Source organism: Papio anubis, chromosome 2, assembly GCF_008728515.1.
Source record: "Papio anubis isolate 15944 chromosome 2, Panubis1.0, whole genome shotgun sequence".
In the NCBI taxonomy this organism is placed as follows: domain Eukaryota; kingdom Metazoa; phylum Chordata; class Mammalia; order Primates; family Cercopithecidae; genus Papio; species Papio anubis.
In genome coordinates this window covers 112,496,348-112,640,526 of record NC_044977.1, presented here as the reverse complement: position 1 = coordinate 112,640,526, position 144,179 = coordinate 112,496,348, and the positions used below count along the sequence as shown (strand labels likewise).

Sequence of the window (144,179 nt, the reverse complement as noted above, 5' to 3'; positions counted from 1 at the left end):
ATTGAGAGTTTTTAGCATGAAGGGCTGTTGAATTTTGTCAAAGGCCTTTTCTGCATCTATTGAGATAATCATGTAGTTTTTGTCTTTGGTTCTGTTTATATGCTGGATTACATTTATTGATTTGCATATGTCGAACCAGCCTTGCTTATTTAAGTTTACTTGCTTAGTAAATATCAGATCAGGGCTTTGAATCCAGGTTGTTCTGACTTTACTTGAAAACCAGAGTCTCTGTCCGGTGTCATATTTTCTCTCCACATAGCATGTTAATAGTACTACCAGATTTTGGTAACAAAGTTATTTAAATACCAGTTTTAAATGGCAAAAAACTGATATGTTTGGTCAATTAATATCTAGATGATAAAATTCTTTTTAAGTAAATGTAAATAGGTGAGTCTAATTGCCATAATTCTATGTTAAAAGATGATTTGCATGTACATATTTTCTAGTTTAAGCAATATATTGCAGTAATTACTTGTATGACAAACTTCATTAAATATGTTTTAGATAACTAGATGACATTTGGATACAATATTATGTAATAAATGTCTTATTGAATTTAAATTAAGTTCCTATTTGAGCAACCAAATTTAAATTACAATCTGGCTAATGAAACAGGAAAACTGAAATTGTAATAGATTAGCATGCAGAATGACTTGACAATGGGAAACTCTGAAAAGTTCAAGAATTTAGGGACCATATCCAATACTATTAGTTTACACCTAAATATATATTTTTGATGATTGTGCTTAATTAATATTTTAGGGGTAAAAAAAAATTAGCTATCATAGTTCAACACCTCCTTTTTAAAAATGGAAATGTAATAATTAAATAACTTCCCAAAGTCACAGGAAGAGAGAGTATTACGTTTATAAAGCGTTTTCTGTATTCTCAATAAAAGTTATTTCCATTATTCTATATAGTCTCTTATATGCCTTACATATTTAAAAAGATGGGCATCACTCATATAATAACATTGCCTGGCACATAAAAGCATTGTTGCCTCTCTTAGTCCATTTGGGCTACTTTAACAAATTCCCATCCAATTATCCAATAACTTTTGTGATAGATGTGTTTCTTAATCAATTTATCTTGAAAGCATCTATTCTGGCCATGCAAACTTCCCATATCTGTATCTGACCCACTTGAAAAGTCAGTTCAAATTAGGTCCCCAGCTAATCACTAGACTACTCAAAAAACAAAAGGTTCCAGTGATATGCGGTTCTCAACCCTGACTGCATATTAGAGCTCTTTAAAGTGTGAAAACCAGAAGTCATCCTGCAGAATCTGATTTAACATAAATCAAATAATCACAATAAAACATTGGTATGTTTTATTTTAAACTCGCAGTGATTCAAATGTGAAACTAAAGTTGAGATAAATTGGTGAGTCTATGTGATAACATTCATATTGTTTTAGGTTTCAGTCTTAGTGATTGTTGTTTTAATGGATGATGTATTGTGGCTGTTAAGGTAGGACTCTTGTGTTCTATGGCATGAGAATCATCTGCATAGCATTTATCATTTTCAGATGCATACCTGGAAATACTTCCAGAGTTTTTGATTCATTAAGTTTTGTGAGAGAGCAAATTTTTATTTTTAAAAAAGTTATTAATAAATTTTCATTGAAAAGAAAGGAAAGATGAAATGAAAGAACAAGACTATACCAAACAATTTTTGTAAGAGAGTACAAAATAACGTTTCCTTCCTGTACATGTTATTCTTTGTCCCCAGAATGACTGCTGGGCTCTAGCAGAGGTTCCAGAATTCCCTTCCAGAGTGTAGTATCTCCTAGAGCTAGTCATGGCACATAAAATGGGGATCGTAGCTATCAGTAGTCTTGGAGATCTCTGAACTTGGTCATGGAATGGGTCAACTTCAAATCCATGTGCTACAATAAAATAATGGGAACTAAGATGTAAGAGCAAGAAGGTCCAAAAATATCAGATGTTTAACGAGAAGACAGCAATGTGGATGCTAAGAAGGAATTCCTGGGCTTGGAAGAGTTCATGGGCGCGCACGCGCGTGTGTGTGTGTCTAAAGCAGGCAAAAAGGCTCTTTGGAATCCAAAGGATCAAGAGCTTAGACTTAAGCAGATACTATCATTCTAACTCTAGTATACCAGCCTTATCTATCCTTGTTGTCCCTGGTTGTTTTCCAGCTTATAATAGTCCCACTGATATTTTTATTTCTGACTATTATTGCCCTATACTATTGCCTGAATCTTTTAAAGTAATTATTTCCACATCTCTTATAGTAAAACGCAAGAGTGAAAAAAAGGTATACATTTCATTCATCTTTGGATATATCAAGATACTTGGCACACTTTTTTTCATATAATTGGTATGCGGTAAATGTTGTTCTGCACCTCTATGCCTATTTCATTATCATAACTTTTAGTTTTGACTTCTGTGGCTCTCTTATCTCATACTTTCTTTCTTCCTTCATTCCTTTCCTTTTCCTCTTTCTTTTTCATTCCTTCCTTCCTTCCTTCTTTCCTTCCTTCCTCCCTCTCTCCCTCCCTTCCTTCCTTCCTTCCTTCCTTCCTTCTTTCCTTCATTCCATTTCTCCCTCTCTCCCTCTTTCCTTCGTTCCTTCCTTCCTTCCTTTTCTCTTTCTTTGTTTCTTTCTCTTTCTCACTTTCTTTTCTTTTCTTTCTTTCTTTCTTTCTTTCTTTCTTTCTTTCTTTCTTTCTTTTTCTTTTCTTTCTTTTTCTCTTTTTCAAAACTAAAAGGCAACCCACCCAAAACAAAATAAAACTCCACAGATTCTTCAAAATATAATCATATTTGTCCTCCTCTGTGAAGCCATCTCTAATGTTTTGGTTAATTTCTCTTCCCCATGTACTACTGCTAGATCATGGATATGTTTTTCTTGGTGAAAATATTACATTGGAATATAATTATTAAATTCATATCAGTCTCTCACTGTGTTTTCAGTTTCTTGAGGAGAAGGATCATGCCATTTTTCACTGCATCCCCAGCACTTGATAAGATTCCTGGAACATGATAGAAACTCACAAGTGTGTATTGAATTGAAATGTATATATTTGTATAAAACACATCCCAACTCTGTGCCTTATTTTAAGGGATGCTTCCTTAAAATTTATGAATGAAGCTTAGAAGAAAGGTAAAAAGAAGTTTCAGTATTTAGTAGAACACAAGTTATCCATGACTAAGCACACTGCTTTCCTGAGTTGTTGATGTTCATTACTGCTACATAAATAATAGGATTCTGGTTTTGCTCTTAAATCTCTGCACTAATGAGAACATAGGACAATCTTCCTATACTGTAGTTACCATGGTGATAGATTCACATAAAAAAACGTTATCAGTTGGCTAGGACACGAGCTAAGATGCATTTGCATTTATTATCTTTGGGTTAGGTTCTTTTTTGCATTACTGAACAGGTGGCAACTGCTTTTGTGTTCCTTAGAATATGAACAGTTTCTAAAATTTTAATCTCAATTGATGTTTCAGTTGTTCCTGGGTGACAGGCAGTTAACAGCACTATGAGTTCACTTGCCAAAGTGTGATAGATTTAAGGAAGTTATGAAGCGTCTTTCAGGAGACATGGTCTTTTTTCTCTGTCATTAGATAACTTTCTACTGCCAACTAGCATCATTTCCCTCTTGCTTAGAATGGGTGGCTACTCATTTTCTTTCATCAAGATGATTTTCTCAAGGAGACATAGCAGTGTAAATTTACATATAAAAGAAAAATATTGCATGAATTCCAGATGAAGTTGTAAACAACAATGCCCCAAATACTTGTCTATTTGCTCTCTTAAATGCTGCTTTTCTGGATCGGTCTTGGGAGAAGGTGATTTGATTATCTAGCTAAGCAGAGTTAACTCTGCCTAGAAGGGAAGACTCCTTCCTTCTCCACAGTCTCTTTGTACTGCCTCCATAGTTCACACTCAATTCCCCTTTAAAAGTGAATGGCTCCAGAAATGGAGACAAAATTAACGCTCATCTGCATTTTATACTACTCTTGCTGACAAGAGAATGAAGAGCATACAATCTCATCAAATTCCCAGCATGATGAGATGAGATGGGGATACTCTGAAGACAGGAAAATAGGTGGAGGTAGATATATGGGATTTCGACGAATTTATCTTATCTTGAAACCCCAACAGTGGCCATTATTCTTATAAACAAACAATAATGTAATACTATTCATTTTAAGGTTCACTTTTTAGAAAAATATTGTTATCTACAAGCTAAGTCTCATAGGCTTCTCAAGGGGTAAGATCCCTCCAAAACATTCCCATTTATAAAAGCTAAGAAATCATAAATAACTTTCATCAAATACCTAGTGCCAGTATTTAAAATGAATTATTTTATAAATGAACAGACATTTGTTTTGCCTGTTCTTGGTACCTGACTACATCAACAAGCAATAATGATAATCAAAGGTCCTTGTTTTTGTGAATCTTAGGCAATAAAATGTAAACTTATTTATGAACAACTATAATATGTACTATAGTAGAGGCAATAATGCTGTAGAATAAAATGTCATCTTAGAACAGGGTAAGGAAGATCAGGGGTAAGAAGGTGAGGTTTGATAAGAAAGTTAAAAAAGGTGAGGGAAGAAGCCAAGAGAGTGTCCGGGGTAAGAGGATACCAAGTAGAAGAAGATCAAAAGCCCTAGGAAAGAGACATATCCAGCATGTTGGAAGATAGCTTGGAGACCAGTGTGGCTAGGGCAAGTGACATATGAACAAGGAGAGTAGTAGGAGAGGAGGGCAAAACTGGCTCAGGGTTGGGAAGGAGGAAAGCAGATAACATAGGTCTGTGCCAACCTTTATAATGGTCTTGCTTTTACTCTAAGAGAAATGAACACTCTTGCAAAATGTTGAACAGATGTGTAACATGATCTGACTTAAGTTTTATAAGATGACTAAGAAGGTGAGAGATGATGACTTCTTAGGCCAGGGTGACAACAGGATAATGAGTGCTTGAATTCTGGGTATATTTAAAAGTAGAACCAATATGATTTCCTGACAGATCATTTGCAGAAGATGAGAATACAAGAGGATTACTTTAAGACCTGAGTGACTGGAGGGAAGTGTTGCCATTGGTTGAGATGATGAGGGCTACAAGTTTGGGGTGATTAGAGTCAGTTTTGGACTTAGGTCTGAATTACATCTAAGAGGGGATGTCAAGCAGACAGATAAATAATCAAGTCTGGAATTCAGGAAACAGGCTTGGGTTGGAAGTATATGTTTGAACCTATTTCACAAATAAATGGTATGCACACACACTTAGAGGTAAGGCAGATAAGGAAGATAAGAGAGCTGAGTTCTGAGTTCTGAGCACTCCAACATTAAATGGTTGGAAGAAGAGGAGTCATCAGTAGAGGAGACTGAGGGGTGACCAGTGAGGTAAGAGGAAAAACAGGAGTGTGTGCTGTCCACAAAGCCAAGTGAAGAAAGTATATTAAGGTGGATGGACAAATAAACTATGTTAAATGCTGATTTCAAATTTAAGTAACATGGGAATTAAGAAATGATCTTGGTCTTTAGCAACATGTAGGTAATCAATGTCATTATTGAGAACACTTTTGATGGGGCAAGAAAGAAAGCCTCATTGGAGGGTTTTAAGAGAATTCCCTCTACATTTATGTCTGGTGAAGTATGCATTAAATAAATGTTACTGAAATTAAAGCAGGAGGAAAATTGACAGTGTTTATCTTGATGTAGAGTTCTGATTACATGTTGTATGAGAAACATTGCATCACAGTGGTTAAAACCATGAGCTCCAGAAAGACCCATGTCCAGGCTCCACCTGGTAACAGCTCCACCACTTACTGACCATGAAATAACAGTCAGATGTCCTTAAACTCTGTCCTGCATAGTGATGTTGCTATACCACTCCCATAAACATTAGTCAGCAGTCTATGTACTGTTTAAGATTTTTCTTTTGTGTGCATTCATTACAATTTAAATGACAACTATTTGTATACATGATGAAACTAATGCAGTAGTATGTATGCCATGGATATATAATATGAAGCCAAAGGTGATCCAGAATGGAACTCTTATGAAAGCAGAAGTCACAAAAGATTGACAGAAGGAGCTGGTGCCTAAAACAGTTCAAGAGTGCATATGCATATTAAATAGTGATTACATTCAGAAACCATCATATGTACATTTTTACACAATCTTAAAAATCTGTTTCTTGGCAGTCTGCATATTAGTTATCTGTAAGCTGAGGTTAAGCATCAAAGGGAAGGGAGTCCTCCCATCTATTCCCAACTCTAAGTCCAATACCACCATGAAAACTGTGCTACTTAGATGTGATATCCTCAAAAGAAGAGATAAAGTAATTTAATCGGTTATGTACCCAAACAACGTATTAATATTTATCTCAGTCATTTTAAGTTTCAATCTCAAATATACTTTAAAATGTAAGTATTATTACAAATATCTCCTCTGCATACCTCTGCAGAAGCCTCTGACTTGATCAACATCAGGATCTCTCTGCATGAAAATGGTCCTTGAAAAGTTGCATTATTTTTCATTAATAAAAATATCTCCTCTTTGCTCTAAGCAAGGCTTTGGAATGAGGGTCAATAGATCAATCCACGCCACAAGCAATTTTTATTTATCCTTGCCAGTCACCCTAAGTTCAAGGCTATCCAAAGACTGCCAGACTGAGTTGGTGAATCTCTGCCAAGGGAGAGATTATATGATTTTTACAGTTTAGCTGGAAAAGGGGCCAAGTTTATTATCTATCTATCCTGCTAGGTAGCAACTGTCTATAATATTCTGCTTTCTCTCTTTTTAAATCCTTCTGTGCTGTTCTGAGTGAAACAGGGAACCAATGTCTGCCATCTGACAGTTTCTTGAGATCTTCTAAGGTAATTAAACCTCTCTTTAAGCAAAATCTCTCATCATATTATGGGGCTGGAAATTTACAGAACTGTGGCATAGACATAGGCTAAAGTCTTGTCTTTTGAACTTGAGCATTGCTTTTGCAGTAATAAGAGGGTGAAATTAACCATAATTACAGTCAAAATTAGTTGCATAATGCTGTGTGCATCTCATCAGAACATTATGTTCTGAGCAGGCAAAGAGAATAGAGTCATCTGGAAATCAGGGTCGTTTTCAGGTAAGGTGTGCTAATCCTGATTCATGTGATTGTTTTGCAATTGGTCTGGTGCCTATCTGCAGGCTCCATGCACAATTGGAACAGAATGCTGTCTCCAGTAAATTAAGAAAGTGTGTAAGAGATATCCGAGTTGCATATATTTTAAGGCAGGGTGGGGAAAAACATTAGGACCTTTTAAATCGAAACTTCTCATTTTACAGAGTACTGAGGCCTAGATACTGGATTCATTTGTCTATTGATTCCTGGAAAGATTCTACTTTTATTTTTAGTGTCACTCAAATAATAAGAGTCCTGACAAATCTACTGCTTCTTAGAGAAGGAATCAAGATAGCTTTCCCCTATTGTTCTAATCCACAAAACCTTGGGATTAATTTGAATCCTCGGACCTCAAGGAAGCTTTTGCATCAGTCCCCAGCATAGACACCTACTATTGCAAACATGCACCTGCAAGATCTTAATATTCTCCTCTCAACGCCAGAGAGGCAATTTGACACACTGGAGGTGAGGGATCGTAAGTGTGAATCCTGCTCACCCAAACCTAGCCACCTGACCTAAAATAAATCGTTGGACCTATGTGACTGTGATTTCTTAAGCAGCAAAACTTGGATAATAAAGCATTCCTATAAAGTTGTTGTAAGGATTAAGTGAGGTTATGTAGATGAAAATACCTGGCACAGAAAGAATATTGAATAAAAGTTTCAGAGACAGAACCTTGTGCACATGGACATACATGTCTTGGGACTAATGTACTTGTGTTCAATTTCCAGTTCTGGCACTTACCAGCAATGTAACCTTGGACTAGTTACTTTAGCATTCTGAATCCCCAATTTCTAATTTGCAACATGGTACCAATGAGCTCTCCTTAGTAAAGCTGGATTGAGTAAGGATATTTAATATATATTAGGCGTCTAGCACAGTGTGCAGCACAAAGAAGGTACTCAGCATGTGAGCTTTTATCCACATCCAAACCGAAGTTTACTTTAGAATGATGGCTTAGTCCTGAGCCCTCTATATGCCAATGAATTCAAAATTACTATCTCCAGCCCAGACATTACCTTTGAACTCCCATGCCACCTACTTGCTTGGCATTGCTACCAGAACCCCACACTTCACATGTCCCAAGCTGAACTGTCTGAACTAAATACCAACTATCAACCATCATCCCCTACATTATGACTGAAATTCACATCTCGTCACCACTCTTCACCAGCTGCTCATTCGCTACCCAACATTACCTACCCCGATTTTATGTGCCTGATGCATCTCTTCCTTCAAGTCTGAGCTTAACTATAGTCACAGAGAGGCTTTCTTTGTTCTTGAAATCTAAGTAGGTCCACGAGGCTTTTCTATTTCTTAGCATCCTACACTTTACCTTCCTATATGTATCACTATGTATATAATGCATGTTTATTTATTTATTTACTTGTTTGTTGTCCATCTCTCTCAATACTGGAAACTCTAGTGCTTTTCTTTCTTTCTTTCTTTCTTTCTTTCTTTCTTTCTTTCTTTCTTTCTTTCTTTCTTTCTTTCTTTTTTTTTTTTTTTTTAACAGAGTGAGTGAATAAACAACTGCAATTTGTGGCAAGTTGCATTTATTTGTTTATATTCTCCTACATTCATGTGATGTTACCAAATTGAGTTCAGAATAATATTCATTCATTTGTCGATTCATGTAAGAGATGTTCTGACATGTGCTGGGCCCTGAGGTAGGGCTTGCAAAAGATAAACTAAAATGAATGTGACACATTTCCTATCATTGACATGCTTCCTTTCTTGATGGCAAGAAAGATGAACAAGTGAAACCTAATATAGAGTAATTCATGCTCTAATAGTGCTATAGGAAAAGTCGCCCGAGGGACAAGATAATTCAGCTAAAGAGTTTCAGAACCAAGGCATCACAGCATGGGTGCTGCATTAGCTGGGACCTGGAGAAAGTTGACCTATTGGGGAACAGTCTTCTTCCAGAGGATGAGTTGGCAGAACATGGTCATACTTGATTAATGGCTACTAGAAAATAATGAATCACAAGCTTAATTTCTACATTAGAAAAATAAATTAATGGCTAGTAGATTTATTTTTATGTAAGGAATATTATACAAGAAGAGACAGTCATCATATTTTACATTTTCCTTTTGCATATAAACACTTCCTCATCAGACAATCTAAAATCTTCATATCTTCTCTTCTTTTCTTATATATTTATTGGTACCTCTTTTCCAGTGAAGGGCACTTTGCTTCTGAACATTCTTTCCTTACAGAGCTTATTTACTTGGATGAATGCTGAAAGAATATTTATTACTCTCCCAGGTAACATTCTATGGGTCACTTGCAGTGAATATTCTGTTTGGCTGTTAGGCACTTTGTAGGCCTGAGTGACGATACTTTTACGTAGTATACGGTTGGCATATTAAACATCCCCTAATTCATTTAATGGAAATATCAGTCAAAATATAAGGATAAAATTAAAACCTGATAAAAAGCTTCAAAGCCACAAAAATTTCTTAGAGCAACCAGAAGACCCAAAGCATTAAAAACTTTTGGGCACTAAATCAGAGACTAGATTTTCTTTCTTTTTATTTTTGCCTTGGCAATTTATTTGGCTCTATGCACCAAAAGGCAAACTTTAAAGATAACAAGGCTTTTATGCACTATCACTTAAAAATTTCAGCTTATCCTTTAAGTGATTTTTCTTTTATGCAACCATACCCATATTTACCCAAGAATTTTAAGAAGCCATTTAACAAGCAGAGATTGAGAAAGTGATTATCAAGTCTGAGCTCAGGAGAAAAAGTACTTCAGCCTGGGTAAACATTTTTGTGGTGGAGAAAAACAAGGCATGAAAGTGTGGAGGCGATTAATGTTTCTGTTTTGAACTTCATGTTGTAAGATTCTCCAAACTCCATGTGGGTGGAAAAATCTGAGGTTCAGGCTGAAACAGGAACTGCAATTCTCTGAAATCCTGCACAAGAACATCTTGTTTTTAATTTGAGAATTTGGTAAACAAGTTTGCCACTGCAATAAACAGAGACTGTGACAGTACCCTGCAGGAATTACACTGCAGATGTTTGAAAACACTAACTTTCAAAAGCATACGTCAATTACATGCTCTCAAGAACTAATATTCCTGTGCTACTTAGAATCATATCTTGCTTCGTATTTTAATCTTCTAGCCCTATTGCAAGGGACAGGTGACTTTCCATATTTACCTCAGAAAGAAATAGAAACAAGTAAAGACAGTAAGCTAAGTTTTAGATTTGAAATCGTCACCTAGAAATTGTTCTCTAGAAGCCAACTAAATACCCTAAAGTTGTTTTCCTAGTGAACATATCATTTCTTATGTGTATTTATTCTGCCATATAACATGTTTGCTCAAAAATAAAATGCAAAAAAATTAGCTACTGTACATTGAATGACATAGTTTGCCTCAATGTCTTTGGCCTCTTGTATACATTAACTGAATCCTCACAATAACTTTATGATATAGATGACAATGAAGGTTCCGAAGTTGAAGCAGTACGGATATAATGCTATTTCATGAAAATTTGCTGAACTTTTACGAAGGTCCTTTAAATTTATACTTGAAATAAATATTATATAAAGTACAGAAGCTCCTATGAAACAAAATATAAAAATAACATTGTCACTAAAAGCATCACATTTGGGATGAGTAAATTACACTTGAACACCTTGCTTTAATATATAAAATAATACTAATAAATTTAATAATAGATAATTATCAATTATCTATTGGTAATTATCCTCTCAAAATGCCTGAACTGTGAATTCTTACTTTGGTATGTAAAAATCCCCTGTGATCTTCTTCTTCTTCTCCTTTTTTTTTTTTCTTTTTTCTTGAGATGTAGTCTCGCTCTGTCACCTAGGCTGGAGTGCAGTGGCATCATCTTGGCTCACTGCAACCTCCGCCTCCCAGATTCAAGCAGTTCTCCCACCTCAGCCTCCCCAGCAGCTGGGATTAGAGGCGTGTGCCACCACACCCAGCTAATTTTTGTATTTTTAGTAGAGATGGAGTTTCACCATGTTGGCCAGACTGGCCTGAATCTCCTGACCTCAGGTGATCTGCCCGCCTCAGCCTCCCAAAGTGCTGGTATTACAGGTGTGAGCCACAGCACCTGGATGATCTTAATTTTATCTGAACACCTTGTAATGGCAACGTGAAATAGCATAGGATGTGTTTTTGGTGGCTGCTTATATGTAATACAGAGTTTTCATGAACTATTTAGTATTTGTCAACAATCTGACAGACAGTAATGCATCAGACAGTATATGAACTAGAAATTATTATTTCATCACTTTTATGGGATTGCAGAATTTGACACATCAGACAGTATATGAACTAGAAATTGAGTATTATTTCCTCACTTTTATGAGATTGGAGAATTTTATCTGCATTGCTAAAAAAAAAAAAAAAAAAAAAAAAGAGAGAAATATGTAAGACTAGAACAGGGGCCAGCAACCTTTTTCTGTAAAATGCCAGATAGCGATTACAGGCTTCACAGGCCGCACAGTCTTGCTCACTCCCACTCAACTCCACTGTTGTAGTATTACAAAAGCAGCAGAGACAAGATGTGAACTAACAGGTGTGACTGTATTTTAACAACATTTTACTTAGGTGTTTACCACAGGTAGTGTTTGGCAGGCAGGTCATAGTTTGCCAGCTTCCGTGATACAACATGACTCCTCATCTCCATACTATTAAATCTGAGGTTAATGAATGACTCAGTAAAGTAATACTCAGGAGAATTACACACGATTTATTATTAGACTGTACTTCTCTGGAGGCCTAGTATCAACAACCTAGAAGGAAATACAATGTTCCCTTACCTTCTACTTATTCATGCTTTCCTCTGGATCCCACCTAGACAGCTCCTCTAGCTACCCTCTCCAGAACCAGGGCTAAAGCAGCATTCAAAAGAGGTACTCCAGCATGGGAGATAGAATGAGACTCATCTAAACAAAACAAAACAAAAAAACAAAGAAGCAAGCCAAAAAAAGGACGTCCCTAGCCTATACCCACAAAATCAGTAATACAACTCTATACTTTACTCCTACTTGCTCACATACCCAATTTACAGATCTCTAGTTCTTTCAGTGCATTAAGTTTTAGAATCCTACCAATTTGCAAACTATTTTACTCTACTTGCCTCCACATATGTATTTTCCTCTGGTGTATTTTGTTTTATTTTTTAAATGTCAATCTTCTCAAATATTATCATCCCATTTGTCTTGGTTCTCCCTAATATAGTATGTTGCCAACACAAACTTTTATAGAATTTAACTGAATGTAAAAGAAAAAAAGATTAATAAATTTCAAGTCTTTCCATCTAAGGTCATTCATGAAGAGTAAGTGTTTTTTTTTATTAGCTCTTTCTACAGACATCACTACAGAAGTGCTATATGTGAGATCTATTGCCATTTATATGGGATATGAAAAAATAAAACTCAGGCCTATCTTCAAAAGTTTTACAGATTAAATAAGTGACATCCTAAGATGGCATAATAAGAGTTTTCAGTATTTTATCCCTCACAGAAACATCAATACGAACAACCAGCTATACTCAAAAGCACTTTTACAAGAGCTAAAGTACCCAAATGAGAAATTATGGCACCTAGGTGCAGCATAGAACTAAGAAAAGACACATTGAAGGGGGTAGAAAGAATAGACTGATATTATCTGCATTATTCCTTCCCCAAGCCCACACACTGCAGTATAATGAGAGACACGCTTGCATGGGGAAAGGAGAAGTGAGCACTTAACTTTGCTGCAGACTCCAGCACCAGAGCTGTTCCAGTAAATTCAGCACGAGGCTGAACTCTGGCCCCAGTATCTATGCATGCTTCTGTGGACACAGACTTCAAGCCCACCCAGACACCAGGACAGCCGTCACGGCACCTGCTTCCAGATCCAGCCCTGTGGACTCAGGCCCAAGGCCCATCTCAATGACATGATATCCTTCACGGACCCTGGTGCTAGGTTCACTCATGCCAATTAGACGCCAGGTCTACCGTAATGGGCCCAGGCTCCAGACATACCCTCTGGACCCAGGAATTATGCCAGCTCCTGTGGACACAGACACCAGGCCCAGTTGCCTGCTGATCCAGGTACCAGGCCAGTCTTCCCAAGGAATGTAGCAACAAAACCACCCATAGACTCTGCCAGTTAGTCTGCCTAGAATCTCTGAATGAGCTTACTGGAGTAGGGCTTTCCCTGCCCAAGGCAGTCTGTAAAGACTGGAAGAGGTACCTATTTTTTTCAAATACGTAGCTACCAATGCAAGATCATAAATATTATGAATAATCAGGGAAACATAATACCACCAAAGAAACAAAATAAAACACCAGTAATCAACCTCAAGAAAGTGGAGTTCTACAAACTTCCTGACAAAGAATTAACAGTATTATCTTAAAGAAGCTCAGTGAGCTAAAAATGAACAAAGACACACAACTAAATGAAAACAGGAAAATAATACATGCACAAAATTAGAAGTTCAACAAAGAGATAGAAACCATATGAAAGACCCTAACAAAAATTATGCAGCTGAGGAACCCAATGACTGAGCTAAAAAATTATAAACAGAGTTTCAACAGCAGACTTGAGAAAGCAGAAGAAAGAATCAGTGAGCTCTAAGACAGGTAATTTGGGATTACCAAATCAGAGGAACAAGAAGAAACACAAATGAAAAAGAATGGAGAAAACCTGTAACCAGACACCATCAAGCAAACCAATATTCACATCATGGAAATCTCAGAAGAAGCTGATATTTCAGCTGATATTTCAGATTCTTTTGAGAGGGGGCTAAGGAGGGGGCTAAAAGCTTACTTAAAGAAATAATGACAGAAAACATTACTGATCAGGAGATGAAAATGGACATCTGGTGAGAAACCTGAAGAACCCAGGATAGACTAGAAACAAAGAGATTTTAACTGAGACACATAATCAAATTCTAAAAAGACAGAGAGAATATTAGAAACAGCAAGAAAAGAGTGTCTTATCACATAAAAGGGAACCCTAACAATACTATCAGTGGATTTCTAAGCAGAAACCTTGCAGGCCAGTAAAAACCAGGATAATACATTTAACGTGCTAAAGAAAATGAAGTCAACCAAGAATACTATACTTAATGAAGCTATTCTTCAGAAATGAAGGAAAGAGAAAGACCTTCACAGGCAAACAAAAGTTGAGGGAGTTCAACATCACTAGGCCTGACTTACAAGAAATGTTAAAGGAAATTAAAGTTAAAATAGAATGATGCTTACTAACCACATGAAAGCATATGAAAGTAAAAAAATTACCTGTAAAAATAAGAATATAGCCAAATTTGGAATATTCTAATATTATAGTGGTAGTATATAAATCAATTTAATACAAAAGTTAAAATAAAATGTATTAAAAATCGTATCTATGATACTTTTTAACAGATATGCAATATAAAGAGATGTCAATTGTGACATCAATTACATGAAATTGAGGAGAGAAGTTAAGATGTAGAGTTCTTGTATTCGGTCAAAGTTAAGTTGTCATTAGCTTAAAATTGACTGCTATAACTGTAAGATATTTATGTAAACCTCATAGTAACCACAAAGAAAAAACCCTGTAGTCAATATGTAAAAGATAAAGAATCAAAGCATACTGCTACAAACAAAATCCTCAAATCACGCACACACAAACACGTACATACACACATACACACACACACAGCAAAAGGAAGAAACAAAGCCTCTATAAAACAATAGAAAAACAATGAAATGGCAATAATAAATCCTAATCTATTAATAATTACTTTAAACATAAATGGATCAAATTATCCAATCAAAAGGCAGAGTAACTGAATGGATTAAAAAATAGCAACAGCAACCAATGTCCAGCTATATACTTCCTATAGGAGACACACTTTAGTTTTGAGGACACTAGTGAAAAGATGATAAGATATTCTATATAAAAAGTAACCAAAAGAGAATAGAAGTGCTTATAGTTATAACAGACAAAATAGAAATTAAGCAAAAAACTGTCACAAGAAAAAATAAATCATTATATAATAAAAGAGGTCAGTACTTCAAGAGGATATAAATATATACATATGTATGCATTCATGATCAATGCATCTAAATAAATAAAGCAAACATTAACAGAAATTAAAGGAGAAATAGACAGCAATACCCTAATAGTAGAGGATTTCAATACCCCACTTCAAACAATGAATACATAATTTAGAAAGAAAATTCTTAGAAAAGAGAAGACTTGAACAATATTATAGATTAACTGGACCTAACAGATGTGTAAAGAACATTCCATCCAACTGCAGCAGAACACATAATATTTTTGTGTGCACGTGGAACATTCTCTGGGATAGATAATATGTTAGGACACAAAATGCATCTTAATAAATGTAAGAAGATTGAAATCATATCAAATACGTTTTCTGACTACAATAGTGTAAAAGAAGAAATTAATAATGGATGAAAACTGGAAAACTCATAAATATGTACAAATTAAACAATACATCCCTGCACATATGTGTTGTTCAATTTGCATATATTTATGAGTTTTCCAATTCTAGCAAATATTTAAAGAAGAATTAATATCAATGCTTTTCAAACTGTTCTAAGAAACTAAGAGGAGAGGGTACTTCCAAACATATTTTACATTGCCAGCATTATCCTGACACCAAGGCCAGAAGAGGATGCTATAAGAAAAGAAAATTAAAGGCCAGTATTACTTTTATATACATAGGCAAAAATCCTCAACAAAATAGTAGCAAAACAAACTCAACAGCACACCAAAATTATCTTACATCATGATCCAGTGAGATTCATGCTTGAATTACAAATATGTCTACACATAACACAAATCAATAAATGTGGCATACAACATTAACAGAATGTTAATTATTTTAATGCATCACATTAACCAAATGTAACATAAAATTATATGATTATTTCAATAGATGCATAGAAAGCATTTAACAAAATTTAAAATTCTTTTATAATAAAAACTCTCCATAAGTTAGGTATAGAAGGAAGAACTTCAACATAATAAAAAAATTAGACTCTGGGAAAACTTTTAAAATTTTGGGCATGAAAGGGAATTATCGAATAGAAAGGTAAACCAGAAAATGGAGAAAAAATGTAAATCATATATTTAATATGGGATTAATATCCAGAATACCTAACAGACTTTTAAACTCAGCACAGAAAAATGAACATCCTGATTAAAAAGTGAAGAAAGGACTTGTCCAGATATTTCAGAACAGACATTTCTCCAAAGAAGATACACAAATTGGCAAGAAGCACATGAGAAGATGCTCAACATTCCTAATCATTAGGGAAATGGAAATGAAAACTACAATGAGATACCACCACACACCCATTAGAATGACTACTATCAAAAGAGCAGAAAGTAACAAGTGTTGGTGACAGTGCAAATAAATTGAAACTCTCGTGCACTGTTGGTAGAAATACAAAATGGTAACACTGCTGTGGAAAACAGTATGGTTATTCCACAAAAAATTAAAAATAGAATTACCAGATGATGCAGCAATTCCACTCAGTCTTCAAGAGATATATGTGCATCTATGTTCCTAGCAACATTATTCACAATAACTAAAATATGGAAGCAACCCAAGTGTCCATAACATGTGAGTGGATAAACCAAATGAGGCATATACACACAATGGAATATTATTAAGCTTTATAGCAAAGACTTGGAATCAACCCAAATGTCCATCAGTGACAGACTGGATTAAGAAAATGTGGCACATATACACCATGGAATACTATGCAGCCATAAAATAGGATGAGTTTGTGTCCTTTGTAGGGACATGGATGCAGCCGGAAACCATCATTCTCAGCAAACTATCACAAGAACAGAAAACCAAACACCGCATGTTCTCACTCATAGGTGGGAACTGAACAATGAGATCACTTGGACTCGGGAAGGGGAACATCACACACAGGGGCCTATCATGGGGAGGGGGAGGGGGGAGGGATTGCATTGGGAGTTATACCTGATGTAAATGACGAGTTGATGGGTGCTGATGAGTTGATGGGTGCAGCACAGCAACATGGCACAAGTATACATATGTAACAAACCTGCACGTTATGCACATGTACCCTAGAACTTAAAGTATAATAATAATAAAAAATAAAAAATAAATTTAAAAAAAGGAAGAAAATACTGACACGTTACAACATAGATGAATCTTGACAACAATGTGCTAAGTGAAATAAATCAGTTACAAAAAGGCAAATACTGTATGATCCTACTTATATGAAGTACTTGGAGTAAGCAAAATCATAGAGACAGAAGTACAAGGATTGTTGCCAAGGGCTAGGGAGAGGGAAAAATGGGGAGTTATTGTTTACTGGGTTTAAAGTTTCAGTTTTACCAGGTGAAAAGTATTATGGAGATAGAAGATGGTGATGATGATGGCTGCACAACAATACAAGTGTATTTAATGCCACCAAACTGACATTTAAAAATGGTTAAATTGATAAATTTATGTTATGTGTATTTTGCCACAATAAAAAAAAATGTGAAAATTGTGTACACCATTCTTAATCAAGGTCATAATATCGGTATGCTGATTACAAATTTCAAACAAAAACAAAGTTTTTGGACACTGTATCTAAATTATGCATTAGAAATAAATAACAACAAAAACCTAGCTATATATAAACTGGAAGAGCATCTGAGAATGGCTCTTTCTTGTTAGTCTGTTGCTTTATATATTAAAAAAGGACGCAGCAGTTGCCATGGCAAACTTGCTCTGCTGAGTGCTGGAACCTGGTATATAAGCCTAGGATTTGATGAAGCTATGTAATTTTGAAACGAACAGGCATATTTCAGTCATTCACCTAATGCAGGTTTGAGTTCTAGAATGTACAACTGTACATTTAAAACAAAAGAGCGTATATTTGAGTTCAAGAAACACTAAATATCCTTGAAATTACAGACAATTTTTAATATCGGGAATCTAGAATTCTAACATTTTTAGGGCATATAAATTATTGAGCAAGAAGTTAAAGAAATTGTCTATATCTTTTTTCCAGAGGCTGATTTTGTAACAAAATCTATCATTCCATTAATAAAAATACGTTTTCTCTGCATTTTCATCATAGATTATAAAATGCAGTTTCAAATCTCATTCAGTAACATGAGGTACATTGCACATATCTACAGCTATCCAACTAGGGTAACTTTCCAAGTTTTTGGTCATTGGAATTCATTTGTATTCATCTCAATATTTTGTAGTATAATAAATGAATGGTATTCATGTTAATGACATATACTCCATAAAAGTTTTAATTGTCATTCTGCATTAATTAAGCCTGAATTAATGAATGCTTTCAAAGTTTTGCAACAGTTGAATCACCGGTTCCCATCAAGCGTGACTGAAGCAGAATTAGCTCATTCTGAATGCTAAAGCCATCTACACACACACACACACACACAGTCAAGAAGAGAGATACACAGAATTTCAGTCAATTACAATACTGAATAAGCAGAGTTTATTGGCAGAAATGCCAAATTCTAGGTGGAATTTAACTCTAAGATCAATTTCTGGATTAATTTTGCTCCAAAATTTGTTTCAAGTAGACTGAATTTTTTTTTCTTTCATAATTTTTATCATTCTTTTAAAAGGTTTGAATATTGTAATGTGAAACTTGCCTACATTACACCAAGTTGGAAGAGGTGTCTGCATTCAGAGCTAAATTTCTGAGTGGTTTACAGGTGGTAGGTGAATGGAACCTAGGGTGAACCTACAATGTAATACGAATTCTCTTCCCACATGTAATTCCAGAGCTAATCCTTAAAGGGAAATTTAGTCCATCCTCCACCCTCGTTAGGAAAGTATCAAAATAGAAATTTAAAGAGGTTCAGTGAATCATCCAAGTTGCCAAAGGTAGAACCAGGAAGCAGATGTAAAATTTCTGATTCTAAATTTAATCTCTTTCTCCTCACTGGATAACTAATGAGGTCTTTGAACAACAGAAGGAATAATAGAATTGAAATCATCTACACATCCTACTAACTATACTGACATGACTTTGGTATTCCACTGTCCTCACCAACAAAACCTTAATATATCAGGAAGCTCTTTCCAGGAAAATAAATGTGATAAATTACTTTATTGCTTATTGCAGCAACTTGAAGTCTTCAATCGAAAGTATCAAACAACAGTTTACCCTCCAACATTCTGTGAACCCTTACATCAAAATCTTCCTCTTTCTGTGTTTACCAGTTCTACACTACTAATCATGATCTTTAAGCAATCACGCCTTCCCCATACCCCAATTCCACATTGAAAGACCAGTTTTTGCAGGAAACTTCAGAATCTCAGTAAATATCCCAAAGTCATTCTTCCACTGTCTAAGATGTCACTAAGATTGTTGGAGTAATGGTGTCTCTTACCACAGCAAACAATTAACAGCTTTGTCTTATTAGAATGGTTACTTTATTGATACTTTGGGGAGACAGCTTTTGATAGATAGGAGAAGTTTGACTGGATTGAAGTAGAATGAAATACGAGTTTGAGTTCCAGGTAGATAGAAGAGGCTTTTGCCTTTTACTAGTATCTCAAAAATCATCCTCTCTTGGAGCTTCCTCTAATTCTCTGTTCCAAATCTGAATTTAATATCTCTGGGATCAGAGAACCCTGTGAAAACCTCATCATATCACTTTGCAAAGAATGTATATACTACATGTAGCAATTATGAAGCATACAAATAAAACGTTATTACTCCTAACCAAGTACTGAACTGGAAGATCACCATTAGCATTGAATTTACCTGCAGCCTCCGGCCCCAGCTAATCCTACTGCCTCTCCCCACCTATAGAGATGACACTGTCCTGTTTTTCAACTCAAAGACATTTTTTTAAAATAAACATTAAAATAATTTGAGCACATCTGTAGGTCTGACTATAAAATATGCTTTTAAATTAATGTTTAGTTTTCAGAAAAAGAAATCATCTTTTTCTCTAACTTTCCTTTAATACTGAATATAATGTTTCTGAGATTTACCTCTGTCATGGGTAGCTATTGAACTTTCATTTTTACTGTTGTTTTCAAAATGCTGTTCACACATTTTTTGGGGTTGGAAAAAAATTGTGTTAAGTTTGAGGTGATTGCCTTAAAAAGAAATTGTTATTAGGGAAAAATGTCCTCTCTTTTTTTTTCTTCAATGCAGACACCTTGATAAAACTTTATTGATTGTGAAAGAGATGCTCCTGTGATATTATAATGTAAATATTGGTTTTTCGTCCACAGTTCCTGGCTCATAACTCCCATGGCCCTTGACACACTCTTCTGTTATAATATTGTGCCCCTTTAGCCTCAGAAAAGAGATGCAGGCCTCAGAAAAGAGAATCTCTCTCTCTGACTTTCCTATGCCTTCCTTTCACCTGCTACTTTTCTCCCAAAGGCAGAACATTAATCTTCTCTGCCTTTCCATCTTGGAACTGGCTGTGACCTACCTTGTCTGATTGTGGTGTCATAAGAGCCTCATTTCAGTAGTGGTCCCGCTCCATACCCTGAAGGAAGGAATGCTGCACAGAAAGGCCAAGAAGAATCTGAATAGACAGACCTTGCTTGGTTTCCCCACTCAGCCTGTTATGTTAGATCATATGCCTTTTGTCCAATCACAATTCTCAGTCATGCCTGTCCAGCGAAATCCCCATAAAAAGACCAAGAGAACAGAGTTTAGAGCGCTTCCATACAGCTGAACTTGTGGAGGTTCCTGGAGGGTGGTGCACCCTTGGAGGGCATTGACCCTCCACGTTCCTTCCCATACCTCACCATATGCATCTCTATGACTGCATTCTTTGTAACATCTTCTACAATGAACTGGCAAATGTAAGTAAGTATTTCTTTGAGTTTTATGAGCTGCTCTGTCAAATTAATGAAACGTATGAAGAGGGTTGTGAGAGCCCATATTTATGGCCCATGGGTAAGAAGCACAGGTAAAACAACCTGGAGCTTGCAATGGGCAGTCTGGTGGGACTGAGTCCTCAACCTGCGGGATCCAATGTTGTCTAAAATAGGTAGTGTCAGAATTGAATTGGAGGACACTCAGCTGGTATCCACTGCAGAATTAATTGCTTGCTTGTTCGTGGGGGAAAATCCCCATACATTCAATCACAGAAGTCTTTTGTGTTGATTGTTGTGGTGTGATAGCAGAGAAAAAAGTTTGCGGTTTTCGTCATTCAGATCCCTGGTGCAAGGTCAGGAGAGGGAAAACAGGAAAGGGAGCTCTAATTTCTCTTCTTGTACTATGATGAGAGAAGTGGTTGTGGGCTAACTGCCAGACAGGGAAAGAAAGTACCATGGGCCAGAGGAGGTCCCTGACTGTTGGCTAGCAGCCTATGACCTTTGGAGAAAGACACCAGTGAGAAATACCTGCAAAGCACCAGTGTCTCACTGTGTCATCTTCTGGCTCTCTAGTTACCCTCCATTATCCCTAACTCGTGTAAAAACGTCTATTACGTTTGCAAGATCTTGTGTTTGTAGGGCTTCAGGATATGAAATGAAAGGAGCAGTAACCATTCCTAGGACAAAGATGTGTGGAGACAACACAGCAGCTGCAGGAGGAAAAATGATGTTATAGGAGACAGAATTTAACACTAAGAAAGAATTTGGAGTAAGTGCTATTCAGGCATAAGAAACATCCATGGAATTGCTCAAAAATGGGAGGCAGGGGCATCACTGAACATCCTACAGTGTGTGGAATAAGGGCCAAAGCCATTTTATTAGAGATTGAAAGAAAGTGGGAGACTTCAAAAGGCTAGAAAACTAAGGACTGACAATTACACGCTGAATTATAATTACTGGGTTTTCCATTTCCCCCACAGAAAATCTAAGAATTGGTTTATATTTTCTCTCTCCTTAAGTCTATGTAGTTATATTTCATGAATAAATAAGAGAAATAAATAAATAACTTTTGGAACAGAAGCAAAGACTTCAGAAAGACCAAAGTGGAAGATACAGATATGGAAGTCATGTATTATATGTAGGATTTTAAATGGAGATGCAGATAAAAGAGAAAAGTTCATATAAAAAGAAGAGAAAGGATGTTTTCAACTTGGGGAACAATCCTATTAGGATTAGGAAGTGAAAAAGCACTTGTTCTGTGTATTAGTCCATTTTCACGCTGCTAATAAAGACACACCCAAGACTGGGCAATTTACGAAAGAAAGAGATTTCTTGGACTTACAGTTCCACGTGGCTGGGGAGGCCTCACAATCACGGTGAAAGGCAAGAAGTCACATCTTACATGGATGGCAGCAACCAACGAGAGAGAATGACGGCCAAGCAAAATGGGTTTCCCTTATCAAACCAACAGATCTCGTGAAAGTTATTCACTGCCACGAAAACAGGATGGGGGAAACTGTCCCCACAATTTAATTATCTTCCACGGGGTCCCTCTCACAACATATGGGAATTATAGGAGTACAATTCAAGATGAGATTCGTGTAGGAACACAGAGCCAAGCCATATCACTCTGTAACCCATATACAAAATGTACTAGCTCTACTGATTTCACTATTCTGGTGACACTTGCCCTACCCCTGATTTGTGGAGTCTATTTGCAAGAGTTATTCTCTACTAAACAGATTTTCTTGGTTTCTATGGCAAGACAGGGAAGAAATATCTGCAACTAGGTGGAGTCACTAACTGTCTATTCATGGTGCCTTGATGGTGCCTTCCTGTGACTGAGACTGCAGGTGACCTGTTCCAAATACAGTTTGAGTTGTCTTGAAGAATTTTGATTTCATTTTTGTTCTTATGCCTGTCATCTCCAAGTCTACTAACTTTGATTCCCGAGAGAATATTTAAGATCCAATCTCCTTGATCATTCTCCTTGGCCAATGTACAATTCCAAGTGGAATATTCAAAATTGAAAACACTGTAGAGGAATAAGTATGCATTATGAAGAATAAAATATCTTTCTTAATCTCTGAAGAAACAAATAATGATCTCCAAGGATGAAACAATTGCAATGTTCTCTAGAATATAATAAGTTTAAAACTTACCTTCAGTCTTGGTAAGGAGAAAATCCGGGGCCTTGCCCTTTAGGTGTGGTCTGTGGGCCCACAGCACAGGCATCACCTGGGAGCTTGCTAGAAGTACAGACTCCCAGACCTTGCCCCAGACTTACTGAATCAGAATCTTTATACAATTCTCAGGTTATTAATATGCACACAAATTTTAAGGAGCATTGTGGTAGAGTACTGAAGAAAATCCTCAGAGCCTACCTTGGCAACAGTGAAGATCTATGGAAAGTCAAAGGCAAAGGTGGATCCTCTCACTGTCTCCCATCCCTTCACCACCAGAGCAGTTTGGCTTTAGTCTTTATCTTTTACGTATTGAGGTCCCATGTCAAACCTTAAAAATATAACCTATTGCTTACAGAATGCTTAAAAATCATCCTTCAATGTAGTAAGCAGAATTATCTTTAGTCCAAAAGTAACCTAAAATATTTCCCAACCTGTAGGCAAGGGCTGCTGGTGGATAGACTCACCCACACCCACCCACACCTGCTTTGTTTGGAGGCTTAATTCTTAACATCTTACAGTATTTTAAAAATACTTGTGGTTGCCATTAAAATAATGAAACATACTCGCTTAAAAGTGGAAATTAAACAAAGAAGGACAGGGGTATCTAATAAAAGCTTGATAGTGCTCAGCAAATGGAGAAACAGAGAAGGAAGAATAGCTACTAAAATCTAAATCATAGAAACTAGAAGAAGAGTGGTTTTCAGCCAGCAGATGGTCAGCAGTGGCAAATATTCAGAGAAGAGAAGCAGGAAAAAATGTGTTTAGGAGATACTAAAATGTAACTTCCATGTACAGTTTTCAGTTGTCGATTTATTTGTCTGTCACAGGAAGCAGAATACAGTGGGTTATGTCATTTTATAACCATAATAATGTTCTGAGTCAAACCAGCTGCCTCGGCCTGTTGCTGTGACCTCAAGTGCAACAGATGAGGACCGAGAAAGGAACATTGGATTTGGCAATTAGGTGGTTATTAGAAACCATGGAGAGAGCAGCTTAAATGAATAATAAAGATGAACTCCAAACTGCCTGGGGGTGAGAAAGGGAAGCTAGCACAAAGGCAAATTTAGGTACTTTTTCACTCTAAGAAAAATTGTGCTAAGAGAAAACAAAAAGTAGTTTGACTAGATACCAAACTTAAGGATAAATTTTTTAGATGCTGGAAAGATAAACAAGTTTGTATATTGAGGGAAACAAAAACAATAGAGAAAAGGATTGAAGAGAGAAAAAATAAAAGGGATGGAACTAGTTCTTACGAGAGACTCACTGACATAGGTGGAAAATGGGATTATTTCTGCTCTACTCCTTTTATGACAACTATTTAGTTATGAAAATGTTTAAACATATAGTGAAGTTGAACAAATATTTCAGTGAACACCTATATATGCACCATTATATTCTACCATGAAGATTTAACTTTATTTGTTCTATCATATGTCTATTTACTACCCAACCCTTCCGTTAATCCACTTATTTTTGGTGCATTCTGATGTAAATTGCTTCCCACTAAAAATTTTGTTATGAATTGCATTATTAGAAGTTTAAGATTTGTTTGACTGTGTAACAATGTCGGCCGGGTGTGTAGTAAGATCTCATTGTGCTAATAGTGTTGGGTTTTTGTCTTACATTTTGGTATTAGAAGATAATCTTTCATGTCACCATATTACAGCCCTTTTGACAGATTACAATTGTTAGTTTACATTTGTCACCTCACCTAGAATGAGCTCCTTACAGACAAGGCCATGCTGTATTATTCGAAAGAATTTTTTTTTAGGTCAAATTTGTATACAATGAAATGCAAATTTCACATGTCCATTAACTGAGTTTCAACAAATGTGCATGTTTACGTAACCCAAATTCCTATCAAGATTAGAACCTTCCCACAACTCCAGGAAGTTTCTTCATATCTATTCCCAGCCAATCCCACCTCCATACACCCAGAGTCACCCAGCGTTCTGATGTTTTTCCATGTAGATTATATTTGCCTGTTCTAGAACTTTATATAAATGGGTTAGTGCAGCATGGATTCATTGGTACAAAGCTTTCTTCACTCACCAAAATGTTTTCAGGGGATATTCATACTGCCGGGTGTAGCAATAGTACGTAGATCTTTATTGCTGAGTAGTAATTCATTGTTTAGCCATTCTCGAATGAGAGACCTCTAGTGTACCCAAAGCAGCTTTGAACATTCTTGTACAAGTCTTTTTAGGAATATGTGTTTTCACGTATCTTGAGTAAATACTTTGAAGCAGAATTACTGGGAGTTAGAGTAGTTGTATATTGAAAGAAACAGACATACCTTTTCCGAAAGTACTTGTACCATTTTACCCTCCCATCAATAATGTATGAGAGTTCTTCTTCCTCCAAATCCTCTCCAATCTGTATTACTTTTGGCCTTGCCATGCTGCGGGGGGTGTAGTAATATTCTCACTGTGGCAATAGTGTTGGGGTTTTATTTCACATTTTGATATTGGATGGTATCTTCCATAGCACTCATATTATATCTCTTTTAACAGAAGATTGTAATTGTTCTTGTTTGTCACCTCACCTAGAATGAACTCCTTACAGACAAAGCCATGTTTTATTATTCTTTATTTTTTCCTAGTATTTAGCCCAATGACTGTTTTCAATAAATGCTTGTTTAATTTAATTGAATCAAACATGTTCCTGCTGGCAGTTCTAGCAGTGGAGAAGTCAGCATGGAAGCATCTCCCTCCCCCTTCTTGTCTGTTTTTAGAGGATCAGTTTGCCAGTGGCAGTATGAATACAGAAAAGAATGACAGTCCCACAGTAGGCAAAAACAGCATGGTATGTTCCAACTGAAAGCAGATATAAGCTGGGAGTTGACTCTTTCTAATATTTAGATACATATTTCAGAGTAAAACTTGACTCTGAGATAAAAATTTCAGGTGGGTTTTTATCAATTACATTTCAGCCATCTGGATTTTTGCTAATAGATACCACAGACAACTACAATGTGGATAATAATCAGAAAGTAAAGCATAACTTCCAAGGAATAACAAAGCATATTTTATGTCCTTGAAAACAGCACAAAGCTGAAGGCTAAAGGCTGTTTTATTTGTATGCAGTAATCCACAAGAAATGTGATAAAATCTTTGAAGCGTATTATGCTCTTGTGACATACCAAGAAGAAAAAAGAAAGAAAGAAAGAAAAGAAAATCAAACAAAGCAACAACACAGCTTTGGCTTAAAACATCTGAAAATAGTCATATATGCCTCTGAGTTTATTCATATAAGATTACAACATCATTTGTCAATTTACTTCCAAGAGTACATGCATGAAAAGCAAACTTTACAAAAAAGTATAAAGATGAGAAATGCAGAATGATTTGTGAAATTATTACAAATCAAGAAATTATTTTGTTGTAACAATGGAATAGATGATATGTTAGAAACATTTTCAAAGAGAAGGGTTATTATTTGCATTATCCCTAAATACTTCTGGTCCACAGTATTTTTCAAACATTTATGAAATATTAATATACAACCAGGTACCAAGATCTGATATATGCCATTCAGAATATGATATCTGAGAATGAAGCGATTCTACCTCTTAGAGTTCTTTTCAAGTTTCTTCTCATTCCTCTGCTAAGATTTGAAAGATAGCACTCTAATCAGGAGAAGGGAAAAGTGAATAATGAAAATACATTGAATGCCTTCTATGGCAGGCTAAACTGAATGCCATAGAAGGCATTCAATGTGCTAGTTGTCCACGAAATGTTTTTCTTTTTGGAATGGCTCTAGGCTATTGGCGAGACATGGGCTATATTTTGTAACCCTCCTTGCATTGAAGAATAATCATATACTGATTCTTAAGAGAAAAATGTGAACAAAAGTGATGCAGACTACCTTCAGGGCAAAATTTTAATGAAGAAAACAAGGCTTCTCTGCTGTATGTCTTTCCCTAGGTTTGAATGGAGAGGATTCCACGGTGCTCCGACAGTAAAGCCACAAGGTAGAAGAAGTAAAGTCTTCGACTCATACACAGACAATAGGCAGCCTTCTGACCAGGAATATCTGCAATCGACTGTTGAGTGATGACTTTTATTTTGTTAAACTACTGAAGCTTTACTAACTATAAAACTAAGGGCCAATGGTGACCTTTGTTACTTCAATATTCTAACCAAGTTTGCACAACTTAGAACAACAACAAAACTAGGAGTTTAACCCAGGTCTCCCCGGCTTCAAAATCCAGACTACAAATTTACCCCATACATCATCGTAAGTCATAACATAAACTTTTCAGAAGTATAGGAAACCTTAGAGATAATTAAGTGGAAAATTGCTAATTCTATAAAAGAAAATTATTTACGTGATTTAGTGGAGTTCACATAGGTCTCCAAGCGAAACAGGAAAAGTTTCCTTGTCCCCCTCGCAGGGCATGCAGTGGGGGTGTGGCTCACTTCTTCAGTGCCCTGCTACTCAAACCTCTAGGGGAGCATACAGACCAGCAGGCTGTGGGGCTCCAACTCCACAGCAGTGTCTAAGGGTGAATGTTTACAGCTCCTGAAGGCCCAGTGGGCATGTGTCACACGGTGCTCTTTAGTTTTGCTATTTTAGTTTGCCGTCTATAGGAGACTTGTGTTAACCAGCTCAATTAGACCCTTCACCTTGTGGCAAGGATAGAGGGCTTTCTGTATCCCGGGTTCTTGCCTTGGTGTCCTGGAAGAATTGGATCACACCTGGGCTTGAAGAAGGAGTGCAAGGTCTTATTGAGTGGAAGTAGCTTTCAGCAGATGGGGGAGCCAGAAGGAAGTGGTTTTCCCCTGGAACTGGGTCGATCGGTGGCCCGGGCTGTCCTTTCACTGCGCCAGCCACTCTCCCCGTCTTTCTGGTGGTCAACGGCCTGCCGGCGTTCCGGTGCCTGTCGGTGTGCTCTTCTGCCGGCGTGAACCCCTCAACGTCCTCCTGATGTCTAGCCACTTGTCTTCTTCCGTTGATGTGTTCCTCTGCCATCCAACAGCTTCTGTCTGTCGGCTAGGGTCTCGGGGGTTTTTATAGGCCCAGCATGGGGGCATGGCAGACCAGGGTGGTCTTGGAAAATGCCCACATTTGGGCGCCATGGCAGAAGTGTTTGTCCTCACCTAGGTCCGTGGAGATAGAGTCCTAGCCAGGGACCACACCCTCCTCTACCCAGAACTTCCCTTCCCCACTTCCATATCATTTAAAGGGACCACGCTCTTCCCTTCCCAGCACTCCCTATCATAAGCAACAAATTTGGGAAAAGCAGATCCAATATGCTTTTTACTATATCATAATATTGAAATGAGAAATATTTATTTTTAAAACGCTCCATTTATAATATATATTAATTAATGCAAGGAAGTAATTTTCATTATGTTTAGAATTTATCCCTGACTTTATTACAAAAATATGGGTTTTTTTTGTAAACATATGACAAATATGTTTTTTTCTGTCAGAGGACAGAAAGAGCTTTGCATGTCACTTTCTCTTCTTGTTGATCATGTCTCTTCTGTTTCATGTATTTGTAAGTGTTTTACCCATTGAAAGAAGGTTTCTAATTACTTTTAAGCTACTGGGTTTTCATCATGTCATGCATAAAATACTGTAGCATAAACAAAACTCTTCAACATAGAATCATGAATTGTAGTCATTCAGAAAACTTTTAGAGCTCTTATGTTATAAACTTCTTATTTTACAACTAAGGAAACTGAGGCTTAGAAAGTTGAAATAATTTTCCCAAATATACAAAACTAATAATTCATAGAGCTGAAATAGACTACAGATATCAGCCTTTTTTCCTACCTTACACCCTTAAATATGAAATTGTTTTAGAATTTTTTGGTAACAAATATACCCAAGTCAAAATAAAAAAATCATAGAAATTAAGAAAAATAATAGGGTAATACATCTCAATTTGGATATTCATCCTAGTAAGAAAAAGTCGTGGTAATCAAAGAGAGTATGAGACAATAATTGTAAAATTGACATTAATATCTACTAATAAATGTGTAGTGTAAAACTAGTTCCATTACTAAAATTCCACATAACAATTATCTTTATTATGTCCATGATTCTATTGTAGTTATAGTCTTTTCAGGTCTACTAAAAGAAAGCTTTGTTCTAGTTATAAGAAAGTATATAAACCTTGTTATTTGTTTTTTTTTTCTAACACATTCCCATGAAGTATCATCAAAAAACACTATGTCAGAGAGAACAAAACCTCCCACAATTCTCTTGCTCATTGTGCAATTATCAAAAAAAGTGGTAAAATCTATGCACATTTATTTCCAATTTCAGTTTAAGGGACCGGGATGTGAAATCATAAATCATGAGTCTCTGTAACCGTCTTGCTGGATGAACACCAGCATGACAAACCCTGGAGTGCTCATTAGCCCAAAGTTTTGGCTGCTCAGGACTCACATCAGTTACCCAACAGTGGGCGTTTGATGGGAGAAGTCTTTGCAGGGGCCTCTGAAAACTCCACTACTGAACATTTGCCAACTATAGAATAAAAGCATGTGTTGGTCTTCCAGAAAGAAAATGAGCATTTATTTTCATACTATTATTGAAAGGCTGACAGACGCAGTTATGAAAGTTCTCCAATTAGGGATGGGAGACTGCTATAGGACAGAGATTTATAGGAGAGTGAGCTATAAATTATCACAATTTGGCTTATCTTTCTTTTCTTTTTGTTTTTATTTTTTGTTTGTTCGTTTGTTTGTTTGTTTTGAGAAGGAGTCTCTCACTGTCACCCAGACTGGAGTGCAATGGTGCCATCTCAGCTCACTGCAACCTCCGCTTCCTGGGTTCAAGTGATTCTCCTGCCTCAGCCTCTAAGTAGCTGGGATTACAGGTGCCTGCCATCACATCCAGGTAATTTTTTGTAGTTTTAGTAGAGATGGGGTTTCACTATGTTGGCCAGGCTGGTCTCAAACTCCTGACCTCATGATCCACCTGCCTCGGCCTCCCAAAGTGCTGGGATTACAGGCGTGAGCCACTGCGCCCGGCCTGGCTTATCTTTCTTACTAGATCATTGCATTCGGTGGACTTAAGTGCAAGTGTTGAAAGGCACTGAAGTGTGATGTGTTTTGCTTAAGAACATAGAGAAAGTAAATACAAAAATAAATAATAATGAATGTAATTAAGACTATGGAGAATCCAGCTGAACTAGAAAAAAAAAAAAAAACCCTTAATTAAACTAAGCTCTAATTTTACAAGCCAAAATTTAATAATTTAATGGGGGTCATTTCCAAACTACCAGGATCAAATTGTTACTAGTGATCTAAGCTTCAAGAGGTAAAGAACCATTATCTAACCTTACTTTTCTGTACAATTTTCTTTACAATATTATGGAAACTAGTGTTATGTTTTAGTCACAACTGAAACTAGAAACTTTTAACTTGGGCCTCAGAGAGCACCTAACTCCACCACCTTCCCAAAGGAACAAAGATTTTGGATAGAAGTGTTGCACCTGCAAGGCCGGGCATGGTAGCTCATGCCTGTAATCCCCCTACTTTGGGAGACTGAGGCAGGCAGATGACTTGAGGTCAGGAGTTCGAGACCAGCCTGGCCAACCTGGTGGAAAAACCCCGTCTCTACTAAAACTACAAAAAAAATTAGCCAGGTGTGGTGGCATGTGCTTGTAATCCCAGATACTCGGGAGGCTGAGGCAGGAGAATTGCTTGAATCTGGGAGGCGGAGGTTTCAGTGAGCCGAGTTCATGCCACTGCACTCCAGCCCGGGCAACAAGAGTGAGACTCTGTCTCAAAAAAAAAAAAAAAAAAAGTGTTGCACCTGCCAACAGTTACTGGTTTTGAGAGACAGTTGGGAAAATTTTCCTCATCCTGTACTCTCATTTTTCATTGCCCAAATTTAGTTCCTTTCCTAAGTGGGCCCTTCCACTACACTACTACTCGATTCCTCTGCTATGCAACACTGAATATCTCATTGATATAGCTCTTTATCCTACATAGCAGTAGAGTCTGATGGCCCCAATTTCTCTACATTCAGAGACATCTTTCTAATATTCAGATTACAGTTGCTGTGCTCTGTCTGACATATGGTAGCTGGTTGTTTGAGGCAGAGGGGTATATTATATGGAGGCTGTATCTGAAGCTTCAAGATCATTTTAGTATTTAGAAACTCGAGGGTACTGCCAGTTACTATAAAAGGAGCAGATTTGAGAGTTTCCAAAACTTTAGAAACAGTGCCTTGCCTATAAAATTAGTGATGAAAAGTGGTCTACCCAGATGTTCAGCTTCCAATGGCCATTTCAACACTTTGGATTAAGTCATTGTTGGCTGCCTACAATAGCCACAGAACAGGCTTGACTAAGAACCTGGATTCTGAAGCTGAGTAGGACTGGCAAAGGGGTAGCTCCTGCAAGTTCTCAGTAAACTTGTTGCCTTCATTAATGAGACTCAAGTCTCTCTAAATCAAGACTTTAAGAATAATCTCTGGTATCCTCAGTTCTGCTACACATAACATGCATTGGAGGAAAAAAATGAACAAAATGATAGGAAATATATTCACTATATCAATGTGATCATGAAATAATGTAATGTGAATTGGGCACTTTACAAATATGATTGTCCTTATAGGATGTGATTCTATGGATGAGAGAACAGAAAGTGACTGACATTCGCTTGTTAAACGCTTTAGTTAATAAACAGGATGCTTACTTTCACTTGAGCATCACGAATTGTTTTGATGCAACTTGATGCTGGAGCACAGACGTCAGGCAAATTATGCCTTTTAGGCCTGGCCCCTGGCCTTTCTAAGTTCCATGGAAATGTGGGATGATTTTCTATTCCAGATTAGCTGGGGCAAAGCAGAGAGGATTCTGAGGGAGGCATCTTTGCAAGAAGAGTGTCTTTCACGATTTAATTTCCATAGCAATTTAAGGAAATGGTGTGGGGGCGGGGACAGGCAGCGAGATGGTAGAATAATTGCTCAGATCTGACAGGGTGTGAGAAAGCTGAGCAGTTTCATGTGCATAATATTAACCTCCACACATTTCCAAAATGGCCTCTTTATCCAGCAAGAATATTCTCAACATCTATGAATAGCAATTTTGAAACTGAGTGGCATCATGACAGGTCAGAAAATGCCACAGGGCATAACAATGTATATATTTTCAAACTCAATCTGAAGTTTCTTGTAACATCAAGTTAAGTGGTTTTAAAATATATACTGACATCTCTCAAAGATTATAAACTTGTAGTTACTTCTGCCTTCTGTTTTATTAGAAATTCACAGTGACAACAGTCAAAATAAAATCTGAGTATGGCTATACACTAAGATGATTCTTTTACACGGAATTTAAACATGTAAAAAGTGGTAAAATTTTGGTGGTTAGACAGAATTCAGTCTTTTATAAAATAGCTTGTGTTTATGAACATGGCGCTATGCATTACACAGAAGACACAAGGTGATAGTATTTCAAATGATGACTATGAGGTCAGGTGAAGAAGTGACTAAAGCATTATCTTTGAAACCAGATTCGTGGGGATGTTAGTCCCAGTTCTGCCACTCACTGACAATGAGAATTGGGTGAATCAATTAACCTCCTGGATCTCCATTTCCTTGCTTGCAACAACAACGATAATACCACTTTATAGGATTATCAAGAAAACCAGTTTCAGCATAGGTGAGGTTTATCTCACAAGACTGTATTATAGAAGGCACTCAATAAATGTTTCCTCTTATTTATTTTTATCCACAAAGAACCACATGCTTTTTTTCATTCTGCCTGCCTTGTAAAATTAGATAATAAGATTACAATGTATTAAATGAATAATGTGATTCTTATTTTCTTGATCATTAAAAAAATAAGTTAACTTCAGGTGAAATAATGTTGACCAAATTACAATTCTTAGTTGACTTGATAACATAGTTGCTGACTCTCTGACTCCTTCTGTGCTGTAAACACAACCTGAGTCCTTCTAAGAATAATAGCTTGAAACTTAAATTTAAAATTAGGGCAGCCTGGGCAACGTAGCAAGATCTCATCTTTACACAAAAATGAAATATTAGCTGGGCATGGTGGCACACACTTGTGGCCCCATTTACTCAGGAGTCTGAGCTGTGAGGATCACTTGAGCCAGGGAGGTCGAGGCCACAGTTGGGTGTGATTGGGCCACTGCACTCCAGCCTGGTGACAGAGTGAGACCCTGTCTCAAAAGAAACATAAAATTAAACAGGAAAAATGTTTTAAAATGCATACTGATTGGATGAACCAAAATATTTAAAAAGTAGATCCTAGAATATAGTTTTTGAAATTTCTATCTTTAAAAAAAATCATTTTACGTAAAATGACTTCTTTTATTTCAGAGACAAAAAAAATCAAGCTCAATTTGGGTCACTCCACTCCTCAGGCTAAATAGCTGTCGGCCTCTCTGTAGCATATGACAAAATGCCCAAATTCTTACCTGAACGTTCAATAAATTGTCTCATTGTTTCTTCTATCCATAACTTTGTTCCATTGTTTCTTCTACCACATTTTCCACACATCATTTATGTATACCAATGTGTCACTCAAAATGAGCTTCTCATTTCACACATGTCATAATTGAAGACCTCTGTGGATGCAATCACTGTATTTAGAGTATTTTAGAATCTCCTTTACCATTCTCTCACCATCTACACATCTTAATCCCCTAAATTCCTAAAATGTCAGTGCAAATAACATGTTTTCCTCAAATCCATTCCAAATTTACATTCCTTCTCTGAAATCTTAGAGAAATTCTTCCTTTCTCTCTCAATGGATTATAATGGGAGATTGTATCTCTTTTTGTTTTATTACATTTGCTTATTTGTGTCTTTCCACTGGATTGTAAAATCCTTGATAGTAGAAACCACGTAATTTATCTTGATCTGAAGAGGGAGTATAAAGTTAAAAGGTGCAGATCTTAGAGAAAGACCTTCCCAGCTTTGACACACATTTCATTGACCCCTGTGTGGCATTGAACGAATTAAATGTGCTCTCTTAGCCTTACCTTCACTGCATAAAAATTTGTACAGTTAAAAAAAATGAGTGAATGTATACTTTCATAATATAGAAGCAATGAGGGTAAGGGAAAAAAAACAATTGTTCTGCAAGATTTGAAATTGTTCAATGATTAAAAACAAACAAACAAATAAAAAACTATCAAAGAGCTATGTCTTATTTCCAGATCATTTACCAAAGCTGCTTTTCAGAAAACCGAAGGGAAAAGTTGAAAAGAGCATGTAAAAGGGCAAAGAGCTTTGGAGTGACAGACAAGAAATCTTAGCGAACGTGTCCCTGATTCTACTACTTGATGGCTGTGTAATCTCAGGCAAAACCTTCACCAATCGAAACTTCACCTTCCACCTCCCCAATATGAAGTGAACGTACGAGAGGTATTAAGTTCTTACAAATTCTTCCTCTTGTGGTAGTAACAGTTGTCCAGTTCAAACTAGAGGCAAATAATAACCAAGAAGTAAGCAGAAATGCCCAATTCCCACTTCAAGGTCAGAAGACTGCAGTGTAAGCCATTCCATGGAACAGGATACCAAAAGCTCAGACGTCATTTCTGCAACAAAGCCTTCCTTAAAGCTACTATCTAGCCCAAGGCATAGTCCTCCTTCTGCTATGAACCAACTTTTGTTTGTACTTTTTCTCTGTCACTAATCACCTTGTATTTTCTTTATCTATCTAGGATGTCTGTCTCCTCTCACAATCTATGGATTTCTTGAGGATATGGATCATATGTATTATTATGTTCATTACCCCATACAGCTTCTAGCTCAATAAATGTTTCATTATGAATGAGTGAATCAATGAATGAATGAATAAGTGAATAAATAAAAACTTAGAAGAAACAAAAGTTATTAAAGACCCCCATAACGGAATTTTATATATATGTCAACTAACGTATATTAAAAGTAGTTGCAATATGTATATATAATTTCAACAATTTTTACCTGGTTGCTTCATGCCTTGAAACATACCTTTCTATTCCATTTGAATGGTATAATTTGCTATGCTTGAACTACTTTAGCTGTGCGTTTTCTTGTTAGGGAGCTATAAGATAAAGGAAGAAACAGGCACAAGCTTCTGCTGTATCGTTCGCTTGCTCTTTCCAAGTCATGAATATCAACCATAGGCTAATTTTGCTATCGTGCTTTCTGACATTTTATTTTTAGGCTTTTATAATAATGAACATTGATCTTTCTGTTTAAGAAAATGTTTTGTACATTACACCATTTAAAAAGCCTAGTTAATGACTTCTCATCAGTATAAATTACAAACTATTTCCCAACAACAACGGAAGGAACTGTCTCAGTATATTTATATAGGAAGGTGACGGTTGCTCAAGTGTAGGTGACTTACTATCAAATACCAAAATAAATTCACTGAAAAAATAATGTGGGCCGTGTGCGTTAGCTCATGCCGGTAATCCCAGCACTTTGGGAGGCCGAGGCGGGAAGATCACCTGAGGTCAGGAGTTCAAGACCAGCCTGGTCAACAAGGTGAAACCCCATCTCTAATAAAAATATAAAAATTACCTGGGCATGGTGGCACATGCCTGTAGTCCCAGTTACTCAGGAGGCAGAGGCAGGAGAATCACTTGAACCTGGGAGGTGGAGGTTGCAGTGAGACAAGATCATGCCACTGCACTCCAGCCTGGGCGACAGAGTGATATTTCATCTCAAAAAAAAAAAAAAGTATGTATGACTCGCTAAATTCTGGTAACAAGATAATGCCTGACAAAAATCAATAAATTAGTAGATGATGTTCGTTAAGTTTTCTCTCCATGACGTCACTCACTTTAATGAACTGATGTCTACTATTATTAGCTAACATTTCTTAAAAGTAGTTACAAAAGAAATTCATCTTGGAAACCAAAGATTAATGATAAACAGAACTTTATTTACCTAGTAATTTTGATATGAAAACAGTTCTTAAAGAGGGCTTAACAACTGCTGTCAAAAATAAACTTTCCAAAAGAATTCTAACCTTTTTTTTTTTTTTTTTTTTTAAATGGAGTCTCTCTCTATCACCCAGGTTGGAGTGCAGTGGCATGATTTTGGCTCACTGCAACCTCCGCCTCCTGGGTTCAAGCAATTCTCCTCCCTCAGCCTCTCAAGTAGCTGGGATTACAGATGCGTGCCACCACACCCGGCTAATTGTTGGTTTTTTCAATACCATATGGCTATATACCTACAGCACACAGCCCTTCTTCTCACACTCATATCAAATCCTGCTATAAGATTTTTTTTTTTTTTTGAAACAAGATGTCCCTCTGTTGGCTAGAGTGCAGTGATGTGGGTAGCTAGGGCTATAGATATGTGCCACAACACCAGGTTAATTAAAAAAATATATATGTATACACACACATACATACACACACGCATGCATGCGCACATACACACACTGTAGAGATGAGGTCCAGGCTGGTCTTAAACTCCTGTACTCAAGTGATCCTCCCACCTTGGTCTCCAAAAGTGTTGGGAGTACACGTGTAAGCCACTGTGCCCAGCTCTAAGAGTCTTGATTTGTACTGAAAACATTCTGTAGGGACATCTTCCCAGGGTATTTGCATTCTCAAGAGGAAGAAAAGGTACTTCGATCTATCAGTTTAGTTTTAAATGCTAACAAAAATGAGAAGCAAAAGCATCCAGGATTGTCTATGGATGAGGAACATTTCCAGGGTTCCTGAAGTCATATGCACTACTTGGCCTCTTGTGCCTTGGCATTCAGTTGAATTAACACCTCAGCCATCACTGTGTCATACTCCATAGGAACAATATTATAATTAAAGATGTAATCTTTTAGTGATAGATTATTATGATAATAATAAGCTACATTGCTCATGTGTTTGGTTTATTGGTAGATGACTTTGTCTAACTAGCAAGTGGATACATGAGGACAGGACATGTGGTATATGTAAAGATGATTTCTGACCCAGAGTACACACAATTAACAAGAGCTCCTGCTGTGGGATGAATACAGTGCAGACTCCATACCTGGAATTTTTTTCTCAAAACAATACAAAACCCCAAGGGTTTAATTAGTTTATCTGGAAACCACAGCTAGTTTTTAAAGGCATTTAAAGAGACCTCTGACTCTAATACCTATGGGAACCAAAGCTCCTTGATGTCTTTCTCAAACTAAATCTCCTGTTTGATACATACTAAGCTATAGTCATCCTGGTGACTTAAAAAGCATGATGAGTATAACCTGGATATATTTAGTAAGTTACATAATATTATGCAACTCTATTTGTGCCTGAAAGAACATGAAAATGTTTCCTCTGCTGACATCAAATACTTCACGTGTTCCATTTCATTTTGGTAGTGCTTTCAAAGCCTCTTGAAATTTGGGGCACTCGTTTGAAAAATTATTTGATTAAGGGGTATACAGTTAATTGTTTTTTGCATTTGAATTTATTGCATAAATGTTCAAATGTTTTTTAAAAAGGATTGTATGTAGTAAAAACCTGATGCCATGGGAGGTATCTCAATCTTTCATATGAGCAGTAGTATTGTATTTCTAAGGAGGTTTTCCTTCCTAAAACTCTCAATAAATTTGGTATTGATGGAACATATCTCAAAATAATAAGAGCTATTTATGACAAACCCACAGCCAATATCATACTGAATGGGCAAAAATTGGAAACATTCCCTTTGAAAACTGGCACAAGACAGGGATGCCCTCTCTCACCACTCCTATTCAACATAGTGTTGGAAGTTCTGGCTAGGGCAATCAGGCAAGAGAAAGAAATCAAGGGTATTCAGTTAGGAAAAGAAGAAGTCAAATTGTCCCTGTTTGCAGATGACATGATTGTATATTTAGAAAACCCCATTGTCTCAGCCCAAAATCTCCTTAAGCTGATAAGCAACTTCAGCAAAGTCTCAGGATACAAAATCAATGTGCAAAAATCACAAGCATTCTTATACACCAGTAACAGACAGAGAGCCAAATCATGAATGAACTTCCATTCACAATTGCTTCAAAGAGAATAAAATACCTAGGAATCCAACTTACAAGGGATGTAAAGGACCTCTTCAAGGAGAACTACAAACCACTGCTCAGTGAAATAAAAGAGGACACAAACAAATGGAAGAACATACCATGCTCATGGATAGGAAGAATCAATATTATGAAAATGGCCATACTGCCCAAGGTAATTTATAGATTCAATGCCATCCCCATCAAGCTGCCAATGACTTTCTTCACAGAATTGGAAAAAAAACTGCTTTAAAGTTCATATGGAACCAAAAAAGAACCTGCATTGCCAAGACAACCATAAGTCAAAAGAACAAAGCTGGAGGCATCACACTACCTCACTTCAAACTATACTACAAGGCTACAGTAACCAAAACAGCATGGTACTGGTACCAAAACAGAGATATAGACCAATGGAACAGAACAGAGCCCTCAGAAATAATACCACACATCTACAGCTATCTGATCTTTGACAAACCTGAGAAAAACAAGAAATGGGGAAAGGATTTCCTATGTAATAAATGGTGCTGGGAAAATTGGCTAGCCATAAGTAGAAAGCTGAAACTGGATCCTTTCCTTACTCCTTATATGAAAATTAATTCAAGATGGATTAGAGACTTAAATGTTAGACCTAATACCATAAAAACCCTAGAAGAAAACCTAGGGAATACCATTCAGGACATAGGCATGGGCAAGGACTTCATGTCTAAAACACCAAAAGCAATGGCAACAAAAGCCAAAATTGACAAATGGGATCTAATTAAACTAAAGAGCTTCTGCACAGCAAAAGAAACTACCATCAGAGTGAACAGGCAACCTACAGAATGGGAGAACATTTTTGCAATCTACTCATCTGACAAAGGGCTAATATCCAGAACCTACAAAGAACTCAAACAAATTTACAAGAAAAAAACAAACAACCCCATCAAAAAGTGGGCAAAGGATATGAGCAGACATTTCTCAAAAGAAGACATTCATACAGCCAACAGACATATGAAAAAATGATCATTATCACTGGCCATCAGAGAAATGCAACTCAAAACCACAATCAGATACCATCTCACACCAGTTAGAATGGCAATCATTAAAAAATCAGGAAACAACAGGTTTTGGAGAGGATGTGGAGAAATAGGAACACTTTTACACTGTTGGTGGGATTGTAAACTAGTTCAACTGTTGTGGAAAACAGTATGGCGATTCCTCAAAGATCTAGAACTAGAAGTACCATATGACCCAGCCATCCCATTACTGGGTATATACCCAGAGGATTATAAATCATGCTGCTATAAAGACACATGCACACGTATGTTCATCGTGGCACTATTCACCATAGCAAAGACTTGGAATCAACCCAAATGTCCATCAGTGACAGACCAGATTAAGAAAATGTGGCACATATACACCATGGAATACCATGCAGCCATAAAAAAGGATGAGTTTGTGTCCTTTGTAGGGACATGGATGCAGCTGGAAACCATCATTCTCAGCAAACTATCACAAGAACAGAAAACCAAACACCGCATGTTCTCACTCATAAGTGGGAACTGAAGAATGAGATCACTTGGACAGAGGAAGGGGAACATCACACACCGGGGCCTTTTATGGTGAAGGGGGAGGGGGGAGGGATTGCATTGGGAGTTATACTTGATGTAAAGGACGAGTTGATGGATGCTGACGAGTTGATGTGTGCAGCACACTAACATGGCACAAGTATACATATGTAACAAACCTGCACGTTATGCACATGTACCCTAGAATTTAAAGTATAATAATAATAATAAAATACATTTAAAAAATAAAAAAACCCCCTTTGGATCTGCAAGTCTGTCACGAATTCTGCTTCTTAGAATGGCTCTCAGCCAGGTAAACCTGTATCACATGGTCTGTGGCACAAGTCTCTTTATAGATTCATTGATTGCAATCATTAGTAGTCTGCTGAAAACTGGAATGAAATAGCTATGAAGTAACAGATACTTGTTTATCTTTCCTCAAACAGACAACACCACAGCTACAACTCTCTTTGAAATAACTATGGCATCATGCTCTAATCACAGTTTATGCAAACACCGTACAGTTGTAGAGTGCTCCTCAAGACATTTTTATACAAATTAATTTATTCAATTTTTGAAAGCAACACATGGGTTTTAACCATAGATAGAATGATAATATTCATTCTGCAGATGAAGACATTGAGGTCTCTACAGGCTGAAAACTTGTTTATGACCACAAAACCAGTAAATGGTGAAACTTCGCTTTTGTATAGCAGGCTGTGGACATAGGCATATGATGATCACAGTTTTAAGTATTCATGGGCCCTCAACAAGGAACATGATTTGTACAAATTTATACAATTTTTGGTCAAAACTTTGAAAAATACTGTGTCTACTAAGACTGATGCTCAGATATAAGTCGGTTACTAGTGAGTGGACCTAGCTACTGCCCAGCAGCTGCATATCAACTTAATTTTATTTTTTATTACTTATCACTATTTTCATAAGGATATAAATAAATCACATACATATTGTGAGTTATTCATTTGTTCATCCAAAAGAAATACCTACTAATCAACTCTGTGAGGAGTGCTAAAACAGTGCTGACTTGATTCATGAATTCGATAAGCCTGCGCCTATGGAGCAGCTACTAAGCAAGAAATTAGTAACAAGCTATGATGAGAATTATAAGATTAGATGATTTTTATAAAACTGTGAGATCTAAACTAGGCATTGACCAGAAATTTCTCCATGGAAACGGTGAGATATGAAGAATAAATAGGAATTCCACAGTTTAAAGAGAGAAGGAAAAAATAAACAACATTTATTTTATTTTTTGTTTTACTTTACTTCCTTGTGTGAAAGAAAGTATATTTAATGATAATAATGTTTATAAATTTAGGGATTTGCCACAGTCTCAGGATGTACCATTGTGAATGTCAAGGGTATATTCTTTCCTGAGTTTTCCTTTACCTACTTAATTGGGTTGGTTAGAACATGATGCACTTAGAAAGTCATGAATTTGATTGCATTCCTAAATGATGATGTTTTGCCTTGTCCCAAGTATGCAATCTGTGGTCATAACTCTGTCATAAGAAAGATTGCCTAAGAGAATGTGGATGCAATAGTGAAATTTAATTACTAGTGTTCAAAAAAAAATTGAAGTACAGATGCTACTAACATCATATACTTTTCTGTTTACCTTACATTAAAGACATCAGCTTATTATACAGTTTATACACATACTATAAAAACAGTCAGAGTCTTATATTTCTTTCTGTGGTGTTTGGAACAAAGAATTCATGTTAATTTGTATTGCTTCTTATAAACATTCTAATTTTTTTCAAAGTGTCACTAAGAATTTTGCAAGATTAGCACTATATGTGCTTGAATATTCAGTAGTTATAGTACTACATTTTACATAACATCTGTTGGAAATATCATTATGTAGCATTGTGTGGTTCTAATTGATAGCATATTTTAAAAAGTCAAATCTACATTTAAAATTTCTTTTTTGCATAATGGACAACCCCAGCTCCACACCAAGATTATGTTCAGGGAAAGTAGAGTACAATTAACACAAAATACAAATAATATATATAAAAAGAAATATATTTTAAAATATACCCTGAAATAGTGATATTATTCAGGTTATTTCATTTATGAGATCTTATAATGGTGCTTTAGAATAGTAACCAATTTGTAGAAAACACAGAATGTCAAAATTGATGCAACTTTTTTTTCTTGAGACCAAGTTTCACTCTTATTGCCTAGGCTGGAGTGCAATGGTGTGACCTCAGTTCACCACAACCTCTGTCTCCCAGGTTCAAGCGATTCACCTGCCTCAGCCTCCCGAGTAGCTGGAATTGCAGGCATGCATCACCAGGCCCAGCTAATTTTTATTTTTAGTAGAGACAGGCTTTCTCCATGTTGGTCAGGCTGGTCTTGAACTCCCGACCTCAGGTGATCCGCCTACCTTGGCCTCCCAAAGTGCTGGGATTACAGGCATGAGCCATCATGCCCGGCCCTGATGTAACATTTTAAGGACAACTCTTTTTATAAATGAGAAAACTCATTTAGTTAAGTGCAAAGGTCATAATGCTAGTTAGTAGTAATGCTGGAATAACTCAAATATCTTGACTCAAAGTCTAGTTCTCCTCGGGCTTCCCCGTGCTACCAGCTTTCTATTTCATAGAAAGTTCAAAATATTTTCAAATGTTTCACTTTCAAATGATTCTTTAACCATTTTGAATGCATATCTGTGTATAGTATGTACATAAAAACAGAATTGAACCTATAACTCAAGAAAAATCAAATCATATCGTCCATTGCTTTTGACCTTTGTGGATACTAGGATGGTTACTAAATAGTTTAAGAATCATTGCAAAGATATCTTGTGACACAACAGTGAAGAATAGGAAATTAACAGAACTGATAGGAAGTCAGAGATATCAACATCCTTGATTATATCTTTCTGTATAACTAGCTATCATCTACATATCTATCTAGCCATCCATCTAGTTATGTGACCCATTTCCCTATGTATTTATGTAAGACGTATGTTTATATGTATGTATGTATGTATCTATCTGTCTACCTATCTGCTATCTACCTTGCTGTCTGTAAAGAAGCTGAAATTACTGTATTGCCATGAATGAAAAGGCAGTTATAAATTCTATACTGAGTAGTTAAGTCATTTCTTTTCATGGCCATAATTAAAGCCAGAGGATAAAAACTCTCTCGTCTCCCTCTACCCTCTTCTCTCCCCTTCTTTTAGCCATATTCCATTTCAATGAGCTATGTGAATAACTGCTGGATAGAGTAGGTGGAGGCAACTCCAAATCAAACTAGGAAGAAGACACTGAATCTGTCCTAAGTATTGACCTGTGTGTACATATATATACTATCCTAAGTATTGACCTGTGTGTGTATATATATACAGTCATGTGTCATGTAACAACAGAAATATGTTTTGAGAAATGTATCATTAGGCAATTTTGTCATTGCACAAATATCACAAAGTGTGTTTACATAAACTCAGATGATTTAGCCTACAAACACCTATGCTATTTGGTGCAAATGTGCCTAGGCTATAAACCTGTACAGCATGTTACTATACTGAATACCATAAGCAATTTTAACATGATATTTGTGTTTCTAACCATGTTTAAGCACAGACAGGGTACAGTAAAAGCACGGTATTATGATATTACAGGATCACTGTTGTACATGTGGTATGTCATTGAACAAAACAACATTAAGTGGCACTTAATTGTAATTGTTTATAATTGTTATTGAACAAAGTTCGGCCTGAAAGTTGACATGCAAAATTACACAACAAAGAACTCAAGATAAAATTGCAAGACTCCTTATATGTGAAGAATCAATGGACACTAGGCTGGCAACACTGTTCTTAGAAGACCTTTTGGGTGGGCGGTCAGAGTGCTTCTATTGTGATAAGAATGTAGCAGAAATTCAGTCATCTGGATGAGGAAGGGCAGTGCTCACGTTAGGGACAGAGGCCTTTATGTACATCTAGTAGAGAATGAACATCGGGAAGGTATGGAACAAGGCCTCTGATAATGAGCTAGGAGACAAACTCCGGTTACTAGAACTGCAGTACAAGAATAAGAATGAAAGCGGAGGTGAATTGAGATTTAAACCAATAGGAGTGTTCCCGGCAATAGAACTGCCTAAGCCCCAGGGCCCCAAGCAAAATATAAACTCAGATACACGGGACTTAACTTGCTGTAGTCTTACAACTTTGACTCTAAATCATACCACCAAATGATGCTGCCTCATCCTAAATCTATCTCCATTTTCTAAGCAAGTAAGTAATGTGGATACGTGTCTATATGTATATTCTCACTTGGGATTGTCTTTCATTTTTCATTTAATTTCGATTTCTTTAAGTTTTTCTTTAGATTTTTATGGATTCCTTTTCTGTTTCATATCAAATTACAGTCATTATCTAAAACACCAATGTGAAAATTTATTGAAAATTTATCCTGTAATTTATTTTGTGATTTTTTTTTTTACCTCTACTAGTTATTTGGCAAATTAAAATATGGTAACTGTGCTGATATATAAAATGACTGAATTCAAGATGAATGCTGTATAATGTCTGTTGACCACAGTCTCAACAAATACCTCAATGACATATGCCTTTGAGTAGATATTTTAATTGTAGTATTCTTTTCCTAACATGGGAGACAGAAACAAAAACACAGGAAATAGGAAAACATGTTTCTGAGTCATATCTTAGTATGACTACATTATGTTTTAAATTTGTAGGCTAGGCCAAGAACACTAAATTGTAGAACCAATTCCTACAGCAATTGGTCATATAAAGTAATAAGATATTTCTCCAAAGGATTCAAAGCAGTTTTTACACTGAATGTAACTAAACCCTTTTGAGATACGTAGAAAATGATTATAAACATTTTCATTATGTAAATAAAAAGATGAAACACACGGTGTTCATACAGTAAGAATTCCAAATTTAGATGAAGGCATGAGTCTAAATCAACCAAAAATGTAATATTCATATTACTTTTTTTTTTTTTTTTGAGATAGAATCTCACTCTGTCACCCAGGCTAGAGGGCAGTGGTGCGATCTTGGCTCACTGCAACCTTTGCTTCCCGGGTTCAAGTGATTCTCCTGCCTCAGCCTCCCAAGAAGCTGGAATTACAGGCACCCGCCACCATACTCAGCTCTTTTTTTTTTTTTTTTTTTTTGGAATTTTAGTAGAGGTGGGGTTTCACTATGTTGGCCAGGCTAGTTTCGAATTCCTGACCTCAAGTGATCCACCCACCTCGGTCTCCCAAAGTGCTAGGATTACAGGTGTGAGCCACCATGCCTGGCCTCATATTACATTTTGAATATTTTATATAAGCAACAGAAAAAAATGTTGCCTAGATTAAACCAAAAGATAACATGCATAGGGAGGAGAAGGAAGAAACATAGAAGGGCAGCTGATGAATCAGACTCAAAAGACAGTTTTGAGGATCCAACAACTGGGAGCTAACTGTCTGCGTCATCTGTTTACCATCACATGACTTATTTATTTATTTTTTTTCAAAGTGTCAGGAGAAAATTGGATTGCTTTTGATACAGGCAAGTTCTTGACTTCATCCTGGAAAGAATTCAAGAGCTGGCTGCTGGTAAAAGAAAACAGCTTTATTGAGGCAGTTGCAGGGTTAGAGCACTGTGACTGCTCCTGCTTAAGGAACAGGCTATTCAGAATTAGCTAGAAAATGGGTGATAACTTTTGGGCATTGCAATGACAATGGTAAACTGTCATGGTGCTGATAGGCATGTCTTATGGAGCTGTGCTTTCAGGGTCTCTTCGCAGTTCTGGGGAGTCTACAGTCTTATCCGGAGTCTAGTCCCACCTACTGAGTCTAGTCTCACTTTAGTTTGGATCAAGCATTTGCCATTTGGCTAGAAAAACTTCATTAGTAGTTCTGTCAATCCAGTATGTATTCTGAGCAAACTATATATATATATATATATATATAATATATTATGTATACATATATTATATATACATATATAAAAACATATATAAATATACATAATCTTTAAACCAAAAGATTAGAAAAAAAATAACAAAATATTAATAAGGTAATTAATATGACAGTAATTATTTTTTCTTATGTTTTTCTGTTTTCCAAGTTTTGTACATTAAGAGTTGTTTTGTGTTCAGAAAAGTAGCATTTATTTAAAAATAATGGTTCATGAAACACAGCAAAGATAATTTACTTCAAGGGGAGTTGAGTTTATTATCTTATTTTCCTTAAACTCACCTACTGATCATATCCCACGGATGTGGAGACCAGTACTATGAATATTCTTCTGTCTGAAAATTGGTACTACACAAAATGCCTCACCTATACATGTTTTTCTCTTTCTTTTCATATGTTCCCAGGCTGCTCTTTTTCCTTTCGTTGAAAATGGGATGTTTTATTTTGTACCAGCATGTTAACCTTTCCTTTTACGTTTTCCCTACTAAGTTTAGATACATTAAAGCACAGCTTTTTTTCATCTTTCAAGTGTATCTTTTGTTAATATCAATTGATTACTAAAATATTTTGTTGAAAATAATTTTATTTTTAATTAACTGTGGGTCACCTTTAAAACAGTAATATAATAATTTCCATTTTAACTTTTGAGTTGATAATTTATGCTACATTTGCTTTTTCCATTAAACACGGAACAGAGCAGTCAACTCAAAAACAAATTCCAAAAGAATTTGACAGGATATAAAAATGGTTTTTGAAGTTTATTGGAAAGGAATCTCTTAAGCTAGGATCACAGCCTTAGGTGATTGTGAGGAAGATGGCTAGCCCAGAAGGAGCCCAGCCAGAGCAGTAATGAGAGGGTTGTTTTTCTACCTTTTGAAGGACTGGAGTGGAAGAATGAAAAATATTTACCAGAGACAAATAATTGGGGTAGATCTACCTGGAACATATTTAGAATCTACTTTTTATCTTTCAGGCCTATGGAGTTTGCTCAAAGTTGTGGAGTAGTAATAGCTATCACTTAAAACATTTTTGAAATTATATTATAGTTCTTATGCATTTGTAATCATAATTCTAAAATGATAATTTTTAAATGTTAAGTTTTTTCATATTAGTCAAGTATTATGTTGGTATGGTAGAAACACCACAGGTCAGAAGTACAAACAATTTTATAATTTCCTCCTTCTGCCATATTCTGGCTTGATGACCGTGGATTTTTTACTTAATGTAAGTACAATTTCCTCTACTGAAGAAAAAGATTTAGGACCAGCTGCTGCCATTCATAACTGATAGGGTCATTATGTTGATTATCATTATGTGAATTCATTGAAATATATTTTTGAAATGCTTGAAAAAACTATAAACTTTCATAGAAATGTAAGGTGGTAATACTGTTGCCATTATTATTATCATCATAAGTGTAAAATGAGAGACTTGAGTTTCTAAATCATTTTTAACTTCTGAACTATTGATATGTATCATTTTTAACAAACATTTCAAAACAGCAGTAATGTAAGCATCAATAATAGTTTCTTGATCAATGAAAAAGAATATTATGTAAATCCCATGAGTTTTGATTTGTGTACATTATTTTGAAAAATTGATTTAAAAGCTGTCTTTGAAAATGGATGACATTTACAGCAGCTTCCTATGAATTCTTCATGATTTTAGTACTCTTGAAAGTGACAGATTGACAGCACCAGTTACTGTTTAGCTCTAGGAAAAGGCATCAGCAATTAAAACTTCTAAAGGTCTTGGTGAAGTGCCACCTCACAACACAAAAGGATGGTGGTTTGGTCTCCACAGGCTGTTTAATTCTGCAGGGACTCCCAGAAAGGGCCTCATTTGCACTAGTGGTTTTCATGTCACAATCCATTAAGAGTTCAAATGGAGTCTGCTGATTTGCCTTATGGGCTGTGGAACAATACTGTAGAGCAAGAGAGAGCAGAAACAAGCCCTGGAATGGGAAGGCTTATATCAAGTCAGGTTGGATGGGTGGGGATCAGCCACGTGACCTCTACGAGAGACTAGTATACAGACCGGAGAGGTGGCACACTTTTTCTATAAAGTTCCAACTGGTAAGTATTTTCAACTTTGTAGGTAACATACAGCTTCTGTCTCACATTATGGTGGGGGAGGGGGGAGTGGTTGTGTGTGTGTGTGTGTTTTACAACCCTTTAAAAATCTAAAACTTATTTTTAATGAGGGGGCCCTAAAAAATCATGTCATGGATTGAATTTGGCCCACTGGCTTAGTTTGTGGACCCCTGTTATATACAAACAAAGACATTTGTCCATGTCAGTCATGACAGTGACTCTCAGAATATGCTCTACCTTACTCCAGCTTCTTCAAACTTTCTCAAAGTTTTGCTCATAGTTCCATACAATTTAATAATTAGAACTTTATACCTCTGGCTTTCTAAATTTCCCTTTCTAAAAATGAACATTACATACCAGCGAAAAAATTAAAACCTAACTGTGATTGTTAATATTAACTGTTAACTTGATCGGATTGAAGGATTCAAAGTATTGTTCCTGGGTGTATCTGTGAGGGTGTTGCCAAAGGAGATTAACATTTGAGTCAGTGGACTGGGAGAGGCGGACCCACCCCCAATCTGGGTAGGTGCCATCTAATCAGCTGCCAGGGAGGCTAGAATAAAGCAGGCAGAAGTAAGTAGAATGGGCAGACTTGCTGAGTCTTCCAGCCTTTGTGTTTCTTCCATGCCGGATGCTTCCTGCCCTCGAACATCAGACTCCAAGTTCTTCAGCTTTTGGACCCTTGGACTTACACCAGTGGTTTGCCAGGGGCTCTCAGACCTTTGGCCACAGACTGAAGGCTGCACTGTTGGCTTTCCTGCTTCTGAGGTTTTGGGACTCTGACTGATCCACCACTGGCCTCCATGCCCCTCAACTTGCAGACGGCCTATGTGGGACTTTACCGTGTGATTGTGTGAGTCAGTTCTCCCTAATAAACTCCCTTTCATATATACACATATCCTTTTATTTCTGTCCCTCTAGAGAACTCTGACTAATACACTAATGTTTGCCGGTTATCTAAATGTATCCATTCTATTCTTTTTATTCCTCATTCTATCCCTGTCCTGTGTCTCAGGTGAGGCATAAAAGCCAAACAAGTCCATGCCTATAATCCCAGCACTTTGGGAGGCCAAGGCAGATGGATTGCTTGAGTACAGGAATTTGAGAACAGTCTGTGCAACGTGATAAAACCCCGTCTCTACAAAAAATACAAAAGAATTAGCCGGGTGTGATGGTGCATCCCTGTGGTCCTAGCTATTCGGTAGTCTAAGGTGGGAGGATTATCTGGCCCCAAGTAGCGGAGGTTGTAGTGAGCCAGCCGAGATGGCACCACTGGCCTCCATCCTGGACAACAGAGTGAGATCCTATCTCAAAAAAAAAAAAAAAAAGTAAAAGCAAAACAAGTCACATGCAACTGTAAATATTCCAGGCACTCCTCCAGAGCCCTTTCCCTTTGCTCTCCACTGGAGCCTGGAGTGTGTTTCCTTTCCGTAAGTCCTGAATCCTGAAACATTGCTTTCCATACCTGAAGCTCCTTTGTCTCTCATGTTTTGGCTTTTGGCCCTTGTGCCTTGGGCTGTCCTCCTGTGACTTATTTGACTTCCCTGGATTTCACATGCCCTGAAGTTTTAAATGAGACCCAAATTATAGAATCCATTTTACTGAGAAACATGAGAATTAAATGAGGTAATCCAAGTAAGAGGTCTAGCACATGGGTATTGAAAATCAGTATTTATCAATAGAGCGAGCAGTAAAGGGAAAGAACTTCTGGGTTCTAAATGTATGACAAAAGAGTGGTAGAGAAGTTGGGGGTTTTTCTACATTTTTTCCTCCTTTCTTGGGGTACGAGACCAGAGGAAGACAGAAAAATGATTATTTTCATAATTATTCAGAGAGTGAATCCAACCTCTAGCTCTATTACTCATATTAGTCACAACAAGTTCTATACAAAGCATAGAAACGCTTTGCTTTGTTATCTAAGGAGTATAAATTCGGACTTTTAAAGCAGTTGGGGAACAGCAACGGCACTGTACTTCTGTTTAAAAGGTTTTGTTCTTTCTCAGACTGTCATAAAGACTTTTTCTTCTTTACCCAGCCCAAACTCCTTAGAATGGCACAAAAACAACCTCAACACCTATTCCTTGCCACTTTCCTGTCCTACCCTCCTTTCCACATGGACCCTGTAGTCTCCTAATGCGTACTGTCACTCTATGATCCCTTATGCCTCTTGCATGTCCTCATTTTCACGTGCATTTTCTCTTGCACATTCTCATCTTCACGTGAAATGCTTTTCTTTATTAGGTAATGATGTTTATCAGCAATGCTGTGAAGCCCCACCTACCATCCCTTCTGAATCCAGACTGACTTGTTTTTTCTTCCCTCTATGTTCAAAAAAACCTTTTGTGCAAATCTATGTGAACGTTTTATTCACTGTTCTGAAATTATCTGTTAAGCATATTTGTCTCTCCTTCTAGACTGACGGCATATCCTGGACAGGAGTCTTGTTTTATGCATCAGAAATCTCTGGCATCCAGTAGGGTGTCTGTTGAACTCAGTAGTCTGTTGAATAGACTAATGAGCTCTTCATGAATTGTTTAGAATTTTCTGGCAATGATTTTGCAATTTTTGTTAACCTCATGTCTAACTATAGATGCGAATTCATGTGAGTTCTGGGATTCTATGTCTCTAATCATGTTTATAATGCTCTTTCTGGTCAGAGCAGTAGACTCTTTGTATTGAGTATTCTGATAGAAACATCACAACTTAAAAGATCTGGATTTATAGAATTCTGATGTGCTAACACCGTTAATCTATTTAGAAAAGATTTGTTGTGAATCAAATATGTGGTAGAGCTAGAGACAAAATAACATGTTTTTTTGCCCCCAGGAAGCTGTCAGGGGAGAGAAAGAGGCAGACAAAAGTCAAAAATCCAGTGTGATAAAAGCCATCATGCCTGCAAGCACAGGTGCTATGGTAACAAATTGAAAGGACATATAAGCCAAATTAAATAAACAAATCATGGGAAGATATTGTCCCTTCTTCTGACATGACACATAAAGTTAGCTGCTTTTCTGTGGTTCCAGAAAATCATGGGAAAACCTTCCAAGAGAAGTCATCAAACAGGGGTTCTCTAGCTGACTTTCTCCCTTTTCCACTAGAAAGGTGACAAGAGATCACTCCTTCAAAAATCTTTGGACAGGATCCTGTTGCTCACTCCTCAGTGGTCCTTCATGAAAAACGTGGTCAATTAGTTCTTTAATGTGTACAGGCAATCTTATAACAATTCAGGAAAACTTGGAAAATAAGCTGTATGCAAAGTGTCTGTAAGATGTACCCAGAGGTCTAGGTTTTACAATCATTGTTAACTTCCCTTTTTATTTTCCACTACTGCTTATTCAAGGGCTATTATTTTCAGCTATTGTAGTCTTTAGCAAAACAAAATGTATTCTTTACTTGTTGGTTAGAGATGCTTCTCTTAAAGCCAACAGACCCAAATGTCATTGGTGGCATTTTGGGTTCCGCTTGTAAAACCACCCTCTACTTGGTTTTGCCCTGTCTGGGTAAGTGTCGGCTCTTTGAACAGATTCCTCCAGATGACTTGATTTCAAAGGTTTTCTTCCACTCATCCATCTTTGTCTGTGATGCAGGACTATATTTTCTCCTAATCTAAAAGGTTCTTCTGAATCTCTATTTGTCATTCTCTCTCTCTCTCTTTTTTTCTTTTTCTTCTAGTAGACCCAAGCTCCTTCATTCATAGCTTATCCTTCAGGGCCTTTTGTTTCCATGAAAAGCTACAATGTGTATTATTTTGAGATTTAGAATGATGCTTCTACATCTTTATTAGTAAGGAATTTTTCTACCCTCACTTGATGACTCTGAAACTTAGGTCCAGGCCCCATAAACTCCTTTTGAATAATCTACTTAAACATGACTATCCTTCTTATCTCTTCTGACACCTATATGTATATAACCATTAGTGCAACTGTTACTTTGTTTTATTAGGTTATATCAAGCCCAGGTGATTGGGAGTTAGGGACATTTGCTCATTAGGTGGATATAAGCATTCTTCTATATGTAACCCTAAAGTGGCAGACATGGCCAGGCACAGTGGCTCACGCCTGTAATCCCAGCACTTTGGAAGGCCGAGGCGGGTGGATCACGAGGTCAGGAGACTGAGACCATCCTGGCTAACATGGTGAAACCCTGTCTCTACTAAAAATACAAAAAAAAAAAAAAAAGTTAGCTAGGTGTGGCGGTGGGCACCTGTAGTCCCAGCTACTTGGGAGGCGGAGGCAGGAGAATCGTGTGAACCCGAGAGGCACACCTTGCAGTGAGCTGAGATTGTGCCACTGCACTCCAGCCTGGGCAACAGAGTGAGACTCTGTCTCAAAAAAAAAAAAAAAATGTGGCAGACATAACCTAAATAACCCCCAATATGCATGCTTTTATATAATCCCTCCCATAAGTGCAGGAAAAACTTGTGACTCTCATCTACTTGATGAAATATGACAAAGGTGAAAGGACAGTCACTCCCAGAGTTGTGTTACAATATATACAACTCCATCTTAATAGACTGGAGGGATCCTCTTCCTGGCTTAGAAGAATTAAGCTGAGGTGTTGTGGAAGAGCCTGTGAGAGGGTCATGTGGTGAGAAACTGCGGGCAGCCTTAGAAGTTGAGAGTGGCTTCCAGCTGACCACCAGCTAGGAAAGGGGAACTTCAGTACTACACTCACAAGGAACTGAATACTTGTGGTGTAGGTAGGAACCACATGAGCTAGGAAGAGGACCCCAAACTTCTGAAAGGAACAAAGCCTGGCTGACACATTGCCAATAGCCTTGTGAGACCCCAAACAGAGGACCCAGTTAAGCCATGTGTGATTCCTGGCCCATGGGAACTGAGAGATAATATATCTATGTTGTTTTAAGTCTTTAAGTTGGCGGTAATTTGCTATGCAAGATAAAAACTAGTACATTAAATTGGTTTTGCACAACTCAGCCTCACACTCATTTGAGCCTATCTGACAACCTAATACATAATTCTCAAAATGTTCTGTCAAAATCATGCTAATAACTTTGAAACAGCACACTTCCTATGTGCCTTGTTAGATATTACATGGAATAGAAGATGAAGTGAACGTCCTGATATATATATAGCTTACAGTCATAAAGTGAAGAAGTATTCAAAAACAGCAACAAAAGAAAATTGATTCTATGGTACATGTTAAAGTCATCCAGAATGCCAGAAAAGGAAAGGATTCAAGGATTTTACAGAGCAGAACACCAACTCCAAAAGTCTCCATCCCCAATACCAACAATAAGGAGAAAATGCGATATATAATATGTGCTCTTTAAGAATTTATAAGATTATAAGATCAGTATAATACCTAACCATACTGAGCTATTATGAATACATGGAAATTAGATAACATGTGAAAATCCCTAGCGTAGTAACTGGCATAGTATATGTATAACCAAAATAAGCTGAATGAGATGAAGCCCTAATTTATATTTATAATGTTACTACCCTCTGCAAGTACCAGAAGGCTGCCCAAACAACCTCTCCAATATCTGGCCCTTGGAGACTAATGAATCGCAAAGAGAATTACATAATGTAATGGTAGCTTGGTAGCTGTCTCATGTCTTTCATCCCAAAAAGCTGATCATAGATACTCTCCAAGCCCTCTATGGCTCCCTGCAACTTGCAGTAATACACAAAATTGAATACCCTCATAGTGAATGGCAACTCCTCAGCAAGCTCACATTTTCTCCTTTCTGTTGGAGGAAATGTGGGCTTACTGAGAAGCAGCCATTCAACATGAAGAGGGTTTCTCATGATTCCAGCCAGTATTTGGAAGCACAGGAGGCAAGCATAATGATCCAGAGCAATTCTAGATTATTAAGGGGAATGGACCCTCAAGAGCCACTCTCTTTTTTCTCCACTCATTTGAAAAGCCGAGTAAACTTGTGTTGCAGAGTACTTCCAAAAGAGAAGTCCTTTCTGTAAGAGATATTAATTTGTGATCAATAAAGCTAAAGGGCCTCTTACAGAATGCCTAAGTGGGATTCAATAGGTAAATCTATGTGCCACTTTCATTTCCTGTCAGTAAATAGTGTAGTAAAGCCACCACGTGCTACGTACACCCTATGCAAAGAAAATGTTCCATTTCTCATCCTTTTTTCTTTACTTGGTGAATGGTCTCTTTAAAGTCTCAATTTAAATGCCTCCAATGTCTGAGAAATCTTTTCTGACTCCTCAAGGCAATAATTACCTTATTTACTTTCATACAATACCCTGCTTATATCTCATCTTGTATTTCACTTATCACTGAATGTTTATCCTAATATTATAAAGTCCTTTGTGATAGAGACAACATGAGTGATATAGATTTTATATTTATGTCCTAACCTACGACCTGACTCATCATAGAAATTCAACATCTGTTTGGCCAACAAACAAAATAATCTATACAAAATGTATCCAAATACAGGAAGAATTCCCCAAATGTCAGAGATTTAGTCAGCATCACAGAAGTGGTAAACCTCAAAGATAATTAGTTTGCTTTCAAAACTTAGCATTGACCAGCAATCCTCTTACCCCAACCACCAGCTGTCATAGAAAACAACCTAGCACATTTCATAACAAAATAGTTCTTTTGAGGCATGTTTATTATATAATGGAATCTCTACAAATATGATGGTTTAGAATTGTGTTCTCATAAAATAAATAGGACAAGAAATAAAGAACTGCAGTATTTCAACAACCCAAGTTAATGGCCCAGACTCCTTTTATTACTACACATACAGAGAGTCATCACTGTGAGTGCTGTGGAAAGAGAACCTCAGGAGATCTGATGCCAAAACAGGTCAGCTGGCCGATGTTTCAGCTTCGATGTTTTGCAGTACCCTTAACTAGTTCAGAGAGGGTCTAATAATACCAGTTATTTAGCACTCAGTGTGTCCAAAAGCTCTTTACAACACTAAATAATCCATCATCTCCAAACTCCCTGTGAGAGCAGTAAGAATTATCATTCAGCCTTTACAGATGGAATATTTGAAATGTAAAATAGCATATACAAGGCCAGACAGGAACTCAGCACCATGATTAAATAAAAATTCTGAGTTCCCAACATCCAAGCCTTGGCAAAGGAATTTGTCACATTGCCTTTTTATATATAGAGCATGGAAACCCAGGGGGGATGCATAAGAAAGAACTCTGAATTTTAAAGCAATATGGAAATATTTAATTCAGACTGAAGTTAATAGGTAATCAGCTCAATTCCTCCCCCTCTTGCCTGTGAGTAGCTAGCTGTCAGACTGGCAATTTAGGTGACTTGGAAAAACCTACACAGGCTGAATACTGACAGAGGTGGGAATGAGAAAAATTAAGGGACAACGAGGACTTACATGCTGTCATCTATGCCTTCAGGGAACTTAAAAAAGAAGTATTAGTGCTAGCAAGGCATGCACCTGCTTTGGGTTATTCTCTACACAGAATAGAGTTTCATGACCCATGGCAGAATTTTATAACCGATTTAAGGAAGTTGTTCATCCAGAGAGGTCTTCTTTGCTCTGGGCTCCTTGATTCACATTTCTTGTAGCATGTGCTTACATCACCCTGGCTGGATTTAATGACCAATCAATGAAAAACTAGGTGTGTCCCACAAATCAGCACTAGGCAAGGATTTGCATCTTGCCTGCTTCACAGAAGTCAAAGTTAAGTTTATAAATTCATTGTATAGGAATCTGAGTCTTGACAGCCAAGACAGAGTATAACCCCAGGAAGTAATTTATCTCCCCACCGACATGCTGTAGCTTTAATAACTGATAACGGAGTTGTGGGATAAGCAGGGCATTGGTCATAAATGGAAGGTTCTAGTCTGGTGTTCCTCATTTAGGTGCTTTTTGACCTTTGGTGGCTTCTGATGTCATGAAATGAGATGCAGTCACTACCTGCTAAGGGGCAGATTGAAGAGGGGTGAGAGGACGTCTCAGGGACTATCTGCTCAGGTGATTTGCAACATCAGAAGCCAGAAACTGGACTTTCCCAGGAATCTCTCTCTCACCTGCCTGTTTGCTTGATACACCATTACAGTTGCTCCACCACAGTTGCTCGAGAAGAAATGGCTGAAATGGAGCTGTTGCCTCTAGCTGACCAGAAATGGAATGCTCGTGTGACCATCTGACCTTTTCTGACAGATAAGACATGGTAATAAAAATAAGAATATGCTTCTCATGTCTGAGTGTGATATAATTTGCATAGCATTTTCAGACATTTCTGAAGGAGATCCTCCCTATAGCCCTGGGAGGGAATTGTAATTCGGATGAGGTTTTTTTTTCCGTTTTTGTTTTTTTTTTTAGATGACAGAACTTAAGCCCATTGTGCTTCTGTGATTTTCCCAGATTAACACAGGTATTAAGTGGTTGAGTCATTTCCAAGCATTTTTGCACAATTAGTTATTTGTCCTGTCCTTGTCTCCCTGTCCCCAAACCAAAGCAACTTATGTTTATTCAAATGAGGTAGAGATCTAGATGACCTTCCGGGACCCTTCCAATGACAGGTATCAGTCACCATATTAATAGCAATATATCTCTCAGAACTAGCCCAAGGATTTAGTAGATGTCCAAATTACTTTGGAAGGAGCAATAATTATAGTCTTTTAGTGGGAACCAGAGAATCACACTCCAAGAAGATTACAAATGGTCATAACTTATGTGTTTATTTCAGTCTCTTGTGCCAAGAGCTAGGAGCTTACAATCCAATAGGGAAGACAGATGCTAAACGAAGAAGTGCACAATACCTTAATTCCTACAGCGCTATTTAATGGATGACAATACTCCCCTGGATACCAGCTAATATATGTCAAACTTCTTATCAATAAACAAATCACAGGTTGTTAAAAGAAAATCGTGGCAGAAAATAAAGCCAGTTTTGTAGACCATGATTTTTACTATTTGTGGAGTTGAAAGGAAAAAAAAAAAAGGAGAGTCTGTAAACTACAGGAAAAAAATACAGCTGAAAAAGAAACCCAGTGGTCTTCTTGCTAGTCGCCCCTTAAAGAAGTAGAGATTTTTCCAGACCCTTCTGTCACTCTGGGCAGGTGACTGACTTATAACTCAGGTGTGCATTTGCCTGCTTAAATCCGCCACAGTTCTAAACAGCTTGCCATGCTCTATATATAGAGATGACTTCACCCTCTGTTGGAATGCAGCAGCTGTTCAGCAGTGCACACTGATATGCTACAGAGACTTAGGCCATATCTAATTGAACACTTCAATACTGCAGAGATAGGTGCCTTGGAAATATTTAGATAAAATACCTTTGGCCAGATGGAAGCTGGCCAGGATACCAGCATAAAATCTTCATCTCACAGGACTGCTAGTGAGTCTTGGCGGGGGGCTCCATGGAGGGAGGTGGCATCAAGAGAGATGCCAGTCTGTCCTATCCACCCCCTGCACTATAAACATGACACAAAGAATAGCAGGAAATAGGAGAAATCAGAATTTTGCTACTTCCTCCTCCTCCCCTTGGCAGACCAAACAGAGCCTACCCTCTGTGAAAACGATCTGAATGTTAATGGTGCCTCCATGTCAGGAAGCTTCCCAGTCCTAAGATTCCCCCACAAGACCGTCCCCTCCCCTAGAGGCCAGATTTCCAGACCTGGAAATTGGTTGGCAGGTATAGAATCACTGGTACTTTTTAAACATTTATTTGCCTAGGATTCATTGCTAATCTTGCTGGGAGAAGCAACCAACTATCATAGTTAACTGGGAACTGGCCAGAAAGCACTTCTGGCTTTGCTACCCATGGTCCACATGACTCCAGCAAGCCTGTGTTGTGCTGGATCTCACTTCTCCCATCTGTAAACTTTAGAGATTGGCAGATTTAACTTCAATTTGTCTTCCAGCTCTAAAAGAACCTGTGTGTATCTTTCACAACACAACTCCCTCCTCCATTCTTTTCTCTTAGAAGATAAGGAAAAGAAAAAAAAAAAAAAAAAACATTAGCAGATGATAATGAAAACATCTTGCATTTGCATGTAATCTATTGTTTAGATTAATATATCCACCTTTAAGCCAAAGTAAGTGCTATTATTTTCATTTAGAAGAATCAACAGAAGCACAGAGAAAATGAGTGGTTTGCCCAAATCAAACAATTAGAAAGTACATTTGAACTGGGTCTCTGTCTTGTCAATGATGAAGGGATCATTAACACACTAATGCAGTTGCCTCTCTGGATGTGTCATTTATACGGACTCGGGAAAAATATCGAGGTTAGGAATAATAAGTGTCTAGCTTTGGGTCTGATCTGTGCTTGGATTTAGGGGTTTGGAAGTAAAAGGCACAGTGTGGCCCTCCAGGTTCACAGGGCAGTAGGGGCACTGGCCTAGTTAACCAATGCTGCCTGCCATACAATGTGGTAAAACATTGAACATGGCATCAAACTTATATTTGTAGCTTTAGAGGGTTGAAGCCAGGGGAGGCTTTGCAGAAATGTGTATGTGCTACCCAGGCAGAAAAGGATAGTGGAGCAGGGAGCAGACAGTGAAGAAAGTGCTGGGTGGGGGGGTTCTACAAACAAATACTGTGTGAGCAACTGGAGTTTAGAATGTGTGTAATAAATAATGGGCCTTTCACATAGCAAGATACACAGCAATCGAATATTTGGACATCCAGGTGGAAAAGTTTATTGGCAGCTGGATATGAGAGTCTGATGCTCAGGGTTGAGGATGAGGTATAAATACAAAAGCCATAGAGCCTCAATTTTTGATTGTATTTTTCTCTCTCCATTTCAAATGCTTTCGATTCTCTGAAGTGACTGAAAACACAGCAGTGCAAATGACAACCATTTCTGGACAGAGTCACCAGGGTGTCTGCAGTTTGAAGAAAGAAAGCCTTGGGAAACGTTGTACCTTTGAGCCAGGAGTTTGTCTATGTGCAATTATTGCTTAGAGGACATAAGTCTAAGTTCAACAATTGCGATCTAGAGGAAGGAGGATGGGGAAGAGAGTAAGAGACAAGGAAAACTAAGTTAAGGTGGAGCAAAACCCACCTAGTGAGTGCTCAGGAAGTTTTACAGAAACGCAGAAGTGAGTGTAATCGTTTGTGCCCAGTCAGTAGCACCCAATAAGTTTCACAGAAGCTCAGAAGAAACTCAGGGGTCAGGTGTTGCTGTTCCATTGTTTTTAAATGAAGTGGTTGCTCAAGATACTTCTAGAAATTTATTTTTAAAGCTTAACACTGACAGAAAACATTTCAAAATGCAGTAAAAATTACAATTACTTTTTTAAATATAGGAGAAAACCTTTCAAAGTAGAGAAAATATTACGGTTGACCATTCCACTGCTCTAAACCAAAAACGAAGTTATAAGGCTTCTCAGTAACTTGTTTCACATTCCACACATCACCCAGTAAACTATTATCCAAAGAAACAGGAGAATATTACAGAATAAAAAACCTGAGAAATGGGAAATAACTATGTGTGAAAGTTGAGGGACGCTCAGAAAAGCAAAACCCAATGGATTTAAAGGAAAACATAATGGGTTTAATTATATTTAAAAGGTCTATTCTATTGCTATATACACTAGAGGAGAGTGGATGTTTATTCTCTCCACCAGATATTACCATGATTTTAGGTAAGACAAAAATAACTCAGATATGGATTTTTCTGCTATTGGAAATATATTGTGTTGGCATATCCTCACGTATTATCTTTAATTCCTCACCAAACACTGTGTAGTGGATACTATCAGTTCCATTTTAAAGTCCAGGAAAAAACTCAGGAAGGTGAATTGTTTTATTGAAGTCCTAGTATATGTTAGAGTCCAGATTTGATTCCAGGCCACTGACTCAATAGCCACCTGGCTACTGCCTACTTTTTGTAGGCAATGAATTTTTTTTCTCAGTTAAAGAATTCAAAAGAGGAAGAAATTTTGCAACACATTGAAATTATATAAAATTCAAATTTCAGTGTTCATAAATAAAGTGTTTTAGAACACAGCTGCTCTCATTTTTTATATATTGTCAATAGCTGCTTTTGCACAAGGGCAGAGTTGAGTCGTTGTGACAGATAACGAACAATACACAAAAGAAACAATGTAAATAACCATTTTCAAGGCTCAACCAAATGTAAGGCTCAATAAATGCAACATTATTAGTCTTTTATTTTTTAAGAAACTACTTGGACTATCATGATAACGACAAAAAAGAGATTCCACACCTAAAACCTAGTCATATGTTGTTATAGGAGGTAAGTACCTCCCAAAAGACCCATAGACAAAAATATAGCTTTATTTATTTTATTTTATTTATTTATTTTTGAGACGGAGTCTTTCTCTGTCACCCAAGCTGGAATGCAGTGGCATGATCTCTGCTCACTGCAACCTCTGCTCCCAGGTTCAAGCGATTCTCCTTCATCAGCCTCCTGAGTAACTGGGATTACAGGTGCCCGCCACCACGCCCAGCTGATTTTTGTATTTTTAATAGAGACAGGGTTTCACCATGTTGGTCAGGCTGGTCTCGAACCCCTGAACTCATGATCTGCCCGCCTCGGATTCCCAAAGTGCTGGGATTACAGGCGTGAGCCACCGTGCCTGGCCGAAAATACAGCATTTCCTATATTAAGAGAGTAGATTAGACAGATTCACTATAGCTATATTTTATGACATTATACCAACCAAATATTCAGAGTCTTAATTTCTCCAAGAAATAAAACTGTGATGCCTGGTCCAAACTTGAATAAGCACATGGAAACATTAAGACCCAGATTAGTTGCAAATGTTAAAATCTTAGAACTCCTTTTATTTAGTGTAATATATAATATATATTTTATTTAATATAAAATATATTATATATATAAAACAAACATTTATAATTTTATACTCAAGTATTTCTTTAGGCAAGGTGCCAGTTTATGGAATGCCTGCTGTGCCATGCTAAGGAGTTTGGTTTTATCTGAGGGTGATGGGGGGCTACTGAAGACTTTCAAATATAGGAGTAATATGGGGGTTCTCATAAATAAAGGCTCAGCTGATGAACAGTAGTCCAAGAAGGCCATCAGTGTATAGATAGAGGGAGAATAAAATGACAACAAAGAAAGGGGATTAGAAATTTCAAGATAAGTGATTTAATTGCCATGGCAAATGCAACAAAATCCCCTATAAATCAAGGATTTAAAAATATCCATGGATTGGTCAGTTAGAAGGTTATTGGAGACTCAGCAAGGCAAGGTTCAGAGGAGTGGTAAGGCCAAACATTAGACTGAAATAAACTGAAGAGTGAATTAGAAGAAATTATAGACTGTTCTTATCAGAGATTTGGAGGAACAGAGCAGAGAAATAGAACAGTTGCTTAATGAAGATGCAAACACAGTACTTGTGTTTGTTTGTTTGTTTGTTTCTTTTCCCTTTTGGGGGTAAGAAATGCTCAAACATGTTTATTGGCTGAGGAGAATGAACAGGGGTGGGGAGGTGAGAGTGGGGGAAAATGAAAGCCATTAATTGAAGAAGCTGAATATCTAATGGAGCAAATCTTGCCAGGAGTGACAGGAGATGTGGCCTCAGACACAGTCAGGTTTGGATTTAAACAAAAAGTGAGGCATCTTTTCTCCTGGTACTGAGAGGAAGGCAATGATTTTGATGGCAGATATAAAGTAGCTTGTGGAGTTATATGTAAGAAAGATTTGGGGGATATTATAGCTATGACCTTGGTTTTCTAGATGGAGGAGGCAAGGTAATTAGCTAAGTATGAAAAGGTAGGGGTTGAATAAGGATTTTAATAGACCAGTGATTTTTATAAAGTGTGGATACCCCAAATGTAGAGACAGGTATTTCCTTTCTCTATTTTCCTATTACTGTCATTTAAGAATGATAGAAGCACCTCTAGAATCTGCAAATAAATATTTGTTCCCACTCTATCTGATACTTCATGATGGCTTTCTTTTGTTTTGCATTTTTCTTGTATTATTTCCCACATTCTACTTGTTATATATTGTTGTTCTGCAGATTAGATAACTTTGAAGAAATATTCTGTGCACCTGATTCATCTACCAACCTCAATCATTGTTTAATTCTCCCTGGACTTTCTGTTTTGGATTATCTTCATTTTACAAGTACCTTTCTGTGGTTACAGATTTCTTTTTTCTTTTTTTCTGTTTTATGTGAGATTTGTTTTAAGGACTTTGTTTTAAGATCTTATCATGGAAAAAAAAGATTTTCATTTTTGACATTATACTGACCTCTAGAGTAGAAAATGTTGAATATCACCAACAAAGGAAAATAGCATGATAAGTGGCATGGAAAAGGCTTGTTTTTAAAACTCCAATAATTCTCATTTGGGGAGTACTCATTTAGAGGCACATTCTTTTACTTGAATACATAATTAAAATAAATAATTGTATTTTCATACATGGCATCACAGGAAAAAATATGAAGAGACTCTATATAGTCTTAGCCACAGTATAATACTTTTGGAACAAGATGGGCTGAGAAGTCATAACATTCTATTTCACATTTATATGATGATCTTTCTTTAAAGGAAGTCAAGATCTTAAATAACAAAACACAGAAGAAAAATTGTCCATTTTTTTAGACATATCAAGAAAAGTAGACAGATGGGGAGTTAGGAAGGTCAACAGGCATCAAGACTGAACACGAAAGAAAGTCAGAGAGTTAAAAATTAGATTGAAGAACATTTTTTTGCCACCATTCCTCCCTATTCTACAGCTTATAAGTAAAAAATTAAAGATCCAGAAGACTGTCTATAATTTGCAACTTGAATTTCCTGAATTCCAGTTCAGCGTCTTCATTGCATAATATAGCTTCTCCTACTAGGAAGACAAGTGATAGAAGAACCACCAAGTTTCTCATTGACAATAAGTGGTGGTCCTAATCACAAGGAAAAGGGACACCAGACATGGAACCTGAGCTTCCTGGTGCTCTGTGAAAACATCACTTTAAGATACTAGCACTGATCACAAGCTTTCTGTATTCAGTTGCCAGATAAAGCCCCCTTTCCTAGAAAGCCACCAGGTCATAAAGAGATTATGGAAGTGTCTGATACAGTACTTCTATACCAGATGCCTCTGAAATAGAACAGCAAATTCCAAGTACAGTTAGCCGACAGGGCCAGAAAACGTCATCTTAGCATACCAGGCATGTTCACATACTCTTCTAATTTAGGCTTCTCAACAATAAGGGAAAAAAGCATAGATATCCCTTTTTTTAAACAAATAAATGTTCAGGGGAGTTAAATAATACAGCTTCACACTCATGTGAAATAGCAGAACCGGCATCTGAACTCATGTTATCTCATTTTAAGCCCTATTTCCCAAACTTCCTTCAGCACTGAGTATTCCTCATTGACTTCACCACTTCACTACTTGGGCAAGGCTTATAACTAACGATGGTTTGTATGGAAGGGAGTTTTTCTTCATAAACAACTTTCGTATTTACTAGGTTTGAAACTAGCCTTTAGAAGAACTCATAAACCACTGGGTTATAAATTGGTCTTGATGAGATAAAGAAATGATTACCAATATTAAGTCATTTCCCATAGGTATACCCCAAGGCTGTTCCAGAAGCTTGGCAGTAGGCAGCTAGCCTTTGAAAATGGTGTCAGACTCAAAATGAGGCATAATATTGAAGCATATTTGATTTAAGTAGAACCCCAGACTGAGCCTCATTTTTCTGTCTCTCCAAACGTAAAATGCCATGCCATTGATACCCATGCACTGAGGTTGTTGTCTATCATACATACATGTACATTTTGGAATCATTTATTTGCATTTTCAGATTGGGCAGCTATGCATGCAGGGCCAGGTCAGGCATGACCAGAAGTGTGTGATGTGTTTATTTTGACTCTCTACCACTTATATTTTCTATCCTTGTCTTTCATATTGATACCACCCAAGTTCTTAATAATAACCAATGCATTCTAATCTTGATCTCCAAAAGATAATCTCACAGAAGTTTCAATGTACACTAAAATGTAAATGGCAGACAACAACATCAACTTCTACTCACCCCAGAAGAATATATATTTTACAGGTATCAAGTCTTTACACTAAAGAGGAAAAATTCCATCATAGTGATTGTGGCTTTTCCTACAAAGATGACAAATCTTATTGCCATCTTCTACAATGTAGCCTCTTTCCCATTATCCTAACAAGGAGCAAAAACTCTATTCCCCCCCAAAAAAATGTCCAGAAGGAGAAAAAGTTTGTTTACTAAACTAAGAGTTAGAAGGAGGAGAAAGATAAGAAACCTCCATTCATCCTCTATGACTTTAGGAAAAAAAGAGAGCAACTTCATGTGTATTGAGTTTCCATTACATGTCATTCACTCTAATAACTCTCTTTTATGTACTATCTGACTTATCTCATTTCACTCATGAGTTTCTTAAAACTCAGGATAGATGTAATTTGTTACCATTGTAATTTTTAAGAAACATGCTTTCTCAGCACTATCTCCCAGTGTAGTGGCTCTAGATTCAAACTGCATGGGCTCAGTCTCAGCTATACTAATAACTAGCAGCATGACTGTAGTCCAGGTATTTAACTCTGCTGAGCTCAATTTTCTTATTCGCCAGAAAGGTATGATAATGGTACCTACATTGTTAGGATTATTGTGAAGATTAATTGAAAGAAACTACAGGAAATGCTTAGCACAGCAGCTCAATAGCTGTTCAGATATTATTGCCATTACTGACTAGGTCAGAGGTGGTCATTTTTGCTTCTTGCATGTCAGCTCTGATTGAGAATTTCAGGAACATTGTGCTGAGAAGAATTCAGAGAAGACCTCTGTAGAAAGAGTACTGTGCCTGATTTGTTCCTAAGAGCAGGATGGGCCTAAGGGAACCAAGTGTGCAGCAAATAGGCTATTCTGGACCTAGGCGAAAGCCAGCTCTCCTATGGGTCTTGCACAAAATGATGCTTTAAAAAAGAAACAAATGTTTAAGGAAGTAAATAAATATGTGAATTAATGAGTCAACTTAAGGCCTGCCTAGCGTAGGTCTATATATTAGCTGAATTTAGTCTCAAATTTTGAGTCTACTTTCTCAGTTTTGTAGTCATAGCTCAACATAGGTGCTTTCTTTAAAATTTCAGGGGATCTCAGAGGAAATACATTAAAAGGCATTGAAAATATACAACATCTTTCTTGGTAGCTAAGGTAATAAGACAAATGGACTTCTATCTCTAAGAGCCTATGACGCTAGGATTGGAGTATGTCCCAACTGGAGTTGTCCAACTTTGTGGCATGTTGGATGTGACATTGTACAAAGAAACAGAGACATGTAGTTCAACTTTAGAACCAGTAAACACATGGCACATACACAGTAAGTTTGGGTTGGAGTATTGAGTTTTCAATATAAAAATGAAAACCATCCTTCCTGGCCTTTGAGCTCTGTCCTTCACCTCTGAAAGGTTGCCAGGTTAGTTTTGGAAGCAGGCGTACATTTCTAAAAAGAGAAAAATATCTTTACCACAAAAATAAATAACTTTCAGACTTATGATGTAAAGACCTTAGAGTGAAATGACTTGAGAAAATAAGGGAAATTAGAAACGTCTCATGAACAACTTTGGAGAAAATTATTGAAAATACTATAAAAAGAATCCAACAATAAATTAAGCTGTTTGAATTTTTTTAAAAAAATCAATGGACTACAGCTTTAGTTGCTCTTTTTATTTCTTCTTCTGAGACTAGGAAATACCAAACTATTTCATCTTTATTATTATTCCTTGTACTGTATCTATATACCTTGAAAAGAGGAGCCATGGTACAGGCTGAGGCTCAAGAGAAAAATGCAAAAAAATAAAGGGGGATGGAAATGACCTGTCTTGAAAAAGACTACACTTATACATTGAAATTGAACCTGAATACAGAGGATTAAATAAGGCCTTTTGTATGATTATGAGCCTCTCAAAATGGAAAATTATGAGTCATATTTTATATTAATTGAGAAGAGCATCTAGCAGGGCTCAATGACTATCTTCGTCCATTTGTGATGCTATAACAAAGCACCACAGACTGGGTAATTTATAAACAATAGAAATTCTCACAGTTCTGGAGGCTGGGAAGTTCAAGACCACAGAGTCTGTATCTGGTGAGAGCCCTCTTGCTGAATCCTTGCGTGGCAGGTGGTGGAAAAGCAAGAGAGGATAAACACTGTATTCTCATATGGCAGAAGGGCAGAGGAGAGAGAGGCTACTCGCACAAATAGGAGAAGAATCCTCATGACTTAAACACTTTCTGAAGGGCCCCACCTTCTAACATTGTTGCTTTGGAAATTAAGTTTCCAACATATGGATTTTGGAGAACACATTATGACTGTAGCAATGAGTACTTTGGAGTCAAAAAGATTCAAAACTCATTTTTCAGAGAATATGTATGGCACTAGGTATCTGTAGAGCATACTTTGGGAACTACTGGCATATTGCTGCATGGGTATGATATTAAATGTTTAATGATATATGAGTATAAAATGACCACTACCTGTACACATTTTTTATGGCTTACAATGCAATATTGTGTGTTTTTATGCATTTAATTCTCCAAATTACCCTGTGAAGTCAGTATAACAATATTCACTTCAAAGGTGTAGAAAGAAAACCCCAGAGAGGTGAAATAACTTTCCCAAAGTCTCACAAGTAATTATAGGCAGAACCAGGACTCAGGGTTAGAACTTTGGCTTTAAGTCTTATGCTATTTCCAGTAATAACAGCGGTAAACTAAACTGGAAAAGGTTTTGGCATACATATCAACTTTTTTTAGGAGTGTAACTATGTTATGGGCCCAGACTCATTAATCTCTCAATATTTCAGAGAAGCAGATAAGAAATTGTTGTATTCCCATTTTGCAGCAGTTGTTTTTCTGTTTCCCTTCACAGCGACCCCAAACAATATTTGCTATTCCTTAAATAATACAGTCTGCAGAACCAATTAAACCGAGCAATCCTTTTGCCCACTGCTATGGATTAAGCTGAAAGCCTCTGAGTGGCTGAGACAAGAAGTGGCCACATTGCTGCCTTACACTGATGTTGTCAACAACATTTACCTACTAAAGGGATGCAGCTCTGGCCTGCTTTAATTGCTTTAAGTCAAATCCTGTCTCTTGTTGTCATAGTTCTCTGGGAGAAGACAGATCCCTAGGCTAAGGTTTAAATGATTTTAATAAGAACAACAACTGCAATCCTTTAAAGATCAACAAAAAGGTGAAGATTTTTAGGAAAGTAAACCCAAACAAAATTGGTCCAAAAATATCTGAGAAGTCTGCAACTGATGACTACGGGTGTAACAAAAACTGGTCAGATTGATATTGTGAATATTTGGGCAAGTTGCTTCACATCTTTGGACCTAGTTAATCATTTTTAAAAAAGAAGGCTATTGAATATATATTTAAAACAAAGTTTCTAATATCATCTTGCAGAACTATGAAGTGTAAGGGAAAGCATTTTTGGTGCCTAATAAATGTCAGGGCCTTCTGTTATGCATTTCCTAATATTTAAGGCTAATCATTTAAGGCTTTTGACACTGATTTTGAGCCTGTCTTAACCTGCATATGGGTTTTGTCCCCAACAGAAACTGGATGTAATAAAACACTGCTTGACTGGGGGGCAGGTACAGTTTTCAGAGGTGGTGATGATACTTTTTTTCATTCTTATTTTCAAAATAGAGACTGTAGCCTTCAAAAAGATTTTGTAATCCCTCACTGCTTTCCTTCTAAGATTCTTTGGGTCTCTGAAAGCCATGAGTGTTTGTATCTAAATAAGAATCTGGAGCTAGCCTGGAGATTCTGAAGCTTAAAGAATCAGTTTTCTTCTTTTGGGTCTGTAGGGGAACAGGGAGACCAGCAAACCTTTTGCAGAATGTTCTCTTCCCCTGATAGTGAAAAGAAAAATTAGCAACATGATATTGAAATCTGAGCAATGACCTTTAGGAAATGTTAAAGGGATAGTGTCAGTGACTATGAAAAGAGAGTAGTTTTTGAACAGGGTTAATTTTCCCTCCAAATCATACTTTGAAACATGAAGTTAAAGCAGTAAGTTTTGTGATCACAAAATAAAAATTGCCAAGGGCGTATCATTCAAGGCTAAAAGTGCTGAGAACAGGAGAAAGTTTAAAATAGAATTATGTATTTCTTAGATGTCAAGATACATAAACTTCCTTATGATCACAGAGATAGTGCTGTTTCAAAATGCTCCCAAAATGGATTCTATATTATTTATTTTCCAAATTTAGAATTTGATATTTTTGCTAACTAAGCAATGAGGTTGTATGTGAAAATTAAAAAAAAAAGACAGTTATGATTACAGGTCTTGCTGTGGCACTTTAATCATATTTAATTCACTTTTCTAACAACAATTTAATATATTAGGAAATATTTCAAAATGTAAATATAGGTTTTATCAATTTGCAAAGCGATTGCTTGATGGTAATAGATTCTTCTTAAACATCAAGTCACGACATCTATCTCATTCCTGACTCAAGTTCCTGGTCTATTTTGGTGAATATACTATGTGTATTTAGGGTGGAAAAGTATATTCTGGAGTTGGTGGATTCTTGTTTTACAAATATCAACTAGCTCAAGATAGCTAATAGTGTTGTTTAGATCCTATAAGGTTTACTAATATATTTTTGTAGTTGTTTGAAAATATTATTTTTATTACTCAAAAAGATCCCATAAGATGAAAACAAAAATACCATGATATTAAAGGTCCTCACTGAAACCACATTTGGCAAAATGTCTACTCAAATTACATAGATTTACATAATTTTAATAACAATCATCAAAAAATTAAACACTGAATTCCCTTTACTCATTTTTTCTACAAATATGTTTTGTATAGTTTCTTTTTTTTTTTTTCTTTTGGGACTTTCATTTTAGGTTCAGAGATACATGCACAGGTTTAGTCTATAGGTAAATTGCATGTTACAGGGATTTGGTACATGGATTATTTTTTCACCAAAAAATAATAAGCTTAGTGCCCAATAGATAGTTTTTCAGTCCTCACTCTCCTCCCATTCTCCACCCTCAAGTAGATCTCAGTGTCTGTTATTTTCTTCTTTGTGTCTATGTGTATTCAATGTTTAGCTTCCACTTATAAGTGACAACATGCAGTATTTGGTTTTCTGTCCTGATCAGTTTGCTCAGGATTATGACCTCCAGCTCCAACCATGTCACCACAGAGGACATGAATACTTTTTTTTTTTTTTTTATGGTTGCATGTTTCCCATTTGCTTGGTTGATTTTCTCCATCCCTTTATTTTGAGCCTATCCATGTTATTGCATGTGAGATGGATGCCTTGAAGACAACACACCAATGAATTTTGCTTCTTTATCCAGCTTGCGATGCATTTAGCCCATTGCCATTTAAGGTTAATATTGATACATGCAGATTTAATCCTGTCATCTTGTTTTTAGCTGGTATTATACAGACTTGATTGTGTAGTTGCTTTACAGTATCAATGGTCTATGTACTTGTGTGTTTTTGTGGTTGCTGGTAATGATCTTTCCGTACACATTTAATACTCCCTTCACAACCTCATATAAGGCATATCTGATGGTAATTCTTTTATTATTTGCTTATCTGAAAAGGATCTTATTTCTCCTTTGCTTATGAAGCTTAGTTTGGCAGAATAAGAAATTCTTATTTGGATTTTATTTTCTTTAAAAATACTGAATCTAAGCTCTCAATCTCTTCTGCCTTGTAGGATTTCTGCTGAAAGGTCTGCTATTAGCTTGATGGGGTTGTCTTTGTAAGCAACCTGTCCCTTCTCTTTAGCTGCCTTTAACATTTTTTCTTTCATTTCAACCTTGGAGAATCAGGTGACTCTGTCTTGGCAATGATCGTCTTGTATAATATCTTGCAGGGGTTCTCTTCATTTCCTGGATTTGAATATTGGACTCTCTAGTGAGGTTGAGTAATTTTTCATTGACATTATCTTGAAATATGCTTTCCAAATTGCTTGCTCTCTCTCCCTCACTTTCAAGGATGCCAATGCATCAGAGATTTGGTCTCTTTACATAATCTCATGTTTCTTGGAGGTTTTGTTTATTCTTTTAATATCCTTTTTTCTTTCTTTTTGCCGGACCGAGTTACTTTGGAGAACTGGTCTTCAAGCTCTGAGAGTCTTTCCTCAGCATGGTCTACCCTGCTGTTAATACTTGCAATTGTATTGTGAAATTCTCAAAGTGAGATTTTCAGCTCTGTCACTCTATCACATCAGTTTGGTTCTTTCTTAAAAGACCATTTCATCTTTCAGCTCCTGTATTGCATTATTGTATTCCTTAGTTTCATAGGATTGGGTTTCAGTTTTCTCCCAGATCTTGATCATCTTCATTCCTATCCATATTCTGAAGTCTATATCTGTCATTTCTGTCTTTTCAGCCTAGTTAAGAACCATCACTGAAGAACTGGAGTGATCATTTGGAGGTAAAAAGACATGCTGGGTTTTTGAGTTGCCAGAGTTTTTGCACTGGTTCTTTCTTACCTTTGATATTACTGTCCTTTGGATGGAGATTTTGGCTTTTATCTTCTTTGATGCCCTGGGAGTTTGATTGTGGCATATGATGGGTTCAGTCAACTGGCTTCATTTCTGGAAGATTTTAAAAAGCCAAGGCTCACTCGACACTGCTGGGCTGCATGTTTTAACTCTTGGGGCCTGGTACTGGGCCCCTGGCCTTGTTCTCTGGCCCCTCAAGGTTAGGAAGCTGCTGCACTGGAGAGGTTGAGCTGTTCTTGTCCTCTGGCCACCACACTCTGATGGGGAGGGGTGCTGGCCAAAGCATGTCACTGGAGTGGTGGCAGTGGGATCCATGCTGGCTCATGCATGCCAGCAGTCACAGCAATGTGGCAGGGTGCACACACGTTGACTTGGGCAGGGCGACTGTGGGAGCAGGGAGGTGGTGTTCTTGCACATATTTATGCCAGTGATGACAGCACAGCAAGGGCAGTACACTAGCAGAGATGGAGTTGCTTGTGTCCATGTGTGCATTCACACTGGCTGCATTGCTGGTGGTGGTGGTGGGGGTCAGAGGGGAGCAGTGTTGCCAGCATCTGTGCACAGAACCTGCATGTTAATGGCATGGGGAAGCAACAGGGTGGACTCATACAAGCACAGCGATGGAGGATGGCCATGAGCAAATGCATGTCAGTAAAGCATTATGGGAGGGCTGTGATGGGGTGAGGCTGTGGGTGAGCTGGTTCATGTAAGTGGGGCCTGGTCTGGTGGAGTTCTCTGATAATCAGGCACAGTCTGCCATTGAAGGAGCTATGATGAGGGTTCCTAGAAGCACCCCTGTTGGGTGTCCAAGGTTGCATTTCAAGCAAGCATGACCAGACTGGCTCCCCAAGAGAGGCCAGCAGGCAAGACAGTATCAGATCAGGCATCAGGCCTCATCCCATGAGCAAGACTTCCCTGCTTTGTCTAGCTCTAACAGTCATATTGAGGCTAAAGTATCCTGGAGAAGCATAGTGAGCCTTGGAGGATAGACGTCCTTGGCTGTGCTTCACTGCGGCTGTTCTCGCACCACTCTGGGCTCTGCACAGGCTGGAGTCCTGCCCATGTGACCTCTCTTAGCAGCTTTTCCTACCATCTCAAATGCCCATAGAGGTTGGGGGACCTACCAGAATGGGTCCATGGTGAGAGTGGGTCACTCCTCACCAGTAAACTCACCCTTTCCCCGGGAGTCTCTGAGGGTCAGGTACAAGTCCTGAGGCTCAGCCACAATATGCAGGGTTCCCAGCTTCCTCTCTCTTCAGCCCAGCATCTGCATCTTCTCTGCATCCACTCTTAATGTCTTCCATCAGAAGATCTGCTCAGAGGTGTGTTATAGTCTTTCCAATGTCCCGGTCTCTCAGTGGGTGATATTTCTCCTGGTACATCTAGTCAGCAATCTTGGCAATTCTCCAAGCTTCTCTGATAAAACAAACAAACAACAACAACAACAACAAATATATGTATGTATATATGTATATTAGTTTCTAAGACAGGGAGAAATTTTTAAATGATCATCCAATTATTTATTTCTTCCTTTAATCCTGTTTTGCTTTATATGTTTTAAGGTTCTATTATTAGGTGTAGGTGTATACATATTCATGATTATTATATGTTCCAAATCGATTCACCTCTCAACATTATAAAATAATACTCTTTATATTATCAATACTTATATGTTAATAATACTTTGTCTTCAAGTCTATTTTATCTGACATTAATATAGTTTCACTAGTTTTCTTATGCTTACATTTTCTTATTACATGATATATCTTTTTCTAACAATTACTTTTAACTTGTTTATATTAATGTGCTTCTCTTTGTGATAGAATATAATTACATCTTCCTTTATTTCTAATAATCTCTGCCTTTTAATTAGAGTGTTTTTAATCAATATTTAATGGCATTATTGATTACATTAAATTCAGGTCTACCATTCTATTATTTGTTCACTGTGTATAACATTTCTCCCTCTTTCTTTCCCCATTCTTGTCTTCTTTTATTTGTAGTGTTTTAGAATTTAGCTTTTTAACTATATCTATTTGCTTTTTCTTTTCAAGTGGTTGCTCCAGGGATTACTATGTGCACTCTATTTTTCTCAGTCTACTTAGAGTATTAATATGTAGAAACCTTGCATATAAGTAAGTTCACTTATCCACACACCCTCCACTATGCTTTATGTAATTTTAACATCTGGGTTATCTCTAATTTGTCATCTGTTGTTTGCCTTTTTCTTTGCAATAAAGCCACATTTTTCTCACACACACATATGAGTAATTTTAGATTGTCTCCTGGAAGTTGTGAATGTTATGTTTTATAGACTCTATTGTATTACATTGTTTTAAGGACTATTGTTTTGTTTTAGGAGGCAATTCACTTAGAATCATATTATCAATTCTCACACCTGTGGTGGGTGGTGGCTCAGATATCAGATCAATTCTTTTTTTTTTTTTTTTTTGAGATGGAGTCTGGCTCTGTCGCCCAGCCTGGAGTGCAGTGGCCGGATCTCAGCTCACTGCAAGCTCCGCCTCCCGGGTTCACGCCATTCTCCTGCCTCAGCCTCCCCAGTAGTTGGGACTACAGGCGCCGCCACCTCGCCCGGCTAATTTTTTGTATTTTTTTTTTTAGTAGAGACGGGGTTTCACCGGGTTAGCCAGGATGGTCTCGATCTCCTGACCTCGTGATCTGCCCGTCTCGGCCTCCCAAAGTATCAGATCAATTCTTAAATCTTTGGATGTACACTATTTTCAGTTTGTCATACACAACAGGTTCAATAGTCAGCCAGTGACAGGCTGAGTTAAACCATGAGACTTGGGGTTCAACTTCTCTGTGCCTCAGCTTTCTGAGTACCTTCCTTTATTCTCTGGTAGCCTGGGTTGTTTGATCTTCCTTGATGAGTACCTTTGGCCAGAAGGACTGGGTTCTCTATCACAGATTTGCATTTGTTTTTGCTTTCAAGGCAATGCCTGTGGCCACTCTTAGGGAAAACTCACAAAATCCAGGGAACTCATTATATGCCAGTCACTTGCTACAGGTTTCTACTCCAATCCAACGTCTATGACCACTGTTCAACCTCTAGAGTTCTATGTTAGATTTTAGTGTCATTGATTTGTTTTTCAAATTTGAAAACTGTTAATTGTAGAAGAAATTGACCTGTTAGGCACCCAGTCTTCCAAGACAGAAGGCCAAATTCTCATTAATTTCTTTATTTCCCTTCCTCTTGAAGGAAAGGCCTGAGAATCATTTAACTCCAGTTACCTACTTCCAAAAGCATATGCTGCTAAGTCTTACATTTTAATTACCTTGATGTTTTAGACTCCACATTACATCATTCTTACTGTTTCATGCTTTCAATATTAATTCAACTCCACAATACATCTTTCTTATTATTTTATACTTTCAATATTAGTTCACCTTTACTTTTTTATGTACTCTTCTTGATGCAGTATACTTCTTTCTATATTTCTGAGCTGTATCTTACATTATTTTCTTCTGCCTGAAAAAAATATTTTAGCATTTTCTTCAGTGATGGTACACTGAAAATTTTTCTCGTTTTTCTTTGTCAGAAAGTGTCTTTATTTTACTCTTACTCTTGAATAATATTTTCAAAAAGTTGTAGTTTTGCAATTATTTCATTTCACCAATTTGACAATACCATTTCTTTTCCTTCCTGTCTTTATTATTTCTGTTGAAAAGTTGGCTTTCATTCTAATTGCTGTTCCCTGAAAATAATTTATTCATATAATCTATATTAATATTTTTTCTTTGAAATTTAGCTTCAATACTGCTATGATCATAATCCTGAAGTGATTTTCTTTTAAATGTTCCTACTTGGGATTTGTAGGATTTGTAGGATTTGTAGGATTTGTAGGCTTCTAAGCTTGATGCTTTTCCTCAATTAAAAACAAATTCTTTATCATTATGTTCTCTAATATCATTTGTGTCCTATCCTCTCTTCTCTTTTGTTTTGGGTTTAAATTACATATAAGCAGACCTACATACGATGTCTCTTTTTTCTCTTCTTATATTTTCTAGACTTATATATATATAATTTTGTTTTGTTATTAGAAATTTAACAAATTTCTAATTTGTTAAATTAATCTAGTTAATCGAGTTCTAATCTAGTTCACAAATTCTCTCTTGTCTGCTGTTAATTCCACCATTTGAGTTTTTCACTTTGTGTTTAGGTTTCTCGGTTATAGAATTTCAATGTAGTTCTTTCCAGTTTCAAGCTTAAATTATTTTATTCCTGCCCTTAACTTCTTAATTTAGTAAGCATACTTATTTTAAAACCTGGAATTGACAACTTCCCCCAGTGAATCTGTTTCTATTCTTATCATTATTGATACTACTTTCCAGTCATGTTATTTTTACAGCTTATATAACTAGCATTTTGATTTCATGTTTTAAATATTGTATTTTCATTTTTAAAATGTCAGCCTTAATTTTAGATACAGAGGTACATGTACATATTTGTTACATGGGAATATTGCCTGATGCTGAAATTTGGAGTATGGATCCCGTCACCCTGGTAGTAAGCATAGTACTCATTGGGTATTTTTTGTAACCCAGCCCCTCTCCTTCCATCCTCTAGTAGTTCATAATGTTTATTGTTTCCATACTTATGTCCATGTGTGCCAGTATTTTCAAAGCTTTGTAGATAGTTTGGGTAATAGAAACATTTTGTTTTTCCCAAAAGTATTTACCATCTCACACCAGTTAGAATGGCGATCATTAAAAAGTCAGGAAACAACAGGTGCTGGAGAGGATGTGGAGAAATAGGAACACTTTTACACTGTTGGTGGGATTGTAAACTAGTTCAACCATTATGGAAAACAGTATGGCGATTCCTCAAGGATCTAGAACTAGATGTACCATATGACCCAGCCATCCCATTACTGGGGATATACCCAAAGGATTATAAATTATGCTGCTCTAAAGACACATGCACACGTATGTTTATTGCAGCACTATTCACAATAGCAAAGACTTGGAATCAACCCAAATGTCCATCAGTGACAGATTGGATTAAGAAAATGTGGCACATATACACCATGGAATACTATGCAGCCATAAAAAAGGATGAGTTTGTGTCCTTTGTAGGGACATGGATGCAGCTGGAATCCATCATTCTTAGCAAACTATCACAAGAACAGAAAACCAAACACCGCATGTTCTCACTCATAGGTGGGAACTGAACAGTGAGATCACTTGGACTCAGGAAGGGGAACATCACACACCGGGGCCTATCATGGGGAGGGGGGAGGGGGGAGGGATTGCATTGGGAGTTATACCTGATGTAAATGACGAGTTGATGGGTGCAGCACACCAACAAGGCACAAGTATACATATGTAACAAACCTGCACGTTATGCACATGTACCCTAGAACTTAACAGTATAATAATAATAAATAAATTTAAAAAAAAAAAAAAGTATTTACATTATTATATTCAAAGTACCTAGCCATCTGGGATTACTCAAAGCTGAGATGCCCACAAAGCTGAACCGCAGTCCCTGAAGAAGCTGTCTTCTTCGGTATCACAGTTACTCTCTAGTGAGGTTCTTTAGAGTTCCATCTCAGTGTAAGGGAGATGCATCAGGGCTTTCACTGGTATGCCTTACACCCATAGGCTTTCACTCTAGCCTTGAGGCTATCAAATGAGCCATCCATCTTTTTATTCTGTCAGCTCCCCCGTAGATTTTTTTACTTACTCCCAGGGGAAATATAACTCAAATTCCTCTGATTTTCAATCTTTCCATGCATCCCAGCCTGGTAATTCCTCACCATTATGCTATCTCCCTATTGCTTTCAAGCAAAATTGTTTATATATTGACAAGTTTTTCATTTGACTTCCAGGGGATAGTTGGACCAAGTTACCTAATCTGCCATTATAGGAAGCAAAAATGTAAAGTTAAATATTTTTTTAAATTCATAGTATAAGAAGACAACTATTATTTAACTGTAATAATATTATTTGATGGGGTAATTACAGCAAGTTAGGAAAATAATCAAATACTACCTGCAATAGTCAAAATAATCAAATCTATGCACTTTACCAAAATTTTTAAATTAGCATATAGTATTTGCTATTTTTGTAAGAAAGGATATTTTTTCAAAGCATTATTTATAAATACTACAGAGTATTCTTTATTTAGACATATAATGACTTACCCTGCTGTATCCCTCTTTCACAATAAATATCCTTCTGCATAAATCATTATTATATTTGCTAGTAGTTTGGATTTTCAGTTTTTCCTTTCATTTAGAAAAATGGCTCTTGTATTTATTTAATGTAACCAGCAAATATTCATTGCTTAGTTCTATTTTACTAATTTCTTTTATAAATATTATTATTCTGGTTTTCCACAAGTTTGACCTTTTTTTCTGACTTTCTATCTTAAATGCTCAGTACACATATTTCTACTGGCTTTCATGTTTTAAAAATGTGTTTCAGGCCACAGATATGTCATGGTTACAGTGTTATGTTGTTAATTTCTAATATAATTCATTATGTTATATACTATTTATTATGTTTTATTGTTAAATTTCTATATATTCTAGAACTATCATTATTTTACTCTTTTACCTGAGGGCAATTTACAATGACCAATTTTTCACATGACTCAAAAAAGTTTATAATTCTGACACTCCTGACTTATGACCACAGACAATGGGCATGAGATTTAAAATTATATTATAGAACAAAACTGTGTCATTTTGGTTTGATAGTAAATGTTTAATTTAACCTTTTCACTCTTAAATCCTATTTTATTTTGCTCTATTGTATTGCTTGCTCTGAAGAAAGTGGTTACCATGTTTTGAGTGAGCACATGGATGTGAGACCTACCCACAGTAAAATGAGAGAGCTTGGAAGCAGATCCCCCTACAACTGAGCTTGAGATGACTCCAGACCTGGCCAGCACCTCAATTATAACCTTGTCAGTAACGCTGAGACAGAACCATTCTCAGGGTTCTGTCTCACCACCCTGAACCGCCCCAGGTGGTTACAGTCTGTGAGAAAAATAAATGTTTGTTGCTTCAAGCCACTAAGTTTTGGAGTAATGTATTACACAAGAAAGAGATAACTAGTATACATCTCATTTCTTTTCTACCAATATTAAATAATTAATAAAATTTCAAGTGACAAGGTAACATATAGGAAAAAGAGAGTATGGCCAAACCAAGATGTTTAAAACAAAATTACAGTCAAGTCTCAATTGTGTATAAGTAAGGAAATAGGAAGTACTAATCTCTCCAGAGATGATGATAAGAAACCTAGCTATCTGTCCCTGGGGTCAGGAAATAAAAATCTAATGTCGGGAATCAAAGAAGAGGAATGAAGTTAATGTATAGTTTAAGACTTCCCAAATGCAGTTCACGTGAACCAAATTCATGGCCACGGCCCCACCTTCACCATCTTACACCCAATTGAGTTGTATCACAGAAACGTCATTGGCTCACTTGCAGACTGCTGATTGAAATCTGCTCTGTCGTCATGCTTCAGATTCATGGCAGAGCATTGTATTCCAATCTCTTTTATCCTTACATGTATTTAACACAAGGGATTATGATTTAAATTGAACCTAAAAGCTAAAATTTCTGTGACAGATATTTATTTAAAGCCAAATTAGAAATGCTATGCTCTATCAAACGCTTTGGGAAGAATCCTCAAGAGAATTACATTTTCTGCTATGTGCTTTATCTCTTTCACAATATAAAAGATGGGACTTTTCCTTTTGGAGTGTTTTAAGATCTCTGACATCTGGTTTAGAAAGTGATGAACGTGCAACTTCAGTAATATCTTGCTTTAGTCACAGGAAACATCAATAGACAGAACTACTCCTGTGATGTTCATACTAGTGCACTCTATCATAGCAACATTTTTGTTAAAATTTAGACTTGGTCCTGTCACTTGACTTGTGGAGAATGAGTTATCTTGTTCAAAAATCTTTGCCAACTATCAGTCATCATTAGTGAAAACATCTTTTTTCTGCCCTATTCTGTCTAATAATTCAATATACATACTTCCTTAATCACATCTTTGTTGTATTTTCCCCCTTTATTGTCCTTTGCTCCAATTTTTCATTTTAGTATAGCTGTTCCAATTTCTGGTGCCTTTTGAAAAATTGTCATAAAGCTTCCTCTCTCTCTGTTTTTATTCTCTGACCTTGGCAAACTGGAGGTCCTGAAACCTAAAACAGATATTTTTATTTCTGCTTCTAAAAAGACCACCTATGAATAACTATAAATGTATGATTATAAACAAGGGAGGCATTTGGGGAGACATCCCTTAGCAGACTCCTCTTATAAAGCAGTGCAGCATATTGCATAAGGGCTCTGGCTTTGGACACAGGTGGATCTGGGCTTACATTCTAGCTTTGCTATTTAACTGGGTGACCATGGGGAGAGTTCTCTATGTTCTCCAGGTATCAGGTTCCTTATATATTAAATGATATTTGGTTAGAATATTACTTTGGGTTTTAGATATAACGATGTATGTAAGGTGCTTTTTTAAAAGAGCTTGGAATATAATAAATGCTCAAAAACTATCAGCCCCACCTCTCCCAAGAAAGGTTGGTTTTGGTTATGCTATAATATCATAGGCATTTCTACAATAATGAGATAGATAACTTTTTCCTTTATTGGATATAGAAGGAAGAAATTTAGCCTGTAAGACAATCATATTAAGGGAATTATGTGGCCTTTTTAACAGGGTTTACTTCAGGTCCACAGCAGTATATGTGAGCACACTCTTGACTGATAAGAGATGTAAAAATCACCTCTTATGCCTGGTGCGGTGACTCATGCCTATAATCCTAGCCTTTTGGGAGGCCAAGGAAGGTGGATCACTTGAGGTCAGTAGTTCAAGATTAGCCTAGCCAACATGGTGAAACCACCATCTCTACTAAAAATACAAAAAATTAGCCAGTTGTAGTGGTTCCTGCCTGTAATCCCAGCTACTCAGAAGGCTGAACCAGGAGAATCCCTGAACCCGGCCGGAGAGGTTGCAGTGAGCTGAGATCACACCATTGCACTCCAGCCTAGAGGACAAGAGTGAAACTTTATCCAAAAACAAACAAACAAACAACAAAAAAGCAAGTCTTATTAAGTTCCTGATCTATGTTAAGAAATGTATGACAGCCATTAGATAGAAAGATAGATGATGATGATGATGGTAGATGATAAATGGACAGAAAGAAATAGAGTCATGAGATCACAGAATTTAAAACATTAAGAAAGCTTAAATAATTGGTAAAGCAACCCCTAATTTTACAGATGAAAGGAAAGATATGATGTTGAATTTACAAGATCACAATTGTCTTAGATTCCTTTCTCGTGTTATTTCCACTACACCAAAATGTTGACTACAGACGTTTCCATAGACTCTTGCAAATAGCACCAAAGAATTTATAATCATTTGCAACTATTTGTATAATGCAAAATATTTAAAGAATTTAAAATTGAAAGACCTCTTACAGAAGTTTATTGAAGATTGTTACTTTTTGATAAAGCAAAATATTTTGCCTAAACTAGATACACACCTGCATTTGAATCTATTTCATTGTCCTACCAGACAATAAATGGCCTTTGAAGGTAAAAATGGATTTACTACTTAAAATCATTCAAGCATATGCAGTCAGAACTGTTGAAAGCAGTAAGTGCAGTTATGAAGTAAAATTCCCAAAGTGTATAACCTTCTCTCATCCAGCATGTTAAGCCTTTGGCAAAGTTTATTAGCATTTTAGAAACACTAAAAGGAAAAAGAAAGTCTCCCTAATTTTAGAATAAACTAAAATATACTGAATACCAATGCTCCAGGGACTTTAAGAAACACTTTTGAAGGGGGAGGACACAGCCAGGTGGAACAGCTCCCACATAGGGCCTGAGACAGTTGGCATGCTTTTAACAGATCTTCAGAGGGACAGTACTGAGAGTGGACAGAGGGAAGACCCAGAACCTAGACCGAAGGGAGAGAAAGCTGGAAAATCCACACAGGGCTACTGTGCACCAGAACTCATTTTTGGACCATAACAGTACCAGGGGAATGGGTGAGTTGAACTGGCAAGGAGCAACCTGTTCTTGCCACAGGCCTCTGGAACCCTGGAATGAGGAGACCCCTTGACCACCACTGACACATGAGTTGGCAGAGAGACCTGCTTAGAGAATTTGAAAAATTAAGAAAACTTAGAGAAGTAGTAGGGGCAGAAGCCAGCTGATGTGGAAATCAGAGGGTTTGGTGTGAGAACACATGCAGCAGAGCATGTCCAGGGACAGCCATCTTCTTAGGCTCAAGTTGCTCCCACTGAGACTTTAGCCCTAGAGGAACTGTTGGACCTGATCTCTGCAGGGTGGTCTTGCCCATCAGATGGGGCTGGTCAAATCTAAACACCCTTTGGTCTGCTGTCATTTCCTGAGGCCCCTGCCTGGCCATGGCTGCTTGCAGGGCAGTCTTGGGCCTAAACAATAGCTTCTGTGCTGGTAGAGCATGATTGACCAGCTGGAGAACTTCAGAGAGGCGGCCCCTATGGTGGCACATCAGCCAACCTGCTCCCTCCCCATAGTGCAGTTTCCACTGTGACCATGGTAACTCCCTACATTGCTTTGCTGGCACCTGTCTGCATAGGCAGGTTTGCTTTCCTTGCCCCACTCAGGCACAGGAGTTCAGTCTGCCCACCCTTTCCTTACTGCCCTGCCATTGCAGGCAAAGATTTGCTGGGCAAAGAGCCAGCAAGCCTCACCCCCTTCCTTGTAACAACATTGCACAGAGAACAGCAGATCCTCCCCCACCATGAGCAATCACTCCTGCTTGTGGGGCATAGAGAAAGCACCCAGACCTGAACTTGCCAGCACCTCACCCCAAGCCAACACCACCTCCAGCACAACTGTGTGCAGTTGCCAGCATGGGCCCCTGCCAACCCAGCTGCATTGCCTCTACCACTGTGGTACATGCCTGTAGGGAGGCAGGCACTCTGACACTCACTAGCACTCTACCATAGCTGCTGCACCTCAGCTCCTTCAGTGCAGTGAATTCCAAACCTCAAGGATCCAGATCCAGAGAACAAACTCGAGGTCCAATACAAGTCCCCCAGAGTTAGTGCACACAGTCCAGGAGTTGGGAGCTAAGGAATGGCCACCTAAAGTCTCTCAGAAAGAAAGCCAGTTGGATGAATCCACCTTCTACCACAATCAATCAAACCCTCAAGGTCACTAAATAGGATAAAAGAAATAAAACCCATTCGAAGGTCAGCAACCTTCAAGATCAAAGGTAGATAAGCTCTCAAAGATGAAAAAAGAATCAGCAAGATAACTCTGAAAACTCAAAATGCTGGAGTGCCTTCTTTCCTCCAAATGACTGCATCGCCTCTCCAGCAAGGGGTTTGAACTGAGCTGAGATGGTTGAAATGGCAGAAATAGAAATCAGAATATGGATAAGAAAAAAGATCATTGAGCTACAGGAGTATGTTGAAACCTAATGCAAAGAAGGTAAAAATTACAATAAAACAATGCAGGAGCTGACAGATAAAATAACCTGTAAAGACAAGAGTATAACAGACCCAACAGAGCTGCAAAACAGTACAAAAGTTGCATAATGTAATCACAAGTATCAATAGCAGAACAGAACAAGCAGAGAAAAGAATCTCAGAGCCTGAATACTGGCTTTCTGAAATAAGACAGCCTGACAAAAATACATAAAAAAGAATGAAAAGGAACCCACAAAGCCTCCAAGAAATATGAGATTATGTAAAGAGACCAAATCTTCAACTCATTGGTGTCCCTGAAAGAGATGGGGAGAATGCCAACTTGGAAAACATATTCCAGGATATCATCCATGAGACCTTCCCCAGCCTAGCTAGAGAGACCAATATTCAACTTCAGGAAACACAGAGAACTCCAGTAAGTTACTTTACAAGAAGATCATCCCAAGACAAATAATTATCAAATACTCCAAAGTCAAAATGAAAGAAAAAATGTTAAAGACAGCTAGAGAGAAAGGTCAAGTCACCTTCAAAGAAAGCTCATTAGATTAACAGTCGACCTCTCAACAGAAACCCTACAAGCCAGAAGTGATTGGAAGCCAACATTCAACATTCTTAAAGAAGTTTCAACCCAGAATTTTATATCTGGCCAAACTAAGCTTCATACATGAAGGAAAAATAAGATTATTTCAGACACACAAGTGCTGCAGAATTTATTACCACTAGACCTGCCTCACAAGAGCCCCTGAAGGAAGCACTAAGTATGCAAAGGAAATATATTACCAGCCACTACAAAAACACACTTATATACACAGACCAGTGACACTATAAAGATATCACATAAGTCTACAGAATAACCAGCTAACATGACGACAGAATCAAATTCACATCTATCAATACTAATCTTAACCGTATAGAACTAAATGCCACAATTAAAAGACACAGAGTGGCAAGCTGGATAAAGAACCAAGACCCATTAGTATGCTGTCTTCAAGAGACCCACATCACATACAATGACATTCATAGGCTCAAAATAAAGGCATACAGAAGAATCTATCAAGCATATGGAAAACAGAAAAATCAGGGGTTACAATCCTAGTTTCTGACAAAACGACATTAAACTAACAAAAATTTTTTAAAAACAGCACTTTGGGAGGTCAAGGTGGGCAGATCACAAGGTCAGGAGATTGAGACCATCCTGGCTAACACGGTGAAACCCCGTCTCTACCAAAAATACAAAAAATTAGCCAGGCGTGGTGGTGGGTGCCTGTAGTCCCAGCTACTTGGGAGGCTGAGGCAGAAGAACAGTGTGAACCCAGGAGGCAGAGCTTGCAGTAAGCCGAGATGGCGCCACTGCTCTCCAGTCTGGGTGACAGAGCAAGACTCTGTCTCAAAAAAAAAAAAAAAAAACCCAAAACAACAAACACCAACAACAGCAACAAAAAAGACAAAGAAGGGCATTATATAATAGTAAAGAGTTCAATTCCACAAGAATATCTAACTATCCTAAATATATATGCACTCAACACAGGAGCACCCACCTAGATTTATAAAGCAAGTTCTTAGAGACCTTGAAAGAGACTTAGACTCCCACATAACAGTGGGAGACTTTAATATTCCACTGAAAATATTAGACAGATCATCAAGACAGAAAATTAACAGATATTCAGAACCAAAACTCCGAACTCAATCAAATGGACCTGATAGATACCTGCAGAACTCTCCATCCAAAAACAACAAAATATACATTCTTTTCATCACTATATGGTACTTACTCTAATGTTAATAACATAATTGGAAGCAAAACACTCCTTATCAAATGCAAAAGAACTGAAATCATAAAAATCTCTCAGACAACAGAGCAGTCAAATTAGAGATCATGACTAAGAAGTTCGCTCAAAACTATACAATCTCATGAAAACTGAATAACCTGCCCCTGAAAGAATTTTGGGTAAATAATGAAGTTAAGGCAGGAATCACAAAGTTCTTTGAAACTAATGAGAGTAAAGATATAACACACTAGAATTTCTGGAACACAACTAAGACCCTGTTAAGAGGGAAATTTATAGTACTAAATGCCCACATCAAAAAGTTAGAAAGATCTCAAGTTAGCAAACTTACATCACAACTGAAAGAACTAGAGAACCAAGAGCAAACAAATCCCTAGGTCAGCAGAAGGCAAAAAGTAACCAAAATCATAACTGAAATGGAGGAGATTGAGACAAGAAAACACATTCAAAAGATCCAGGAATCCAGAGCTGCAGTTTTGTTTTTTGTTTTTTTTTTTTTAAGAAAAAACAGGGTAGATAGACCACTAGCCAGACTAATAACAAAAACAGAGAATACTGAAGTAAACACAATCAAAAATGACAAGGGGCGTATTACCACTGTCCTCACAGATATACAAACAACCATCAGAGAATATTATGAACACATATATGCACAGGAACTAAACAATCTAGAAGAAATAAATTAATTCCTGGACACATAAAAGCTGCCAAGACTGAGCCAGCAAGAAATTTAACCCAAGAACAGAGCAATAACAAACATTGAAATTGAATTAGTAATAAAAGGCCTACCAACCAAAAAAGGCCTAGGATCAGATGGATTCACAGTTGAATTCTACCAGATGTACAAAGAAGAGCTGGTACCATTAATGCTGAAACTACTCCAAAAAATTGACAAGGAGGGACTCCTTTCTAACTCATTCCATGAGGCCAACATCATCCTGATACCAAAACTTGGCAGAGATACAACAAAAGAGAAACTTCAGGCCAATATTATTGATAAACATTGCAGAAAAATTCCTCGACAAATTACTTGCAAACTGAATCATCCAGAAGCACATCAAAAAGCGTATCCACCATGATCAAGTAGGCTTTATCCTTGAGATGCAAAATTGTTTAAACATTCGAACATCAATAAATATGATTCGAACTAAAGACAAAATCCATGTGATTTTCTCAATAAATACAAAAAGGCTTTCAATAAAATTCAACCCTGCATTATGTTAAAAGCTCTCAATAAATTAGTTATTTAAGGAACATATCTCAGAATAAGAGCCATCTATGACAGGCTCACAGCCAACATCATATTAAATGAGCAAAAGCAGGAAGCATTCCTTTTGAAAACCTGCACAAGACAAGGATGCCCTCTCTCACCACTCTTATGCAACATAGTATTAGAAGTCCTGGCTAGGGAAATGAGGCGAGAGAAAGAAATAAAGCCCATCAAATAGGAAGAGAGGAAGTCAAACTATCCTTGTTTACAGATGACATAATCCTACATCTGGAAAACTTCATAGTCTTGGCTCAAAATTTTCTTATAAGGTGATAAACAACTTCCTCAACATCTCAAGTTACAAAATCAATATTAAAAAAATCATTATCTTTCCTATACATCAGTGGCAATCAAGCCAAGAGCCAAATCAGGAATGCAATTCCATTTACAATTGCCACAAAAAGAATAAAATACCTAGGAATACAGTTAACCAGGGATATAAAAGATCTCTACATGGAGAGCCACAAAACATTGATCAAAAGAATCAGATATGACAAACAAATGAAAAAATATTCCATGTTAATGGGTAGGAAGAATCAGTATCATTAAAATGGTCCTACTGCCCAAAGCAATTTATAGATTCAATGCTGTTCCTATTAAACTACCATTGAGAGGAGGAAGGAGAGGATCAGGAAAAATAACTAATGGATACTAGACTTAATATCTGGGTGATGAAATAACCTGTATAACAAACTCCCATGACACAAGTTTACCTATATAACAAACACACACCTACCCCTTAACTGCAAAGGAATGCAACTCATCACCAGCAACGGATCAAAGCTGGACAGAGAATGACTTTGACGAGATGAGAGAAGAAGCCTCCAGTCCATCAAACTTCTCAGAGCTAAAGAAGGAATTATGTACCCAGCGCAAAGAAACTAAAAATCTTGAAAAAAGAGTGGAAGAATTGATAACTAGAATAATTAATGCAGAGAGGCCATAAATGAACTGACAGAGATGAAAACCATGACATGAGAAATACATGACAAATGCACAAGCTTCAGTAACTGACTCGATCAACTGGAAGAAAGAGTATCAGCAATTGAGGATCAAATGAATGAAATGAAGCAAGAAGAGAAATCTAAAGAAAAAAGAAGAAAAAGAAATGAACAAAGCCTGCAAGAAGTATGGGATTATGTAAAAAGACCAAATCTACGTCTGATTGGGGTGCCTGAAAGTGAGGGGGAAAATGGAACCAAGTTGGAAAACACTCTTCAGGATATCATCCAGGATAACTTCCCCAACCTAGTAGGGCAGGCCAGCATTCAAATTCAGGAAATATACAGACTGCCACAAAGATACTCCTCGAGAAGAGCAACTCCAAGACACATAATTGTCAGATTCACCAAAGTTGAAATGAAGGAAAAAATCTTAAGGGTAGCCAGAGAGAAAGGTCGAGTTACCCACAAAGGGAAGACTAACGGCAGATCTCTTGGCAGAAACTCTACAAGCCAGAAGACAGTGGGGGCCAATATTCAACATTCTTAAAAAAAAGAATTTTCAACCCAGAATTTCATATCCAGCCAAACTAAGTTTCATAAGTGAAGGAGAAATAAAATCCTTTACAGATAAGCAAATGCTTAGAGATTTTGTCACCACTAGGCCTGCCTTACAAGAGACCCTGAAGGAAGCACTAAACATGGAAAGGAACAACCGGTACCAGCCATTGCAAAAACATGCCAAAATGTAAAGACCGTCGAGGCTAGGAAGAAACTGCATCAACTAACGAGCAAAATAACCAGTTAATATCATAATGGCAGGATCAAGTTCACACATAACAATATTAACTTTAAATGTAAATGGACTAAATGGTCCAATTAAAAGACACAGACTGGCAAACTGGATAAAGAGTCAAGACCCATCAGTTTGCTGTATTCAAGAGACCCATCTCACATGCAGAGACACACATAGGCTCAAAATAAAGGGATGGAAGAAGATCTACCAAGCAAATGGAGAACAAAAAAAGCAAGGGTTGCAATATTAGTCTGTGATAAAACAGACATTAAACCATCAAAGATCAAAAGAGACAAAGAAGGCCATTACATAATGGTAAAGGGATCAATTCAACAGGAAGAGCTAACTATCCTAAATATGTATGCACCCAATACAGGAGCACCCAGATTCATAAAGCAAGTCCTTAGAGACTTACAAAGAGACTTAGACTCCCATAAAATAATAATGGGAGACTTCAACACCCCACTGTCAACATTAGACAGATCAACGAGACAGAAAGTTAACAAGGATATCCAGGAATTGAACTCATCTCTGCAGCAAGCGGACCTAATAGACATCTACAGAACTCTCCACCCCAAATCAAGAGAATATACGTTATTCTCAGCACCACATTACACTTATTCCAAAATTGACCACATAATTGGAAGTAAAGCACTCCGCAGCAAATGTACAAGAACAGAAATTATAACAAACTGTCTCTCAGACCACAGTGCAATCAAACTAGGACTCAGGACTAAGAAACTCAATCAAAACCACTCAACTACATGGAAACTGAATAACCTGCTCCTGCATGACTACTGGGTACATAATGAAACGAAGGCAGAAATAAAGATATTCTTGGAAACCAATGAGAACAAAGATACAACATACCAGAATCTCTGCGACACATTTAAAGCAGTGTGTAGAGGGAAATTGATAGCACTAAATGCCCACAAGAGAAAGCTGGAAAGATCTAAAATTGACACTCTAACATCACAATTAAAAGAACTAGAGAAGCAAGAGCAAACACATTCAAAGCTAGCAGAAGGCAAGAAATAACTAAGATCAGAGCAGAACTGAAGGAGATAGAGACACAAAAACTCTCCAAAAATCAATGAATCCAGGAGTTGGTTTTTGAAAAGATCAACAAAATTGATAGACCGCTAGCAAGACTAATGAAGAAGAAAAAGAGAGAAGAATCAAATAGACACAATAAAATGATAAAGGGGATATCACCATCGACCCCACAGAAATACAAACTACCATCAGAGAATAACACTATAAAACACCGCTACGCTAAATAAACTAGAAAATCTAGAAGAAATGAATAATTTCCTGGACACTTACACTCTCCCAAGACTAAAGCAGGAGGAAGCTGAATTCCTGAATAGACCAATAGCAGGCTCTGAAATTGAGGCAATAATTAATAGCCTACCAACCAAAAAAAATCCAGGACCAGATGGATTCACAGCTGAATTCTACCAGAGGTACAAGGAGGAGCTGGTACCATTCCTTCTGAAACTATTCCAATCAATAGAAAAAGAGGGAATCCTCCCTAACTCATTTTATGAGGCCAACATCATCCTGATACCAAAGCCTGGCAGAGACACAACAAAAAAAGAGAATTTTAGACCAATATCCCTGATGAACATCAATGCAAAAATCCTCAATAAAATACTGGCAAACCGGACCCAGCAGCACATCAAAAAGCTTATCCACCATGATCAAGTGGGCTTCATCCCTGGGATGCAAGACTGGTTCAACATATGCAAATCAATAAATGTAATCCAGCATATAAACAGAACCAAAGACAAGAACCACATGATTATCTCAATAGATGCAGAAAAGGCCTTTGACAAAATTCAACAGCCCTTCATGCTAAAAATGCTCAATAAATTTGATATTGATGGAACATATCTCAAAATAATAAGAGCTATTTATGACAAACCCACAATCAATATCATACTGAATGGGCAAAAACTGGAAAAATTCCCTTTGAAAACTGGCACAAGACAGGGATGCCCTCTTTCACCACTCCTATTCAACATAGTGTTGGAAGTTCTGGCTAGGGCAATGAGGCAAGAGAAAGAAATCAAGGGTGTTCAGTTAGGAAAAGAAGAAGTCAAATTGTCCCTGTTTGCAGATGACATGATTGTATATTTAGAGAACCCCATTGTGTCAGCCCAAAATCTCCTTAAGCTGATAAGAAATTTCAGCAAAGTCTCAGGATACAAAATTAATGTGCAAAAATCAAAAGCATTCTTATACACCAGTAACAGACAAACAGAGAACCAAATCATGAATGAACTTCCATTCAAAATTACTTCAAAGAGAATAAAATACCTAGGAATCCAACTTACAAGGCATGTAAAGGACCTCTTCAAGGAGAACTACAAACCACTGCTCAGTGAAATAAAAGAGGACACAAACAAATGGAAGAACATACCATGCTCATGGATGGGAAGAATCAATATCGTGAAAATGACCATACTGCCCAAGGTAATTGGGCCATCCAATTACCTTGCCATCCCCATCAAGCTACCAATGAGTTTCTTCACAGAATTGGAAAAAACTGCTTCAAAGTTCATATGGAACCAAAAAAGAGCCCACATTGCCAAGACAATCCTAAGTCAAAAGAACGAAGCTGGAGGCATCATGCTACCTGACTTCAAACTATACTACAAGGCTACAGTAACCAAGACAGCATGGTACTGTTACCAAAACAGAGATATAGACCAATGGAGGAGAACAGAGCCCTCAGAAATAATACCACATATCTACAGCCATCTGATCTTTGACAAACCTGACAAAAACAAGAAATGGGGAAAGGATTCCCTATTTAATAAATGGTGCTGGGAAAATTAGCTAGCCATAAGTAGAAAGCTGAAACTGGATCCTTTCCTTACTCCTTATATGAAAATTAATTCAAGATGGATTAGAGACTTAAATGTTAGACCTAATACCATAAAAACCCTAGAAGAGGCCGGGCACGGTGGCTCAAGCCTGTAATCCCAGCACTTTGGGAGGCCAAGACGGGTGGATCACGAGGTCAGGAGATTGAGACTATCCTGGCTAACACGGTGAAACCCCGTCTCTACTAAAAAATACAAAAACCTAGCTGGGCAAGGTGGCGGGCATCTGTAGTCCCAGCTACTCGGGAGGCTGAGGCAGGAGAATGACGTGAACCCGGGAGGCGGAGCTTGCAGTGAGCTGAGATCCGGCCACTGCACTCCAGTCTGAGCAACAAAGCGAGACTCTGTCTCAACAAAACAAAACAAAACAAAACAAAACAAACAAAAAAAACACCCTAGAAGAAAACTTAGGTAATACCATTCAGGACATAGGCATGGGCAAGGACTTCATGTCTAAAACATCAAAAGCAACGGCAGCAAAGGCCAAAATTGACAAATGGGATCTAATTAAACTAAAGAGCTTCTGCACAGCAAAAGAAACTACCATCAGAGTGAACAGGCAACCTACAGAATGGGAGAACATTTTTGCAATCTACTCATCTGACAAAGGGCTAATATCCAGAACCTATGAAGAACTCAAACAAATTTACAAGAAAAAAACAAACAACCCCATCAAAAAGTGGGCAAAGGGTATGAACAGACATTTCTCAAAAGAAGACATTCATACAGCCAACAGACACATGAAAAAATGCTCATCATCACTGGCCATCAGAGAAATGCAAATCAAAACCACAATCAGATACCATCTCACACCAGTTAGAGTGGCAATCATTGAAAAATCAGGAAACAACAGGTGCTGGAGCGGATGTGGAGAAATAGGAACACTTTTACACTGTTGGTGGGATTGTAAACTAGTTCAGCCATTATGGAAAACAGTATGGCGATTCCTCAAGGATCTAGAACTAGAAGGACCATATGACCCAGCCATCCCATTACTGGGTACATACCCAAAGGATTATAAATCATGCTGCTATAAAGACACATGCACATGTATGTTTATTGCAGCACTATTCACAATAGCAAAGACTTGGAATCAACCCAAATGTCCATCAGTGACACACTGGATTAAGAATATGTGGCACATATACACCATGGAATACTATGCAGCCATAAAAAAGGATGAGTTTGTGTCCTTTGTAGGGACATGGATGCGGCTGGAAACCATCCTTCTCAGCAAACTATTGCAAGAACAGAAAACCAAACACTGCATGTTCTCACTCATAGGTGGGAACTGAACAATGAGATCACTTGGACTGGGGAAGGGGAACATCACACACCGGGGCCTATCATATGGAGGGGGGAGGGGGGAGGGGTTGCATTGGGAGTTATACCTGTTGTAAATGACGAGTTGATGGGTGCTGACGAGTTGATGGGTGCAGCACACCAACATGGCACAAGTATAATACCTATGTAACAAACCTGCAAGTTATGCACATGTACCCTAGAACTTAAAGTATAATAATAATAATAATAATAATAAAAGTTAAAAAAATAGATGCTTTCATATACACCATCTTAATCTCACGACTCTAAAAACCTAGTGGAAATCTATTTAACTGTTGATGAAATTAAGATTCACAAAATTAAGTTAGTGATCTACAATCACATAAACATAAATATAAATCACATAAAATATCGATATAAATATAAATGAGAGAGCCAGGTCTCCAACCTGAGTCTCAATTCCAAATTGCATGCATTACACTGTAATTATTTCAGAAAGCCTCTTGAATTTTTGGTTTATGTGTTTGTTTTACCATGAAAAGTCAATATTAAAGAATGTTCAGCAAAATGGAAACAAATTAAATATGATCCTATTACCTGGCATAACTTTTCTATTTTTCATGTGTTCCCCAATGAAATGTATCCAAAAGCATTAATAATTTTATACATCTGTAATTTCAGTGTTTGCTAATTTTTATTAAGATTTTGACTTACTGAACATGCTACCATGATTTTACATATGCTTTTTGCTATTTTCATGATTGTATAATATTTAATCACTTCATTGGGCAATGATTCATTCTAGTTTCCACTAATATTGGATAATTAATACAATAAAAAACAATTTTGTACATATAGCTTTTTAGTTTTGTTTCAACATTTCCTTATGCTACATTTCCACGAATTTAAGACTCTTGAATTAAGAGCAGATTTTTTGATGTCTTTTTATTGTATTGACGTATACTATAAAAAGTACAATCTTCCAAAAAGATTATATAAATTTACAGTGTATTATTGCATTTAGTGTTCATAACACCCCACAATCACAAAGTTCTAGTGAACCCATGACTTGTGGAAATTTACTGAGATTCACAGTTAGTACAAGGTAAGTGTATTAGTCTGTTTTGTGTTGCTGTAACAGAATACCACAGACTGGGTAATCGATAAAGAACAGAAATTTACTAGCTCACCAGTCTGTAGGCTGGAAAGTCCAAACTCAAGGGCCCCTATCTAGCGAAAGTCCTACTGATGAGTCCACCCCATGGTGGAAGGCAGAAGAGCAAGAGAGGGCAAGAGAGAGAGCAATAGGGAGTAAACCCACTTTCATGATAAGGAACTCAATCCTGTGATAATGGCATGGTTTATTCATGATCTAAATACCTCTTATAGGTCCTACCTCTTCATACTGCTACAATGACAGTTAAATTTCAACATGGGTTTTGGAAGGGACAAACATTCAAACTATTGCAGTTACCTTGTTAAGCTTCAACTAATTGGGGGTCCTAACAGTCCTCAGAGGCCACACTTTTCAATCACACCAGAACTTGTTTCTAATGTAGAAAGAAGGCAGTACCTTCTGAGAAAGATGGACCGACAGGTAATTCTGTCATATTTTTTCTTACTGGTGTTCCTTTCCTGTAATTGCCAACAATTTCACTGAAAATGAGAGTAAGAAAAGGAAAAACAGGGCAACTTATAGTGCCTTTTTTTTTCAGTCCTTCCTTACTCATAAGTAAGCTAAATATAGTGTTGACAGAATGTGCAAGTGTCAAGAAATGAAATAAAAACAGCTAATTAAGGTTGTGCATGATTTCCACTCTTTGGGTGAGAATAAAAAAAAAGTGCATGTATGAACTATGAAATACAAATTGTTCTAATTTGTGATTCTGCATATAAACCAAATGTTTTTATATTTGCATATAAAACTGGCATTTTGCAATTTAAATAGTAAAGTTCATGCTAATAATATAAAATTTTGATTTTTTTTTTTTTTTTACTTAGAGCAACATTAAATAGCAAATATGAAACACCATGGCAAGTCAAGAGAGAGACCACGGAATGGAAAAAAAAAAAAAAAAAAAAAAGCTTTGTATTTTAGTACCTTAGTGGCACTTTTTTCCTGCTTTTGAACAAGGAGCTCCACATTTTCATTTTGTACTGAGCCCTGCAAATTATGTAGCTGGCCCTGTCTTTAAGTATTGAGAAACTGTTGAGAAACTGTCAAGTTTATAGTGGTGGATACACATTTTCAAACTTCTGATTTTAACTTAAAAGCTCAAATTTTACCATTGGCCACAAATACTGTCAGTTTTGTTCCTTGAAGTGACAAGCTCACTTCACCCTTTTGTGAGAAAACGTCTACCAAATTCCCAAATCTGAATAACCAGTTTCCTTCAAGAAAAAAAATAACGTTTCATGAAAAAAGGGGCCAGTTCAGTTCTCAACAATGCCACAGTCATACAACTACACTTTCAATGTAGCAAAAAAGCTTTATGCATACCTCCTACTTACACATAATATTAACAAGACATGTAACCAAAGATCAAGATTTAATAAAAATTCATAATTTTAATGCTCTTCCAAGACATTTGTAAGGAAAACTTGCTCTCTTTTTTTGTATGTGTTTGGCAACAAAGAATACAATGTCCACCAGTATAGTTTTGATTTCTTTTTTCACATTGCCTTGATTCATGCTACATATATAGCAGTTTTCCTTACAATGGTATATGCATTATCCGTGCAAATGTCAACACAGCAAAAAATATAAATAATTTTTAGTATTATGAAAATAATTTTGATTTCATAGACCTCCAAAAAGGTTCTCAGAGGCCTCCAGATGTCCATAGGTCATACTTTGAGAATCACTACATTAGCTAATTCATTGTAACAGGGAAAATAAAATAAACCAAAGAAAAGTAATCTGTATTTAAAACAAAATTTTAAATGATGCTTTACTAATATGTAACATACAAATTGACACTGGTGTCATCATTTTTGCATGTCAAATGCTTATTAATCATATATGATAGATAAAATATCCCAGGGGAAGAATAAGATTTCCTCAACCCCAAAATGTTGACAGATTACTCATTTGTTCTTTCATATTTTGATTTATCATGTCAAGTGGATTGCCAAAATTATGCATTTCTATTAATCCTCACAAAAGTGGTCACATGATTTTCAAATATTTCTGCAAGAAAACAAGGGACTACAAATAATAGAGCACAAGAAAATAAAAATAAAATGGTAAAACCAGCATTTCTACTCCTGAAGAGAGTTCTTTGTCGGTCACATTCTTAGGTAAAAATCAGCGATGAACTATAACAGCTATAACAAGAAGCCAGTCAAAAGTTTTGAAAATTATCAAAAGGATGGTTTGATAATAAATGATGAATCCAACCCTAAAAAGTGTACACTGTAACTTGTACACACTTAAGACAGTAACACATATATACATAAATGATTGTTAATAATTATTAAAAAAAAAACTTATGCAAATAAAATGAAAAGGACTGTCAATGATGACTCCACTAGAAACTAAAGTTATTATTAATTTAGTTCTACACACATGAGATTGATAAAGAAGAAAGATGTGAGGGTGAAATTTATGTGTCATCTTGACAGGGCTGAGGACCCCCAGATATCTGGTATAATGTTATTTCTGAATGTGTCTGTGAGAGTATTTCTGGAAGAGATTTGCATTTGAGTCAGTAAACTAAGTAAGGAAGATGCACCCTCACCAATGTAAGTGGGTATCATCCAATCCATTGAGGGCCCAAGTAGAACAACAATGCAGAGACAGAGGAAATTCTTTCACTCTTTTTTTGAGCTGGGAGCTCTTCTTAAGCCATCTTCTCTCACCCTTAGATATCATAGTTCCTGGATCTCCACCCTTCAGGCTCCAGAATTTATACCATCACTTCTCCTGCTTCTGTGGCCTTGGTGTGTCCAGAATTGGTTCATTCCAGTGGGTTCTTGGTCTCTCTGACTTCAAGAATGAAGGCGCGGGTCCTCCTGGTGAGTGTTACAGTTCTTAAAGATGGTGTGTCTGGAGTCTGTTCCTTCAGATGTTCAGATGTGTCTGGAGTTTCTTCCTTCTGGTGGGTTCGTGGTCTTGCTGACTTCAGTAGTGAAGCCACAGACCTTCGCAGTGGGTGTGCTTGCTGTGAGCTCTTAAAATTGGTGCGTCCAGAGTTGTTTGTTCCTCCCGAGGGGTTTGTGGTCTCGCTGACTTCAGGAGTGAAGCTGCAGACCCTCATGGTGAGTGTTACAGCTCATAAAGGTAGTGCGAACCCAAAGAGTGAGCAGCAGCAAGATTTATTGTGAAGAGCAAAAGAACAAAACTTCCACAACATGGAAGGGGACCCAAGCGGGTTGCCACTACTAGCTCAAGAGGCCAGCTTTTATTCCCTTATTTGACCCCACCCACATCCTACTGATTGGTCCATTTTACAGGGTGCTGATTGGTCCATTTTACAGAAAGCTGATTGGTCTGCTTTACAGAGTGCTGATTGATGTGTTCACAAACATTTAGCTAGACACAGTACTGATTGGTGTGTTTTTACAGAGTGCTGATCGGTGCATTTACAAACCTTTAGCTAGACACAGAGTGCTGATTGGTGCATTTTTACAGAGTGCTGATTGGTGTGTTTACAATCCTTTAGCTAGACACAGAGTGCTGATTGGTACGTTTTTACGGAATGCTGATTGGTGCATTTACAATCCTCTAGCTAGACACAGAGCACTTGTTGGTGCATTTATAATCCTCTAGCTAGACAGAAAACTTCTCCAAGTCCCCACCCGACCCAGAAGCCCAACTGGCTTCACCGCTCACTGGGACTCAGACTGACTTATACCACTGAACTTTTTTGATCTCCAGTTTGCAGGTGGCATACTGTGAGATTTCTTGGTTTCAATAATCACATGAGCCAATTATCACAATAAATCTCCTCTTAAATATCTATATATGTCCTGTTGGTTCTGTCTTTCTGGAGAACAGTAGCTAATACAGTAAAGTACTCTAAGTGAAAACTAACCAAAGGAAAACAAAAGACTGGTAAAATAATACTAATATTAGACAAAATAGATTAAAGAAAAATTATTAATACAGAAGTGTATAAAATTATAATAAAAAGCCCACAAGGAATATATAGTAATCATAGATGTGTATCATTGAAAACATATTCTTTAAATGTATGAAGCAAAATTAACATAATGGAGAAATGGACAAATCCACAAAGTAAAAAATAAATTAGATTTTCATATTCTCCTTCTGAAATTTGTAGATAAACCAGCTAAAAATAATTAAGGACCTAGAAAAAGTGACCTACACTATTAGTAAAAAAGTGTTTATAATTTTAAAATATCCAATAAAGTTAGATATATTTTTATTTTTCTGCCCCAGAATTACCAATTATGAGCATTCATTTAAATGTTATAATACAGAAAAAATGGAAACAAACTAAAGGTTGACTAAAAGGGAACATAATAGCATACATGCAACTATTAAAAATAGATATGTCATTACAATATTTTTAAGAAAAAAAGACAAGACAATGCATAAAATTTAATATGTGTATATAAAAAATAGGCATGTACATATCCACAAAACATGTTTTAAAATAAATTTACAAAACACTCACTATAAACTGTTGAGAGTAGTAGCCCTTGAAAAAGAGTGAAGGGGAAATTTAAATTTTACTAACATACTTGTGTATTGTTTGAATATTTTAAGGCAAGAAAGTATTTAAATATTAATTATATAATAGAGATACAGAGAGACCAAGGGAGAAAACATGGACAGATCCCTAACTAACTTCAGGCTGCTGCAACAAGAACAGATAAGAAGCTCTGTACTGGCAAGAAAATGGGAAAATAGGTGTTTCTATAAACTGTGGAAGTGAAAATTAATATAATAGAAGGAAATTTGTCATATCTATTGATCTCTGATTTATGATGTAAATGTTTTCTGGTCAGTGGTTGCATGGCAAGCTATGATAAATCAAACTCAATTATTATAGAAACAAAAGTGGAAGTCACTTCATACAATACCAAAATTAATGTAATTTAAAGAAAATTTGTGCAACTATTAGGCATATATATGTTAAATTGTAAATGCATTTTGAGTGGGTAGGCTGGGAAACCATTATCCCAAGGAATGGAATGCCTCAGACCTAAAATATAAATCTGATGAAATTGGACTGATCATGCTTCTTATCCCAGTAAATCCTCCTTTAGCAACAATTACTCATTGCTGTGAAGAAATCCAAACAAATTCTAAAAAATGGGATTTTATTCTCAGTTGATTAGATGTACATGAATAACTTTGAGTTTAAATAGTGTAGGAAGAGATAATTATTCACGGAAGCGTTTTCAACAAATGTGTACTAGGCAAAGGGCAAATGTCTCTAATAAGAGTGGCAAAGAATGGCTGGCACTAAACTTAAAATATTCTTGTGAAGAAATACATTTTCCCCTGTGAAACACAACATGAAAACATTATCGGGAGTATGGCCACAGTGAGCCAGAGAAGAGAAAATTGTGATATCACAACAATGTTTACTTGGCCTCAATCCAGTATACTCCGGATTTAAAATGTGATAAACTGGCCGTAAAGAGCTAGCGAATGAATCAGTCATTATTAGACCAAAATAATGGTGTAAGTTTATATTTAAAGACTATCTAGAGAATAATATTTTAAAAAGGAAGAATTTTGCAAAAAGGATTGAAGAGGATGAGAAAATGAAATAATTGTTTGTTTTTACATACAGGTCAGAAAAAAAGATTAACGAAAACAAGGCCTGAAAAAAATAAATAAATAAAAGAAGAAAATGAGACTTAGTACCCTTGCATAAGCAAAAGACAAATAAGCCCAAATTTTAAAACACATTTATATACCAGTTATTAGCACCAGTAAGTACAGTAAAACATTGTGACAACTAACCTGTAAGAAACAAACACTTTATTTTCTAAATAGAAACAATGTTAATTTAATCTCAATATACAATTTAGAAAACAAAATTTGTGAGCTCTTAAAATGAAGATATTAAAAATAAAAAGTAATTATTAGAAAATGTATTTTATATTATCAACAAGACATGCTACATAACTCCATTTCAATGAAATAAACAGATTCTGATTTCATACATGATTGCTTTGGAAAAATCAGCTGATCACAAATCATTATTTGACTAAATTGGTCCTTTCTTAAAACCAAAGTAAGTGAATCAACTCAATAAAAGTAATCAAACTTTTTTCCTGCCATAAAAGAGGGCTACAATTAATGAATAAATATGTGGTAAATTGATGAATGAATGGATGAAGGTAAACATATTTCAATTAAATATTAAATACAGATGTAGTCACCAAAAATATAATTTTTTAAAGATAAAATGAGAAATAATAATGAATAATAAAAACAAAACTAACATTCTATAAAAATAACCCTCAAATAACAACCAAAATATAATTTGAAATACATGGAAAGTACAGGACCTTGAGAAGGGAAGCAAATAAATAGACCAAACAAAATAATATTTTTTGCCAATACAAGAGGAAAGTATAGGGTATCACACACGAAAAAGAGAAACAAGTGTTTAGTTAACTGAGGCCCATTTCTTCTTAAGTTCATTCAAACTAACTAAGAGGTAGAGCTGCTGATGCAGTAATTGATGAACACAGATCAAACAGGATTTTTAAGTAATGGGGCTGGTGCTGACAGCCCAGGATGATGGCTGAATATGACAGAAATGTCAAGGGAAAAAGATCAAATTTCTTGCATCTCTATACACTGGAATAGTTGGATGTTTTCTTCTCAGCATAAGGATGTTTAAATTGAGAATTTATTTCACAGATAGAAACATTACTCCTGTTTTATTCTGTCTGCATTACATTAGGAAGACTCTCTCACATAAAGCCAATTTTATGTTTTTAAATCTCAAGGCAATGAGCCTTAATTATTCCCGTAGTTTAACAATTTTAGAACAAATGTCATACAATAGTGTGTGACAGTGAGCTAGAAGCTGGTAAGTTAATGGGCAGCTGGCCTATTATCAAGGCAAGGAAATTCTTTGGCTGTGCGTCATTAGACTTTACCCTGCTCACTCCTTAGACCTTGTTGTTAACAAAACTCAGAGAAGCATGGAAGCTATGAAGCACATGCAGGGGAAATAGTTGTGATACAGTGTTGTCTTTTAAATTCCACTAGAAAAAATCATAAACACTATGATTACAGGCATGCAAAACACATAAACATTTTTAAAAAGATTAAAGGAGAATATTTAAATATTAACAGATGGGTTGTACGACCATTTTTCAGAATTTGCTAAATTTTTAGTTGGTTATATAGTTATTAAGTTTTAAAAATCATGTGTAAACACATTTAGATCTAAGATGGCTTAGACTGAAGACTACTTAGGCTTCATTAAAAAAAACAACTGTATAACTTGAATTCTTGTCAAAGGGCTCAAATTTAAAAACAGAAAAAACTAAGTACATGTTTCCAATTATCTAATGATGTAGAATACCCTTACCAAACTATTACTTTACTTGCCTTAAATTTCTACCTTCAAATTGCCTATATTAGTCTAAATTTTAATATAAAATTAGTGTATAAAATTGTCTCTAATAAAATTTTCAATAAATTATAGTTGTTTTGTTTTGGTTTTGGCTTTACTCTTACAGTGAAGCTAGATATGCTAGCCAAGATGACAGGCATTATAGCTTCCATTCATATGGAGGCAATTAAAAGAATAAAATTTATAAAGTACTAGGAAACCACTTAAGTGCTAAACCATACAATGCCATAAGAGAATAAGACAGTATCAAAGCTTTTTTCACAAACCCTCTCCCCATAAACTTTGATAGAGAAGAACAAAGCTAAATGCCAGGGAGATTATGTCTATCACCAACAGATGCCTATTCAGTTGTATATTAACATTTTCATCTCTCTATTTACATAATGGCCTGCCTGCTAGCTATGTTTGTGCTTATTTTTCTGAGATGTGTAACAAATATTATTAACTTTCTTATATATAGCAAGTTTTAAAAGGCAATAAGAATACTGTCAGTTGTAGGAGGCAGTAGAGTATATTACTGATAGTGTTATTTTGATTTAGTAAACAGATTTCTGAATAGCCTATTTATAATAGAAGGGCCCAAATGTATAATAGGGTTACTAAATGCAAAGACAGTTAGAGAAAGGTAATATTTAAAAAAAAATTAGAGAAAGGTAAGATGTAGTTTTGGAAAACTGGAAGATATAAAAGAGAATATATAGCTAGGAGACAACTACATTCACACAGGAGTTGTGTAGTCTTCCTGTAGGAAGGAAAATTGAAGAAGGCGGCAATAAAAACAGAAAGGGAAACCTATCAAAAATTATACTGGGCTTTGTCATTAATTACAAGCATTTGAACTTTGAGGAGTACTAGTGGCCCAACTTGAAAGGAGGATGAGGACAAAAGGAACATTTTTAAGGACAAAAATGAGAAGTTTGGCTATAGTCACACTAAATTTTTACTTTTTAGGAAACTTCAAGAAAAGTTTTCTTGTGGGCAGTTTGAACTAAAAGTCTGGAGCCTGAAGGAAAGATTTGGCAAAGGATTAGGATTTGGGAACAATTGACTTATAGATGAAGATTTAAGACAGAAATAGAGGATAGCAGCTTCTACAAAATAAAGTTTGAGAATAGAGGGTCAAGAAACAAAGTTTGGAGATTTCCCATGGTTGAGAGATGGAAGAAGAAAGGAGACTTGGTGATGGAGGGAAGATGAACCACAAGAGAAATTGGAATCAATCCACATCAGTGAGAATAAGGGGAAGGAAATGTTTGGAAAACAGTTGAAATTACCAACAGAATCAGAATAGCGCTGAGATGTCAAAAAATAAGAGGACTGAGGAGAAGCTTTTAAATCTGATTATAAGAACATCATAACAAAATTGTAAATACTGGGTTCAATTCAACGGTAGAGGCAGAAGCAAGGGGAATGGGTGGTCAAAATGGATTTCGGTTGCTAAAAAGAATGATACAAGGTATATCAACAGCTACAAAGTACAACAAAATCTGTGAAAAGTCTGTATTTATTTAGATGAAAAGAAACAGATTTTTAATATATAAACATTGAGAGCAAGAAAAAGCAAAATAAAAATTGATGCTTCTAAACAGAGGAAGATAAGTATGAGCATAATGTCCTTCAGAAAGGCAGATGGGATCAGTACCAAGATTATGAAAAAAATGGTTAGCTTCAGAGGGAAAGGGTCATTGAGACATAAAATCAAGGACCTATAAGGGGGCTTAGAAAAGACTATGTTTTCAAAAACAAAACAAAACAAAAGACCAGAGAGTTGTCCAATATCGATAACAAAAAAGATAGAATTGAGGGACAAAGAAACATACCTGCCAAAAAGGGGTATAAAAAATCTGTCATGTAGCACTGATGAAATGCAAGTGCATTGACTCTTCAAGGACCAAATTCACATCTTGTTTCAGCTAGGAAAACAAGGAAAAGTATGATAGGGGATGAATATGTGCAAGGGCAAAGGGAGAATTATAACAGGGCCTGAGTTCAGAGTAAGGTAAGAAATTCAGTGTGGTGGGATCATAAGACATGTGTCAGAACATGATGTATTCAGGGAAGAAACAAATGATACCTTCATTAAGAATGATTCTAGGCTAACAGTGAAAATCACTTTTGTTACTTCCACTAAAAAAGAACACCTTCTTTAAGAACTAAGTCTCCTTATATGCCTTGAGATATAATTCCCATATTTCCTTACAAGGCAACCTCTTCACCTCCACCTCATATACTTGATGTGTACATTGATGATAATTTAATGAAATTGAATCCTGGCAAAGCTGGTTGGGTGTCAAAGTACTTTACACTATGCAGACATTTCTTTGCCAGTGTTTATCATCCAATGTAAATTGAAAACCTGGTTAAGTACTTATATAATAAGTAGAGTCAACCAGCATAATTATGAGTCTTTTTCATTTCACAATTAAGAAATGGCCTTATTATAATTATTTGAAGAAGTGGTGTCCTTTACACTTTCATTTTAAATACATAATAAAGCACCAAAGAGTCTTCTTCTGTGGGCAAAATCAATATTTTTAATTCTAACATACTAAAAGTAAAGTTGTTTTATTTTCTGTGACTATATCTGAAATTACTGATTGAAAATTTTTTGTGTGCAAAGTCTTTTGCCAATTTATGTATACATTCCTTCAACAACATTTTATTATGTACTTAAGTACCAGGAACCATGCTATGTGCCCAAGATTGTGATGAAGGAAAACAAGCAATTCCTAGTCTCATAGAGCTCAGAGTTAAATAATAACACAAATAGATACAGAGGTAAGAAAAGTATAAGTGTTCTACAGAAAAGAAAAATGCGATCCTATAAGAGTGTAACCATAATAACAAAAAATTTAATCTAGTCTGGAGCTTGGTGAAGGATTCCTGAGAAAAAGCAAATACCACCATAGAAGACTTAACTGTATGCTGCCAACTCATATTACCTTAAATGACACTCATAGACTCATAGATTGAAAGTGAATAGATGAAAAAAGGTATTTCATGCAAATGCAGACCAAAAGAAAGCAGAGATAGCTATACTTATTTCAGAAAAAAATAGACTTTAGGCCAAAAACATAAAAATAACACAAAGAATGTCATTATTTAGTGATAAATGGATCATTTCATCAAGAGAATATGAGAATTGTAAATGTACATGCACCCAACATTAGAGCACCTAAATATATAAAGCCAACACTAAAAGATCTGAAGGGATGCAGGATATGACACAATAATATTATGCAATTTTAATACCCCACATTCAACAGCAGACATATCATCTGTCTGGTGTTGAAAGTCAGAAGAAAATATTGAACTTGAACTATATTTTAGACCAAATGGATCAAGCAGATATATACAAAACACTGCTCCCAACAGCAACGGAATACACATTCTTCTCAAGTGTGCTTAGAACCTTTCATAGGATAGATTATATGTTAGGCCATAAATTTAAGAAGGTCAAAATCATATCAACTATCTTTGCCGGCCATAATGGTATGAAACTAGAAATCAATAACAGAAAGAATCATGGAAGATTAACAAATATTAGGAATTAAATAATATGCTTCTCAACAACTATTGGATAAAAGAATAAATTAAAAGGAAAATTTAAAAACATGTTGAGACAAACAAATATGAACATGCAGCATATTAAAACTTATGGCATATAGCAAAAGTAGACTTAAGAGGAAAGTTTACAGCAATAACACCTGCATCCAAAAAAAAAAAAAATCAAATAAACAACTTACTCTTACACCTTAAGAAATCAGGTAAAGAAGAACAAACTAAACCCAAAGATATCAGAAGAAAGGAAATAACAATATTGGGAGCAGAAAGAACTGAAGTAAGAGACTAGAACAACAATATATAACATCAATGAAATTAAAAGTTGTTTCTTGAAAAGCTAAACAAACTTGACAAACAGCTAGACAAAAAAAGAAGCAAGACTCAAGTAAACAAAATCATAAATGAAAAAGAAGACATTACAACTAATAAAAAAATACAAAGCAACTACTATGAACAACTATATGCCAAAAAAACTCAGGCATTCTAGAAGTGGACAAACTCCTAGAAATATATAACCTATAAAGACTTAATAACGAAGAAATCTAATATCTGAACAAATCAACGGCAGTAAGAATACTGAATCTGTAATAAAAAGTTTTTAATCAAAGAAAAGCCCAAGACCAGATGGCTTCATGACTGAACAGTAAGAAACATTTAAAGAAGAGAAAGTACGAATCCTCCTTAATCTCTTCCAAAACATTGCAGAAGAGAAAGTACTTCCAAACTTCTTTTACAAATCATTATCACCCTGACATGTAACTCAGAAAAGAACACAATAAAAAATAAAAACTACAAGCCAATATCCCTGATAAACATAGATGCAAAAAACCACATGATCATCTCAATACACGCAGAAAGACAAATTTGACAAAATTCAATACCATTTTATTATAAAAAACTCTCAATAAATTAGGTATAGAAAAATTCCTCTCAACACAGTAAAGGCTATATATGACAAATCCACATCTAGCATCACATTCAATGGTGAAAAGTTGAAGATTTCTTCTCTAAGAGCATGAATAAGACACAGATGCCCACTTTCACCACTTCTATTCGATATAGTACTAGAAGTCCTAATCAGAGCATTGGCCAAGAAAACAAAATACATCCACATAGGAAGAAGTGAAATTGTCTCTGTTTGTTGATGACATGATCTTATCTAGGGAAAATTCTAATGACTCTAACAAAAAACTGTTAGAACTGATAAAGGAATTTGGTAAAGTTGCAGGATATAAAATCAACCTATAAAAATAAGTAGCTTTTCTATCCACTACAAACAGACTATCTTAAAAAGAAATTAAGAAAACAATCTCATTTACAATACATTTACAATAGCATCAAGAATAAAATACTTAGGAGTAAGTATTTTAAAGAGGTGGAAAATTCATATACAGAAAACTATAAAACATTGATAAAAAGAAATTGAAAAAGATACAAATAAATGGAAAGATATTCTATGTTCATGGATTGAAAGAAATAATATTGTTAAAATAGTAATACTACCGTAAGCAGTGTACACATCCAATGCAATCCCTGTCAAAATTTTAATGTCATTCTTCACAGAAATAGAAAAAACAATCCTAAAACTCATATGGAACCATAAAATTCCCCAATAGCCAAAGCCATCTTGAGCTAAAAGAAGAAAGTTGGAGTCATCAGACTACTGGATTTCAAAATATATTACAAAGCTCTAGTAATCAAAAAGCATGGCACTGCTGGCCTAAAAACAGACACATGGATCAATGGAATAGAATACAGAGCCCAGAAAAAAATTCCACATGTTTAAAAACTGAATGTCCACACACGGAAGAATAAATACAGACCCTTATCTCACTGTTTAAAAAAATAGACTCAAAATCACTTACACATAAGGGCTGAAATTGTTAAACTACTAAGAGAAAACATAGAGGAAAAACTCTATGACATTGGTCTGCATTGCAATTTCTTGGTTACATTCCCCAAAACACAGGCAACAAGAGCAAAAATAAACTAGTAGGATTGCATCAAATTTAAAAACTTCTGCATTCCAAAGCAAACAATGAACAGAATAAGGGGATAATCCACAGATTGAGAGAAATATTTGTAAGTCATACATTGGATAAAGGGCTGATATCCAAAATGTCCAAAGAACTCAGAGTACTCAGCAACAAGAAAATAATAACCCTATTAAAAAATGTGCAAAGGACTTGAAAAGACATTTCTCAAAAGAAGACATGAAAATGTCCAACAGATATATAACAAAATGCTCAACAAGTCTAATCAGAGAAATGCAAATTAAAATCACAATAAGATATCACCGCATAACTGTTTTCATGCTAGGGTCAGAGGAGTGGATGTTGAGTAAGAAAATAGATGTTAATAATCAAAGGGTACAAAGTTTCAGCTAGGCAGGAGGAATAAGTTCTGGTGACCTATTGGACAGCATGGTGACTGCAGTTAATAGTAATGTATTGTATATTTCAAAATAGCTAAAAGAATTTTGAATGTTCTCACCACAAAGAAATGATCAATATTTGTGGCAATGAATATGTTAATTATCCTGATTTGATCATTCCACGACATACATATTAAAACATCATATTGTATCCCCTAAATGTATACAATTATTATATGTCAATAGAAAACAAAATAAAACTTTTTCTTAAGAGAAGTGTTATGAAAATGAGAGAGATAAAATGGTAAACAGGCTTTATCTCGAGGAAGGAGCCAGATTACTTCCTGCCAGCAGAATCAGGGAAAGTTATCTTTATTTAAAAGATACTGTAGCCACACTTTATTGACTTTGTTCCCTCCAGGTTTTCATTCTTAATCAAGGAATGAATCTGTCCTCAAAATAAACCCAGAGAAGATCCCCCACCAGGACATAGAAAGCAGGAAGAGTTTTGTTTTGTTTTGTTTTGTTTTTTTGGTGGTTCCCAAAAAGAAGGATGTTATATTGTTAGTAAGGGACCATATCAAATCATTGGTTTTAAACATTTTCTAAAAACATCTTGGCCTAGAGTAAATAAGAATGAGGCAGTGTAAGGCAGAAAAACACATAGCTTTCTCAGGCTTATAAATAAGGGCTCAGAGTAAGAGAAGTTATTAAGAACCAAAAGAAGCAGTCCAGGCTTTCTTTTTCTTTTTCTTTTCTTTAAAAAAAAAAACAGGGCAATTCTAGCACAAGGAAACATATTATCCTTTCATTCAGAGAATGACATAGAATGATATTCCTGTCTATGTATTTAATTTATTTTGCTTTCTTAATGTAGGCTCTCTCAGCATGTGGTTTCACATTTGTTTATGCTCATGTAGCCAACTGTGCGTTGCTACAAAAAGCAATCCTAGGTCTTAGGAAAAAAAAGAAGCAATTTTTTTTCTCCAAAATGTAAATTCCTAAACAATTTACTCTTCCCTAAAATATAAAATTTGAATGAAAATATTTCTTTTAACATTTTGTAAAAGGCTTGTAATAGTTATCACACAAGCAGCCAAACAAAACGGGGCTCTGTTTACAGATCAAATCACTGTAACAAGCTGAGCAGCAGAAATGTCAGCAATGGCTATCCTTTCATCTCCAGTCCTGTTTGTATGAGTTAAAAAAAAAAGTAGCAAATCAAACTAGTATCCAAAATCTCATAAAAGAAATCAAATGTGGTAGCCAAAATGATATAGATTCCTTTTTTGGATTCCTGGACAACATGGCCAAATGGGAACAGCTCCAGTCTGCAGCTCTCAGCAAGACCAATGCAGAAGGTGAGAGATTTCTGCATTTCCAACTAAAGTACCTGGTTCCTCTCATTGGGACTAGTTAGCAGTGGGTTCAGCCCATGGAGGGCAAGCAGAAGCACGGTGGGGCATGCCTTACCCGGGAAGCACAAGGAGTCAGGGAACTCCCTCCCCTAGTCAAGGGAAGCCTTGAGGGACCCTGCCATGAGGGACATGGCTATCTGGCCCAGATAATACGCTTTTCCCATGGTCTTTGCAACCTATAGACCAGAAGATTCCCTCGGGTGCCTATACCACACGGGCCCTGGGTTTCAAGTACAAAACTGGGTGGCCCTTTGGGCAGACACTAAGTTAGCTGCAGGATTCTTTTTGGACCCCAGTGGCACCTGGAATGCCAGCAAGACAGAACCCTTCACTCCCTGGAAAGGGGACTGAAGTCAGGGAGCCAAGAGGTCTTGCTCAGCGGATCCCACCCCATGGAGCTCAGCAAGCTAAGATCCACTGGCTTGAAATTCTCACTGCCAGAACAGCAGTCTGAAGTTCGAGCTGGGTGGGGGGAGGGGCATCTGCCATTACTGAGGCTTGAGTAGGCTGTTTTCCCCTCAGGGTGCAAACAAAGCTGCCAGGAAGTTTGGATTGGGTGGAGCCCACTGCAGCACCACAAAGCCTCTGTAGCCAGACTGCCTCTCTAGAGTCCTCCTCTCTGGGAAGGCCATCTCTGAAAGAAAGGCAGCAGCCCCAGTCAGGGGATTATAGATAAAACTCCCATCTCCCTCAGACAGAGCACCTGAGGGAAGGGGCAGCTGTGGGTGCAGCTTTAGCAGACTTAAATGTTCCTGCCTGCTGGCTCTGAACAGAGCAGCAGATCTCCCAGCATAGTGCTCAAACTCTGCTAAGGGACAGACTGCCTCCTCAAATGGGTGTCTGACCCCCATGCCTCCTGCCTGGGAGACACCTCCCAGCAGGGGTTGACAGACACCTCATACAGGAGAGCTCCAGCTGGCATCTGGTGGGTGCCCCTCTGGGACGAAGCTTCCAGAGGAAGGAGCAGGCAGCAACCTTTGCTGTTCAGTATCCTCCACTGCTGATACCCAGGCAAACAGGGTCTGGAGTATACCTCCAGCAAACTTCAGCAGACCTGCAGAAGAGGAGACTGACTATTAAAAGGAAAACTAAAAGGGAGAAAGCAATAGCATCAACATCAACAAAAAGGATCACCATGCAAAAACTCCGTCTGAAGGTCACCAACAGCAAAGACCAAAGGTAGATAAATCCACGAATATGAGGAAAACCCAGGTCAAAAAGGGTGAAAATTTCAAAAACCAGAATGACTCTTCTCCTCCAAAGGATCACAACTTCTCACCAGCAAGGGAGCAAAAGTGGACAGAGCATGAGTTTGATTAATTGACAGAAGTAAGCTTCAGAAGGTGGGTAATAACAAACTTCTCTGAGCTAAAGGAGCATGTTGTAATCCAATGCAAGGAAGCTAAGAACCTTGGAAAAAAGGTTAGAGGAATTGCTAACTAGAATAACCAGTTTAGAAAAGAACATAAATAACCCAATGGAGCTGAAAAACACAACATGAGAATTTTATGAAGCATACACATGTATCAGTAGCCGAATTGATCAAGCAGAAGAAAGAATATCAGAGGTTGAAGATAAACTTAATGAAACAAAGTGTGAAGACAAGATTAGAGAAAAAAGAATGAAAGGTATGAACAAAGCCTCCAAGAAATATGGGACTATGTGAAAAGACCAAACCTACATTTGATTGGTGTACCTGAAAGTGGTGGAGAGAATGGAATCAAGTTGGAAAACACTATTCAGGATATTATCCAGGAGAACTTCCCTAACCTAGCAAGACAGGCCAACACTCAAATTCAGGAAATACAGAGAACATTACAAAGATATTCCATGAGAAGAGATATTCCAAGGCACACAATGGTCAGATTCACCAAGATTGAAATGAAGAAAAAAATGTTAAGGGAAGCCAGAGAGAAAGGCTGGGTTACTGACAAAGGGAAGCCCATCAGACTAACAGCAGATCTCTCTGCAGAAACCCTACAAGCCAGAAGAGACTGGGGACCAATATTCAACATTCTTAAGAAGAGAATCTTCAACCCAGAATTTCATATCCAGCCAAACTAAGCTTCATAAGTGAAGGAGAAATAAAATCCTTTACAGACAAGCAAATGTTGAGGGATTTTGTCACCACCAGGCCTGCCTTACAAGAGCTCCTGAAGGAAGCACTAAATATGCAAAGAAAAAACCAGTACCAGCCACTGCAAAAACAAACCAAAATGTAAAGACCATCAACACTATGAAGAAACTGCATCAATGGACAAAATAACTAATGGACAAAATAACTAATGGACAAAATAACTAGCTAGAATCATAATGAAACGATCAAATTCACACATAACAATATTAACCTTAACATAAATGGACTAAATGCCCCAGTTAAAAGCCTCAGATTGGCAAATTGGATAAAGAGTCAAGACCCATTGGTGTGCTATATTCAGAAGATCCATCTCACGTGCAAAGACATATATAGGCTCAAAATAAAAGAGTGGAGGAAGATTTACCAAGCAAATCAAAAGCAAAAAACAAAAACAAAAGCAAGGGTTGCAATCTTAGTCTCTGATAAAATGACTTTAAACCAACAACGATAAAAAAAAAAAAAAAGACAAAGAAGGACATTACATAATGGTAAAAGGATCAATGCAACAAGAAGAGCTAACCATTCTAAATATATATGCACTCAATACAGGAGCAACCAGATCCATAAAGCAGCAATAAGTAAGTTCTTTGAAACCAATGAGAACAAAGACACAACATACCAGAATCTATGGGACACAGCTAAAGCAGCGTTTAGTGGGAAATTTATAGCACTAAATGCCCACATCAGAAAGCAGGAAAGATCTGAAATCGACACCCTAACATCACAATCAAAAGAACTAGAGAAGCCAAGAGCAAATAAATTCAAAAGCTAGCAGAAGGTCAGAAATAACTAAGATCAGAGCAGAACTGAAGAAGATAGAGACATGAAAAACACTTCAAAAAAATCAATGAATTCAGGAGGTGATTTGTTGAAAAGATTAACAAAATAAATAGACCAAGAGCCAGACTAATAAAGAAGAAAAGATAGAAGAATCTAATAGACACAATAAAAAATGATAAAGGGGATATCAACACTGATCCCAGAGAAATACACACTACCATCGGAGAATGCTATAAACACCTCTAAGCAAATAAACTAGAAAATCTAGAAGAAATGGATAAATTCCTGGACACATACACCCTCATAAGACTAAACCAGGAAGAAATTGAATCCCCAAATAGACCAAGAGCCAGTTCTGAAATTGTGGCAGAAATTAATAGCTTACCAACTGAAAAAAAACCCAGGACCAGGCAGATTCAAAGCCGAATTCCATCGGAGGTACAAAGAGGAGTTGGTTCCATTCCTTCTGAAATTACTCCAAACAATAGAAAAAAAGGGACTCCTCCCTACCTCATTTTAAGAGGCTAGTATCATCCTAACACCAAAACCTGGCAGAGACACAACAAAAAAAGAAAATTTCAGGCCAATAGCCCTGATGAACATCGATGAGAAAATCCTCAATAAAACAGTGGCAATCCGAATCCAGCAGTACATCAAAAAGCTTATCCACCACGATCAAGTTGGCTTCATCTCTGGGACGCAAGGCTGATTCAACATACACAAATTAACAAATGTAATCCATCACACAAATGGAACCAATGATGAAAAACACAAGATTACCTCAATAGATGCAGAAAAGGCCTTCCATAAAATTCCACATCCCTTCATGCTAAAAACACTCAATAAAGTAAGTATTGATGGTATTATATCAAAATAATAAGAGCTATTTATGACAAACCTACAGCCAATATCATACTGAATGGACAAAAGCTGGAAGCATTCCCTTTGAAAACCAGTACAAGACAAGGAGGTTCTCTTTAACCACTCCTATTTAACATAGTAGTGGAAGTTCTGCCCAGGGCAATCAGGCAAGAGAAAGAAATAAAGCGTATTAAAATAGGACAAGAGGAAGTCAAATTATATCTGTTTGCAGATGACATGATTGTACATTTAGAGAACCCCATCGTCTCAGCTCAAAAACTCTTTAAACTGATAAGCAACTGTAGCAAAGTCTCAGATACAAAATCAATGTGCAAAAATCACAAGCATTCCTATACACCAATAATACACAAACAGAAAACCAAATCATGAGCAAACTCCAATTCACAATTGCTACAAAGAATAAAATGGCTAGAAATACAACTTACAAGGAATGTGAAGGACCTCTTGAGGGAGAACTACAAAACACTGCTCAAGGAAATAAGAGAGGACCCAAACAAATGGAAAACTCATTTCTTCCTATTCATGCTTATGGATAGGAAGAATCGATATCATGAAAATGGCCATACTGCCCAAAGTAATTTATAGATTCAATGCTATTCCCATCAAGCTACCATTGACTTTCTTCACAGAAATAGAAAAAAACTACTTTAAACTGCATATGGAACCAAAAAAGACAATCCTAAGCAAAAAGAACTAAGCTGGAGGCATCACGCTACCTGACTTCAAACTATACTATAAGGCTACAGTAACCAAAACAGCATGATACTGGTACCAAAACAGATATTTAGACCAATGGAACAAAACAGAGTTCTCAGAAATAACAACACACATCTACAACCATCTGATCTTTGAAAAGCCTGACAAAAACAAAAAATGGGGAAAGAATTCTCAATTTAATAAATGGTGTTGGGAAAACTGGCTAGCCATATGCAGAAAACTGAAACTAGACCCCTTACTTACACCTTATACAAAAATCAACTCATGATCGATTAAAGATGTAAACATAAGATCTAAGACCATAAGAACCCTAGAAGGAAACCTAGGCAATACCATTCAGGACATAGTTATGTGCAAAGACTTCATGACTAAAACACCAAAAGCAGTTAAAACAAAAGCCAAAATTGACAAATGGGATCTAATTAAACAAAAGAGCTTCTGCACATCTAAAGAAACCATCATCAGAGTGAACAGGCAACTTACAGAATGGGAGAAAATATTTGCAATATATCCATCTGGCAAAGGGCTAATATCCAGAATCTACAAGGAGCTTAAGCAAATTTACAAGAAAAAAACAACTCCATCAAAAACTGGGCAAAGGATATGAACAGACACTTTTTAAAAGAAGAGATTTATGTGGCCAACAAACATGTGAAAAAAAAACCTCATAATCACTAGTCATTAGAGAAATGCAAATCAAAACCACATTGAGATACCATCTTACACCGGTTAGAATGGTGATCATTAAAAAGTCAGAAAACAACAGACGCTGGAGAGGATATGGAGAAATAGGAACACCTTCACACTGTTGGTCAGAGTATAAATTAGTTCAACCATTGTGGAAGACAGTGTGGCAATTCTTCAAGGATCTAGAACTAGAAATACCATTTGACCCAGCAAGCTGATTATTGGGTATATACCCAAAGGATTACACATCATTCTACTGTAAAGACACATGCACATGTATGTTTATTGAAGCACCATTCATAATAACAAAGACTTGGAACCAACCCAAATGCCCATTAATATTAGACTGGATAAAGAAAATGTGGCACATGTGCACCATGGAATACTATGAAGCCATTAAAAAAGAATGAGTTGATATCCTTTGCAGGGACATGGATGAACCTGGAAACCATTATTCTCAGCAAACTAACACAGGATCAGAAAACCAAACATCACATGTTCTCACTGATAAGTGGGAGTTGAACAATGAGAACATATGGGCACAGGGAGGGAAACATCACACACCCAGGAGTGTTGGGGGCTGGGGGGCTAGTGGAGGGATAGCATTAGGAGAAATACCTAATGTAGATGTTGGGTTGATGGGTGCAGCAAACCACCATGGCACATGTATACCTATGTAATAAACCTGCACGTTCTGCACATGTATCCCAGAACTTAAAGTATAATTTAAAAAAAGAATCCTTTTTTTTTGCATTTTTATTAAAGTTTACATAAATCTGTTCAGAATCCAGATTACTGCTATCTAAATTTTAAATCATACAAATGCTATTGTGTGTAAGAGTGTACTTGCACACAGATGGGCAGCCTAAAAAAGCTATATTCCTCATAACAAATGGTGCTATGAATTCTTAAATGAATGTAAATAAGGATTTATGTTGATATATCTGTGGTCCGAAAATCCTACTGCGTGGTTACCCCATAGATTTAAATGCTGTAGCAGTCAATTCATCTAGTACAAAGAATAAAGCATTATACTTTCTCTCAGAGTTTCCTGCTCTCTCACATTTTTTAAAGGCTATTAATTGATAGTGTAAGATTTTTCTTCATTAATAGAATATGGATTATTCTAATGGTCATTTTAGTAAAGATACTCCGCAATGAGGCTGTTAAAAGAGGATATGGCACACATCTGGCAATGCTTGATTCATTCCCTGTGAGCATCAAGCAACTGTCATTCTGCTAAATGAGTTGTCATTAGCAGTCTGATTTTTATTCCAACCTTTTGGAGAAACACAGAAAGAAATCTAACTTTGAAGTAATGCCTATTGGAGGAGCTTTAATAGAGATAGAGTCTTAGTAAATCCCTTCTCCCATGTTCCCCATCCTAATATATTAGTAGTCTTTCTAAAATGGGAAGGTATTTGGCATGGGACTGGTGACCTAAAATTACCTCTGAAATCTGGCAAGGTATTTCAACACTGGCATGAATATTGTTTCCTCTCAGCCAGCATTTTTGGCAGGCATCTTATGCATTGCAAGTACCTACCAGAAATGGGAATTAGATAAGGTGACTTACAAATATGAATTAGCAATGGGTTCCTTTATTCAGCTTGGAATTTTCATGAGAAATTATGGTCTTAGCTTTTTCAGTCTTCCTTTGTACTTACACTATGGCAATTTCAAAATTTTACCTGAAGACAGACCTTATTGTACTAACAGATTTTCGACCTCCAGATAACTCTCTTCCTTCCTTCCTTCCTTTCTTCTTTCCTTCCTTCCTTCCTTCCTTCCTTCCTTCCTTCCTTCCTTCCTTCCTTCCTTCCTTCCTTCCCTCCTTCCTTCCTTCCCTCCTTCCTTCCTTCCTCCCTTTTTCCTTCCTCCCTTTTTCCTTCCTTCCTCTCTCTATTTCCCTTTCTTTCTTTTCTTTTCTCTTTCTCTTCTTTCCTTCCTTCCTTCCTTCTTTCCTTCCTTCCTTCCTTCCTTCCTTCCTTCCTTCCTTCCTTCCTTTCTTTCTTTCTTTCTTTCTTTCTTTCTTTCTTTCTTTCTTCCTTCCTTCCTTCCTTCCTTCCTTCCTTCCTTCCTTCCTTCCTTCCTTTCTTCCTTCTTTCTTTTTTCCTTTCTTTTATCTTTCTTCATTTCTCTCATATAAATAGTACATCTTCATGTGCACATATTTCATTTTATCATGCCAAAGTTTGCATTTTTCTCATTTACTGTGCTTCTACTGAACTCTGAAATTTGTACTAAATGAGGAAGTGGTTGAACTTTTCAGATAAAATATTATCATTTCATTAACTGAAAAAACATTAATTAGATCCCTATGAGGGCAGTTGTTTTCAACCTGAAACTGTTTGCTAACTAAGGGTTCCCAAAGATATTAATAGAAATCTTAAGTTACTTTAAGTATTTCCAAAATTTAATTAGCTATCATTTGTATTTGCACATAATGAGACTATATGGGCTAACTAAAATGGCAACCTTCTTTGCTTTGGCTGACATTATCACACCTTTGACAATCCCACAGTGATCCCAGAAACTTCACTCCATGGATACATCATAGTATATAATATCTCCTGAAGTGATATATGTTATATCTGAAAATGAATTGCACCCCTACATATACTTAATTTTTTAGCTCCAGACTATAGCTATTAGCATAAATTCTTATACATACACACACACCCAAAAACCTGTAAAACATATTGCCACAGCATACTCAGGATAATAATGCTAACCTCAAATACAATGAATTTGTGATAAAATAAAGTTTTTAATCCCTTTACAAGAATTATCAAATGGTTAATGAAGAGTATAGGTCAACAGTGCTGCCTGGAGATGAGGACTGGGCAGGCACCCAGGCTCCCTACCAGCTCATTCATCAACTCCATAATGTTCAAAGCAAATACAAATCTGGGTGAAATGACTGCCACTGTGTTATGTACCTCCATGAGTGTTTAAACCTTCAGAGGCCAATGCTCTACTATAGTTCAAGTCACACATACCACTGTTTATCTCAGACTGAGGATGGGCTCTTATTGGCATGTACACACACTTTTTTTAAAAAAATTGAGGAAATTATGCTAAATAAATGCAACTTGAACAAAACCTTTCAAAATATAAAATCCATTGATGAGGGATTGGGAATAACAAAAGGAGACTTGGAAGGTGGAAAGTGTAACATTTAGCATTTTTGTGTTTTGTCTTGCTACAGTGGAATACCACATAATGAGTAATTTATAATGAACAGAAATGTATTAACTGACATTTCTGGAAGTTGGGAAGCTCAAGATCAAGACACTGGTGTCTGGAGAGGGCTTTTTTCCTCTTTTATGCCATGGTAGAAGGGCAAACAGAAGGGGTGTGTGTGTGCGCGCGCACGTGCCTGTGTGTGTGAAAGAGGGAGAGAGAGAGACAGAGCACACAAACAGAGGGCCAAACTCATCCTTTTATAGATAAGCCCACTCCCATGATAACAAACCCACTCCTGCAATAGAAGCACTAATCCGTTTATGAGGGCAGAGCCTTTATGAAGTAATCACTTCTTATTCGGGCCCATCTCCCAACATTGTTGCATTGAGGATTAAGTTCCAACATATGCTTTTTATGTTTTTGTTTGCTTTGTCAAATATTAGTTGGCTGTAAGTATCTGAGTTTACTTCTGAGTTCTCTATTCTGTTACTTTGATCTATGTAGCTATTTTTATAACCGTAAGATGCTATTTTGGTGACTATGGCTTTATAGTGTATTTTCAAATCTGGTAACATGATGCCTCCAGATTTTTTCTTTTTGCTTAGTCTTACTTTGGCTATATGGGCTCTTTTTCGGTCCCATATGAATTTTAGAATGCTTTTCTCTAATTCTCTGAAGAATGACAGTGGTATTTTAATGGGAATTGCGTCGAATTTGCAGATTGCTTTTGACAGTATGGTCATTTTCACAATATTGATTCTACTCATCCATGAACATGGGATGTGTTTCCATTTGTTTGTGTCGTCTATAATTTCTTTCAGCAGTGTTTTGTAGTTTTCCTTGTAGATGTCTTTCACCTCCTTGGTTAGGTATATTCCTAAATATTTTATTTTATTTTGTTTCGTTTTATTTTATTGCAGCTGTTGTAAAAGAGGTTGAGTTCTTGATTTGATTCTCAGCATGGTCACTGTTGGTGTATGAAAGAGCTACTAATTTGTGTACCTTAATTTTGTATCCAGAAACTTCGCTGAATCCTTTTGGCAGTTCTAGGAGCTTTCTGGAGGAGTCTTTAGGGTTTTCTAAGTAAACAGTCATATCATCAGCAAACAGCAACAGTTTGACTTCTTCTTACCGATCTAGACCCCCTTTATTTCTTTCTCTTGTCCGATTGCTCTGGCTGGGACTCCCAGTACTGTGTTGAAGAGGAGTGGTGAGAGTGGGCATCCTTGTCTTGCTCCAGTTCTCTGAGGGAATGCTTTCCATTTTTCCTCATTCAGCATTCTGTTGGCTATGGGTTTGTCATAGATGGCCTTTATTACATTGAAGTATGTCCCTTTCATGCCAATTTGGCTACAAATTTTAATCATAAAACAATGCTGGATTTTGTCAAATGCTTTTTCTGCATTTATTGAGATGATCATGTAAGTTTTTGTTTTTAATTCTGTTTATGTGGTGTATCACATTTATTGACGTGCATATGTTAAACCATCCCTGCGTCCCTGGTATGAAATGCACTTGATCATGGTGGATTATCTTTTTGATGTGTTATTGGATTCAGTTAGCTAGTATTTTGTTAAGGATTTTAGCATCTATATTCATCAGGAATATTGGTCTGTAGTTTTATCTTCCGGTTATGTCCTTTCCTTGTTTTGGTATTAGGGTGATACTGGTTTCATAGAATGATTTAGGGAGGGTCCCCCCTTTCGCTATCTGGTGGAATAGTGTCAATATGATTGGTGCCAATTCTTCTTTGAATGTCTGTTAGAATTCTGCTGTGAATCTGTCTAGTTCTGGACTTTTTTGTTGATAATTTTAAAATTACCATTTCAATCTTGCTGCTTGTTATTGGTCTCTTCAGAGTATCTAATTCTTCCAGATTTAAGTTAGGGGATTGTATCTTTTGTCTGTAGGAAGCTAATAAAAATTACCCTGTCCATGGAAGAAGGGAAAAGAAAGGCAATGTGGAGGAGTGTAAAGTGTATAGAATCTGAACCTACTTCCGTTTGAGCTCAAATCCCACCTCCATTATTCATTATTTACTGGCAGTTTGACAAGTTATTAATTGATCGCAAGTCTAGTTCCTCCGAAATAAAATGTCCCCTGGTATACTTTTTTGTTGATACATAAATGACACTTAGTCTCTGTGCTTTTTCTTACTCTGTGTTGTCGTAGTGTTTGGTGCTTGTCTCTGTTTCTGCAGCTACATAGTATTATGCTTTTATGCATTTATTCTTAATATTCATTTATCAAGCACTTACTTGGTGTGCTAGGCCAGTTCCAGATGCAGGAGAAATTCACACAATGCCTGCTTTCATGGAACTTAGAATCTAATAGAAAAAGAGAGACAATAAAAATAAATACTTAGTAAATATTTAAATAAAAATCATAAGATTTTATCAGTTATATCTAAAGAATTAAAGTGTGTAGTAGAGGGCAACTTGCAAGTTACTTTAGACTGAAGGTTAGGAAAGGCTTTTCTGAGAGAGTGAAGTTTAACCTGAAATAAATTACAAAAAGGATCTAGCCTTACAAATACTGAGGGAAAGGGGGACCCAGGCTGAGGAAAGAGCTAGGACAAAGGTGCCAGGTTTTCCCTACTAGACGATGACTTCCACCTGGGCCATTTTTATGTGTTTCTGATTGCTCCCATGTTGCATTTTAACATATTACTTTATTTCTATGTAGTACCACCTATTGCTAATGCTGTATAACAACCATACGATTTCTCCACTTAAAACTCTTCAGTATCTTCATCTCATTGGACTTAGAATAAAATCCAGAGTATAAAGTAGAAGCTCCATGACAATAAGAGTAACATATGTCTGGTTTGCCACAATGTCTCCAGCACAGGTTTCCGTGTCTGATAAGAAGTAAATGCTTCCGCTTGTAGAATAACAGTAAATGAGTACATGAATGAAACTGAGCTCTGTATCCCAGCCCATCAATCTCTTCAAGGGTTAGCAACCAGAATTTCTCCTTTAAACCACCCTCTTACTGTACTGGCCCTTTGCCATTCAGCACATGAATTTTTCCCACCAGAAAAACAAAACCAACAGTAACAACAACAACAATAACAAAACCTTCCCTTTGACCCCTTTAGCTGCCAACCCTCCTCCTTCTCAAGTGTCATAACTTCACTTGCCGCCCACACTCAGAATATCATTTCTACCCACAGTTTTCAAGTTATCATAACATATATAACTGCCAAAATCAATGGACTATTTTTTTTCTCATCTTATTAGACTGCTGGACTTCCTTTGGTGTTGTTAATCTCCTTTTTCTGTAAACTGTCTCTCTCCTAAGCTTCTGGTTTTCCTTTCTCCAGTCACCTCTTATCTTCCTCATGGGCTGTTTACTTCTCATCCTTCCACCCCGACTGGTTTACTCTCACCACTCTGTTTCTTTTACTGTACGATAAGCCCTAAAGAAATAACCCAAACTCATGGCTGTAATTAATACCTATATAATTATGACCCTATGATTTATCATTATCCCAGATAGCTTCAAAGTTCCATATAATAATGGCCCTTATTTATTGATTGTTCATTATTACATGGGAACTCTGCTATGAACTTTAAACATGTGGTTTAATTCCTCAATGCTTTTTGAGGTAGAAATATGATTATTTTCATTTCATACAGGAGGAAACAAGGTCTTATACAGTTTAAATGAATTGCTCAAGGCCACACACATAGTGGCATATCTGGGATTTGAATTCAGGCTGCTAGACTCCATGATTTTGATCAGTATATTATATTGCTTCATATACAAGAGTTATTTAAGTTGATTATTTTCAAGTATCTTAATTGCAAATCATGTTGAGTATAATTCATCAAGATCAAAACTGACTTTCATATATCAAATTGAGAGGCTTTCCTAAAAATATGCTTTCTTCCTAGAAAACTTCATATTTTACTCTTCTTTTTAAATTGCTTATCTGTACATCTCTTCAGGAAGCTTCTCCTGGAGGAGGAAACTTTAGGATAAAAGAAAATATACAAAAGCACAAAATGTGTCTTCTTTGATCAATGGTTTAAGGCTAAGATTTCAGTCTGATATTTTTGTTCTGTTTAGCTTTGCTTTACTTAGCTTCTGATTAATGCTTGAGTAGACTCTTTACACCAGGAAATAGTGGATGACCAGTTTACTAATAGCTAGGTTTCTTTTCTCTAAGAGTGCAGATGAGACAGACAGATGTGTAGCCAGATTATTAGGCAAACAGATCAAACATTGAAATGTCTGAAGGCTGGAGGAAAAGAAAAACTGAAAAACAGATGATGGTCAAAGACAGGGGTATACAATCAGATTATTTGTGCTCTCTATCCATCTTGCAACTTGTCCATGGGAAAATTATTTAAACAAGCTAGCCTCATAGTTCTCATACATAAAATAAAAATAACTGAACTACCTGCCTCTTGGAGTTGTTGTGAATGGTAATAAGATCTGCTATGGCTAGGACAGTGCCTTACACACAGTGAATATTCAACCAAAGATGGTGAGACTGTTATGGTCCATGCTTTCCTCATATCCTCCTGATTCACATGCTCTACAAGATGATCGCTTGCCAAACAATTATGGCTACAGTCCATGGACTGTAGACTCTTTACACCATGGAACTAGAGTTCACACTAACAAGCACGTGGATTGGGTGAAACCCTTATTTCAGGATCCAGTTTAAAGACATCAGTATGTGTTTCTAATCCCACTGATACGGTTTGGATATTTGTCCGCCCAAACTTCATGTTGAAATGTGGTGCCCAGTGTTGGAAGTGGGGCATGTGGGAGGTGTTTGGGTCATGGAGGCAGATCTCTCATGGCTTGATGCTATCCTCACAATAATGAGTGAGTTCTTGCAGGATCTGGTTGTTTAAAAGAGTGTGATACTTTCCTGTCTTCTCTCTCTTGCTCCTGATCTCAGCACGTGACATACCTGTTCCTACTTGCCTTCCGCAATGAGAAAAAGCTCTCTGAGGCCTCCTCAGAAGCCAAGCAGATGCTGGCCTCATGCTTTCACAGCCTGCAAAGGCTTCAGCCAATTAAACCTCTTTTCTTTATAATTTACCCAGTCTCAGGTATCCCTTTATTTCTTTATAGCAATGCAAGAACAGCCTAATACACACACCTGAAAAGACGAGACATGCTAGCGAGTCATAACTGCTTAATGAAAAGAACATCACCTAGAATTCCTATCCACTTAGCTGGGTGCTGCCATATCTACCAGTTTATGTGGAATAGAGAGAAATTGGTTTAACTCTGTCTTGTGTCACTCTTATACCTGACTTAATCAAACTTTCTGAATACATAAATAGTAGGAAAATTGAAAGGTAAGCCCAGGGAAACTGATAATTATTTCACATTTTTACATAGAATATTTAAAACCTCAAGGAAATTGGATGAGACCGATTATACCTGGCTGTTTAGAATGTGTTATGAGTAAACTACATTATGGAAATTAATTAGAAGCTTAAGGGAGATGCATTACCAATTTCAGATTCTAATTTAGATGGATTGGGTGGTATGGTAATTTAAATTCACCTCATTTTGTATATTCTAAAGACTGCCACTTTGGGGGAGTTAAGGTAACTTTTCTGATTCCATAGACAGTGTGACATGAGCAGCACTCACCCCAAGGCTTGCACTTTTAAGAGGCTATGATTTTCTTCCAGGGCATATTTATACTCTAATAAAATCCTAATTTGATGATCTATCCATTTACTGTACAATAGTGATGATAATGTGAGGTTGTGCAAATCCTGGTGCTTCATATTATAGACAACCAGCGCCCATCTTCCCACAGGCCTTACACTGTATAGCCCCAGAACATCTTCAGTCATGAGATTCATTGTTACAGTGTGGACTCTCAGAAAGTGCATACAGAATGAAAAAGAATGACATGAAAGGAGGAAGAAATCCATATTTTCTCCACAGGGGCCCTAATGCTGGCAACATTATAGCCCCTCTTCTAGATCTGACCTTCATGTAGCTGACCTATACGATGCTCCTGAGTACACATCACCAATACTCAGACAGTTCTGTGAAAACAACAGACTAGAGGCCCTTAGCAGGACTGGTAAAAGTGCTCTCAACAACATGGTGGATATCTTGTCCCTGGAGCGCTTGGTGTATGACTTCCCCTTTCCCAATAGGACTATGACTTTGTTCATCTCCTCATGTAAGAAGGCTCCTCACAACCATCTGTTGCCCTCATTGCGTCTTTGACCTGGGCCTGGATCTTACAGATCAATGAGTCAAACTAGCATCCCTGATTGTGTGCAAGTGCCATGGTTGCCCATACATAGTCTTAATGAGAACTCAGTGTTCTTTCATACATTTGAGCAAAAAGAACATACCCAGATTCATACACATAAAAATAATGCAAATCCTCCTCAAATTTCATAAATGCATATCTTTCTTAATCAAATAAAACTATACTTGAGATGAAAGTAAATTCATCCAAAGGCACGTTCATTTTGAAGTCACTGAATGCATGTGTAAAATTACTCTGTCCCCCACACATACTCTAGTAAATACCATCTATGATTAAGATTATCCACATTATTTTGAGTTCAAACTTACTTTTACTCTTGCATAAAAATTGGCAAAGTCTCATCTGACAAGGTTGGAGGTGGTTCTTCCATAGAATGGAGTGATCAGATTCACATAAAGAGAAAGAACACAACATTAGAACAATGTTTTTCCATTTACCTGATCACTCACTTTTCATGTACTTGTAGGTGACTATCTCTTTTTTAGGGGCCAATGCAATCCTAAAAGATTTCAGCTGACAACAACAAAAAAGTGTATCAGGATTGAATTAAGATGTGTTAAAATTAACACCTTGGCTTTTTTTTTCTTATTTCACTCTGTGTGATAAAAATACTAATGTGTGACCCTGTGAGCTTTGGAAGGAAGCTTCTCATTTCTGATATTCTTCCTTCTGTCATCACTACTTTTACTATATAAATCTCAAAGTAAATGGAAGGGGGAATCTCAATGGGTAGAAGTTGTTCCCACTCCAGCTGCTAGAACAAGTAGCGATAGTTCATCCACCTAGGAGTCCTTGTTCATGTCCACATGGCCTCTGCCACTGGGAGAGCAAGGCTGGCTCATTACTCAAGGGACTCACGCTCCCATTTGAATTAATAATAACTGGCATACGAATAGCACTTTTATTTACAAATCCACAAATTTCTTTGATGTATATTATGTGAATTTTGTCCCAAACCCTACAAGTAGGAAATTTTAAGAATTAAAATCTCTTATTTTACAGCCAAGAAAGCAGACTCAGGGTGGTGATTTATCAGGACATACAGCACATTTATAGTGGAGCTAGGTCTCAAAACTAGATATTCAGATGTAAGGAAAGGTCATGTTGCTAATGTTCTGCACCTTTTTTTTTTTAGAGTATCTGTAAGTCTAAACACAGCCTTTCGCACCACTGTGTGTACTCCTGTATCATTATGTGCCTGCATGCCTGTGAAGTAGTTGGTCAGAAGTGTTTCACATAGAGAAGAACAAGGAAACACACACCTTATTTTGGCAAAAGGGAAGAGATGATTACTGCTTGAATGGGTACACGTGCTTACATACAGACACACCACAAAAAACTCTATCATATCACAGATTTACTTTCTAAAAACAGTTTTCTTACAAGTTGATATTTGTATTGTTATGAAATATTTGTATTAAATTATGACCACAGTACAAGTACAGTCCTATATACCTGTACACCGAGTTAATGCAAAAGAACTACCATCAATAATCCTAGATTTCTCTCTCCATTCACCAGGTTTCCATTAGCTATGGCAACCCAATTAAAGAATGTATTGAATGGAAATGAATTAAATTCAACCAGAAAGAAGATAACACTCTTTACATTTCTCATATTGTTACATCATTTTCATTGTTTCCTTAGGGAAGGAGGATGAATAGCATTTGTTCAACATTTTCTAATACAAAGGTAACTTCCACATACAGTATCTGCTTCAACCCTCCCATTAACCAATTAAATTAAAAGGTAGTTTTATTATTCCTGTTTCTCAGATAAAAAATATCTGAGACTCAAAGATGTTCAATTACTTGTCTCAGACCTCATACTCCTAGGTGCCATACCCAGAATCCCAACATAAGTGTCAATTCATTTTTTACCTTTTTAATTTTTTTCTAATTTTTGCAGAAACATAGTAGGTGTATATATTTATGGGGTTCAAAAGATATTTTGATACAGGCATGCAGTGTGTAATAATCACATCAGGGTAAATGGGGTATTCATCACCTCAAGCTTTTATCCTTTGTGTTACAAACAACTCAATTATACTCTTTTAGTTATTTCAAAATGAACTGTTAAATTATTTTTGACTACAGTCCCCCTTTTGTGTTAGCAAATACTAGATTTTATTCATTCTTTCTATTTTTTTAATCCATCATCCATTAACTCTTAAATTAAAGTGACTTCCCTTTTACCTTAGTACATGTCGGGAGTATCCCAGAAAGAAGAAGAAGGACGCTGGACAGCAGGAATTGGGAAAACAGGCATGACTCTTGTTCCTTCCTGAGTTCTCACTCCTACTGAGCTACCTGTGTCATTCCAATCTTGTCAAAAAACAAAGGAGTTTCTGTAGAACAGATAGAAATGGAAAGGAGATGCCAAGCACTCAGGAGGGATCTCTGTCAGGTCACTTAATATCTGGAACGAAAGCACAGGAGTGCCGGATCAAAGAGTTAATAAAGGTGACTTTCTTTGCCACAATAATCTTTATCACCTCCTCCTTTCACTAAAGATATATTCTAAGTAGAAAGTTTGCTTTATATACAAACAGCTTCAACACATACCCACATTCTTCCTTCCATTATTTCAACCAGATAATCACACCTACGTTTTTTCGTATAGAAATTTTGAGGACCTCACTTGTTTCTGAGATGTTCCTATAAATTGAGGATAATTCTTTTTCACTTCCTAGAAAGGGCTTCCATCCCACTCAGAATAGCCCACAATATACTACTATGGTAGTGATGAGAGATCCAAATCTCAGAGATGGGCAAAGGAAAGTTCATATTCAACTTAGACCAAGAAGTTGAGGTGGGAGGGTGGGAAGAGGGCAGAAGATAATTGCAAAAGTGATGGGGTATTAATAGAAAGTGGCCGTAGTAAAACTCATGCACACATGTCCAAGGTCAAATTCCAAGAAAAAACAAAAAAACAAAACAAAAACAAAAACAAAACAAAACAAAAAAAACACTAAGAAAAATAAATCACTGGGCGGGGGGGGGGGAACCAGTTAAAAATGACCTCAGTACAATTTCGGGATGAAATGAAATCAAAAGTGGAAAGAGTTAGAAGGGCTTCATATACTACAAAACCTAAATTAGCTTTGTTTTGGAGAAAGTTTACTAACAGATGCCAGGTTCAACAGAAATGCCTCTGGCAATGGCAGAAACACTAACAAACAAAATCTACAGCTGAGAAACAAACTGCCGGGTCATTAAACAAAGAGGCACACAGCCGGGCGCGGTGGCTCACGCCTGTAATCCCAGCACTTTGGGAGGCCGAGGCGGGTGGATCACGAGGACAGGAGATCGAGACCATCCTGACTAACACGTGAAACCCCGTCTCTACTAAAAATACAAAAAAAAATTAGCCGGGCGAGGTGGCAGGCACCTGTAGTCCCAGCTACTCCGGAGGCTGAGGCAGGAGAATGGCGCGAACCCGGCGGCGGAACTTGCAGTGAGCCTAGATCACTCCACCATTCTCCAGCCTGGACGACAGACCGAGACTCCGTCTCAAAAAATAAAACAAAACAAAACCAAAAAACCAAAGAGGCACACTACTTTAGCACCAGCACGTTAAAAAAAAGACCAGTGTCTGTACACTGGGATATTGCAAGAACTTTCCACATGAAATCTTCCTTTGTAAGACACATAGAGCTGCCACACACCAAATTTCTGCTTTGGATCCTAGAACTGTAACAAAATAACAATAAAATACAATTGGTATAACTCTTGAAGTTCCCTAAGCAAATTGTAAGCCAAAATGTATTTAACCTGCCCACGAATGATTTTTTTCTCACGCACTTCAAAGAATGCAGTCCTATGTGTGAAAGAATTTTGTTCTGGCCAGGACACAGAACCGAGTTTGTATAATTGTTAAAATAGTCATGAAAGCGATCAAAAATATCTCATCAATTCGTTTATGTTCTCAAATATTTAATAAGAACCTACTATGTACATGTTGAACTCTATTTGACACTGGGAATGCAAAGAGAAATACAGCAGATTTTTAAAAATGATCCATTGGGTTTGGAGCTCCAGATTCTGATAAATCCAGAAGGGGACCAAAAAAATCCAGAGAATAGCATCATTTGAGGGGCAGCAAGCTCCCAGAGATCAATGAGAATGGTCAGCTTGGAGATCTCTGTAGATCTTTGGAAGTTTGCTCTCTTTAAATGTTTAAAGTGTTGACTTAACAAAGAATGGGTAGATGTGTTCCATGGGGTACCAGGGGACAAAACCATAGAAGTTATAGGGAGAGGTATTTCGACCCAATAAAATTAAGGAGCAAAACGGGCCAGCTTACAAAGGCTTTCAGACTCTGGAAATACTCAAGTAGAGGTTGAATAATCAACTTGTTAGAACATCCTAATGGGGCTTTTGGCTCCTGTATGAAGTTAAATTTAAATCTATTAATCTGAGATAGTAAGACCAGTGGTGTTGGACGACTCAATCTCATTGATTCCTTTTATATGAAAAAGTAATAAGATTAGCATTGTATAACTTTAAAATTATGCTATGTTATTTGCTGTGAAAATAATTTTAATAATAAGATTATTAAAAAGTAGACCTATAACAAGCAACAAATACTTCCACCCTTGGGGATTAGGGTGGGACAATAAGTGTCTTCAGTTCCTTACGCTCCTGTATCTCTGATTTCTTTTTTTAGTCCGTTTGTAATCGTTGTGTCATAAAGTTTTACTCTAAGAAAAGAATAATGCATCCCCAAGGTCAGGGTTGAGCCTCCTTGCCTATTAGGTACAGTGTGGTCAATAGAAGTACATTGCTGTTTTAGACAGAAATATCTCATTCCCAACACTTGGTCATGAAAGTCATGGTTTGGTTACCTTCTGCCCAAGTATGAATTACTTGTACGAATGTTACCTATTTTAATGGAATGTCTGGTCAGTCAGTAGTTATTTTAGTTCTGGGTATTATATGGCAGCTATCTGTAGGCTATTAAATTGCTTTCCAAATCTGTTGAAGTAGCAGTTGTTACAGGATTAACTGGGTCAAGAGAGTCTAGAGACTCTAATAAAGTTGAATCAGAATTGGATGCCTCTGTTAGATAACCTTCATCCTCTCTGAAACCATCCAACAAAGTCTTTCATACTCTTGCTTCTCTTTCTTACAAGAGATGCTCTGTTTCTTTATCACTAAAGTCTTTTTATTGCCTTTTTTTTTTTTGACACTTTAATTTATTCCTGGTATTGGATAAATAAAAAGTACAGCAGGGATACATAAAAGTGGGTAATGAGGAGGGGATAATATGTATCAGAATTAATGGAGTACAGAACTATATTTAAATAGTGTTGTATTAGTACAAAACCAGACATGTTTAAAACAGAAACTTGTCATAAAAGAGATACTTCCAACAAGTGGCAATGGGAAAATTGCCTAACTACTTGGGGAGGGGAGAATGTTGGATTATTACTTTTTATCATTGTAAGTTTTATCAAGATTAAATAATTATATATAAAGAAATTAAACCATACTGACAGTAGGAGAAAATAAACACTTTATATGGCATTGTGGTGGAGAAAGTCTTCCTAAGCATGATACCAAAAGCAGAAACCAAAAGTACGAGACTCATAAGTACAACTAATTAAAAATTAGGATATCACATATAACAGCAAAGGGAATAATTAAATGCAAATGATAAACTCTGAAGATATTTACAACGTATATGACGTACTAATACAAAAAAATAGTTCTTAAAAATGAATAGAAGCTGAGAAAAAAGTATCCCCCCAAAATAGCCTTAAGAAATGAAGAAATGATAAGAAGATATTTCTGTGGTTTCTAATATATTTGATACATACGTGGTTTTCAATACTTTTCTGTTTTAAATGACACTGTAATGAGTGTGTTTCTACATATGTTGGTGCATTTATTCACAAAGAGAGAAATTCGTATTTGGTGAGATTAGTCATCCCATGTCTTGACCTTCTCTATCTGTAGGTGTCTCATTTGCTTCGCACGAATTCCAAGTCGTCTTCTTCCCTTTGATTTATTTCTATCTGTCTATCTAAAATAGACTAATATTGAATTAATGATACAATTTGTGTGCTAACCAGAGTCCACTCTGAGTCACAGCCATCAGATGTATAAAAACATTATGTTGTACATTACAAAATATATACAATGTTTGAAAATTACAAAAGAAATTAATTAATAAAAAATAAAAGACAGTCAGGATAGAAAAAACAAATGAGGCACATATTAATCTTAAAGCCCAGCAGCTGGGATGTCCCTTCCCATGACTTTATTCAGCTGGAATTCTCCTTCTCTGAGCTTCTCCTTCTCTGAAATCCTTATTCAACTGTTCCTCTAAGACAAAATTCTTGCCACATTTGTTTGGTCATTCCAGTTGCTAATACAGAACCTCGCATGCAATATACACTCAATAGTGTTTGATGCATGAACTCATGTGAAGGAATAAGCTAAGTTTCTTTTCTTCTTTTGAATCATCATGAGAAGATAAGGAGCAAAATTTGTAAAGATAATTGTAAAATGTGTACATCTAGTGAGGAGGTTAGTCCTATCTACAACCCAATCCCCTTTTCCTGTAACCAAAAGGATCCATGTTAGAGGAAGACCTGTGTGCCTAAACTTGTATTAGATCCTACCAGCAGTCTTAAAGATAAGACAAGACACAGACTATGCCTGGCAGGAGATAGCAATCTAATGAGATAAGTAAGTTACAAATGCATACATGACACAGACACAGAAATTGAAAAAAAAGAGAAGAGTATGCAGACAAATATTTGTTCAGATTTAAAAGACATTTTTGGAATGATTAGGAATGCAGATAACTAATAGGCTGGAGAAACAGTCCACACTGTGCACCACTTTGGCCCTGCTCCTTGGCTGTTTTCCACCACAATTAGTTGTCTGACAACCTTGCAAGATCTTAATAAAAATAACTCATAAGATTTAGTCACATCAGAAAAGTCATCAAAATGAGTGATTGCAAATGTTTTGAAATGGTCATGAGCTAGATAAGCATCTAGGATATACATTTTAAAAATTGCCTTATCTCTTTCATCTCCAAAGAAAACACCAGAAGAATACTGTCATAACTTCAGCACTCTCACCTCATCCTTCAAAACCTATTAATATCACATTGTGAAGTTGGTGCCATTGTCAGGAGTCCAATACAATCCCACAGCATTTCTTTCTGTTATTTTTTCCTTTCTTGGAGTAGTAACCTTTTTCTAATCTTGTTACACACATTTTTATGCTTTCTAACCTAGTAAATACCAGATGTATTTTTGCTTGCAATTACATCAGATTTCATGATCTAAAGGAGCATGAAAGAATATAATTACACTATTTATATAAATAAAATACTCAGGAGATTGTGTAAAACCCATCACAGTTCACAAAGCCCATTTGCACATAGTTGTTGTCAACTTAAAACCACTCTATGACTTGTTTGGACAGATTATAGTGGGGTTTTTTTTTTTTCCATTTTAAAAAGGAGAAAATTGAAGTTTAGAAATGCTAAGGAAAATTCTCAAGGTTAACAGAGCATACAGATGGTAAAATGATTCTTGAAAAACGTTCATCTGCCTCTAAAACTATGATACCCTGTTCCTATGTGTGGGATGCACAATTGAGAGAAAGAGGCAGAGAGGCAGCTGATCTTCCCTAGTGCCCCTAGTATAGTAGTCGGGAGATCAAACAATGTCCTAAACTCAGTGTACTATCATAGCAATAACTCAATCCATAACTCCTTCCTTATCATTCTACACTTCCCACTAGAAAAAAATGGCACTTCCCTGGACTGGCTACATTATTTACAGGAACCAATAACCTGTTCTTAGGGTTTTCCCAATGCAAAATTGGGGAAAGCATAGAAAAACCTTCTCCTGGTATTTTATTACTAAATCTTTAGGTATACATCTTAATTTTTGGATGCTTCTATTTCTCTCACAGCCACAGAAATCCCAAGTTTCTTAGGACTTTCACTATCCTGAGCCACCTACCAGAACCACCTTCTCTAGGAAGAACCCTACGTACTTCCCTGTTTTGGTCATCTTTTCCATAGAAAGAGGAAAATAAATGAGTTCATACTAAGACATTGATGATAGCAATTTGACAAATGAACTTCTCTATTGATGGCAAAGTATTTCTTTTATGAGTCTCTTATTGATTCATTTCAGATATCAGCGACAGGCTGCAAGGGGAAATATTTGGAAATAGTTGTTAGTCCTACTAGCAACTACTCCCCATAAACCTCACCATAACATTAACTAGATGGATATTTTTAAGTCTGTCATCCTAGATTTAGATTAATAATTTGTCTATATTGCTTTTAAAATGAAGAATTACATTTTTCAATGCTTAGACTATTACACTGAAATATTGTCTGAATAAAAATAATAAACCATCACTGACAAATAACCACTTCTACTTTCAACATGTCAGAGAAAACCGTAAAAGACAGAGAAAAGAGACTGGATGCTGTGGAAGTTTCCCAGTGGGTCCAAAGGAAATAAAATGGCCCCTTTTCCTGAGCCATTTTAAGCCTTGATTACATTAACTTTTAGAAAATGCACGAAGAAAATATTTCAGAGAAGGGTCTTACTGGGATAAGTTCATATATTTCTTGGAACTCTGGTAGCCCATGAATGATAGCATATGTTAGTGTTAACCTTGTGTTACATTTCTGAGCCAGTGTCCAGCACAGCCTCTGAGGCCATCTGCTTTCAGCCCTGAAAATAACCAGAGATGACTGAATTCTTGGAACATATTTTTCCTACTGTTTTATTAGTAAAACATTTCCACCATAATCAATCTCTGTGGTTTACCTCAAGCATATATTTGACAAGCATCCTAGGTTTGGTTCTTTAGTACACACAGTAGACTTTATATCCCCAGGAAAGTGATATTTGACATTGGAGAAGTTTCAGTACACATGCAGTGGAATCCTATAAAGTCTCATTTGCTTCTCTCTCTGCTCTCAGGAGGAAAAGGGACATGTACTAAATGAAACCGCAAGAGTAGGGAGATAAAGGAGCCCATGTGCTGGTGTTTTCGCTGCGTTAATACCTTCAGCATCCTCACTCATTTAGATGTTCTAGTTATAGATATATTTTTTCCCATATCCCATCTATTGTGTTTTCTTGCCTCTTTAGATGGCTCTTTGTGGCTCTCCTGATTGTCTGCATCTGATGGCTGAGGCACATAATCTAAAATGTGTGCTCAGATAAATGGTAAAAACAGAACATCTGAAAACACAGAAGTACTCCTGGTTGACTTATGATTCAAATAGGATCTTCTTCATCCCAATTAAGCAAGCCTACTTGAACAAAGATAGCTAAAACATTGCTTTCACACAGACATTTTTTAAAATGTATCAAATAAAGAGAAAAAAAGGACATAGAGGATGATATGGGAAGAACATTACTTACTAAGTCATTGCCTTTAGAAATCTTGAAGACATGTATTGAATTGCTTTGTTTCTGAACTGGATGGAAGCTCTGCAAAAAATCCTCCTGTGACTTCTTTCATTGCCTTCATTCAGTTTTACATTGTTTTGAAGGTCCAGGCAGAGAGGATATGTAATTGGACATTTGGTGAATGCAGGGGAGTGAAATTGTGTCCAAAGGTATTAGCTTATCTTAGTTTGAAGAGCAAGGAGAACATTTTATTTCATCTAACTTTTTATAGCAATCAATTAATCCTCTGCTTCAAGGATAACAACAGAATGCCTTTATTCATTCTCATGGAAACATTGACATCTAGTGGGTCACTGCATTAATGCAGGCCGGCTCAAAGGCTGGGGGAAATCTCAAATCTTTGTGATATTCAGTGTGGTATGCTCTTTTCGATTAATTTGGCTCATTGATCTCACTAGATAGCTGCTGTTTATCATTGTGTATTTAAAAAAAATTCAAAGAAAGCTGTAGAAAACAAAATGAATATATCTCATCAATAGCTTTCATGTATGTTTTAAATAAATTCTTAAGGATTCTTTTACTTGAAGATCTAATTGTTGTTTGTAGGAATCAAAACTCATAATGGTTCACTGAGTTTTACTAATGAGAGAAGCTATCTATTCGTGTTGGGAGATCCGCAGAGCCTGGCACAGTAGTTCCCAAACTTGTTAAATTTACAGATGACTTTGATAAACAGTATGAATGCTCTACCAGGAAACTGTATATTTAAGCAGCCACATTAAATTTTGCACACAACCTCAAGGAGTGCAAAAAACATTTCAAGGTCAGGCTGTAAAAAAAAACAAAACAAAACAAAACAAAAAACTAGTAATAGTGATAGGAAACTCTTTCTTCTTCTTTTTTTTTTTTTTTTTTTTTTTTTTTTTTTTTTTTTTTTTTTTTGAGACGGAGTCTCACTCTGTCACCAGGCTGGAGTGCAGTGGCTTACTGCAACCTCTGCCTCACTCGTTCAAGTGATTCTCCTGCCTCAGCCTCCAGAGTAGCTGAGACTACACACGCCCGGCTAATTTTTGTATTTTTAGTAGAGATGGGGTTTCCCCATGTTGGCCAGGATGGTCTCCATCTCTTGACCTTGTGATGCCCGCCTGCCTTAGCCTCCCAAAGTGTTGGGATTACAGGCGTGAGCCACCACGCCTGGCCGATAGCAAACTCTTACATACCACTTCCTATGTGTCAGGTACTGTTTTAAGTGCTGTTCATATATTAGCTCATTTAACTCTGACAACTCTTCTAAGAAGCAGTTATTATTATTCACCCTTTCCACAGAAAAAGAAACTCAAACACAGAGAGATAAAAATATTGGCTTGAAGCCACACAGACCCTAGCAGGTAGAGTTAAGACTCAAACCTAAGTAGGCTGGCCCCAAGTTATATGTTCTGTCACACTGTCCAAAGCCTTCAGAGATGGCTAGACAGGTGGATGGAAACCTTAGACACTGGTTTCACTCTGGCCAGTCTCTTTAAGCAATCTCTTCAGACTACTGTAATTACTTTCTGTCCACCATTGCCTAGAATTGTATTGCAACAGATAGACATGCATTATCTAATGAGAGGAGAAGAAAACAGGCAGAGAAATAAGGCAATGTGTTTTGGGTCCCTTAAAATGGAGTTACAATGCAAAAATTTGCATTAATAGGACCGGCAAGTCCTGTAGTCTTGGATTGACAGCCACTGGAAATAAAAATGACCCATACATAGATCACAAAAACACTGAATTTGAGCAAATATTGTCAGTTCTGGGGTGGCGGGAAATGTGATAGATCTTCTTTGTGCTATAAGACCTTTAATCTTTCACCTTCATACTTTTTCAAAAAGTTCCTTCAAAGCAAACTACCTGGATTAATTTTCCTGTGGTCTAGAAGAGAAGGGTTACAGCATCTGCTCCCTAGTATGCAATCCTCCTGGAGTGCAATGGTAATGAGGCTAGGGAGAAGTGTTCAAGTACATACTAGGTTACTGCCATCCAAGATGTCCCAGCTGGATCATCCTACTCACATCCTCCCCCATAGGCTGAGGGGAGATTAAAGAAAAGGGCTGTTGGACAGTCAGAAACCTTCCTGAGTAGTGCCTGTCCCCTAAACCCCTAAACACTTGGCTGTGATAAAGAATCTCCTTTTGAACCCGTTTCTAGATGGCAAGAGGGGGAGTGGAAGGCCACTTCCACTTCTTTGAAAAGATCTGTTTATTTCCAAGGAACCATTTATAAATATGGGAGTCTCTCAATTACCTTTGTCATATAATTTTCCTTTGAAATGGATATGGTGAAAACTTTGAAAGCATTCTTTTTGAATTCTAGGAAGTTTTCCCTTTCTCACCTTTGGCACAAATATTTAACCAAGCTAGAAATCATAATTGCTGTTTCACAAATGAAACTGGGTTTGTTAACACAGAATTTTTGAGGCAGATAAAGAGAAAGAGAAGTGAACATCCACGGATGGTAAAACATTTTCTCCGGAGTATCCTGATGAATCTAAAAGAAAGGCACACGTGTTTTCCAATTAAGAAAATGCCTGCCGAGCAAAGGGTAATGCCATATGTTTGAGTCTCTTAAATGGAAATGAACGGTCAAAAGCTTTTTGCTGAAAAAGAAGAGAAAGGGGTTGCCATTGCTCTTGTGGCCTGGTAATCCGAACTTCCGAAATCTCATCACTTCATTTCTGTTAACGCCACTGTTATCTAAGTGCACTGGGACTCTTTAATATTGATGTCCTAATTCTATAATTAATGCAAGCAAATTTACCCTTTTCTACTTTGCCTTTAAAAATACCATTTGTCTCATTCAGAAAGAGAACTCAGTAGATTCTCAGCGTAGTTTTCAGGGATTTAATCTTCCGTGATAAAGCTCTGTGCTTTGTACTTCACCACTGGACTATCAATGTCTCCTCACAAACCCTTGAGGGATGAAATCAAAAGGCTTTTGAGATTCAGAATAGACTCCATCTACTGCCTCACCTTTTCCTTATTCTTTTCTGAGTGATATGAAAGACTTGCTCAATAAATGTTAAATGAATAATAAAGGTCAGAGGAAGGTCATAATTTCTTTTGAAAGAGGCACATTTTCTTAAACTCATCAAACTATAATTTTCTAACTACAGGGGAAATATGAACCCTCATTAACAAAGAATGGTGCTTTCATTTTCCACTCAGGACACAGACTTGGGTTCTCCTGATCTAGGTATCTATATAGAACCATATTAAAACGGACTGTGACTCAATACTTTGTAAAAATGGTAGAAGGTTTTATTGTAAAGAACTGAAACCTGCAATATAATGAGAATCGGATGTGGATTACAACACATAGGACACAACTAAGAAAGATTGTTAGGCTAGCTCTGAGACTGAACACCTCTTTGTAAGGACTAAGGGAACTCTTTTGCCAGTGGAGTTAAAGCACTGAGTTCTGCTTCTGTCTGGTTCCCCTTTGGTGGGTGCTATGTTGCTATTGCTCCATTAGGGTTTGTGCCAAGACCTTTAAAATTCAGACTAGAACTTTGTTTAGCTACTCACTGAAATAATGAAAATAATAAATAATGTTAGCATATTATATATATACTCTTATGACTATAATATCAATAATATCATTCCTTCAGGGTTTACTGTGCTAAGTGTTCTAGTAAACACTGCATTGTGTTTATTTTATTTAGTTATCCCCTAGTAAAAGAAAAGTTTCATGAATGCAGAGACATCTTTTTCTTATACACTATGGAACCACCCATACCTGGAACACTGTCTACTGTGTAGCTCATTGAATTAACTGACGAATGTTGATGGCATTACAATATATATTTGACAGATGAAAAAAATTAAGGCTCATCAATGTTGCTTTGCCTCTACATTATCAAAGAACAAGTCCCTTTGCGCACAGCTAGCAAGTTTTGGGGCTAAGGTATAACTCAGTTCTATCTAACTTCAAAAGCCAACAAATATATGTCACAGTAATGAAACCTATTGCCATGAAAAGCACTGCTTTCCTTCCAGATGTTATTGGTAAATTATTAGCCCTATGTCTCTACTCTGAGTGAGACACGGCTTCTCCGTGTTCGGCACAATGAACTCTATTCTGTCTTCTGCTATTAATACAGAAAACGTTTTAAAGTCCTTTATTGGCACTCTACCTACATGTTGCCCAGCTGGAATGTGGTCACTCGTTTGTGCAGGAAGATGACATTCTTATGAAGCAGCATTAAATAACACATAAACATTGTTTCATAACAATAGCTCTGGGCATTACACTTTTTTTTTTTTTTTTTTTTTTTTTACCAAATATCATATAGGTTTTACTGGGTCTCTCTAGTTTTTCAGCTATTTACCTTCTTTACATTCGACTTTTCACAACTTGTCTCCCCAAACGAGCTTCCTATCCTCAACTATTTTTGAAAGTTACAAGCTACATTCAGAAACTGAATGATATTCAGACTAAAAATCTTATGCTCAAGATGACTTAAGCCAAACACTAAGAAGTAGTGAAGAATGTGCTTCCTGGGCTAAATTTGCTTGTGAATCCTTTGTGTTCTCCCTTCCTTCATTGAAGCCTGGAAGAAGCAATCCTGGGTAGTTGAGGGGGTCCTCACTGATCATTCACTAACCATATGATTTGGAGCAAGTGCTTCATCCTCAAAACTTTCAATTTGTAAACATCAGGGTAATTTTCAGAGTTTTTATTTTATCTTTGAAAATTTTTAATTTGTTATATTTAACATGAACATTACAAAATTCAAAAATGCCAAAGAATATTTGGTTACATGTAAATCTTCCACCACTCCTATCCTCCAACTCAAAACCATTGTTTCCTATGTATCCTTCCAAAGAAATCCTTTGCATAGCCAAGCAGTTTTATTCATTTTTAACACCAAAGGTAGCTTACTATACAGAGTTTTCACATTTGTTATTTACTTATCAATATTTCTCAAAGGCTATTAAATATGTGAGAGTTCACCAAAAGCTTACTCATCCTTTTGAAAAGCTGTATGAGATAACTTCTGTACCTTATAAAATTATTTTTAAATGTAACATGGAAGAACAAACAGGTGAAAATATTCAAGACATTTTTGAAAACAGAATAATAATAAAAGGAAAGTTTGTCTATCCCACTGTCTACATGTCCAAGTATACTTTAAAATAGTAAAAGAGCTCAATATTAATGCATGACAGACCACAAACAGAAAGCACAGTAAAAAGAACTAATGTATATAACTATCTGGTATATAATAAAATTTATATGGTAAATGGGATATTTGGAAAAGGTTAAATTAGATTAGTATCACATTCCAAATATATTCCAAATAAATTGAAGGGTTAAGGGTAAGAAAATGAAACCATAAAAGAAGCAAAAGTAAATATCCCATGTTTGTCACAGTCTTATTCACAATAGCCAAGATATGGAATCGATGTGTCTATCAATGGACGAGTGGATGAAGAAAATGTGGTACACATATACACAGTGGAATATCAGCTACTGAAAAAAGCCTGAAATCCTGTCATTTGCAGCAACGTGCATGAAACTGGACGACATTATGTTAAGTGAAATAAGCCAGGCACAGTAAGACAAATATCACTTTTTTTTACTCATATGTGGGAGCTAAAAAGAGCTGATCTCATGGAGGTAGAAAGTAGAATGATGGTTACCAGAGGCTTAAAAATGTGTATGTGTGGTGGGTAGGGAGTGAAGACAGGTTAGTTAATGGGTATAAAACTACAGCTAGATAGAAGAAATAAGTTCTAGTGTTCATTAGCACAGTAGGATGACTATACTTAACAATAATTTATTATACCTTTCAAAATAGCTAGAAGATTTGGAAAGTTCCCAACACAAAGAAATGATAAATATTTAAGGTGATGAATATCTCAGTTATCCTGATTTGATCATTACATGTTGTATGCTTGTATCAAAATATCACATGTACTCCATCAGCCTGTACAGTGTATGAATAAAAATGCGAATTTAAGACATAGATGTATAGATAGATATAGGTAAACATCTAACTGAACTTGAAGCTATAAGACCTTTTTAGGCATAAAATCAAAATTAAAAACCAGGGAGAAAATGTCTAATAGATGTGACTATGTACATAGTAAAATTTTTGTTATGTCAGAAAATCATTAGACAAATTATAAATAGAAAATTTTTGAAACACTTATGGCAGAAAAAGGGTCAATGACTTTTTGAAAGAGGTCTCGCAAATAGTAAGAAAAACGTAAACCACCCAATATAACAGAAAGTAAAGTATATGAGGAGGCAATAAATATACTAAAGAAAAACATATACTAATGACAATAAACATTTTTTAATGTTCAACTTGCCAGTAATGCAAAATGGTAAGTAATACTAAAAAGAACATAAAATAGCATTTCTTTCACCTATAAAGTTGGGAAGGAGAATTAAATGCACAATTCTTAGTACTGGCAAATATTCAGTGAAATAGATGCTCTCATACCTTTACCATCATTCTGAAGGGTAATTTGATATTATGATATAAGGGCTTTACAGTTGTAAAATATTTGCCCATATTTTTATTTTAAAAAATTATTCTAATAAAATAATCAGATGTGCATTAAAAATTTATATACAAGGATGTCCACATAACACAGTGAAAAGTTGCAAACAACTTACATGTCTATTAATATGTCAGTGTATACATATTTTGCTACATTATGCACCTGTTAATATAACATTTTACAGAAAATATGATGACAAGATAAGTTTCTTATATAGTTAAATCCAGAAATCAGATTATAAAACTATATATCACATAAGTCTAAGCATATATAATTTAAACATATATAAACAAATACATGATGATATATTATATGAATCCAACTTAAACATATAGATATCTTCTGTAAAAAATAAAGTTTTACACGAACTGTTCACTCTTTTTAGGATGCAATTATAAAGAATTTTCTTTTAAGTTATGTACATAAAAGTGCTATCTTTATAACTAGAAAAAGACAATAATTTTTTTTGATTTTTTTTGTTTGTTTGAGAGAGAGTCTCACTCTGTCGCCCAGGCTGGAGTGCAGTGGCGCAATCTCGGCTCACTGCAAGCTCCACCCCCCAGGTTCACGCCATTCTCCTGCCTCAGCCTCCCGAGTAGCTGGGACCACAGGCTCCCGACACCACTCCCAGCTAATTTTTTATATTTTTAGTAGAGACAGGGGTTTTACCATGTTAGCCAGGATGATCTCGACCTCCTGACCTTGTGATCTGCCCGCCTCGGCCTCCTAAAGTGCTGGGATTACAGGCGTGAGCCATTGCGCCCAGCCAATAAATGGTATTTTTAAGATTAGAATTATAGCAAACATCTTTGACTTAGATATTTAACTGTTATTATTCAAATGTCACATTATTTGTGCCAACCCTTACTGAATGTTGCTTGGATATGGAATTTTCTATTAAAAGGAAACAAACATAGTTTGAATCATTCTCATGAAATCTCTAAGCTCTAAATTTAAAGTCCAGAAGTATCCCCTGGAGGGGTCCAAGTATTATTAGTGTTTCTGCTTCACTTTGAAACAGCTATTTAGATTTTTGAAAAGTAATTGTTGTGTATACAAACACTGCTAAGGCTCAATTAAGTGGCCTCAGTTAAAATACCAGTAAGAGAGATAATGTACATGAAAGAACTCAGATTGTTCATGTTGTTACTGTTAGCCACAGCCATGGGATTTGCCAACCTAAGTCAGTGTTTTTGCCTTAGCCAGCTGTAGCTAAGATGTCATATGCTCAAGTTGCACCCTTGGCACAAACACAGGAATTGGGCTGGTAATCTAGGTTAGGAATTCATTTCAAAACAAATCACATTGTGTGTGTGTGTGTGTGTGTGTGTGTGTGTGTGTGTGTGTGTGTGTGTGATTTGCCAAGTAATTTTTCAGTTTCTTTTCATGGTTTTCTGAGAAAGATCAAACCCATGATTCAGTTAATATTACTCAAATTGGCAAAAAACTAGTCATGCACAAGGCAATCATTACTAATGTGTTTAAACACCTTTAAATATGTTTCTGTTTCACTTCTTTCACTTTATTAGGATAATCAACTCCACTTTAATTTTCCAGTACTGCTAATCAGGGTTCAATCCCCAAAAGCAAGTAAAACGGAGATGTCCCTTAATTATCAAGAGATACTATTCTTCAGACCTGCTGATGCCCAGGGTCAGTAAAAAAAGGTAACAGTACTGAGATTAGCAATACTTGTGGGTTTATTTTACATAAAATACATCTCTGCTGGTATTTCTTCATTGATTGATATATGATAGCTGATGTCAGTGTACATCAGTCCAAAATATTCTGTGGTACATTTTTACTTAAAAATGGGAAGAAGTAGATTTTGGCAGGCCGATGCTGCCCCTGAGAATAAAAAGAAAAAAAAAAAGCCAGATAACATATGGCAATCATCTGTTTGAAGTCTTCACACTGCTACAACAGTAAAGAGAATTGGAAAAACCATAACTCCAGAGAGGGAAGAACGTAGCAGAAATAAACAGAATTCTATATTTACCCTGTGGCATGTGGCAATTTTGTGCACGGGCCAAAGGATGCATGTCATGGTTAATTCTATGTGTCCACTGTGTAGATTAAATGATGCCCAGATACCTGGTAAAAGATTATTTCTTGGTCTGTCTGTGAGGGTGTTTCTGGAAGAGATTCACGTTTGAATCAGTAGACTGAGCAAAGAATATCCATCCTCACCAATGTGGGCAGCATCATTCAATTCATGGCCTGAAAAGAACAAAAATGTGAAAGGAGGGTAAATTATTTCTCTCTCTTCTTGAGCTGGTACATCCATCTTCTGCTCCACAACACTGAAGCTTTTGGTTCAAGGGTTTTCAAACTCCAGGACTTATACCAGAGGCCTTCCTAGCCCTCTTCTCAGGCCTTTGGAATCAGCTTCCTTGGTTCTCAAATCTTCAGACTCAGACTAAATTGCAACACTGAAATATATATATTTCATTGAATTATCTATATATGCTATATATATATATATATTATATATAGATAGATATAACTTTTTTATTTATACCATGAATACTGTTTCTCTGGAGAGCCCTGACTAATACAATGAGAATCTGAATTATGTACTCAGACAAGAATGCTACAAAAAAAGAAAACAGAACTAAGCTTTTGGCAGAGATATGGGGAGTCTAAATCATATTGCTAGCTTTCTTCTCATGACAGTTACCAAATTCTGGAACAGTAGCAGGCAGGAAATTAAAACCTAAACAGAAAGCTTCTAAAAGACTAAATAAAGCTTATACAGTCTCATATGGAGACAGCATTAAGCAAGTAAAAAGGCAACCCACGAAGCCAGAGAAATGAGTTGCAATACATATATCCAACAAAGATTTATAGCTATAATATGCAAAGAACTTCTACAAATCAATAACACATGATATATGTAATTGAAAGAAAACCAATGGGCAAAAGATATTACCAAGTGTTTCACAAAAGTACTTATCAATTTACATTTGCCAATAGTCATAAGGAAAGAAGTTCAGTTTCATTAAGAATCAGAAAAATGAGAATTTAAATCACAAAGCAGTGCTACTACACACCAAAAAAGCTTAAATTAAAAAAGTTCACAATTCCAAATGTTGGTAACAATGTACAGCAACTGAAACTCTCATACATTGCTGGTGGGAGTATAAATTGAACAAATGCTTGGCAGCATCTACTAAAGCTAAGCTGTGCATATCTTTGACCCAGCTATTCTGCTTTTAGATACAAACTCAACAAAATGCATAAGCATATTCCCCAAAAGACATGTCCAAGAATGTTCATAGCACACTGTTTATAATATCCCCATATAGGAAGCTACTCAAATATCTAACAACAGTAGACTGAATAAATAGATAGTGGCATATTTAGACAATAAATACTATTCAGCAGTGAGAATGAACTCTAACTATACACAAAAATACAGATATGTCACAAATACACAGCAAAAGAAGCCAGACTCAAAAGATTGCAAAATTAGTCTATGGTGTCACAATTCAAGATAGTGGTTGCTCTTAGAAAGCTACCAAATGTAGGCCGGGCGTGATGGCTCACGCCTGTAATCTCAGCACTTTGGGAGGCCAAGGTGGGCGGATCACGGGGTCAGGAGATCGAGACCATCCTGAAATTAGCCGGGCTTGGTGGCGGCGGCCTGTAGTCCCAGCTACTCCGGAGGCTGAGGCAGGAGAATGGCGTGAACCCGGGAGGCGGAGCTTGTAGTGAGCCGAGATCGCGCCACTGCACTCCAGCCTGGGCGACAGAGTGAGACTCCGTCTCAAAAATAAATAAATAAATAAAAACAAAGATAAAAATAAAATGAAAGAAAAGAAAGCTACCAAAATGTAAGGAGACAGAATAGACCTTCTGGGATCCAGGTGATGTTCCGTTTTTAATCTGGGTGCTGGTCACATGAGTTTGTTCACTTTGTGAAAGTTTGTTCTGCCATACACTATTGATCTCTGCACTTTTTGTAGATATATTTCAATTAAAAGTTTACATCAAAATGTATATGTGTTTATAAAGCAGAGCTGCCATTAGGTAGCCCAAGATAGCAACTCCCATCAGTTGAGAGCTGTAACAAAATCTCAGGGAGCGTTCAATTTATCTATTAGACATACACAACGAATACATTTTTGCCTATCAAACTACTAAACAGATATTGATTAAACACCTAATGCTATGCTAGTGGTAAAAACTTAAGAATAAGATATATTCCTAATTTCATGGTATTTACGAAATATTTACAATCCATTTTTGGGAGACAAGATTAGAGATAAAATAATAGCAGAGTTTGAAACTAAAAGCTAGTCTGTACGTGTCTTTTCTCCTTCATTGTGTGCGTCTTTTCTCCCTCACTTCCTCCCTTGAAATATATATTATTTTAAGAGTGGGTTAATATTAATTTTGTGCAATCTTGAATCTTGGGAATTCGTAGCTGATTCCATTTGGGATGTTGCTGCAGCCACCAAGGTATCTTTTGAGGATCATATCACTTACTCACAAAATATAATTACCTTACTTGGAAATGACAAGACTGGGTCCTGAAAATCTATCAACTCAGAGCAGTGAGGAGCAGAAATTATACTATAATAAGATCCTATGATCTTATTACGGGTTCTCCAAAATAATCACCTTCTTAACCACCAATCAGATCAATGTTTTGCTGTCTCCTTGCCAAGTCTCACAAAAGACTGCCCTAATGTAAATTCCCATAGCTTTGGCTTTCTCCTTCATGTCACAGGTTCTGCTCCTTCCAAAAATCCACGGTTGTCAGATTCCACTTCCGTTTTGGTCAGTAACATATATCCTGGTTTGGAAAGCCACTTTCACTGGGTTAGGTCATTGATTTATCCTATTCTCAGCACACATATACCATTCCTGTCCAACTCTTGATCTCCAGATGCCACCCACAGGTATTCTGATTCAGTTATTCTAGAACATGGGCTATCAGTATTTTTACACTATTTTTTTCTGTCTTTTCTCTTTTGGGAACTCCAATTAAATAGCTAGTTGGCCAATTAAACTTGTCCCTTATCTCATTGATGGAATACTCATATTTTTTCAATCTTTTAATACTGTTTATTATAGTTTCTACTTAGATACAAGTCATTAATGTGTCTTCTTTATTGTCTAATATCCTGTTAATCTCATCCAATGTATTTTTTATATTAAACATTGTAATTTTCACCTTTAGAAATTTATTTTCGATATTCTTTATATACCTTATATCTTGGTTTCTGAGGACACCCAACTCTGTCTCCTCAACTCGGGGACTACCAGGCTTTGCCTGGTATCTTCTCGTCATGCTGCAGCCTGGAATCTCTCCAGGTAGTTACCTGGTGCAATCATAGTGTTCACTTCGTTTGCTTTTCCTCTCCCAGGTATAACTGTCCCATGCTGCCTAAGGCCCAATGTCTAAAAAATTTCTGCTTCATAGATTTTGTCTGGGTTTTTACCTGATTTAGGCAGAAGGGTAAATCCAGTCACAGTTTCCTCATCTTGGCTGATGGCAGAATTGTTTTTTCACCTTGTTTGAGAAGTTTTATTATTCTCTGCCCACATAGAGATGTGTTTCTTTTTAATCTCATTGTTCATGAATATTGTTTGTGGTTTCCAAGTTTAATAGAGCATATTGCATATAAATTTTTAAAATATTGGAATAAAACATAAATATAGTAAGTACAAAAATTCGAAGTGTGCAGCTTAATGTGTTGTCATGAAGTAAACATACCCATTTGACCAGCATCCAGATCAAGAAATTTAAAAATCACCAACACTCCAGAAACTCATCTGTGACCCCTCCTACCATTTGCCCTCAAAAGCAATGACCATCTAGAATCTTAGTGCTACAAAAAATATTTTGTCACATTTTAAAATTTATATCAATGGAATCATAAACTATGTATTCTTTCATCTCTGCTTTTTTGGTTCAGCATTATATTTTTAAGAACCATCTATGTAACTGCATATACTTAGAGTTTTTAAAATTCTCACTGCTCTCTTGTATTGGTACATACCAGTATTTAATTATCCTTCTATTATGGCTGGATATTTGGGTATTTTTCATTATTATGAGTAAGACTTCTACAAAGCTTATTTTGTATATGTCTTTTGAAGAACAAATATATACACTTCTGTTGGGAATACGGTAAGAATCCAATTGCTGGGTCATATAATGTATAAATATAAATATAAATATATTCAGGTTTGTTAGATACTGCCAACTATTTTTTCAAAGTGGTTATACCAATTTACATTTTCAGTTGCTTCACATCCTCACTAACAGTGGGTATTTTCTGTCTTTTACATTTTCCCCAGAGGGTAGTGATATCATATTGCAGTTTTGAATTTGAATTTCGCTGATTCTTAATGAAGTGGAGGATCTCTTCATATGTTTCCAGGTCAATTGGCATCTTGTGTTATAAAGTGCCCATTTAAATCCTTTCCCTGTTGTGTTGCTGACCTCCCCCACCCCCCCACCAAGACCTCTTTTATTAATTGGAAGATGTCCTTAATATATTCTGGGTAAAAATCCTTTGTTAGACATCTGTGTTACAAAAAATTTTCTCCCACTCTGTGACATATATTTTTATTCTCTAAATGAAGTATTCTCATGATCAGAAGTTCTTAATCTACTAGTTCAATTTGGTTTTTCTTCTTTAAAGTTAGTAAGTTTTGTATATTTTAAAGTAAATGCCCATTTTAAGCACTAATATAATTTTCAATTTTTTTAAAAAAAAACTTACATTTTAACTTTCAAATTTCAGACTACTATCTGAGATTTATTTTTGTTTATATTTTATGGTAGAGATCAAGACTTATTTTTCTCATCTATATATTCAGTTAACCAAGTACTTGTTGAAAAGACCAACCTTTCTCCTACAGTGCTACATTGCAAAATTTGTAATAAATTGACTACATGTGTCTTGGCTTGTTCCTGGAACTGTACTTCAGTTCTATTGGTTTGTCCTGGTACCAATATGACATTGTCTTATTCACCG

General features: G+C 36.7%; 3 long non-coding RNA genes across 4 annotated transcripts in view; 1 reads left to right on the top strand and 2 right to left on the bottom strand.

Annotated features, from left to right (window-relative positions):
* The first annotated feature begins 54,493 nt into the window (after positions 1 to 54,493).
* On the top strand, positions 54,494 to 58,582 carry LOC103882173. The gene is made up of 4 exons (XR_002520469.2): positions 54,494 to 54,552; positions 55,585 to 55,696; positions 55,782 to 55,895; positions 58,503 to 58,582. It is a non-coding gene; the product is annotated as an uncharacterized LOC103882173 (long non-coding RNA).
* A 10,307-nt stretch (positions 58,583 to 68,889) lies between these two features.
* Positions 68,890 to 131,489, bottom strand: LOC103882172. 2 transcript variants are annotated; one of them, XR_001899923.3, is made up of 6 exons: positions 130,643 to 131,489; positions 123,420 to 123,642; positions 121,533 to 121,587; positions 117,215 to 117,283; positions 71,361 to 71,603; positions 68,890 to 70,280 (listed from the first exon to the last, which is right to left on the bottom strand). It is a non-coding gene; the product is annotated as an uncharacterized LOC103882172 (long non-coding RNA). The 2 variants fall into 2 exon arrangements; XR_643910.4 differs by having other exon boundaries at positions 68,890 to 71,603; positions 130,643 to 131,484.
* A 6,388-nt stretch (positions 131,490 to 137,877) lies between these two features.
* LOC108584625 overlaps positions 137,878 to 144,179 on the bottom strand; it is a 51,660-nt gene continuing 45,358 nt past the window's right edge. The window contains exon 3 of the long non-coding RNA XR_001899925.3: positions 137,878 to 139,404. This is a non-coding gene — a long non-coding RNA (uncharacterized LOC108584625). The remainder of the gene's footprint in view (positions 139,405 to 144,179) is intronic.